The sequence below is a fragment of the Artibeus jamaicensis genome, unplaced genomic scaffold (genome assembly GCF_021234435.1).
Source record: "Artibeus jamaicensis isolate MK-2021 breed Jamaican fruit bat unplaced genomic scaffold, CSHL_Jam_final contig_240, whole genome shotgun sequence".
In the NCBI taxonomy this organism is placed as follows: Eukaryota; Metazoa; Chordata; class Mammalia; order Chiroptera; family Phyllostomidae; genus Artibeus; species Artibeus jamaicensis.
In genome coordinates this window covers 362,768-506,946 of record NW_026521506.1, presented here as the reverse complement: position 1 = coordinate 506,946, position 144,179 = coordinate 362,768, and the positions used below count along the sequence as shown (strand labels likewise).

At 39.4% G+C, this 144,179-nt stretch overlaps 2 protein-coding genes, 1 long non-coding RNA gene, 1 other non-coding gene and 1 pseudogene across 6 annotated transcripts; 2 read left to right on the top strand and 3 right to left on the bottom strand.

The window, feature by feature from the left end:
* Positions 1–67,223: 67,223 nt before the first annotated feature.
* On the bottom strand, positions 67,224–103,192 carry LOC119054249 (uncharacterized). The gene is made up of 4 exons (XR_005083481.2): positions 102,945–103,192; positions 99,916–100,024; positions 73,120–73,310; positions 67,224–71,383 (listed from the first exon to the last, which is right to left on the bottom strand). It is a non-coding gene; the product is annotated as an uncharacterized LOC119054249 (long non-coding RNA).
* Positions 103,193–103,392: 200 nt separating this feature from the next.
* C1GALT1C1 (C1GALT1 specific chaperone 1) lies at positions 103,393–107,024 on the top strand. Its single transcript, XM_037152099.2, has 2 exons — positions 103,393–103,583; positions 105,645–107,024. Exon 2 carries the CDS (start codon positions 105,651–105,653, stop codon positions 106,605–106,607), a length of 957 nt encoding a protein of 318 aa, XP_037007994.2. The 5' UTR covers positions 103,393–103,583; positions 105,645–105,650; the 3' UTR covers positions 106,608–107,024.
* Positions 107,025–107,432: 408 nt separating this feature from the next.
* LOC119054255 (U2 spliceosomal RNA) lies at positions 107,433–107,623 on the top strand. The gene has a single exon (XR_005083482.2). It is a non-coding gene; the product is annotated as a U2 spliceosomal RNA (small nuclear RNA).
* A 2,926-nt stretch (positions 107,624–110,549) lies between these two features.
* Positions 110,550–111,581, bottom strand: LOC119054245 (GPN-loop GTPase 1-like; annotated as a pseudogene).
* Positions 111,582–118,989: 7,408 nt separating this feature from the next.
* MCTS1 (MCTS1 re-initiation and release factor) lies at positions 118,990–129,840 on the bottom strand. 3 transcript variants are annotated; one of them, XM_037152105.2, is made up of 6 exons: positions 129,636–129,840; positions 128,307–128,459; positions 127,453–127,550; positions 124,010–124,143; positions 122,251–122,318; positions 118,990–121,134 (listed from the first exon to the last, which is right to left on the bottom strand). In XM_037152105.2, the coding sequence occupies exons 1-6, from the start codon at positions 129,644–129,646 to the stop codon at positions 121,053–121,055; spliced, it is 546 nt and encodes a 181-aa protein (XP_037008000.1). In that variant the 5' UTR covers positions 129,647–129,840; the 3' UTR covers positions 118,990–121,052. The 3 variants fall into 3 exon arrangements, with proteins under 3 accessions (XP_037008000.1, XP_037007999.1, XP_053518350.1); XM_037152104.2 differs by lacking the exon at positions 129,636–129,840 and adding an exon at positions 129,010–129,563; XM_053662375.1 differs by lacking the exons at positions 118,990–121,134; positions 129,636–129,840 and adding exons at positions 121,173–121,902; positions 129,010–129,570.
* Positions 129,841–144,179: the final 14,339 nt, after the last annotated feature.

The window sequence follows — 144,179 nt, the reverse complement described above, 5'->3', positions numbered from 1 at the left end:
TTTCTGATTGTGCACTGAAAATATTTGTTTAGTCACCACAAATATCACAAAAGTATCATGTGCCTAAGACAATCTGCAGCAAATCTGGACAAGGGAGTGAGACCACTAGAAAGGGGAGGAGCCCAAAACATGCTGCATATTAAAAAGCAGAGCTTCCCAAAGCCACCTCCTGGTACAAAATGTCCTCCTTGACTTAATGACTCCTAACTGCTCTGGTATGCCTCCTGAGAAATTCACAACTGTTAGGTAGAATGAGCAGCTAACATTGATTGAGCTATGTGACAGGGAATGTTTTGGGCCATTTACATGGGTTATTTCATTTAACCCTCTATTTGTCATCTCCATTTTACAAAAAAAAGGAGACTTCAGTTGAAAGACATTAAGTCATTTTACCTAAGGTCACGGAGCCTGTGAAAGGACAGCCAAACTTTGATCCTTGGTTTGTATGATTCCAATAATACTGCTTTTAACTACTATATGGTTTTCACCTCTTTCTTTTCTTCTCATATTCCTCCCTCACCACAAATTCCAGGCCTTACACTAGCTCCTGGATACCCAGGACCTCTAGTTATAGTAGCCATCTGGCCTGCCCTAAGGAATAATGCCCCATGTATGAAATTTACCATTTTATCCAAATATATCTAACCCCATGGAACTCTGAGTTCCCCATCGAAATTTTTAGAACTATCATGGCACTTTTTTTACTCTCTTTTTTGTTATCATATACTTTTAATTACATTTACTGGGGCGATAGTGGTTAAGAAGATCATATAGGTTTTGAGTGTATATTTCTGATAAATGGTCTGTATATTGCATTGTATACCCACCACTCAAAATCAAATGTACTCTCTTTAAACTTTTTCTTGTGCATACACATATACATATACATCCTGTTATTCTACTAGTTCACATATATTCAGCACTTACTATGTGCTAGACATCATGTTAATTACTTTACATGCATTTTCTTATTTGACTCTCCACAATAACCTTATGAAGTAGCTACTATTATTACTTCTGATTCCCATATCAGAAAACTGACACTTAGAATTCTAAGTTCCATCATTCATTCAAGCAATTGGAAGAGCCTGGGTTTGAATTCAGATGTGTTTGACTTGAAAGTCTCAATCCTTAAACCACTATACTCTGTTTCCACTCTTTGTACCAGATATGTTTGACTTGAAAGTCTCAGTCAAACCACTATACTCTGTTTCCACTCTTTATGCCATGTTGATAGCATATACCTGTGATATAATGTGACGAGAATGGCACTGCACTTCTGTGGTGTTCCTCCAAAATTGTATAACCCTAGTATAATCATGAAGAAAAATATCACACAAATATCAATGATGGGGCAATCTAAAAAAATTCCCAATCTGTCAAGCCATCAGAAACAAGGAAAGAATCCAAGTGACATCTGCAAAAATGGTGAAGTAGGGAACTCCTGAAGTCCATCGTTCCACAAGAGCAATGAATAAACTGACAAAGCACATCAGAATAACTTTTTCACAAGTCTGGATAGTCATCAAAAGCTTGCAGAAACAGGAGCATATTTAATCAAGAAGAAGCAGCTGTGTCTTAATAAGAGAGCTTTGTGGCATTTTAACTTTTCCTGGACCCACTCCCTACTACCCAGCTCAGCAGAAGCCTCAAAAGACAATAGCCCACATTCCTGGTACAAGCACCCAGTACCCAGTACCAGAGAAAGAACAGACCATATTCTCAAAGAACTGTGTCTGTTTTGATTTGCTTGCTGACTCCCTGAAAGACGAACTCAAAGGGCTTGCCTTTGTTGAGCCTATCTCCAAACTCTCCCAGGGCTGGAGGCAACTATTGACGGGGTGATTGTCAAAAACATTTGAAGGCAAACATATTAGTCACTGCAACCTGGAGCAAGGGGTTACAGTTGAAACAAACAATAGACTAACCAAAAATCCTGGTAGGAAAGGCTGGGCAATGAGATGCTTGGGGAATGAGGGCTTTGAAAGCTTCCACATATTCCTGAGAATGTAGAAGGCCACACACATGCCTGAGACTGGACAGATGCTCAGAAGAGAATTGCAAACACCCTAAGCACTATGGCAGCCAACAATTTACACTTTTTCTTACATAATGTTAAAAAAATTAAACAACATGGATTGTTTTATAATATGAGAAAATGTAGAAATGTATTTTCATATAGTATTCAGTACACATTTTGGCTACTTACATCTCCTATTTTCAGGCTCACAACTACACTCTTACCTTCCACCACATGGTGTGTACCACTGGCAGACAAAAACTAAAGCTGTGTCCTAGAATGAGTGCCAAAGTCACTTGTTCTCTGTTCCTTTTATATAGCATCCTATTCTAGTTGAGTAAATTTAATATTTTACCACCGTAAGAATGTTGCATTCTCTTTGAAGTTTTTAGTTTTTGAACTATCTCTTGTTCTTTTGATTTGCTTCCCTTCTACTCATTTTGTCCGTCTTGCATTTTGTATGCCCTTTTCAAATAACTACTGATCATTGGTTGATAATTTAATTTAAAATGGAACTTGTAAATGCTGAATGGGATCCAGGTGTGGGAGCAGGTTTTGTCAAGTGCTGAGCTGAATATTAGAACAAACATATAGCCTTTTGGCATTTTTTCTAGGTTTCCCTAAATGTTAGTATCACTGGGATGTTCAATTTCTCCAGAGAATGTTTCGTCTGCTTCTGGGGGTACTGAGTAAGACTTACTGCTTGCATTCTGATGTTGGGCAGGAGAGGTGGGCTGGGAGTATATCGATCCAGAAGCAGATCTTCAATTATTTAACCTTTTGGGGGGCAGGGAGTCATGGGTCACTGCTGTATTCTAGGCCTAGTATGCCAGAGCTCAGAGCTTCTCTGATCCAATTTGCTAAAGATTATTCTTGTCATCTCCTGTTTGGTTTGGCATCTTACCTGAACTGAGTGGGGGTAAGAATTTAGAGGCCTAACTGTTCCATAAATAGACTTTTAAGTGATCCTTCCTTATTAAACACCAGAAACAAAATGCAGAAATTAAAAGAAAAAAATCAGTTGGAATTTTAAAGAAAATGTATTAAAATAAATTTTAGAATATAATTGAAAAAATTGTTATATTGAACACATTACTAGAGCCACTCACTGTACTTACTGACAAAGTTACATGGTTCCTCCAATTCCTGAGACTATCAGGAATTCTGAAGGGAGAATTAGCTTACTTTTCATCGGCATCTCCTTTTGTGAGCACATGGAATGAGACCCCTTTCTCCATTCTGTTACCAGTTACCACTCTTACATCTGCTTTTTCTCCCCTTATACTCACATTAGAAGTTACTGATGTAGCCTGACTGCATCGAATATGGAGAAGAGAAAAATAAAATAAAATCAATATACCAGTCTAGGGTTTGCAATATCTAATAGATGTACTTAGACCGAAATAACAGAAAAAGAAGAAAAGGAAAATATTGAAGAAGCAAGGCAAGATTATTCCCCAGAACTGAAGGACATATGAGCCTCCAGATAGAAGGGCCCCTGAGTGCCCAGTACAATGACTGAGAAAATATCCCCATAGGGTTTATTATCATTAAATGTTGTAAAAATCAGAGATAAAGATAAATTATAATAAGCTTCTAGAGGAGGAAATCATAACAGGACACATACACATACACATACTCATTGGGAATCAGAATCACATCGATTCCTCAATAACAACACCAGAAGTTTTTTTTTCCCAACCCAGAAATAGATACCTAGCCAAACAACAAGTTCTAGAAAAGAATAAAGACATTTTCAGATATTCAAATTCTCAAACAATTTACTTCCGATGCATCTTTTCTTAGGAAATTTCTTGAGAGGAACATGTGAAGTGCAGGAAACAGGCAATAGAAGAGATGTAAAGAGAAGTCCCCAAATAACAACTGTGTATGAGGCCACAGCAGAGCTACATAAAATGAGGAAATACAGGCAACATAGCATTTGCAGAAAATTATTACACATACCTGACAGAAAGGTCCTTTCTTATTTCTTCATTTTCATTTTTATTTTTGACACTATTACAGATGTCTCCATTTGCCCCGCTTTGCCCACCTCCATCTAGCCCCCAACCCCCTTCTCTCAGGTTATCACTACATTGTGTCTGTGTTTATTGGTTATACATAGGTGTTCTTTGGATAATCCCTTCCTCTTCTTTTATCCAGTCCTTCCACCCACTCTCCTCTGACAGCTGTCAATCTGTTTGTTCCGTGTGTCCATGCCTCTGTTTCTATTTTGTTTATCAGTTTATTTTGATCATTAGATTCCACATAAGTGAGATCACATGGTATTTGTCTTTCTATGACTGGCTTATTTCACTTAGCATAAAAATCACCAGGTCCATCCATGCAGTTGTAAAAGTTAAAAGTTCCGTCTTTTTATGGCTGTGTAGTACTTCATTGTGTAAATGTAGTACAGCATTTTACTTCACTCATCTATTGATGGGCACTTGGGCTGTTTCCAGACCTTGGCTATTGTAAACAATGCTGCTATGAACATAAGGGTACATATATTCTTTCTGATTAGTGTTTCAGAACACCAGAAATAAAATGCAGAAATTTATAAAAAACCATCCACTGACTGTTTTAAGGGAATTTTAAAGCAATTGTATTAAAGTAAATTTTAGAATACAGCTGAAAAACATGGTTATATGAACACATTCCTAGAGCTACTCCCAGAGTTTTGGGTGGGGCAGGTACAAATACAGGACTCTAAAGTTCAAGCTTTATTAGTGTCAAGGTAAATCTTTGGCACAAGCACTGGCAGATTACTAAAGGCACCATCAAAGAAGCTCCCTTGAGCAGCTTCTGTGACAGTTCTATCTCATTGCTTTTATAGTCATAGCAAGCATGCCTTAAAATGAGGAATATGTCCACTGCACACATGATTTTATTGAACATTTAATCTTTGCCAGGTACTGTTGTAGGCATTTTACAAACATTACCATAAACATTAATTAATTCTCACAATAAGTCTGGAGGTAGGTACTATTATTACCTCTGTTTTATAGATATTGGAAGCGATGTTCAGAAGATAAAGCCAAGGCCATGCTGATAAGTTGTAGAACCAAGAGTTAACGTTAGGTCTCCATGATTCCAGAACTTTGCTGTACCTCAAACCCCCAAAATTATTTCTATTTACCCGATTTTTCCATTCTCCTCATCTGTCATGAAGTTTTTGCAGAAGCTCTGGCAATGGCATTCATCATTTGGACCCTTGGTTATCTCTGACAGGAGCTATGGCTGCCATTAGTACAAACAATTCTTCCATGGCAATCACTGCTGTTATCCCAGCAAGGTGGGAAGTAAATTCCCATCTCCTGTAGTATTTATAAGATTTTTTTATGTTTCCCAACTCTTTCACATTCCTGGATCTGTGTATTCTAACTATAAGTGATGCAGTACTGTATACCAATCACTGGATCAAGGCATATACCACAGCCTAGCATATATAATATATAGCACCCAACCCTACGAAGTTTAATCCTCCTTCTGGAACCTTAGCTGAGCCTTCAACAGCCTGTTCTATTGTTCTATCAGACATTCTGTAAGCCCTCAGACAGTGGTGCCAGTAAGAGAGAAAGCAAATCCATATCTAGAGTAGATAACCATTCTACTGAGGAAGAATTACTGCTTCCTTTAAGAAAAAAGGGATCTAAGTAATTGACCTGATACCTGGTAACTGGCAGGTCTCTCTGAAGAACAGTGCTATATAAAGGGCTTCTGGCAGGTTGGACACTTACCTGTGGCAGATGCTACATCAGCTTTAGTGAAGGGAAGCCTACCAGCTGGGAGTACTTCCTTCCCCACTGTCCTTCAGAGCCATTGATGAGTGGGGCTATAATGGGAGAGCAATCTATTTCCACATAAGACCAACATATTTCACTGACCCCTCTGTGAATCAGGCCAGAATCCTTTCTGCCTGTCAATTGATAGCAGCACCCCATTCCCCCACATAAAGTAACATAGGTATGGATTGAAACAGGGGCAGTGGTGTGGCAGAAACGGGTGACACCAGTAAGTTACCATCTACTCCTACACTTTGTTCATGCCTACTGGACCTGTTTGAGCCTAATACTAAGTATACCATTTCCATCATACAACAGATTCTTGATGCTCATGCCCAACCTTACAACTTGGCATGTTAGATAACACCCAGCTTACCATAAGGAGTTCATATTCATAGATGCCTGGTGCTTATAATTAGAAACATCCTAAGGTGAATTCCCTCCCTTGAGTGTAAATGGAAGCCGTGACTTGCTTCTAGCCAGTAGAATATGGCAAACAGTGACAGGATAATCATGACAGTGATTATATTACATTATCTAAGACTCCATCTTGGCAGACAGGAGTGAGAGCATCTCCTGCTGGCCTTTAAGAACTAAATTGTGTAGTGATCATAGTTAATAATATAGTATTATGTACTTGAAAGTTGCTAGAGTAGATCTTAGTGTTCACACACACATAAACACTTACACACACATGAGCTGACTATATTAAGTATGTGAGATGATTGATGTATTATCTTGATCTCAGTAATTATTCTACATTATATATGTATATATAAAAAAAAAACATAATCCCTGGCTGGTGTGGTTCAGTGGACTCACTGCCAGCCTGCAAACCAAAGGGTCGCCAGTTCAATTTCCAGTCAGGGCACATGCCTGGGTTGAGGGCCACGTCCCCAGTAGGACATGCACGAGAGGCAACCACACATTGATGTTTCTCTTCCTCTCTTTCTCCCTACTTTCCCCTCTCTAGAAATAAATAAATTAAATATTTTTAAAAATTAAAATAAAAATAAAAGAACTAAACTGCAACATTGTAAGAGGACCACATGGCAAGAAACTACAGGCAATTTCTGGGACTAACAAAGGACCCTGGTCAACAAACAGCAAGAAAACAGGGACCTCAGTCCTACAACAGAAATGAACTGAATTCTGCCAACAATCATGTGATCATGAGAGGACCCCAAGCTCCAGAAAAGAAGGTAATGTGAATACTTTGACTGCATCCTTGTGAGACCCTAAGTAGAGGACTTAGCTAAGACAAGATCAGACTCCAGACCCATGGAAACTGTCAGATAATAAATTGTGGTGTTTTAAGCGGCTAAGTTTATGATGATACTGTAATTCAGCCATAGATAACTCAGCCATAGATACAGTGTACCATGATTAGGCACTCAGTCTCTACTAGAACACCAGATGACGTTTTTAAAAGAAAAGTTTTCTGACTTCAGCCAAGATGGAGGCATAGGTGGAAACACTGTGCCTCCTCGCACAACCAAGTTTAAAGACAACAAAGTTTTAGTAACAAAAATGCAACCAAAACACAGAAAATTGAACTGGACGGAAGTCCAACACCAACGAACCATTCAGCCAGACCAGTAAGAGGGGCGGGGTCAGTGGCTTGCAATGCAGGTCACGCAGGAAAAGGTGGCCAGACCAACTCAGGCGCACAGGCAGGGTTGGCAGATCCCAAGTGTGGGGTGGCAACAGACAGACCTAGTGGGGGTGCAGGGTGGCTGGCTGACCACAGTCACACATTCACACTCAGATAAACCAGGCAAAGGAGTGAGCAGTGAGACAGACCGCACAAACTAGGGCCCCAGTGACAGGAGTTAAACCCTAAAAGCACCAATTGGAAAAATTTGGGGGGTTGAGGTGCCAGAAGAGGCTCCCAGGCTCACAGACAGTTTGTTGGAGAGACCCACAGGGTCCTAGAAAGTACTCAAGCCCATACACCCGGGAACCAGCACCAGAAGGGCCCAGTTTGCTTGTGGGAAGCAGCAGAGGGGACTGAAATCCGAGAGAGAGCAGAACAAACACCACTGCTCCCTCTCTGACCCCGCCCCAACATACAGTGTCACAGCCCAGCCACTGCGTTGCCCCACCCTGGTGAACACCTAAGGTTCCACCCCTCACATGTAATAGGCACAAAGAGACCAAAACATTATGGCTCAAGACGAACAGCTTAAAGCCCCAGAGCCAATACTTCTAAGCAACCAAGAGATAGCCAACTTATCAGATGCACAGTTCAAACCACTGGTCATCAGGATGCTCACAGAACTGGTTGATTTTAGTCACAAATTAGAGCAACATATGAAGGCTAAACTAAGTAAAATGAAGGGAAATGCACAGGAAACCAATAGTGATGAAAAGGAAACTGGGATTCAAATCAAGGGAGTGAACCAGAAGGAAGGGAAAAATGACTGAACAGGAAAATATGAAGAAACAAAAATTCAAAAAAATAAGGAGAGACTAAGGAACCTCCAGGACATCATTAAACGCTCCAACATCCGAATTATAGGGGTACCAGAAGTGGAAGAGGAACAGCCACCAGTAGAAAACTTATTTGAACAAATAATAAAGGAAAATTTCCCCATACTGGCAAAGGAAATAGACTTCCAGGAAATCCAGGAAGCTCAGAGAGTCCCAAAGAAGTTAGACCCAAGGAGGAACACACCAAGGCACATCATCATTACATTACCCAAGATTAGAATGAAGGAGAGAATCCTAGAAGCAGCAAGAGCTAAGGGGACAGTCACCTACAAAGGAGTTCCCATCAGACTGTCAGTGGATTTCTCAAAAGAGACCTTACAGGCAAGAAGGGGCTGGAAAGAGGTATTCCAAGTCATGAAATCCAAAGACCTACAACCAAGATTACTCTATCCAGCAAAACTTTCATTTAGAATGGAAGGGCAGATAAAGTGCTTCTCAGATAAGATCAAATTCAAGGAGTTCATCCTCACCAAGCCCTTATTATATGAAATGTTAAAGGGACCTATCTAAGAAAAAGGAGTTAAAAAACATGAACAGTGAAAGGACAACAAACTCACAGTTATTAACAACCACACCTAAAACAAAAGTAAACTAAGAGGACAGCTAGATCAGGAGGGGAACCATAGAAATGGAGATCACATGGAGGGTTAGCAACAGGGGAGTGGGAGGAGGAGAAGGGGGGAGAAGGCACAGAGAATAAGCAGCATAGATGGTAGATAGAAAATAGATGGGAGGGCAAAAATAGCATGGGAAATATAGAATCTAAAGAACTTGTGACACATGGACATAAACTAAAGGGGGGTAATGATGGGGGAGGGGTGTGCAAGGTGGAGGGGAATGAAGGGGGGGAAATGGGACAACTGTAATGGCATAATCAATAAAATATATTTTTAGAAAGTTTTCTGCCACCAAGGGCATGGGCTTGCTTCAGAACCTGAGATATCTATCCTCACTATAACTTTCCTAGGGGTTTGCCAGAGACTTAATGTAGCACCACTGGATCTGATATACCATCACATGGCCCAGGAGGCAGACCAGCTTGTGGTCTAGCCCTGCTGCCCTCTCTTGCCCTGCACCTCACTTGAAACTGATCAGAGCAGTGTTCCCATGTGTTGTGTCCCAAATCTCAAAAGATCTAAGAATGCTGGGCCACTTTCTCAGTGGTAGGAAATACAAACTACAGTATTTTGTCTTTTACCTTAGAGAGGATGTTCTGCCCCAGACCCCCAAGCTGTAGAAATTCACAATGCGTGTGTGCGTGTGCGTATTCATCAATAAAGTGGGACAGTGTGATATTCTGTGGGGTGTGAAGATGTTTAAGCTCCCCATGTTCAATATTATAATAGAAAGCATGTGAGTTAAAATACCTGAGTAAGACAATGAGCATGTCGTTGCCAAATAAAGGTGAATATCTTGTTAAGTTTTTATTGACATAACTTATGTACAAAATATAGACACCTTAGTTATATATATATACATGTAACCACCACTCAAAACAACATGTGCAACATTTTCACCATCCCAGAAATTCCCCTCCTGCCCTGTCCAGTTAATCCCCTGATATCCACCCAGAGGCAACCACTTTCTGATTTCTTTCCCCATAGATTTATATTGTCTATTCCTAGAAGTCATTTAAATGGAATCATGAATTATACATTTTTGTGTGTATCTTACTTTTTGCACACAAATAATGTTTTTGAGATTGGGAATTTCTTTCAATTCTCCCTGTTAATGAGCATAAGAAACGTTTGAAGCAGGGTGTGTACTTCTCTATCCAAGCTGTGCTGAGATGTGATTCTGTGTATTGAACTGGAGATAATGAAAATGGTGCAGTGCATCTTGGAAAAAAGTCATTTTGCAAGGCAGCTACTTCAGGTGAAATTGTGATATGGTCTCCATGAAAAGAGAAGTTATTCTCTTCTGGCAAGAGAAAGGTGGCAGCTTGGGCCAGCAAGCAACATTCAAGGAAATTGGAGGATAAACAATACTTAGATTTACCCACCCAAATAAGCATTCCCGATCTCCATATTCCACTCTTTCCCTATCTGATGTCTTAAAATGGGCCTCACAAGGTGATACATGTAGTCTTTTTGCCACCTCTGTTATCAGATCCTGAGCCTGATTTTTAGCACACTCTGTCTTGCAGCTACAGAAGATAAGGAACTCCTTTAAATCTTCCATAGAGGCAGAGTTTCCACTACAGTCAAAAGTAACCATTCTATTTCAATATTTGTATAATAACATTGTGTACTTATTAAGTGCCACAGCCATATGACCTCTCCATATATTGCCCTGCAGCTCTATATCATACCAATAAAATATCACATATCATAGATGAAAGCTCAAGTAACTTCATATCAAGGGTTATTTCCACGCGCTTAGCACCACAGATAGGGTCCTGAGACAAGTGAACAATCCAAGTCCAGAACCCCATCATGACAGTGCATTTTCTAGAACCACTTCTAATATCAAATGTCTTAGCCAGGGACTCTTTTTTAAGATTTTATTTATTTATTTTTAGAAAGAAGGGAAGGGGGGGGGAAGGGAGGGAGAGAAACATCAATGTGTGAAAAAATATCAATCGGTTACCTTTTTGTCTGCACCTCAACTGAGGACCAAACTTGGGAATCCAAGTGGCAACTTTTAGCAGAAGGACACCTAACCAACTGAGCCACACCCATCAGGGCTTAGCCAGGGTCTTCTGAAACAGAGTCTGAGTTTGTAATTCACATATTAACCATTTGGGAGTTGTGAAAGCCTAAGGCAACAAGGATGAGGAAAAAGGTAAGTGGGGCAAGGAAAGATATAAAGCAATGTAATGCAATGCATTACCTCACTGGCCTTTGAATGAATTAAACTGAAGGTCATTTGCCAAGTTTCCTCAGAATGGTTGAAAGGAAAACACATTTCAGGATTGTAAATGAAGGAAAATAGTAGGAGAAATGTATCTGCCTGGCTCCCTTAAGCCTTCTCATCTGCACTAGTCAAATTTTATACCCCCAGACTACCTTTTGCCTCCAGCTTGCATCATTTGGTCCTTTGACAGCTCCTCACAAAGCCAGATCCCATGCCCATGGTACAGCATTTTATCCAAGTGTGGAAGAGGAGCAACAGACAACATGGCTCAGTTTACAGAACATGAAGGCTGTGCAGGTTCAGGGCTGCAACTTAGACTACCTCCTAGTTCTGAAAGTTTGCGAAGGATGTCAAAAATGGAATGGCAGCAGCACCATATGGAAATGTGAAACATCTTGGAAAAGAATTTGCGAAGGCACACAAGTTTGTGCCTTCTGCAGGTTAGTCCAAATAAGACAAAAGGATGGTTTGGACTAGAGGAGTAACAGTGGGGATGGAAAAAGAACACATTTACGATATATTTTTCTTTTTTAAAAAAATTTTATTGATTATGCCATTACAGTTGTTCTATTCCCCCCTTCATTCCCCTTCACCCTGCACCTCCCCGCCCCCATGATTCCCCCCCTTTAGTTTATGACCACGTGTCTCAAGTTCTTTAGATTCTACATTTCCCCATACTATTCTTGCCCTCCCCCTATCTATTTTCTACCTGCCATCTATGCTACTTATTTTCTGTACCTTCTCCCCCCTTCTCCTCCTCCCACTCCCCTATTGCTAACCCTTCATGAGATCTTCATTTCTATGTTTCTTCTCCTGATCTAGCTGTCCTTTTAGTTTGCTTTTGTTTTAGGTGTGGTTGTTAGTAACTGTGAGTTTGCTGTCCTTTCACTGTTCATGGGCTCAAGAAGATCTCAAAGCCCCAGAGCCAACAAATCTAAGCGACGAAGAAATAGCCAAACTTTCAGATGCACAGTTCAAAACACAGGTTATCAGGATGCTCACAGAACTGGTTGATTTTAGTCACAAATTAGAGGAACATATGAAGGCTAAACTAATTGAAATGAGGGAATTGCACAGGAAACCAATAGTGATGAAGAAGAAACTGGGACTCATATCAAGGGAATGAACCAGAAGGAAGAAAATAATGGCCAGACAGGAAAATATGAAGAAACAAGAATTCAAAAAAATGAGGAGAGACTTAGGAACCTCCAGGACATCTTTAAATTCTCCAACATCCAAATTATAGGGGTACCAGAAGGGGGAAAGGAACAGCCACCAGTGGAAAACTTATTTGAACAAATAATAAAGGAGAATTTCCCCAATCTGGCAAAGGCAATAGACTTCCAGGAAATCCTAGAAGCTCAGAGAGTCCCAAAGAAGTTGGACCCAAGAAGAAACACATTTAGGATATTTTGAGGACAGACCTAACAGAACTTTCTAATGATCTAGATGTGAGGAGTCAGGGACAGTTGTGGATTCATGGATGACCCCCAACATGTTTTACTTAAGTAACTGGATGAAACATGATATCACTTCTGAGATATGGGATATGTTTGGCAGGGAGGGAATCAATATTTAGTGTAATACTGTTCAATTTTGGTCAAAAATATTTTGTTTTCACGGTTTATTTTTAAAGAATAAAGCATTAGACTTAGATTTAATAGCTGTATGTCATGGTAAGTTCATTCCATAATTCAGCCTAAGGCCAGCCCTACATGTGGATAGGACCAGTTACTACTTGCATAATGTACTTGTCAATACATGGAACAGCCTGCCCCAAAACATCTTCTCCACCTATTGACCAGATGCCCATAATCTATGTTTTGATAATCTATTGCTATGTAACAAACTACCCCAAACAGTGGCTTAAAACAACATTTATCCTGGTCACAACAATGGGCAAGGTTTGGCAAAGTGGTATGATCTTTGCTTCATGTGGTATCAGCTGGGGTGGCTAAATCAGAAGCTAGGAAATCTACATCTAAGATGGCTCACTCACATTGACTTGCAAGGTTGGTGCTGGCTGTCAACTGAGAGCTCAGCCAGGAATGACAACCAGGAACCTCATTTCCTCTCCATAGGGGGACTCTTTGTGGGCTAATTGGCCTTCCTCACGCATTTGTCTAGGTTCTAAGAGTAAACACTCACCCTGGCTGGCATAGCTCAGTGGACTGAGTGCAGGCTGAGAACCAAACAGTCGCAAATTTGATTCCCAGTCAGGGCACATGCCTAGGTTGTGGGCTGGTTCCCCTGTATGGGGTGCACAAGAGGCAACCACACACTGATGTTTCTATCCCTCTGTTCTTCCCCTCTCTCTAAAAAATAAATAAATAAAAACCTTCTAAAAAAAGAGTAACCACCCCTAGAGACAGAAAACAGAAGCTGCCAGTTTCTTGAGGCATAGTACCAGAAACTGGCACAGTGTCACTTCTTTCATATCCTATTTATTGGTCAAGCATTCACAGAACCCAGATTCAAAGGGAGGGGACTAGACATCACCTCTTGAGTATCAAAAATTTGCGGGGGGGCATGTTTAAAATGTCACAACTTAGAAACCATAACCTGTCATTAGTTAGTGGTGCCTTTGGTTTCATGGTAGTAGAGGAGGAGACCCTTAAACCTTTGAATGCCCACTTACATGATTCTGTCAACTGAACTCTTTTTTTAATCCTAGCTCAAGGACTTTACATTGCTTTTTAGAGAGAAAGGGAGACAGGGAAAGAGAGAAACATCAATGGGAGAGGGATACATTGATTGGCTACCTCCTCTACCCAACCAGACCAGGGATTGAACCTGCAACCTAGGCATGTGGGAATCAAACCCCCAACCTTTCAGTTATGGTCAACACTCCAACCAACTGAGCCATACTGACCAGAGCTATCAGATGAACCCTTGACATTCCTCAGGTACCTGAGAGAAAGGGAGCCAGGATCAAGATAATAATTTAGATAATAGTATAGCTACCACTTTTTAAGCCCTTACCATGTGCCAGACATTGTTCTATGTGCTTTATATGCATGAGCTCATTGAATCCTCCCAATAATCCCATGAGGTAACTTCATATTATTATTGCTATTTTACAGATGAGGAAAGTGAGGTATAAAACTGTTAATGATTTGTCCAAAGTTATACAGCCAGGAAGTAGTTGATCTTGCATTCCATCCCAGACCTATATCTAACTCCAGAACCCACACTTAAAACCATTACACCACACTGGAAAGAATAGAGATGGGTTTATCAAAGACAGAGAATTCAAAGGACAAAACCCCAGTTTTATCTAAGCAGGGCTTGAGGATTAATCAAGCCTTCACTGGTAGCAGCCTAATGGAAGAAAGAATGTGTAGTTGGGATTTTTCCACCACGAAAGTTTCCTGGTATGGAAAAGTACAAAAGGAAACAAATATTCATTGACAAGCACTTTTTCATTTGTCAGGCATTATATGAAGGACTTTATTGCAATAATTTCAAATAACTTTCTAAACAATCATGTGTTAAGTATTATTATTACTGTCATTTTGCAACTGAGGAAACAAAGATTAAGTAACTTATTCAAGGTCACACAAGGGGTTAGTGGCCATGCTGGGATTCTAGGTCAGATCTGACTCCAAATCCATATTCTTAATCATTACATATGAAATCTTCTGTCTACAGATGAGTAGTACCAGGATTGGGACTGCTGTGTAGAGCCATGGGGAAAAAATTGCTGAAAAGCTAGGAGAAGATGCAGGATACTTTGAGCCTATCTAACCCGTCATATCTCTCTTCGCCAGGTATCACCTCTAGCTGGTTGCCTCCTTTTGTACCAACTTCCTTTTATCTAAGATCTCATTAAATAGCCAAGAATATTTGCTCCACAAGGCACAAGATAGTCTGAACAAATCCATCTTCAATTATTCTCTTTATTCCCAGTTAATTAATAGCTACCTATTGAAGAGAGATTAAAATAATTAACTTCCTGATGACACTGAACAATTAAGTTCTTCGCTCTCTTCACAAGCCTAATCACTACGTAACTGGAGATTAATAGAGATAGATCCCCTATCTATCTAATTCCCATTTTGCAACCAACTACCCAGTGCAAGCTTCTGACCCAAGATACTTTCCCAGGAGCAAATTTAAATCTTAGCTCAGTCAAGTAAACACTTCCAAGCAGTTAATCCATTGTTAACCGCAAATAACTAGTCCAGAAAAAAAATGAAGGGGTTGTGATGGAAGGGTGCCTAGATTTCAAAATGCCAGTTGGGCCATTAAAATGCTTCTTGGAAGAATGCCTAAACAGATGAGGTTCAAGCCTACTTAGCTTCCTCCCCTGAAGATTTCTAAATCCTGGTAGCATGTTTCCTGGCCTTCAGTCCTAAGCACTCTCTAGTTTGGAGCCTTAATTCGTTAACAAAAACATCTAATTACTATGGAGTGCTTTCTGTGTGTAAGGCATTGTTATATGTATTACCTCATTCAGGATTCACAGCTATCCTAGAGATAAGTACTAGAAATGCATTGTCTAAGAGCTGGGTGGGGGGAGGATCCAAGAGTAGGAGGATAGGAGAGAATTCTGAGGCTAGAAAAGGGCTAGATCCTTTGAGCCTGGGTACATAAAGGTACAGGATGCGTGTTTCTAAGACTGTCTAGGATCTGCACCCCAAGCAAAACCTGGAGGTGGTAGTAGAAATTCAGCTTAGGACCATTTTTCCCTCCAGGCTTACTTTACCTATGTAAATTTTTGTAAACATTCTTGGTGTTTTTGGATTCTTCTATCCATCAGAGGCTAATCTGTTCTAGATTCCATTTAGTCCTGTCCCTATAGGGACTTGGGCCTTTCATTTATCACCTCTGGATATTATTTCACCCTCACTTTTAGTCTTTTAGCAACTGCCTCCATCTGATGGAACTTTTAAAACATATTTATGGACAAATTATGGAAGCAGTGAAAATATCAGTGCTTGCCAGTTAAAGGTTGGAGAAAAGGGATGAAAATGTGGAGCACAGGGCATTTCTAGGGCAGTGAAAATATTCTGAATAATACTATAATGGAGGACACAGGAAATAATGCATTTGTCCAAATACATAAAACTACACAACATGAAAAGTAACTCCTAATGTAAATGATGGACTTTAGTTAATAATATATAGCAATATTTTCTCATCAAGTATAATAAGTGTATCAGATGTTAATAATAGGAGAAACTGAAAGAGGGAACAAGGGGATATATAGGAACTTTCTGTACTTTCAGCTGAAATTTCCTATAAGCTCCAAACTGCTCTAAAAATGGAGACAACTGTAATAGTGTTAACAATAAAAAACAGCAAGTAAAGTCTATTTTTAAAATAAAAATAAAATTACTTATGTCCACTGAAGTTCCCATTAAAAGAATTTATGGATCCCTGGAGAAATGGCTGATTCTAGGTCTGGGGTAGAAAATGTTCAGGATAAGCCTGAGGAATCATCATACCAGAAAGCAAGGACACTATCAAAGACTACTAAGGATATATCAAAAGGACTCACGTGCCAACTTGAAGGTGTTTCTACTGACCAACATTGTTAAATTGAGCATTTTAAAAAATGACTGTGAGACACAATCATTTTCAATGAGACACATTGAATATATTAAATTCTTTTCTTTAATTTTTATTTTATTGATTATGCCATTACGGTTGTTCTATTCCCCCCTTCATTCCTCTCCACCCTGCACCCCCCCACCCCCACCATTCCCTCCTTTAGTTCATGTCCATGTATCTCAAGTTCTTTAGATGCTATATTTCCCATACTATTCTTGCCCTCCCCCTATCTATTTTCTACCTACTGTCTATGCTACTTATTTTCTGTACCTTCTCCCCCCTTCTCCTCCCACACCCCTGTTGCTAACACTCCATGAGATCTTCATTTCTATGTTTCCACTCCTGATCTAGCTTTCCTTTTTGTTTGCTTTTGTTTTAGGTGTGGTTGTTAATAACTGTGAGTTTGCTGTCCTTTCACTGTTCATATTTTTTATCTTCTTTTTCTTAGATAAGTCCCTTTAACATTTCATATAATAAGGGCTTGGTGAGGATGAACTCCTTGAATTTGATCTTATCTGAGAAGCACTTTATCTGCCCTTCCATTCTAAATGAAAGTTTTGCTGGATAGAGTAATCTTGGTTGTAGGTCTTTGGCTTTCATGAGTTGGAATACCTCTTTCCAGCCCCTTCTTGCCTGTAAGGTCTCTTTTGAGAAATCCACTGACAGTCTGATGGGAACTCCTTTGTAGGTGACTGTCCCCTTAGCTCTTGCTGCTTCTAGGATTCTGTCCTTCATTTTAATCTTGGGTAATGTAATGATGATGTGCCTTGGTGTGTTCCTTCTTGGGTCCAGCTTCTTTGGGATTCTCTGAGCTTCCTGGATTTCCTGGAAGTCTATTTCCTTTACCAGATGGGGGAAGTTCTCCTTTATTATTTGTTCCAATAAGTTTTCTACTCGTGGCTGTTCTCTTCCCCTTCTGGTACCCCTATAATTCGGATGTTGGAGCATTTAAAGATGTCCTGAAGGTTCCTAAGCCTCTCCTCATTTTTTTTGAATTCTTGTTTCTTCATTCTGTTCTGGTTCAATGTTTCTTTCTTCCTTCTGGTCCACTCCCTTAATTTGAGACCCAGTTTCCTTTTCATCGTTATTGGTTTCCTGTGCAATGACATTCATTTCAATTAGTTTAGCCTTCATATGTTGCTCTAATTTGTGACTTAAATCAGCCAGTTCTGTGAGCATCTTGATGACCTGTGTTTTGAACTGTGCATCTGAAAGTTTTGCTATTTCTTCGTTGCTTAGAGTTATGGGCTCTGGGGCTTTGAGATCTTCTTGAGCCATTTTTGGTCTGTTAGAGCTCACTAAGTATGAGTCGTAGAGCCTTAGGGGTGGGGCGGGGCCACCAGGGCGAGGTCCCTGGGTTGTGATGCTCTATGTGGGGGCGGGGGTCAGAGCCGGGCAATGGCAGCCCTCTCTGCTGCCACCTGCCGCTGGGGCCCACTGGGGCCCACTTGGTCCCGTCTCACTGCCCACTCCCTCACCCGTCTATCTGCACAGGAATGTGGCACCACAGTCAACACAACGCCCAGTGCCCTCGCCGGATCCACGGGTTGCTCACTGGGTCACTCACTGGGTCCACCCTTTGCAACCCACACCGGGGATCCACGCGCCTGAGTCCGTCTGACCGAGTTTTCTTGTGTGACCCCGCTCCGCCAGCTGCTGGTTTCGCCCCTCTTACTGGTCAGGCTGAAGCATTCATTGTTATCAGACTTCCAAAAAGTTCAATTTTCTTTGTTCTGGCTGTGTTTTCTGTTGCTAATATTTTGTTGTCTCTAAACTTGGTTGTGTGAGAAAGCACAGCATCTCCACCTATGCCTCCATCTTGGCGGAAGTTGAATATATTAAATTCTACAAGTTCATTATGATACTCAAGTAAGGAACTCATTGATCATTACTGGAAGTTTCTAGAGCAACAACTCATTACACTAAAAATTAATAAAGGTAAAGAATTAAGCACTGGGTCTGCATTTCCTGATCAAACAGTATTTCAGAGTCACTAAATACTTGATAATGGAAGTTCTTCATTATGGAGAATTCCACTAACCATTGCAAAAGTAAGGATAGGATTTTAAAATCACCATTTTGCAACTCCTAATGAACTATGGGATTTAGGCAAAAATCATCAATGAATGCTAAAGGTAGTAGGTCAAAGTTTAACAAGGAACAGGTTATCACACCTCATCAAAAAAATCAATCTCATTATTAAAAATGAGACAACCAGATACAATGTGCCTTCTGACTGATACAATAGAATGTACATAGCACCACCTACAAAGTATTTTTGCCAAAAGCAATGAACCAGAAACAAATCAATCCTCTAGTCTAGATCTAAGTACCAGTATATAGGAAATAAAAGACAAAGAAGAAAAAGTTAAATGGTATCAGGAGGAGGTCATCAATCAAATGTAGAAAGTGGCACATTTTAAGAAACAAATGGGTGGCTTATAAACAACAAAAATGCATTTCTCACAGTTCAGGAGGACCAAAGTCCAAGATCATAGTGCTGGTATAGTGGGGTTCTTGGTGAGGTCCTGCTGTCTGTCTGGTTGCAGAGAGCTGTTTTCTTGCTGTGTCCACACACAGTAAAAGGGGCAAGAGTGCTCTTTGGGGTCTCTTCTGTAAGGGCACTATTTCCATTCACGAGGGCACCATTGACCCTCATGACCTAATCTCCTCATGAAAGGCCTTACCTCTTCCTACCATTACACTGGGAGTAGGATTACAACATAGGAATTTTGCAAGGGGACAGGATCATTCAAAGTCAGCCCATAACACCTGAGAAGAAAAATAGGGGGAATTATTATAGAATAAAAAAGATTTAAGAAACACAGCCACAAAACAAAATGTGTGGACCTTTTTGGATCTTGATTCAAACTAACCACTGTTGTTTTTAGAAGAACAGGGAAATTTGGATAGGGCTGGGCAGTAGACCATATTAATGAATTACTGTTAATTCTGTTAGAAGTGATAATGTCATTGTGATTATATGAAAGCCCTTACTAGTTTAAAAAATAAAGTTACATATGTATCTGTGTCTATACACACATACACATATGCTATATATGTATGTGTGTACACATATGTACATATATAAAAAACTCTTTAAAAACATCAATTCTGCTCTGGCTGGTATGGTTCAGTGGACTGAGCACTGAACTGTGAACCAAAGGGTCACTGGTTCAATTCCCAGTCAGGATGCCTGGGTTGTGGGCCAGGTCCCCAGTAGGGGGTGCACAAGAGGCAACCACATACTGATGTTTCTCTCCCTCTCTTTCTCCCTCCCTTTCCCTCTCTCTAAAAATAAATCAATAAAATCTTTACAAAAAATATCGATTCTAAGAGTGAAAAGTTTAGGTATTGTTGAAAGAGCAGCTCTTTTAGCTTGGTTACTGGAGCACATTAATGGTATAGCAGCAGACACAAATGCAAAGCAACTTACAATTTTGATATTATATTAAAGGAAATGTTGGCACAAAGCACTCTGCTTGTAAATCCACTGATTGGAAAGCCCCCCAAAAATATCTGGCCAATAAGTCTTCCAGTGGCTTAAGAAGTCGTATTTTACAGGCTAAAAATCAACAGACCTTCTGACCGAAAGCTTTCTTCCAGAAGTTGATAAGGGAAATTATCCAGGACTTCAAGATAGGTTTGGGGTTCCACAGTGCAGCCACAGTGTACTTCAGCAAGCTAGTGATGATTGTTTCATTTGAAGGTTTTAACTGCTGAGTCATCTGTGACAAGAGGATCTCTTTTATTCTCTAAGATACCCTCTTAGCCTGCTCAATATGTGCGGTGATAAAGAACTTAAATTAAGGCAGTTTTATGGTGTTTAGTAGTAAATTAAGCAAAATATTTAACTCATGACTTTTATTTGTAAGAAAATGTTTATATGTTGCATTGGAGCTGAAGTCATCCCATCATTTACTCAAGATGAGTGAGAAAAATAACTACCCACATTCAGTGAAGTGAACAGTTAGTCAAGATTAGCAAATGCTAATCTACAGAATGGATGGGTGATAGTGCTTGCTCCCCATGATACATGTTTGTGTATATCACTGAGTTGTTGCGTAGAGATTACAATACTAGAATTGATTAAATATGTTGACAGCCCTTTGCAATAATATTATTTATGACTTGATCCAAAGATGTAACAATTGAGGCTGTTAAAAAAGAATCTCAACTGCCCTGGCCAGGTGGTTCAGTTGGTTGGAGTGTCATCCCATACACCAAAAGGTTGTGGGTTCCATCCATGGTTGGAGCACATACAGGAGGCAAACAATTGATGTTTCTCTCTCACATCGATGTTTCTCTCTTTCTCTCTCTCTACCCCTCCCTCTCTCAAATCGATAAAAACATATCCTCAGGTAAGGATTTATAAAAACCTGAGTCTGAGTAAGTATCTACATCCAACTACCAATTTATAGGAAGTACAGAGGAAAGAGGAACAGGTTAAACTGCACTATAGAAAAGCTTTCAGCAAAATTCAGGCTGTAGAAACTACCGAACCACCTGATTTCTTCAACAAACAAAACTGCAAAGAATTTAAAAAATAGAAGAATAACCTATAAATTAAAATAAATGTAAGAAGCATATCCACTAATTATAGTGTATGGACTTTATTTGCATTCAAACAAATAAAAATGACATTTGTAAGACAACTGTATATTAACATGTGAATGAATATTCGATTATATTAAAGGCATTAATTCAAATGTAATACAAATGTTTTCAAACCATTTTTCTTTTAGAGATATACATAGAGAGTCATAGTTACAAATGAAACATACAATATCTTCTGTTTGACTCAAAACAATATGGGGATGTATCTGCTCTCACCACTCCTATTCAACATTGTGTTGGTAGTGCAAAATTAAAGAGAAACTAAATAAATGAAGATATATACCATGTTATTGTGTTGAAAACTCTATTTGTTAACATGTACATTCTCTCTAAATTGAGAGCTAAACTCTCAACATATATCCAATAAAAAATCCCAGCAGGATATTTTGTAGAGCCCAAGAGGCTAATTCAAAAATTTATATGAAAAAGCACAAAAATAGAAAACCAAAACAATTTTGAAAAAGAACAAAGTTGGCCCTGACTGGAGTGGCTCAGCTGGTTGGGCATCATCCCACAGACTGAAAGGTCACCAGTTCAATTCCCAGTTGGGGCACATGACTGGGTTGCAGGTTTGGTCCCCAGTCACGGTGTGAGAGGCAACCAATAGATGTTTCTCTCCCTTCCTTTCCCTCTCTCTAAAAATGAATAAATAAAATCTTAAAAAAATAAAGATAAAGAAAATGAACAAAGTTACAGGACTCATGCTACATGCTCTCAAGATTTTCTATAAAGCAACAGTAATCAAGAAGTGTCAGGATAGATACACAGATTAATGGGGCAGATAGAGTCCAGTCACTGATTCACACATATATGCTCAATTGATTTTTCAAACTCAGTGGGAAAATTATAATCTTTGCAACAAATGATGTTGGATCAATTACACATGAAATGCAAAAAAATCAAGTCGCAGAAAACATAAGAGAAAATTTTCTTGATCTGAGGTTCAGTAAAGAGTTCTCAGACATGACATCAAAAGCATAATTCATAGAAGAAAAAATGATTTATTAGAACATCAAAGCTTTAAAATTCTCCTTCTGGAAAGACATAGTTAAGAAAATAAAAACACAATCCATAGATTAGGAAAAAATAATTGCAAACCACATAGCAGATAAAAGATTTGTTTTATATATATATTATACTATACGTTATATATATATATGAGATGTCTGGAAAAAGTGCAGCCATTGTTAATATAGCAAGAAGAGTTGCTACAATATCAATATGACCTGGCAGCCAGGCACAGTGGACTGGAATGCACATGCATGACCAGTGACAACTTCAACTTCAATGTCCTGGTGAGTGGGGGTGGTAGATGCTGTTGAGTGAGCATGTGTACTGTGTGGCCATCTCATTCAAAATGACTGAGTGAGCAAAGCAATGAATCTGCATCAAATTTTACATTAAGCTTCAATATTCCTCCATGGAAACTTTTTGGATGATTTGGAAGGCTGCAGCTATGGACAACTGGTGATTGGCAGCTTCATTACCACAATGTGCCCACTCTTGCATCACATCTCAGGCAGTTTTTTGGTGAGACATCAAATCACCCAGGTGACTCAGCCCCACTCCAGCCCAGATTTGGTGCCCTGTGACTTCTGGTTTTTTCCAAACCTAAAATCACCTTTGAAAGAGATTTCAGACTGGCAATGAGATTCAGGAAAATATGACAGGGAAGCTGATGGCAATTGGAAGAACTGTGTGAGGTCCCAAGGTGCCCTACTTGGAAGGGGACTGAGGTGCCATTGTCCTATGTACAATGTTTCTTGTATCTTATATCTTATGCCATAAATGTCTCTATTTTTCATATTACATGGCTGGATATCTTCTGGAATATCTTGTATAGATACACATATATATAAATCTCGAAACTCAACAGTAAGAAAACAAACAATCCAATTAAAAAATAGACAAAAGTAAAGAAAAGACGTTTCACCAAAGAGGATCTATAATAGATGCTATATTCTCTTTCCAGAGTTGCTATAACAAAGTACCACAAACTTGGTGGCTTAAGTAACAGAAATTTATTCTCTTAGTTTTTGAGTTCAGGAATTTGAAATCAGGTGTCTGCAGGTCTATGCTCTCTCTGAATGCTGTTGAAGAGGGTATTTCTTTGCCTCATCCCAGCTTCTGGTGTTTGCCAGCAATCCATGGTATACTTTGGCTTATGGCAGCTTAAATCCAATTTCTTCCTTGATCTTTACATGGTTGTCTTCCCTCTGTGTATATATGTGTCTGAGTTTCACTCTTCTTATAAAAATAGCAGTCATTATATTAGGGCCCATCCTAATTCAGTATGACCTCATCTTAACTTGATTAGATCTGTAAGGACCCTATTTCCAAGTAAGGTCATATTCATAGGTTATGGCTGGACATGAATTTAGAAGGGGACACTATTCAACACAGTACAGGTGACAAATAAGCACATGCAAAGATGCTCAACATAATTAGCTATTAAAGAAATACAAATCAAAGCCACATGGTGAATGGCTAAGATAAAAATAATGAATCCTGACAATATCAAGTGCTTGTAAAGACAATAATTTCTTATAAAGTTAAACACCTTCCATATGATCCAGAAATCCCATTCCTAGATATTTATGCAAATAGATAAATTAAAAGTTAGGGTGATGCAGATATTCTATATCTGCATTTCTGTAAAATGCAAAAGAAATTAAAAATTATGCTTCCACAAAAACCTGTATGCAAATGTTCATAATGGCTTTAACATGACAGTCAAATTTGTTAACCCCAAAATCTTTCAATGGGTGAACAGACAAAGTATGGTACATTCATACCATGCAATACTACTTACTACAATACATAAGGGAATATGTTAGGGTGATGCAGATATTCTATATCTTGATCATAATGATATGTATGAGTTTTTCAAAGCTCATAGACATGTACACTAAAAGAAGGTACATTATACCTCAATAAACCTGTTAAAAAGAACAGAACTGTTGGAAAAAATATATATATATACTATTTATTTATTTATAAGTATGTGTGTGTATAATCTCCAAGTTGCTATAGATGAAATGTTTCCCCCCATAATTCATAATTCGTATGTTGTAACCTAATCCCTGATGTGATGGTATGTAGGTGTGTGGAGGTGGGGTCTTTGGGATGTAATTAGGTCATGAAGGTAGAGGCTCCATAAATGCAATTAGTGCCCTTGTAAGAAAGACCCAAGAGGATTCCTGGCCCCTTCTGCCACACGAGGCCACAGTGAGACAACAGCCATCTATAAACCAGGAAGCAGGCTCTGACCAGGCATGAAATAAATCAATACTTTTATTTTGGACTTCATAGCCTCCAGAATTGTGAGGAATAAGTTTGTTGTTTAAGTCACCATGGTCTATGGTATTTTTGTTGTAGCAGCCCAAATGGACTAAGACACAAGTACAGGGAGAGTAATGGGGATATAAATGTAACAAGATTGTCCATGAGGTAATAATTATTTAAGGTGAGTGATGGGAACTTGGGGGTTCTTTATACTGTTCTGTCTACATTTGTATCATAATAAAAAATCTAAAATATACCAACCAAAAAAATGGGGGTCTGAGGAATCTGGCCATACACACTAGTGACAGAATAGAGGCTTTTCCATAGGTGAAACAGTTTTGATAGACAGACAGATAGATGATAGATAAAATATATTCAAGCAAAGGAAATCTGGTAACTAGAAAATAATTCTATGTATTTATAAGAGCTATTTTTAATATAGAGTAGCATTTCTAAATTAAATGGTTTTCATTTTGTGTAGGCAGTTAGACAGACATGAGCAAAGGAAGGATGATGAGCCAGATACAGAAGGTCACCAAGGCGGAAAGCCCCAGTGTTTAGCAATGGGCAAAACTGGGAGAACAAGGGCCTCACCCCCACAGTAACTTTTCCTCCCTGAGTGTTATCTCTGGTCATGGTTTAGACACCCTGATTTTTCTTCCCTAAAGATAACATCTAAGACTCAGCTGAATTTCAGCTTCAGGCCCAGAAAAGCAGCAAGACCAGGTAGGCAATGTCAGAACCAGCTACACTAACTAATGACCCCATGCCCTGGCACCAACCAATCAGTGGAGACAACAATTGAAAGGGCACACCTGGAAAATTGATAACTAATTTGATGAAACTCCCCAGAAACCTCCCCTAATATTCTGCCTGCAAGAGAGAGATAAAAGCCTCCAAAGGATCCAGTGCTCTCCCTCCCAAGAGCACACCAGTGCCTTCGCCCACTCTCTCTCCTTCCCATACAGGCACACATCTCCTAAACTCTAAGAGATTCCAGGAGACGCGCAACCAGGGGGACAGTGGGAAGTGGCAGCTAGTCCCAGGCTAATCCCCTGAGCCTGTCTTCAATACCCCTTTTCTCTTACTTCCCCGTGAGCTAAAGCAGCCCCACTTGGGCTCTCCTATGGCTTTTCCACTAGGCCCTTCCTTGTTTCACTGTCCTTAGTATACTTTTGCTGCAGTCAATAAATTCCTGCTTGTTTTACTGTGCTTTGTCTCTTGACTGAAATCTTTCCTTCAAAAAGACAAGAACCAAGATCTAATCATCATCTGGTCAGTAACACTTTCATAAAATGTAATGATGCTCTATCCACACCTCAGAACAATTCAATAAAAAACCCTAGCATTTGGGGACTGGGTACAGGCATATATTTCAACTGATTTCTTTTCAACTGATTCCAATATATAGCCAGGGTTCACAACCACTGCTTTGGGAGAATAGTGGTTGCAACCTAATCAACAAAAGAAACAATCAAGCAAAACAGAGAAATAAAGAACAAACTGACAGTGATCAGAGGGAAGGGGTATAACAGGGAAAGAAGGGGAAGGGGAAAGTCAAGGAACGTGAATAGAGGACCCACAGGCATGGATAATGGGGTGGGGATTGACTGTAGGGAAGGTGGGGGTGGGGCAGGGGAGAGCAACAAAGGAAAAGGTGGAACAACTGTAACTCAACAATTAAAAATAAAATGAAAACTATTTTTGTATATTAAAAATAAAAATCATAAATCTCTAGAATGTCCTGTGAAATGGGAAAATGCTCACAATCTAATGTTAAAAAATATAGTAGGATATAACTTTGCATGAACTAAACTGTACTAATTTAAAATGAAAAACAAATATTCAAGGCTCCTACTTTAGTGTGAGCCCCACAACAAGCACAGTTGTTCCTTGAAGCATTATCACCCCAATTACTAATGCAACACAGCAGCTTCATCCAGACCCTGCCCAGTTCTTACACACTCAGAAAACTCTCTCCCCTGAAAGCCCTCTGGGGATCCTAACTTACACATGCTCTTGTCTTCTTTCATGCTGTGGATGGATTTGCAGGACTGGCCTCGATTCAAGGTGTGCAAATCACCTGTCTGTTGGCTTATACTTCTGCCTACTCTCCTAAACAACCACCACCATGCCTATGTGCTTGGCAGAAGTACTGCCATAACAGAGCTGAGATCCCAGGTTTTAAGAGTGCTTAGGCCACTACATGCTGAAAATAGTACAAAAATGGTGTAGGAGGGACTTCCTTGAGATTCTCAGGAGGGCCTCTGAGCACATGAATCTGTTCTTTGGCTTAGAATTGAAAGAAGTCAAGCCCAAAGGTAACTCCGACATCCTTGTCAACAATCAAGATGACATCAGCGAGGGGAATATGAGCAATGGCTGTATATTTCCTTTTAAAAGAAAGTTTTCTGATGCCTCTCCTGATTGTGATCTTCTTGAATGGCAATCATACCTCTGAGGAGGAGATCTGGGAATTCCTGACTATGATGGGCACCTATGCTAGAGAAAGTCACTTTCTTTTGGGACAGCCCAGGAAGCTTATCACTCAAGACTTGGTACAGGAGAAATAACTGGTGTACCAGTGGGTCCCCAACAGTGATCCTCCACACTATATGTTCTTTTGGGGCCCAGGAGCCCAAGCTAAGACCAGATTGGGGTTTTTTTGTATCTTCAGTTTCTTTCTTCAATGTCTTACAATTTTCAGAGTACAGGTCTTTAAGCTACTTGGCCTAATTTATTCCTAGATGCCTTTTTTTTTTTATGCAATGGTAAATAGGATTGTTTTCTTATTTTCTCTGACAGTTCATTATTGGTGTATAAAAAGGCCACCAATTTCTGAATATTAATTGTGTATCCTGCTACTTTACCAAACATATTTATTAGTTCTAGTGGGGTTTTTTGGTGGGGTCTTTAGGTTTTTTTCTATGTACAGTATCACATCATCTGCAAATGACAGTTTTACCTCCTCTGTTTGTGTGGCTAGTTGGGTGTAGCTGTGGTATGGTTTGAGCCAACCATGAGCTGTGTTGGTTCTGGGCCCCCTTGGCTGGGGTTCCAGTGCAGGTCAATCTCAGACATTGTGTGTAACTGGCCTTGGGCTAACAGACTGGACTACCGTGCTATTCACTGTTTATGGCTGCATGCACTGGGTCTGGATGTATGTGAGAAGAGCCAGGCTGTATATCAGGATTGGTTTCCTGCAGCTCTGAGCAGATGACAGATCAACAGAAGTCCAAGGCTCCCTGAGGTCGGCATCCACCTGTCTGCTACTCCAAACCACATCCCACCCCAGGTTGCCTGGATGTCCTCCAGAGTCTTATGAAGAAAGGCTGCAGAGTAGAATCAAGTTGGCTGTGCCCCACTGACCCTTCCATACAGCTCAAGGTCTGTAAGATGGGGCAAGTGGATCCCCAACTTGGGGGCAGCATGGTCAGTCATTCAATGGGGGAGAATGTGGCCCCTACTCCAGAGCCATACCACTCGGCCTCTGCGAGGAGTCTCTAACTCTAGCTACCCTGGGAGGAACATACCACAGGTTCTAGTTGGGTGCAGCAGCTGTTCAGATTGCGGAAGCAAACTCAAGTAGGGCTGAATCACGGGACTTAGAAAAACAGATCAAGAAAGCCTTCTCTTGGGGGTGACACAGGCTGAGCCTCTGGAGAAGGGGCAAGCTGCACTTCTCTCCTAAACTCTATAGCTATACCTGCTCAAGCCCCAGACTGGAGCCTCTGAGGGAGACATACTCCACATGTCCCAGCTCTGAGCAGAGCTGCCTTTCCCCAACACCATGGAGCCAGCTGGACTCGGAAAAACAAATCAAAACAGTCTTCCGTTAGCTGTGGCACTGGCCAGACAGAGGAGAGGGGAACAAGCTGCTTGCCTCCCCCCTAGCTGCACAGACAGCTTTCAGAGACCCCAAAGGGGCCCCAATCAGGAGGTCCCAGCTCCAGGCTGTGCTCCGCCCCTGTGGAAATGAGCTCAGCAGGATGGGGCCAGCAGGACTGAGAAAACAGAGCAAGGCAGCCCTCTGTTGGGAGTGGCACAGATCCATGGGAAGGGAGGGGAGCAAGCTGCATGCCTCCCCTTAGCTCCATAGTTGTGCAGCCAGAGACCCTGACAACGGGGTCTTTAGTTGTGGGTGACATCTGTGTAACCTGTGGGAGGGAGGGAAGATTGGCCCCCATTCCAAAGCCACACAGTTCAATGACTATCTAAGTGCCTGCCTAAAGTTTCTCCACAAAAACAGAGCACTACAGGACCCTGTTGTGTGCATCCAACATTCCTTTCTGCCCTACTGGAGATTGGCAGGGTGGTGTGACCAGTATTTGGAGGACCAGGTCAGTGCACTCCCCCAGCTGGTGCTGTAAGATCAGAGTGGCCAACCCTAGGATATGGCACCAGAGGGCAGTGTGGGGTGTTGCTCAGAACGGGTACCATAGTTATCTGGCCCTCCATATCGCTCCTCAGAGCCACACCACCCAGGTCTTCCCTTTATGGCAGAGGTGTCAAACTCATTTTCACTGGGAACCACATCAGCCTTGCAGTTGCCTTCAAAGGGCCGAATATAATTTGAAGATTGTATAAATGTAACTACTCCTTAACAGTTAAGTGAGATCTCAGCACTGCTGCCAGGGAGAAATAAGGTGCCAGGCAAGATAAAACAAGGTGGAGGGCTAGATTCAGCCCATGGGCCATGTGTTTGCTACTTGTGCTTTATGGCTTCCATATGCCCAGTCACCTTCCCTCTACCAGAGCCCTGGGTGAGTGCCCCAGAACAGGAAGCTCCTGTGTGATGGCCCTTTAGGAGAGAACCTGGGTTTCTAGAAGACTCCCTCCAGCACATGGAGTCCCTGCTGATTTTTGCTGCCAGATGCTATGAAGGCTCCACTCCCTGGCCTTAGTGCTCTGGTCTGGGGGTCCTGGCATAGAGTTGAGACCCCACGCTTCTTAGGGAAGACTTACACAGCTGAGATATCCCTCCGGCTTCTCAGCCACCACACTTGGGTGCAGGGGCCAGCCCTCTCCATGTCTCTGCCCTTCTACCAGTCTCTATGAAGCTTCTTCTGTAATCCCTTGGATATAACACTCCTGTTCAGCTGTCCTTCAGTTGGTCATTCAGGTTGATTGCTCTATCATTTAGCTGTAAATCTACTTTGGCACCGGGAAGAGGTGTGTATAACTTCTACCTACTCTGCAGGTATCTTGGATCTGCCCTCACCAAAATGTTTCTAAGGCTTTTCATGGCCCCTTTTAGCAGAGGCAGTGCCTGGTAAAGGCAGAAGAGGCATAGTTTCCTAAGAGGGTTCAAACGCCTTCAGTACATCGTCCATGCCAACAGGATCAACATGGTAACCAGAGATTCTTAGGCTATAAATGCAGTCCCAATTCAGGCAGAGCTTGACTGGACTGGCACCCCCTTGAAAACATACATCTATCCCTAGGGGTGCTGTTTCATTTATGTCAACCTATAGGCAGAAAAAACAGCTTACCCATCTATGTGCTTCTGCTTCCTCATCTATAAAATGGAGATGACAACAGCACCCACTTCATATGATTGAGCCAAATATATAATGAATTCATACATGTAAAATGCTTAGTGCAGTGCCTAACAACAGTGAGTGCTCACTAAGTATTAACTATTTTTATTATTATTATTATTAACAACACCCCAACAATCTAACAAGATACACCTTACAGGGGTTGACAAAGGGAAGATTTTCTTGTAGAACCATGCCCTATTTCCCTCGTTCAAATCTATACCATTCTCACTAGCATCCTGAAAGCCCTTTTCCTCTATTTAAACATCAGCATATAACCCTGTTTCCTTGACACAAAGGCCCCTTCAAATGTCCCCAGTATAGACTAAAGGACTCAAGTTCCCATAAAGTAATAAAGCAGGGCAGCAATGAAACAACACTGTGATGACAATGCTCCCAAGAATAAGAACCAAGTGTTTTGTTTTGTTTTGTTTTTCACTTTTAAATCCCCAGTCTAGTGGAAGGCCTGGCTCAGAGTACATGCTCAGTGAAATTTCACTGAATTGCCCAAGTAGAGAAGGAAGAAGCAATTCTCAGCCTTCCTTAGCAGATGCCACAGCATTAGGCAGCAGAGAAACTAAGAGAGAGATGCTGTCATCTACAGCATGAGTAGGGACATAGCAAGGCTTTCATTCCAGAGTCACTTTCTCTCACATCAGATACAAATTCATTACTCCTTCCAGATGGTCTCGGCTTTCTGCTTTGTCACAGTCAACCAGGAGCAGCATGGTGTGCACACCTAGCAGCACTAAAAGTGTTTCCTGCCCAAAGTGATCCCCCACAGTGGCTTTATCCTCTGAGTATAGTCTTCACTCTCAATGATTCAGATACATACTTTTTACTGTCAAGTCTTAACATGTAGCAGAGATTGGGTCATCTCACTAATGTGGAGAGAACCAGATCTCAGTTCTTACAGCTCTATGTGGGCAACCTATGATTCTTCATCTTCCTGAATTCTGATCACAGTATCTTTTTATACTTTTTATATAGTATATTATTATATAATTATATATACTACTTTTTATACTCTTTTCCTTTTATATCCAATTAGGAATGTGATAAGCACATGGTTCGCCTATTATAAGAAAAACATCCTGCTTTTAGACTTGGTGACCAATCATCTGGTACTGTGTTTATGTCTGTTATCATACTCTGACGCACTGGCTGAGAGCACATAGATTAAGTGGCTCTTAAGTCTCATGGTTTCAGAGACTTGACAGGGCCCACATTCTAGCTGCATAACCAATTCAAAGGTACAGATTTTTTTAAGGTAGGAACAATGGTGTGAAGTCAAATTTAGATGAAAAGCCAAGAGAACTTATGAATCAACACTGTCAAACACAGTAGATCTAAACTTATACCATATATGAAAATTAACTCAAAATGAATAACAAACCTAAATTTATATAAGAAGTCATAGGGGCAAATCTATATTACCTTGGACTTGGGCATAGTTTCTTAATTATGACACCAAAAGCACAGGCAACAAAAAAAACTATTTAATTGCATTTCATTGAAATGTAAAACTTTTGTACACCAGGCACATTTTATAAAACAGTGAAGACAACCCACAGAATAAGAGAAAATACTTATAAATCACATATCTGATAAGGGTTTAACATCCAAAATATATAAAGAACTCCTACAACTCAACAACAATAAGACAATCCAATTTTTATGTAGGCAAAACACTTGAATAGATATTTCACCAAAGAAGACAAGCAAATGGCCAAAAGCACATGAAAAGGTGTCCAACATCATTAGTCATTAGGGAAAAATAAAGCAAAATCATAAAGAAATACCACTCCACTCTTACTACAATGGCTATATAATTTTTAAAATAAAAAAATAACAAGTTAGTGAGAATGTAGAGAAATTGGAACCCCCACACATTATTGATGGGGATGTAAATGTTGTCATTACTGTGGAAAACAGTTCGGCAGTTCCTCAAAAAGTTTAACACAGAACAACTATATGATCCATCAACTCCACTCCTGGGTATATAACCCCTCCCAAAAAAGCCCTGAAAGTAGGGACTCAAACAAATATTTGTATACCAGTATGGAGGAGGAAGAAACTTCCCTCTACCCTCCTAGGTTCCTTCAGTTGGTCTAATAATCAAATAGACATAAGACAAATTAGCAAGAGAAAAATGACCAAATTTAATTACATATATATGTATGAGAACTTCACATACATGAGAGACGGAGGGACCCCCCACTCATGAGAGGGTCAGAGACAGAAAGGGAAAATGAGGTGTATATGACATTCTGAGCTCAGGATGAGGTAAGGCTCCTTGGGGTTTCAGAGGGGAGGAAGGTCATTCCCAGGACACTAAGAAGAGCAGGTATTCAGTGATTAGAGGTTTGCCCTGCTGTATAGATATGTCAAAAAGTTCATTTCTGATTAACTCAGCATAGACAAGGGTCCTAATTTAAATTCTTTAAGGGAAAGGTAAAACTTTCTCTTGTGTCTGCAGTGTCTCAATTACCTTTGGCTCAAAGTGACCCTCATGCCAATGTGGTACATCTTAGGGAAGCCTATTCCGAACCCCTTCATGAGTGTTTTATCAACATTATTCACAATAGGTGGAAACAACCACCCAAGTGTCCATCAACAGATGAATGGATATACACAATGTATATCCACGCAATGGAATATTATTCCTTTTAAGCCATAAAAAGGATTAAATACTGACATATGATGCAACATAAACCAAGCTTAAAAATATGCTGAGTGAAATAAGCCAGGCACAAAGAGCAAATGATTTATGATTCCATTTATATGAAATATCTTCAACGGATAAATTCATAGAGACAAAAAAATAGATTAAAGGTTACCATGGTCCAGGGATGGAAGGGAGGGAAAAATGGGGAGTTACTGCTTAATGAGTACAGAGTTTCTGTTTGGGGTGATAAAAACATTTTAGAAATAGATGGAGGTGATGGCTACGCAACATTATTAATGTAATTCATGCCACTGAACTGTACACTTAAAATGTTTACAATGGCAAGCTTAATATCATATATATTTTATCACAAGAGAAAGAGAATAAATTGTTTTTTCTGTGTTAATGCCTATATTTGAAGTGAGAAGCCATAACAGAAGCAAAAGCAGTTCAAGGTCATCTTGACAGGGAGCCTGAGAACAGGGCAGCAACCTCAATCTTGATTTTGCACATGGATAGTGGTAATTTGGTGTGCTGAGTCAACTTTTGTCCTATTCTCATCAGATATTGCTTTGCTAAGCTACAGGGTAGATGCATAATCCACAACACCAAATGCCTGCAAAGTTAATAATCTCAGCATTTGTATTAGGCAGGGGTAGAAGATGAAGCTGTTCCAAGGACTGTTGGTGAAACCAAAGTGTTTTCTGCCCCAGGTCATAATGCATGGAGTAAAGGAGCAGATTCCAAATGTAGAGTCCTGAGGAAGCCAAGATACAAGTTGGTATAGAGCCCAAAACATAGATCACCAAGTCTGAAGCCTTAACGGAAATGTAGAACCAAGATATAAAAGGAAAAATTGGAGAGATGCACAAGCTAACACAATGTGATTTGGGGAAGGCCTAAGTTAATCCTGAGCTGTCTGCCTCAGATTTTTATAGATTCTCATGCCTGATTTCGCATTTAAAGGCCTGAAAAGAACCGAAAGTTTTAAGTTATTTTGACATTATAAACCACAGTTATTAGATTCTTTTAAGCACATTGCCTTTTAAGGAGAGAAGTTACCTAGGAAACTGGCAGGAGCTGTTAGCTAGAGAAGGGAAGAATCAGAGCATGTCAATCATTTCTCCTCTGCAAATTATCTATAAAAATAGCAGCATCCCTCAGCCGTAATAAAAGAACTTAAAGGGCACTTCATTGTAGTCACAGTGACTTTAGAAATGGAAGACAGAGCCACTGCCTGTTCCCTGATAATTGGATATTGGATATTGGAAACTGCACATTACATATAACATCCTGGGGTATTGGTACCTACTATAGAAGCACACCTCCACAGCAACAAAGAGCATGTGTTAGGGGTCCAGGTCAAGTCAGTGTCCTAAAGGATAAGAATGGTAACAAAAAAATGGGGACAGCTACGTAGAGCTGAGGCAAAGAGTGAGACAAAACCTCTGGCATAAGGGACTTATTACACAACTCCTTCAACCTGAGCAATGCTCCTACAGCTCATGCTTGTAAAGTCAGCACAGAGGCCATCAGATTCTGTTGTGACCCAGCAGACACCTGGGCCCAGACAGAATTAACCTGTCTTTGAGTGTGAAGGGGAAGGAGGCAGAGAATGTATAGAAAACTTGGGGTGAAGGAAACATTGATAAAAGAAAGTGTGGAGGGGTGCAGAACATCTGCTTCTTCTTTTACAATTTTAAGGGCTGGGATATTTGCCCAAACCCCAGAACACTCAGGGATTAAATATTTACTCAACAGTCAGGGACTCAAGTAGACTATAAAATGAAGCCAGCTGAATTGTAAGAATTACTTGAGCAGTAGAAAACTAAGAAATATTAAGGTCATCGATCAGGCCCAACTATTCCCAGTAAATGGTAACTGGATGAATCCACTTTCTGGGGTTGCCAGCAAAGGTTGCTCAGGCAGGGAGTAAAGAAGGAGGCCCTGGACATTTAGCCCTATAGGCACAATTTGGAAGACAGGTGCTTCCTTGCTGTGTATTAGCCAGAAAACAAGCAACAGCATGGTGATGAGGGGAGAGAGAATGGTGGCAGGGAGGAAGACAGCAAGTCAAATTTTGAATAAGGAGTTCAAATATGTTATTAACAAAAGTTTCCAGACCTGGGTTTCTTAATCATTTCTGAGTCATGGATCATTTTGGCAGTTTGGTAAAATATGGATTTCATTTCATAACAATATTTTTAAATACACAAAGTAAAACATAAATGATTACAAAGGAAAGCTATGATTTAGTAATATGTGTCTCCTTATTAACACATTAAAGAACAAGATCTAGTTGTGCGTACAATAACTACCATAATTTCAAAGCAATGATGAGCATAAGAGATATTTTGAAATCTCTACAACTTCTGTTATTTGCTATAAAAGAATTTCTACTGGTTTCAGTGTTGCAGGTACTGTGGAAACTACTGTGGTTTGGTGTTTACATTCATGATAGAAATGTTCAACTTCAGTTAGAAACTAGTGAAAACAAAGCAGTATTTTTCCCAGACAAATGTATTGACCCTTTATTTTCTTTACTTGAAACATAATTGACATATTTTTCCATGGACACCTTGGGAACTTGTACCCATATTAAGAACCCCTGGTAGAAGTGAAAAACAGGAGCCAAAGAAGAAACCAGGAAACTTAACAGCAAAAAGCAACAGAGAGGGTGAGCAGGAGTTCTAAATGAATTCAGATGATGAAGAACAGATACCTATAGTGGATCTTTACTTAAGAGTTCCCATCATGCACTTGCTTGTCTGAACTACATTCAGTTAAAGGGCCTGACAAAAGGTAGAGGGGCTAAAAATGAAAGAAAAGTGGCTATATGTTGATAACTATTGAAGTTGGGTGATGGCTACATCAGGTTCTTTATACTATACCCTCTACTTTTCTGTATATTTGAAATTCTTCATACTAAATTATTTAGATTTAATAAAATAAAGGATCTGACAGGTTTATCAGAATTACTTAAATTCATTCATTTACATCTTAATTGATTCAACAAATATTTATTGTTGTCTCTGGCACAATGTAGGGCATAGCAAGGCTGAAACCAAAGTATACGAGGGTCAGACCAGGAGAAATAGTAAGGATGAAAGAAAACAAGAATGCTAGGACAAAGCCAGGAAACTGAGAGGAAAGCCCTGAAGGAGGACATTTTGATGGAGGTAAACTTCTTGAAAGAGAGAGGGAGAAGAGTGGTGGGCACACTACAATGGAAGAGCAGAGTGATCAGTGCAAGCTGGCTGGAGGCAGTAATGAGAAAATGGGAGAAAAATGGTTAAATAAGTATGGATCCACCAGTGGAAGCTTTTGCATCCTCCTTGATAGCTATTTGGTGGCTATTTGCTGCCCAAAAAAGACATATTCAAGAATATACCATTTGGACAAACCAAAAAAGGCTGGACACATCAAAGCTCTCTCCTAGAAACATGGGTTTTAAAGTTCATTGTCAATCTCAAAAGAAAATGTGTATGTGTGTTAGCTTTTTAAAACAGAGCTTTAAAAGGTACACAGTATACTTGGTAACTTGTCCTTAAAGCAAATCAAAAGTCAGAGAAAAGAAATTAATCTTTGTTTATATTTCATTTCTGCTAACATTTGCCTAACTGCGAAAACAGCAACTGGGTTTCAATAACATTCAAGGAATAAAAATTCCCAGTATATAACCCTTTAAACAAGTTTTCTTCCAAAGCCCATTTCAATAACAGCTTGGTAATTATTGAAGTCACAGGAGAGTTCTGGCTGACACCTTTCCCTGGGAGCTGCAGGGACCTCCTGGCAATCAGATGCCTGAATTCTAAACTCCTGACTCATTCAAGGAAAGAAATGAAGTTCAGATGAGTTTCATTGGGAAAACCCTTTGGTAAGAAGGTTGACAAATGAGAGGAATTCTGCTTCAATTTGTGTTTCTCCTCCATTAGCTACAGGTTGTAATCCCTTCCTTCAGCACTTTATATGACTGCTGAGCAAGACAAAGTGACTTGAACTTGTCCAATTGGCAATTAATTTGATTCCCTTATTTGATTCCCTTCAAATGTTCTACTTATGTCTGCCACATCTGAACAGTAGGTGGTCCAATCGCTCACAATTAAAAAAAAACAATAATACCCCTTAAAACGTTAATATCTTTAAAACCTTATAGCTACAATCAGTAGTGAAAGTCACATTTGCCAGTACAAGCATTCAAATAGTTTACTAATTTGCAATCAAATCAGCCTAACCTATCCTGATTAAGAACACAGGTTTGGGAGACAAACACAGATTTTAATTTGATATCCCTTCCCACTTACTAGCTGTATAACCCTGGACGAGTTACTTAACTCCTCTGAGACTCAGTTTCATGATCCTTAAACAAGACATAACAATAGTTATCCCACAGAGTTGTTAAAAGAATTAAATGAGAGATTCTGGTGCAGCTTGTCCCCTAACACTCTACTTCTCAGGAATCAGTCCTGCTACTCCACCAGCACCATATTTCCTCCAGTGGCATGGGTCTGAGGAGGCTCTGCACAACCCCTGTCAGACTCCCACAAATATCCAGAGATCTTAGGCTCCCTAGGGGAATGTATACGTTTACTCTGCCCTACTACCACTTATACTTCACTCCACCATCAAGGCCAAAGGACAGGAAAATGGCCACTTGAAAAACAGTAAATATTTCAAGAACTGACACCTCTCCTCAAACTATTCCAAAAAATACAAAAGGAGGGAAGACTCTCAAGTTCATTTTATGAGGCCATCATTATCCTAATTCTAAAACCAGGTAAAGATATGACAAAGAAAGAAAATTACAGGCCCATACCCCTGATGAAGACAGATGCAAAAATCCTTCAACAAGGACTTCCGGCCAAGATGGAGGCATAGATAGACACACTGAGCTTCCTCGCACAACCGAAAGGAGGACAACAATAATTTTAAAACAAAAAACAAACAGAACTGTATGGAAATCTGACAACCAAGGAGTTAAAGAAGAAACATACATTCAGACCAGTAAGAGGGATGGAGATGGGCAGCCAGGCAGAGAGGACTCATGGCAATGCAGAAGTGGAGGACCAGGGTGGGCAAGGCGGCAGGTGGTGCACCCAGTGAGGCTGCAAATTGCAGACTGGGCAGTCCCACATTCACATGCAGATAAACTGGGAGAAACAACTGGGGAGCTGGATGGACTGCTCACAACCCAGGGCCCCAGCATGGGGAAATAAAGGCTCAAACCACTGATTAAAAACACCTCTGGGGTTGGGGCAGTGGGAGAAACTCCAACCCTCACAGGAGAACTTGTTGAAGAGACCCACAGGGTCCTAGAACATACACAAAGCCAGCCACATGGGAATCAGCACCAGAAGGGCCCAATTTGCTTGTGGGAACTGGCATAAGTGACTGAAATCTGGCAGGGAACAGAGCAAGTGCCATTGTTCCTTCTCAGACCCCTTCCCCACATAAAGCATCACAGTATACTGACTTGGGTTACCCGACCCTGAAGACCTAAGGCTCTGACCCTCACTACATAACAGGTGCATCAAGACAAAAAAATGGCCCAAATGAAAGAACAGATCAAAGCTTCAGAGAAAATACAACTAAGCAATGAAGAGATAGCCAGCCTATCAGATACACAGTTCAAAACACTGGTAATCAGGATACTCACAGAACCGGTTGAATTGTCACAAATTACATGAAAAAAATGAAGGCTATGCTAAATGAAATAAAGGAAAATGTACAGAAAACCCATACTGATGGGAGGGAAACTGGAACACAAATCAATGGTGTGGACCAGAAGGAAAAAAGAAACATCCAACCAGAAAAGAATGAGGAAACAAGAATACAAAAAAATGAGAAGCTTAGGAAGCTCCAGGACATCTTTAAATGTTCCAACATCTGAATTATTGGGGTACCAGAAGGAGAAGAAGAAGATAAAACAGAAAAATCATTTGAACAGATAATAAAGAAGAAGTTCCCCAAACTGGCAAAGGAAATAGACTTCCAGGAAATCCAGGAAGCTCAGAGAGACCGAAACAAGTTTGACCCAAGAAGGAGCACACCAAGGCATATCATAATTACATTACCCAAGATTAAAACGAAGGAGAGAATCCTAGAAGAAGCAAGAGATAAGGGGAAGGTCACCTACAAAGGAGTTCCCATCAAACTGTCGGCTGATTTCTCAAAAGAGACCTTACAGGCAAGAAGGGGCTGGAAAGAAGTATTCCAAGTCATGAAAGGCAAGGACCTACGTCCAAGATTGCTCTATCCAGCAAAGTTTTCATTTAGAATGGAAGGGCAGATAAAGAGCTTCTCAGATAAGGTCAAGTTCAAGGAATTCATTATCACCAAGCCCTTACTATATGAAATGTTAAAGGGGCTTATCTAAGAAAAAGAAGATAAAAAATATGAACAGTGAAAGGACAGCAAACTCACACTTATTAATAACCATACCTAAAACAAAAGCAAACAACTAGAAGAGAAACAGAAACACAGAAATAGAGATCACATGGAGGGTTAGCAACAGGGGAGTGGGATGAGGAGAGAGAAGGGAAAGGTACAGAAAATTAAGTAGCATAGATGGTAGGCAGAAAATAGACAGGGGGAGGACAAGAATAATATGTAAAATGTAGAAGCTAAAGAACTTATGACACATGGACATGAACTAAAGGGGAGAATGTGGGTGGGAAGGGGTGTGCAGGGTAGAGGGGAATGAAGGGGGAAAATGGGACGACTGTAATAGCATAATCAATAAAATATATTTAAGAAAAAAACTTCAGCCCTGGCTGGTGTAGCTCAGTGGATTGAGCACGGGCCTGCAAACCAAACAATCGCGGTTCGATTCCCAGTCAGGGCACATGCCTGGGTTGCAGACCAGTTCCTTGCAGACCAATTCCCAGCAGGGGACGCATGAAAGGCAACCATACATTGATGTTTCTCTCCCTCTCTCCTTCCCTTCCCCTCTAAAGATAAATAAATAAAATCTTTAAAAGAAAAAAATTTCAGGCCAATATTGCTGATGAACATATATGCTAAAATTCTCAACAAAATATTGGCAAACTGCATCCAGCAATACATTAAAAAGATCATACACCATGATCAAGTAGGATTCATCCCAGGGATACAAGGATAGTACAATACTCACATATCAATAAACATAATATATCACATAAACCAAAGCAAAGATAAAAATCACATGATCATATCAATAGATGCAGAAAAAGCACCACTTAGCAAAGGAGGAATAGAGGAAGCGTTCCTCAACATAATATAGGCCATATATAAGAGACCTACATCCATACTGAAATATCCAACCTATACTGAAACCTATACTGAACAGGCAAAAACTAAAAGGTTTCCCACTAAGATCAGGAACAAGACAAGGTTGTCCACTTTAACCAATTCTATTCAACACAGTATTGGAAGTCCTAGCCCTGACAATTATACCAAAAAAAAAAAAAGACATCCAAATCAGAAAGGAGAAAACAAAACTGTCATTACTTGCAGATGACATGATAGTGTACATAGAAAATCCACCATTAAACTATGCAACCTAAAAAGTGAATTTGGGGAGATTTCCGCCAAGATGGAGGTATAGGTGGAGACGCCGTGCTTCCTCACACAACCAAGTTTAGAGACAACTAAATAATAGCAATAGAAAACACAGCCAGAACACAGAAAATTGAACTTTTCGGAAATCTGATAACAACATATTCTTCAGCCTGACCGGTAAGAGGGGTGAAACCAGCAGCTGGCACAGCGGGGTAGCACAGGAAAACTCCATCAGACGGACTCAGGCGCACGGAATCCAGGCACAGGGTTGGACCTGGTGGGCAATTCGGCAAGCAATCGCAGGGAAACAGCGAGGGAGCAGGGCTGCGGGTTGACTGTTGTCTCGCATCCATGCATGGATAGACAAGCGAGGGAGTGGGAGATTGGACGGTACCCAGCAGCCCCAATGGCGAGTGGCGGCAGAGGGCACCACCATTTCCCCGCTCTGACCACGCCCCCACATACAGCATCACAACCCAGCGACCTGGGAGTCCAAGGCTCCGCTCCCTGTACTTAATGGGTGTGAACAGACCAAAAATGGCTCAGGAAGATCTCAAAGCCCCAGAGCCTATAAATCTAAGCGATGAAGAAATAGAAAAACTCTCAGACGCACAGTTTAAAACACTGGTGATCAGGATCCTCACAGAACTGGTTGATTATAGCCACAAATTAGACAAACATATGAAGGTGAAACTAATTGAAATGAATGGAATTGCACAGGACACCAATAGCAATGAAAAGGAAACTGGGACTCAAATCAATGGAGTGGACCAGAAGAAAACAAATAATGGCCAAACAGAAAAGAATCAAGAAGCAAGAATTCATAAAAATGAGGAGAGTCTTAGGAACCTCCAGGACATCTTTAACCATTCCAACATCCGAATTATAGGGGTACCAGAAGGGGGAAAGGAACAGCCACCAGTGGAAAACTTATTTGAACAAATAATAAAAGAGAATTTCCCCAATCTGGCAAAGAAAATAGACTTCCAGGAAATCCAGGAAGCTCAGAGAGTCCCAAAGAAGTTGGACCCAAGAAGAAACACACCAAGGCACATCATCATTACATTACCCAAGATTCAAATGAAGGAGAGAATCCTAGAAGCAGCAAGAGCTAAGGGGACAGTCACCTACAAAGGAGTCCCCATCAGATTTTCAGCGGATTTCTCAAAAGAGACCTTACAGGCAAGAAGGGGCTGGAAAGAGGTATTCCAACTCATGAAAGCCAAAGACCTACAACCAAGATTGCTCTATCCAGCAAAGCTTTCATTTAGCATGGAAGGACAGATAAAGTGCTTCTCAGATAAGATCAAATTCAAGGAGTTCATCATCACCAAGCCCTTATTATAGGAAATGTTAAAGGGACTTATCTAAGAAAAAGAAGTTAAAAAAACATGAACAGTGAAAGGACAGCAAACTCACAGTTATTAACAACCACACCTAAAACGAAAGCAAACTAAAAGGACAGCTAGATCAGGAGTGGAAACATAGAAATGAAGATCTCAAGAAGGGTTAGCAACAGGGGAGTGGGAGGAGGAGAAGGGGGGAGAAGGTACAGAAAATAAGTAGCATAGACAGTAGATAGAAAATAGATGGGGGGCAAGAATAGTATGGGAAATATAGAATCTAAAGAACTTGAGACACATGGTCATAAACTAAAGGGGGGTAATGGTGGGGATGGGGGGTAGGGTGGAGGGGAATGAAGGGGGAATAGAACAACTGTAATGGCATAATCAATAAAAATAAATAAATAATTTTAAAAAGAAGTGAATTTGGCAAAACAGCGGAATACAAAGTCAATATTTAGAAATCAAAGCCATTTTTGTACACCAAAAATAAAATACAAGTAACAGAAATCACAAAAAAATCCCATTTCATGTAGCAACAAGAAAAATAAAGTATCTAAGAATAAACCTAAACAAAGATGTAAAAAACCTGTATGCAGTAAACTACACAACACTGAAGAAAGAAACCAAGGAAGACACAAACAGATGGAAGCAGATACCATGTTCATGTATTGGAATAATTAACATCATCAAAATGTCCATACTACCCAAAGGAATTTATATATTCAACACAATCCATATTAAAGTACTAGTGGTATATTATACAGATATAGAACAAACATTTCATAAATTCATATGGAACCATAAACAACCCCAAATAGCAGCGGCACTTCTGAGAAAGAAGAACAAAGTAGAAGGGATCACAATAACTGATACCAAACTGTATTACAAGGCCACTGTAATCAAAACAACCTGTTACTGGCACAAGAACAGACAAACCAATGGAACAGAACAGAGAGCCCAGAAATCAACCCAACTCTCTACAGTCAATTAATATTCGACAAAGGGGGCAGTAACATAAAATGGAGTAAAAATAGCCTCTTCAACAAATGGTGTTGGGAGAACTGGAGAGCTACATGCAAAAAAATGAAACTTGAGCACACACAGACTTACACCATACACCAAAATAAATTTAAGGTGGATAAAAGACTTAAATATAAGCCGTGAAACCATTAAAGTCCTAGAGGAGAACATTGGCAGGAAAATCTCAGATATTTCACGCAGCAACTTTTTTACTGATACGTCCTGTACAGGAAGGGACATAAACAACTGGGATCTCATCAAAATTAAAAGCTTTTGCACAGCTAAAGAAAACAGTAATAAAATAAAAAGAGAACCAATTATATGCGAAAACACCATATTTGCCAATGATACCTCAGACAAGGGTTTAATCTCCAATATATATAAAGAACTTACATGACTCCATTCTAAGAAGACAAGCAACCCAATTAAAAAGTGGGAATGGACTTGAACAGACATTTCTCCAAGGAGGACATACAGAAGATCCAGAAACACATGAAAAGATGCTCAATATCACTAGCTATCAGAGAGATGAAAATTAAAACCACAATGAGATACCACTTTACACCAGTCAGGATGGCCATCATAAACAAGGCAACAAACAACACGTGTTGGAGAAGTTGTGGAGTAAAGGGGACCCTAATCCATTGGTGGTGGGATTGCAGACTGGTACAACCACTGTGGAAAACAGTATGGAATTTTCTCAGAAAAATAAAAATGGACCTGCATTTTGACCCAGCAATTCCACTGCCAGGATTATATCCTAAGAACCCTGAAACATCAATATCAAAGAACCTATGCACCACAATGTTCATAGCAGCACAAATTACAATAGCCAAGAGTTGGAAGCAACCTAGGTGCCCATCAGTAAATGAATGGATCCAAAAGCTATGGTACATTTACACAATGGAATTCTATGCAGCAGAAAGAAAGAAGGAGCTCCTACCGTTTGCAACAGCTTAGATGGAACTGGAAAGCATTATGCTGAGTGAAATAGGCCAGGTTTTGAAAGACAAATACCATATGATCTCACCTTTAACAGGAAGCTAAACAACAACAAGCAAGCAAAATATAACCAAAGACACTGAAATAGAGAACAGGCTGACAGGGACCAGAGGGGAGAAGGGAGGGAATTTCAGGGGAAGAGGGGAAGGATTTACAGGAACTAATATAAAGGACACATGGACAAAAATTAAGGATGGTAGAAATGGGAGGGAGGTGGGGAGCACTGGGGTGCTCGGATGAGAGTAAAAGATAGAAAACTGTACTTGAACAACAATTAAATAAATTATTTTAAAAAATAATAAAGCCAGACTGAGCCATCATCCCTGGCAGAACCTCAGGAACAGGAAGGTTGCACCCAGTCTCCACCTCCTGCAGGAGTCGGGAAGATCCACAAAACAGGCTGGGCAGGCTCAAGAACACTGCGGGGTGCATTTCCACAAGAGAAAGACAGCAAAAGGAATGCCAAAAAGGCCCATTTTGAACTTCTCTCAGGGAGACAAAATACCCTGGTTCCTAGGGTCCTATTTCACTGAGGCCAACAAAGCAGGGAGATCGGAAAGCACTGCAGCAAGGGGGACTCAGGGTCCTGCCCAACCTCAGCTGGCATATACAGCTGCCATCAACACCAAGCAGGAGAGAGCTAACACTCTTACACTAATCACTGTGAAACAGACAGCTATTTAGTCAGAAATTATACGTTATTGGAAATAAGCTGGGAGAGGCCAAGATGGGTGCAGGGGCAGGGGGAACACACCCATGATTTTCCAAGAAGACTGAACAGTGCCTGCCAGGGAAGACCCAGGGATCCCACCCTCCCGAATGCAACAGAAGCGCCCTCCAGAGGCGGGTGAAGGATATACAGGCGGTCATGCCAGACATTGGACAATCCAGAGGTAAATCCAGAAAGAAAAGACAGAAGGCAAACACCAAATGCTGCTGAGACGAATTTCACCTCATTCTTCAGAATTAGCAGGTTTTCTTTTTTTTTTTCCTTCTTTTCCTTTAACATAGCCCTTTAATATTTCTTCTTTTGCTTCAACTGTATTCCAACTCATGATTTTTGGCCTTTCATTTTTTATTTTTATTCAGACTATTCTTCATTATTCATTCAAATCTCACATTGCACCCTTCCATTGTCTTACTCCATTTTGCCTTCTTCCTGACCTTTCTCATTAACTTGGAAAACTTTATTTTCCCCCACACTATACCTTGTTCCTATTCCTTACTGTTACTATTTCTCCTCTCTCTATCCTCTCAAAAGCATTCTTCTTTCCTTTAGTGAACTCACATTCTTATCCCTCTCTTATAATATTCTTATTTCCTTTACACCTTTGTAAACTGTGGCTTGTTGGGTGTGGATATTGTGGTTATTGCTGTTCTTATTTGGTATTCCTATTTATTCACTTTTTCTTGTACTTCAAATTGCATAGGTTACTCTCCCCATGTCTTACACCATCTTGCCTTCCCCCTACCCTTGCTCATTTCAGTTAGGAAGTTTATTTTAACTTTTTCCCTTTCTTAGCCTGAATTCTATACCTTACTCTTATAGTTTTCCTCCCCCATCCTCTCAAAATCATTTTTCTTTATAGTAGATATCTCATATTCTCTTCTATATAACATCTTATTCCCTTCAGACCTCTATTAATCTTTGTTTAGCTGTCATTGTTATTGACCCTGTTCTGGTTTTCTGTAATTATGGTCTCTTTGGTCAATATCTTCTTAATTTTATTTGAAACCTCATAGTATACTCTACCCTTTTCTTACTCCATTTTGCCATCACCCTTCCCTGTTTTACTTATGTTTTAAATTTTATTTTCTCCCATTCTTTGCCTTGTTTCTATTCCTTACTCTTATTATTTCTCCTCCCTCTTCCCACTCAAAATCATTTTTCCTCCCTTTAGTCATCTCATATTACCTTTTTCCTGACTTATAATATTCTTAATCTCTCTCCACCTTTATTAATCTTTGTTCAATTTCTGTTGATATTGTTGATGAGTTAGAGGCATTTTTGTCGGTGTGGGCTTGGTTTATGGTAATATTGCTTTATTAACCAACATCTTTACAACAGCAAAGAAGACATGGCAGGAGTTGTGACTCCCAGTCATCACTGGAATGACAACCCACCAACGAATGAGCCACCAATAAGCAAAGCCCAAGTACACCAAGAGAACCCACACAAACTGAATAAAGGGCAACCCCAGAACATTCAGATCAGGAGATTAAACAGACTACATCACTGAGTCCCACAGAACTCCTACCAGCCCACAAAGACAGGCAGGCAAAGCAGAGCAACACGAAATGCAGAAACAACCAAAAAGAGTCACGTAAAATGAGGAGACAAAGAAAGAACACTCAATCAAAGGACTGGAAGAATCCCCCCAAAAAGAGCTAAATGAAATTGAGGCAAGCAATCTATCCGACATAGAATTCAAAATAATAGTTATAAGGATGCTTAAGGAACTAAAAGGAACTTAGTGGGAACTACAGCAGTGTGAAAAAGGACAAAGAAACTATGAATAAGAATCATGAAGAAATGAAGAATACAATATCAGAAATAAAACATTTACTAGGAGGAATTAAAATCAGGCTAGATGAAGCAAAGGACCAAATCAGGAAACTGGAAGAGAAACTAGAAAAAAAATGCCCAGAGCAACAAAATGAAAAAAAGATTGAAAAAGAATGAGGATACTTTAAGGGAACTTCAGGACAACATGAAACAGAACAATCACATCACAGGAATATGAGAAGGAGAAGAAAAGGAGAAGGGGGTAGAAAACTTGTTTGAAAAAATAATGACAGAAAATTTCCCTAACTTCATGAGGAAAAATGCCACACAAGCTCAGGAAGAACAGAGGGCCTGAATCAAGATGAACCCAAATGGACCTACTCCAAGACATATCATGATGTAATACCAAATGTTAAAGACAAGGAGGGTTTCTTATAGGCAGCAAGGGAGAAATAGCAAGTAACATAAAAGAGAGCTCCAGTCAACAGCCATACCACACTCAAAGCACCTGATCTCCTGTGATCTCAGAGGCTAAGCAGGGTCATTGAGGCCTGGTTAGCACTTGGATAGGAGAGAGCTCCAATAAGGCTATCAGCTGACTTCTCAACAGAAATATTACAAGCCAGAAGGGACTGACATGAAATATTTCAGGTAATGAAAAGGAAGGACTACAACCAAGACTAGCCAGGAAGGCTCTCATTTAAAATGGAAGGTGAAATAAAGAGTTTCCCAGACAAAAAGAGGCTAAAGAGTATGTCTCCACCAAGCCCATACTACAAGAGATGCTAAAGGGACTCCTATAAAATGAAGAAGAGAGACGGAGAGGGAGGAAGAGAGAGAGAGAGAGAGAAACACAGGTATGGATACAATGGTACCTATCAATAATAGCTTTAAACATATATGGATTAAATGCTTCAATCAAAAGACATAGGGTAGCTGTATGGATAAGAAAACACAACCCACATACATGCTGTCTACAAGAGACTCACCTAAGAACAAAAGCTTTACACAGGTTCAAAGTGAAAGGATGGAAAAAAATATTCTAAGCAAATGGACACAAAAGGAAAGCTGGGGTAGCAATACTTGTATCAGACAAAATAGACTTCCAAACAAAAGCCATAACAAGGGACAAAGCAGGTCACTACATAATACTTAAAGGAACAATGCAACAACAGGATATTATTACCCTTGTAAACATATATGCATGCAACATAGGAGGATCTAAAAGTATGAGGAAAAGCTTAAAGGACTTCAAGAAAGATATTGACAACAACAAAGTCATTGTAGGGGACTTTAACACCCCACTGACAACAATGGATAGATCTTCCATAAATATGTTGTTTCTAGTTTCTGAAATAACAAACCCCTGGATGCAAAAGGCAGTATTTTTTTTGCACCCTATGTAGGCAATATACTTCCCTTGCTGTAGGTGCCAGCAATGAAAATAAATATATCCTACTGTAACTGAGCTTGTTCAACATCCTGTCCTTTGGATGGGACCTCCAGGATACCTGAGGCCTGGTGCTACCCGGGCCTCCTGTGCTGCTCCACCCCTCAGAACCCCTTGTCTTGCCCTGAGGAAGCCCCTGTACCCCTGCCTCCCTTCCCAGGGCCCTTGCCCTTCTGGCCCTGAGTACACCTCACACACACTCAGTGTAAGTCTGCAGCACAGGCACACAGACCCTTTTCTCCCATTTCCTCACTAGTTGTTGGTGGCCAAAATCCAACCGCCTAGACTTCAAAGGAAGATACATTGTCTGGAAATAATGAAAAGTGATATCTTTGCATATGAGAGGAAAGAAGTTGAGGTATATAACTTTTAACAGTATTAGGGATGTATGAACTAGTCTCAGAACAAGGTTTTTATTTACTCTAGGTCAGAGGTGGCAAACTCATTTTCACCAGGGGCCACATCAGCCTCCCAGTTGCCTTCAAAGGGCCAAATGTAACTTTAGGACTGTATAAATGTAACTACTCCTTAACTGGGGCAAGGAGCTCACTGCTGCCAGGTAGGAACAAGGTGCCAGGCTGGATAAAACAAGGTGGAGGGCCGGATTTGGCCCATGGGCCTTGTGTTTGCCACCTGTGGGCTAGGTGAATACATATCAGAATCAATCATCCCAATATCACTTCATACCAAGTGTGGTCTGCTTAGTTAAAACCAGTCTGTGCATCCCTTAATTTTTTATGATGATTGCTATTATTTTTCTTGTTATTATTATTTTCGGTTTCTGGTGGTTTTTTTCTTTGCAACTCTCCACACTAAAACTTGCAACATTGTACAGAGAAGCAGTAACTTAACTCTATGCTACAGTGAGATGTAGCAGAAACTGCCCCAGCAGCGTAGCCAGGGCTGATGCTCACAATAATCATTATTGATTTAAAGCTTTATTTAGCCTTCATCTGTACCGTTTTAGTCAATAAGGTCTTGCCCCTTTTTTAGTGAGGTTGAGACATGTATTATTTGTTGTTCTGCCTCTCCCCCTATATTAAACTGTGAAATTTGTGATTTGTTTAAATTCTGGGTGAATCATAGCTTAGTTGCATGTCCAGCTAATTTTTTTCTATACATTTTGTTTGATTCTCTTCCTCCTCTCAGGGCTTCTACAAAAAAAAATATACACACACACACCTTCTCAAATTTTTTTTGAGGTGCAAGTTTCTCTTTTGCTTCTCTCTTTGATTTGTGAACACAATGCTGAGATTTAATCACTACATGAAACTCCTGGCTGTGAAACTAGAACAAAAAACTGAAAGGCCTGTTTTTGCAAGCAGCCCCAGGGAACCTATGTAATAGTCAGATGCAAGTTTCACAAAGATTCATCATACCCTCAACCCTCTGTTCACCTTTCCTCTCCTTTCTTTTGTTCACGAGGAAGTTGATCCTAGTGATTTCAGCCCATGCATTAAATAGGAAACAGGGCTTCCGGCCAAGATGGAAGCACAGGTAGATACACTGTGCCTCCTCACACAACCAAAAGACTAACAACAAATTTAAAAACAAACAACAACTAGAATTGACAGAAAAGTGAAATGTATGGAAAACTGACAACAACCAAGGAGTTGAAGAAGAAACATTCAACCAAACTGGTAGGACGAGCAGAGACTGGCAGCCAAGCAGAGAGGACTCACAGCAAAGTGGTGGCTGGAAGACCAGGGCAGGCAAAGCAGTGGCTGCTGGACCAAGTGAGGGAATGGCTTGTGGAACGGGTGGCCCCATACTTGCATGCAGATAAACCAGGAGGAACAACTGGGGAGTGAGACAGACCACACAACCCAGGCTTCCAGTGCAGGGAAATAAAGCCTCAAAACCTATGACTGAAAAATTCTGTGGAGGTTGTGGTGACAGGAGAAACTCCCAGCCTCATAAGAGAGTTCATTGGAGAGACCCACAGGATCCTGGTATAGACACAAACCTATCCACATGAGAATCAGCACCAGAAAGGCCCAATTTGCTTATGGGTAGAGGCAGAAGTGACTGAAAGCCAGTAGAGAGCTGAGCAAGCAGCACTGTTCACTCTCGGACCCCTCTCCCACAGACGGCACCACAACACGGCTATGTGGGTTGCCCTATCCTGGTAAATGCTTGAGACTCCACCTCTTACCATATAAGAGGCGCACTGAGACCAAAAAAAAAAAAATGGCCCAAATGAAAAAACAGAGCAAAGCTCCAGAAAAAACTACAACTAACTGATGAAGAGATAGCCAACCTATCAGATGCACAGTTCAAAACAGTGGTAATTAGGATGCTCACAGAATTGGTTGAATTTGGTCACAAAATAGAGGAAAAAGTGAAGACTATGAAAAGTGAAATAAAGGAAAATGTACAGGGAACCAACAGTGAGGGTAAGGAAACTGGGACTCAAATCAACAGTTTGGACCAGAAGGAAGAAATAAACATTCAACCAGAATAGAATGAAGAAACAAGAATTCAAAAAAATGAGATGCTTAGGAACTTCTGGGATAACTTTAAACATTCCAATATCCAAATCACAGGGGTGCCAGAAGAAGAGGAAGACCAAGAAATTGAAAACTTCACTGAAAACATAATGAAGGAGAACGTCCCTGATCTGGCAAAGGAAATAAATGTCTAAGAGAGCCCCCAAAAAGTTGGACCTAAGGAGGAACACACCAAAGCACATAATTACATTACCCAAAATGAAAGATAAGAAGAGAATCTTGAAAAGCAGCAGGATAAAAGAAGATAGTTACCTATAAAGGAGTTCCCATAAGACTATCAGCTGATTTCTGAAAAGAAACCTTACAGGCAAGAAGGTGCTGGAAAGAAGTATTCCAAGTCATGAAAGGCAAGGACCTACATTCAAGATTGATCTATCCAGCAAAGCTTTCATTTAGAATGGAAGGGCATACAAAAAGCTTCTCAGATAAGGCCAAGTTCAAAGAGTTCACCATCACCAAGCCCTTATTATATGAAATGTTAATGGGACTTATCTAAGAAAAAGAAGATGATCAAAACTATGAACATTAAAATGACAACAAACTCACAACTATCAACAACTAAATCTAAAACAAAAACAAACTAAGCAAACAACTAGAACAGGAACAGAATCAGAGAAATGGAGATCACATGGACGGTTAGCAGCAGGGGAGGGGAGAATGGGGGAAAAGGTACAGAAATAAGTAGCATAAATAGTAGGTAGAAAATAGACAGGGGGAGGTTAAGAATAGTATAAGAAATGGAGAAGCAAAAAAACTTATATGTATGACCCATGGACATGAACTAAGAGGGGGACAAATGCATGTGGAAGGGTGAGTGCAGGATGGAGAATAAAGGGGTAAAATGAGACAACTGTAACAGCATAACCAATAAAATATATTTTAAAAAAGAAAAGAAACACACCAAGCAAGCAAAATATAACCAGAGACATTGAAATATTCCTCTAAATTTTAAAAGTAATCATTATGGTTGAAAAATACACTTCTTATCACTCTGAGTAGTTTCAATACAATGAATTGGTTTCAATTCCAGTGAGCTAGGAAAGAACTGAGGAGGTTTTTCCCTAGACTTATTTATCTCTTCTAAAAGGCACTGTCCACAGAGGTCAGAGATTTCTGCTGCAATTACTATTTCTAAGTGAAAAAACTTTTTTCACAATCCTCCATAGGAAAAACTTTTAGCAGCTTTATAATCATAGAAAATAATTAGAATAATAGGCCTTCTATGGAGAAGAACTCACTACTGGGTAACTGAAACAAAATTATAATTAAGAGTACATTTTGCTTAGAACATGTTGGTGACTACTGCTGCTCTGAAGATGAGATCCAGACTCCTTTCCAAAGCCTTGTCAGCCCTTTGATCCTCATTCCCAGCCACTCACCTCCCTGCTAACAACAGCCACTTGGCCTTCTGTGTGGTCTTCAGTGGTGCCAAACTGCTGCCTGGCATTGGCACATGCTGTTCCCTCTGTCTGCAAGGCTCTATCTTGTTCTATTTGCCTGGCTTTACTTGTCAAGCCCCAATTTAAGTGTTACTTCCACAGGAAAGCTTTCTCTGATTCTCTAGGTTAGAAAATGTTTCCTTTCTTTAATTGAAATATAATGACACATAACATTGTGTAAATTTAAGGTGTACAGCATGTTAATTTGATACATTTATATATTGGAATATGATTGCCACTGTAGTGATAATTAGCACCTCTATCACATTACATAATTATCATTTGTTTTTAGTGGTTGAAATATTTAAGGTCCATACTCTTAGCAAGTTTGATTATAATGCAATATTGTTGTATGTATTCACTGTACTGTGCATTAGATCTCTAGGGCTTATTTACTACTTATTGCACATTTGTATCCTTAAACAATATTGGTGCTAACCCCACACCCACCCCACATTCCTTGGTAGCTATCATTTTACTCTTTTTTTACGAGTTTGCTTTTAAGATTCCACATATGAGTAACATCATACAGTATTTGTCTTTTTCTGTCTGACTTACTTTACTTAGCATAATGTGCTCATGGATAAAGAAGATGTGAGATGTGTATATAATGGAATATTATTCAGCCATGAGAAAAAAGGACATTCTGCCATTTGCAACAACATGGATTGACCTTGAGAAAAAATATTTCTTGAGTGTTTGTGTTCTTAGCACCCTCTTACTTTCCTTTACAGTATTTATTCTCTGACCACCACTCAAACTGTGACCTCTAGGAGGAAAGGGGCTGTCTCCTTTTTTCACCACCATACCCCTAGTGTAGCATACGTACTCAATGAAAAATTCAGTTGAAGGCAGAAACACTGTACAACATGCCCTGGAAGTGATTTCCTGTTGTGGACGCTCTGCCTGGTTTTAGGAATTGTGTCTCTACCCCTTGTGGCTAAGGGCAAGGGATGACCTTTGGAATGCCAGCTGCAGGAGACAAAGCTTGTCTCTGGTAGCAAACTCTGCCTTAGTTTCCTCTCCCTGCCCCCAAAGCTTGGTCGGAAGTCAATGACAGGTAAGACCCCCCACACCGGGGGGGCAACCTAAGCCAGACTCAATCACGTGGGAGGCCTTCATGGAAGGACTGGGGGGGGGGCTGCAACAAAGAGCAATGGACTCTCACCCCCCAGCTCTGACAAAGCCCGAGTCCCCGTTTTCTCTGGGAGAAGCGCTTCCTGGCTCTAATTCCCTTAAGCCTGAATACCTGATGGGGAGGGGTGCAGCTCCTTGCCTTGCTAGAGCGTGTCCTGGGGAAAATCTGGCATCGCAAAGACTTGCTGATAAACCTGTGAAATCTGCTCTGCTAGGAGTGCTTTCATTCATATGTTAAGGGTTTGAGCAGGAAACCCTAACACTCTGTTCCTGACAGACTCTGACACAGACTAAACCCTCAGATTTCTTTGAAGTGTTATCTACTGTTCAATCCTTGCCGCCCTGTATTCCTGTGTATTACAACCCAATAAAAGACCCTGGAGGAGGGGGCTCGGGGCCTTTTTCCCCTGAGAAACTGGCCACTGCTCACTTCTCCTCTCTAAGCAGATCACATCACGTCTCAGTCATATTTTCGCACTCTCATCCGTGGCACTCAGGGGGACTTGCAAGGGAAGTCACCCCTACAATTTCCCCCATGAGAGGGTTGATAAGAGAAGTGACTCAACAGTCTCCTCTGTTTTCTCCCTCTGCCATCTCAGTGGTTTTGTCCAACCTCTCCATTCCTAATCTTACCCATTTTTTCAACCCACCCTCTATCCTTTAATACTTGGTCTTCTCCCCTCTCAATCTAGCTTTTGTTTTCCCAATTTTTTTAATAGAAGTTGGATATAGAAAAATATTTCAAGTCTTCTTAATGCCACTGTAAAAATAACAATAATGGAGTTCAATGGAAAATGGTAATCAACTTTCAGATTCAATGTCAATTTAACAAGGGCAGCCACTGTTCAGTTCCAGTGAGTTGTTATGAGGAAATGGGGGCCCTATGTGCCAAACTGTATGTTTTCAGAAGTCAGGAATCCATCTTTTTATATAAAACCTCCTATATTTGAAATATTGGCAACTATTTTTTACTGTGAACATGTGTTATCTTAATGAAGCATAAGCATAAGCCAGAAGTGTCCCAGAAGCTACTACTTTGTGACCACAAAATAGTAAATAATTTAACCTCAATGCAAGTCAGAATGGAAACAGTGGTATAATGGAAGTAAAAGCAACATGCCATAGGAACATACATGGTGCAACAATCACAAAATGCACATTTGTCATATTAATGGATACATTTTTTAAAACAACTAGGCCAGGCCATGGCCAGTGTGGCTCAGTGTGTTAGAGCATCATCCTGTAAACCAGAGGTTGTCAATTTGATTCCCAGTCAGGACATATGCTTAGGTTGAGAGATCAGTCCCCAGTTGGGGCACATACAAGAGACAAGCAATCGATGTTTCTCTCTTACACTGATGTTTCTCTCTCCTTCTCTCTCCCTCCCTTCCTCCCTCTCTGAAATCAATAAGCATGTCCTGGGTGAAGATTAAAACAATAAAATTTATTTTAAAAATAGGTCAGGTGACCGCTTTGTGTGAGAGCATAGACAAAGTAGGATTGCAGTGCCCCAACCTTTGTTTGACTACCAGAGTCATACAGGTGATCCAGTTATGGTCCATGACATGCTCTCTTGCCTATATTTGCCTCCTGGATCTTGGCAATGAAGACAGAGAGTAAGGGAGGAATGATGATTAAAACAAAGAAAATAAGCTTAGAAAGGAGCACAGTGTTCTTTCAGGAAAGCACTACAGGAAATAAATTCAAGAAAAATGATTCACAGACCTGTGTATTCATTAACAGTTCATTCCTAAGTGCACTTTTGAGTCCTTTGCCTCATCTTTTCAGAATCCTAGGTAAAAAACATTCTAAGCTCTTTTTGCCATTTAATCCTAACCTAACTTCGACATTCTAATTTTCCCCTAGTAAAAATAATCCGAAAGGCTACTTAAATCTAACCACCTTCTCAAAGCTTATCTTGACTATTCTTACTAACTCATTTCCCTAACCATTCTTTATCCTTTCCATTTCCCTAACCTATGACCCTTTGTGAATATCTCTGTGTAACTTCATAATTAATGAAATATTTTATGATTAACCTTAGTAATTAATTTCCTCAGTTTCCCCATCATCTCCATTGCTAGTTATGAGCCCATTCTGTTACTGCCTCTCCTACTGTCCACTCTGGCCTGCATGTGGCCTGCACATGAACTTCTTCATGATTCTGGTGCCTTATCATCAGCACACTTCTCATGGTCTTGGTGAACAGTGTGTTCTCTGAGCTGTCTTGTACAACATATTCCTCCAGGACTTCTGCCAAGATGGAGGCATAGGTGGAAGCACTTCACCTTCTCACACAACCAAGTTTAAAAACAACAAAGTTTTAGCAACAAAAATGCAGCCAAACCACAGAAAATTGAACTACATGGAAGTCTGATAACAACGAACCCTTCAGCCAAACTGGTAAGAGGGGCAGAGCCAGCAGCAGAGTGGGGTCGGGCAGGAAAGATCCACCAGACTGACCTGGGTACCCAACCCAGGTGCGCCAGCAGCCATGGGCGGATCCCAGGTGTGGAGTAGCTGGCGGAGCCACTGAGGGCACAAGGCGTTGGACCCACTGAGGGCTGATAGCGGTCACACATTCTCACACAGATAAACCAGTGAAGGAGCGAGCAGTGACATGGACCACGCAGGCTCCAGTGGCAGGAAGTGGCAGAGGGAACCACCATTGTCCCTCTCTGACCCCACCCCCACATACAGCATCACAAACTAGTGACCTGGGTGGCCCCACCCTGGTGAACAACTAAGGCTCTGCTCCTCATACATAACGGGCACGAACAGATCAAAACATGGCTCAAGAACAACTCAGAGACCCAGAGCCGGTAAATCTAAGCAACCAAGAAATAGCCAAACTTTCAGATGCACAGTTCAAAACACTGGTGATCAGGATGCTCACAGAACTGGTTGATTTTAGTCACAAATAAGAGCAACATATGAAGGCTAAACTAATTGAAATGAAGGGAAATGCACAGGAAACCAATAGTAATGAAAAGGAACTGGGACTCAAATCAAAGGAGTGGACCAGAAGGAGGAAAAAAATGACCAAACAGAAAAGGATGAAGAAACAAGAATCCCAAAAAATGAGGAGAGGCTTAGGAACCTCCAGGACATCTTTAAACATTACAACATCCAAATTATAGGGGTACCAGAAGGGGAAGAGGAACAGTCACGAGTGGAAAACTTATTTGAACAAATAATAAAAGAGAACTTTCCCAATCTGGCAAAGGCAATAGACTTTCAGGAAATCCAGGAAGCTCAGAGTCCCAAAGAAGTTGGATGCAAGAAGGAACACACCAAGGCACATCATAATTAGATTAGCCAAGATTAAAATGAAGGAGAGAATCCTAGAAGCAGCAAGGGATAAGGGGACAGTCACCTACAAAGGAGTCCCCATCAGACTGTCAGCTGATTTCTCAAAAGAGACCTTACAGGCAAGAAGGGGCTGGAAAGAAGTATTCCAACTCATGAAAACCAAAGACCCACAACCAAGATTGCTCTATCCAGCAAAGCTTTCATTTAGAATGGAAGGACAGATAAAGTGCTTCTCAGATAAAACCAAATTCAAGGAGTTCATCATCACCAAGCCCTTATTATATGAAATGTTAAAGGGACTTACCTAATAAAAAGAAGATAAAAAATATGAACAGTGAAGGACAGCAAACTCACAGTTATCAACAACCACACCTAAAACAAAAGCAAACTAAGAGGACAGCTAGATCAGGAGTGAACCATAGAAATGAAGATCACGTGGAGGATTAGCAACAGGGGAGTGGGAGGAGAAGGGGGGAGAAGGTACAGAAAATAAGTAGCATAGACAGTAGATAGAAAATAGATGGGGGGGCAAGAATAGCATGGGAAATATAGAACCTAAAGGACTTGAGACACATGTTCATGAACTAAAGGGGGGGAATGGTGGGACAGGGGTGTCCAGAGTGGAGGGGAACGGAGGGGGGAAATAGAACAAATGTAATGGCATAATCAATAAAAAAAAATGTTAAAAAAGAACAGCCTGGTACTGGCATAAGAACAAACACACAGACCAATGGAAAAGAATAGAAAGCCCATAAATAAACCCAAGTCTCTATGGTCAATTAATATTCGACAAAGGGGGCGGAAGCATAAAATGGAGCAAAGATATCCTCTTCAACAAATGGTGTTGGGCGAGCTGGACAGCTACATGCAAAAAAATGAAACTGGATCACCAACTCATACCATACACAGAAATAAACTCGAGATGGATAAAACACTTAAGTACAAGTTGTGACACAATAAAAGTCCTAGAGGAAAACATACGCAGGAAAATCTCAGATATTCCATGTGCAATATTTTCACTGATATGTCCCCTAGAGCAAGAGACAAAATAAAAATCTTCTGTGGGGCTAAAGAAAAGAGCATTAAAATGAAAAGAGAACCAACCATATGGGAAAACATATTTTCCAGTGATACCTCAGACAAGTATTTGATCTGCAAAATACATAAAGAACTCACATGACTCTACTCCTGTTCACAATTAAAAACTGGGCAAAAGACTTGAACAGACACTTCTACGAGGACATGGACAAAGGACCCAGAGACATGAAAAGATGCTCAGCATCACTAGCCATCAGAGAGATGTAAATTAAAACTTCCATGAGATACCACTTCACTCTGTTGAGAATGGCCATCCCAAACAAATCAACAAATAAGTGTTGGAGAGGATGTGGAGAAAAGGGAACCCTGGTACACTGTTGGTGGGAATACGGACTGGTGCAGCCACTGTGGGAAGCAGTGTGGCATTTCCTCAGAAAACTAAAAATGGAACTACCTTTTGACCCAACAATTCCACTGCTGGGATTGTACCCTAAGAATCCTGAGGCACCAATTTGAAAGAACCTATGCACCCCAATGTTCACAGCAGCACAATTTACAATAGCCAAGTGCTGGGAGCAACCTAAGTGCCCATCAGTAAATGAGTAGTTCAAAAAACTGTGGTACATTTAGCCAATTGAATACTATGAGGCAGAAAGAAAGAAGCAGCTCACATCCTTTCCAACAGCATGGATGGAACCAGAGGGCATTATGCTGAAATAAGCCAAGAAGTGAGGGACAAATACCATATGATCTCACCTTTAAGTGGCACCTAATCAACAAAACAAAGCAGCTTGGAAAATATAACCAGAGACATTGAAATTAAGAAGAAACTGACAGTAACTAGAGGGGAGGTGGGAGGGGATAAAGTGGGGGGAAAGGAGAGGGTTTCTAGCAACATGTATAAAGGACACATGGACAACACCAATAGTGGGTAGGATAGAAGGTGGGAAGTGGGAATGGGTGGGGTGGGGAGAATGTGGTGGGTAAATGGAAATAACTGTACTTGAACAACAATAAAAATAAATAAATAAATAAAATTATTTAGGAAGAAAAATACAGGTATCTGATGGGCACTTGCACTGAGTAAGTCTTTGATGGCTGAACTTAGCCAAAAGGCCAAGAAGCAATGTATAAGTGTTGAAGAGTACTTAATTCTGCAATTTTTCTAGAAAGAAATACGGTTTTCAAATTTTATTTACTTACTATCTTGGTAGGTGGGTATGAGAAGTTTCTGAAGTTTGCACTTGGGCTTTCCTACTACAATAGCTCTTATTCTACTATTTGTCAAGGAACCTACAAGATGCGGACCTCCCAAAATGGAATTTATAAAAAATTGTTTACTTATTCTTTCATGTTTAAACTTCAGTCACCTTTCAAGTACTCTCCATCTGATGCAATACACCCATCAAGATGCTTTTTTTCCACTGCTCAAAACAATTTTTGAACTCATCGATTCCGATGTCTTTTAGTGCCTCTACCGTTTTTTGTTTCACCTCTTCCACATCAGCAAAACGTTTCCCTTTTTTCATCCGGGGAAACAAAAAAAAACATTGCTCATGATGAGATCAGGTGAATAGGGAGGGTGGGCATGGGGGGTCGTGCCATTTTTAGTCAAAAACTGGTAAACACCCAGTGCAGTGTGGCAGGGGCAGGTGAGCTCCTAAATTCCCCATTATGAAATGGGTGAACACGTCGAGTCTTCAAGAAAACTTCACTGAAGCTGAACACAGCCTCATGCAACACTGCCAGCTAGTACACTGATACAGATGGGTTCCTGGAACACTCACTTAGCAGGGGAAGACTACTACTAGGTGCCTGCCCTCCAAAAGATAATTCCAGTTTTTTTGCGGTCCCTCCTCATATGTGAGGGTTCTGCCAACTGCTACATTTTTCTAATCCAATTATACACCTGCAACTAGGAACATGACCATCAGCTAAGTGTATAGACTCAGAAGACCCACCTAGGCCAGGATTCCTTTCATTACCCAACCTCCATTTATTGCCTCTCGAACAGAGGGCACTGGGTTTTCCACTGTAAAGTTCCTATTTTTCCCTTGTAATTAATAAATATCTTGGAGGGGATTCTTTGAGACTACACAAATACCCCATTTGCTCTAAAACTTTCACCCACTGATTTTAGCATCTACTTTGTCCACAGCAATTATTATTGTGGTATTTGTCTAATGATCATATTGCATTTTTCTCGGTTTTCTACATTTCTTAATTGAAATTCATCTATATGTAAGGCCTTTCCCTACTCCCCAAAGTTCAGGATATTTATAAGCTCACGTACAGCTAACATTTTAGGATTCACTGTATTTATCAAAATTTGTAATAATTTTGGTTTTCTGTCAAATTGGTATGGGTCTATCTCTACTATCAAGCAGTCAAACAGCCCCTAAGCAGTAGTGCATTGGCAGCTGCTAGGTTGGTTTACTACACCTCCACAGAGTTGGTTAAGAAATGCACAAGCTCAAATGAATACAGTTTATTACTTACATGGGCAGCAAAAGCAAAATGCTCATGGTATCAGCATCCCATGTCTCTAGTCCCACAGGATGACACTGAATTGCAAGGGCCAGATGACAGATGACATGAGCAATGGGTTGCTCTGTTGTGGAGGAGCCAAATCTAAATTACAGCCAAGCCATTTGTACTGCAGCTATACTGAGGGGGGAAGAGAATGCACAATGGTGGAAAGCATTATACCTCACCAGAACCAGGAAGGTACATGAAAAATTACCTCATGGCCCTGGCTGGGGTTGCTCAGTGGATTGAGCACCAGCCTATGAACCAAAAATACTGCCTCATGGCAGCCTCCCACAAGACAGGGAGGCAGATGAGAAATGGTTTTGGTATAGCTCCTCACCATATTGTTCCATGTTCTAGAGAAGATTACAGGGCATTCCTCCAAGGCTTGAGTCAGACTGTGGGTAAGCCTTGGTAATATGGCCTTTTGGGAAACATTCAAGGTCCTCAGGACACTGGCAAAATTATGTCCGTACACCCACAACTTGAATGAAATTTCCATGACTCTAAAGTCTTTCACTGCTATATTCCCAGTACCTAGAGTAGTGCCTGACTCATAGTAGATGCTTAGTAAATACTTGATTTATGGACAGATGGATGGGTGGACGGATGGATAGGTATATAAGGACTTATAATGTCTGTTCTTATGGATTTTTACCTCAAAGTGAGATCTGTGTTCTCCTCTTCCCTGTTACTTCTTTAGCTCTAATAATTTACTTCTGTCACTGCTGCTCATTTGCATGCACTGATAAAATCAGATTGAACAAATGACATTTCTATGGTGTTTCTTAACTCCTGTTCCCTCTTCTTCATTGAACACTCTTGATGTCTGCCAGGACCAGTCTCTGAGAAAGCTGGATTGACTGTTACAATGTTGGGTCACTGACCCTTCTGAGCGGTGTGGTTCTCAACTGTAGCTGCACCTTATAACTAATTTTTTTAAAGCCGAGAAATCCCCTCACTTTGCAGCTTTCTGATCAATCTGCCCAGCTACACAGAGTGGGAGCAAACTGCACCCTCAGTCCTTTCTCCTTGCTGACAGGGCAGCTCTGTGCAGCGTCCCTGTGGAGAACTCATCAGCTCCCCTTTTAAAGTGTCTCTGGGCACTTCCACTGCAGCACTGAGTCACTGTCCAGATTTCTGTACACACCACCTCTCTAAAAAGCTGATACTCACTCACAAGCATGGCTAGATGTGGACAGCGTCCTCCACCTGACTCAGGTGCAGATAGAAACCATCTCACTCTCTGGCACCCTCCCAGTTGGTGTTTGCTGCTGTAGCTACAGGTGTGTTTCGTGTGTGTGTGTGTGTGTGTGTGTGTGTGTGTGTGTGTAGCCTGAGTCCCTGACTTTGTATATCTAAGTCACTCCCAGCCTAGGTCTGGGGTTCCCTGCCCTGGGAGGGGAGGAAGCCACAAAGCTGCCACCTCTGACCAGGCTTTCCACGGCTGCAGGCACCACGCACAGGATACTTCCCCTTCCATGTATAAAATCTCCTTACCACACATCATGAAGAGGCTTCTGTACTCCTTGGCTTCCAAACTTCATATCAGCTAAGATTCCATTCAATGTTCAGTTTATTTTCCAGAAGATCAGCCAGGTGTCTGAGTTGGTACAAGAGCAAGTGGACTCAGCTTCCACCTACTTGGCCACCATCTTCATTCTCCCTTATATCCTTTTTTAATACTTTCTAAGAATCTTCATCCTGTGGTCTCACGGAGTCTGACAACAGCACTGGAATTAACTGGGTAGCAAATTAACTGATAAGAAAAATGAGGCCCTGGCTGGTGTGGCTCAGTGGATTGAGTGCCAGCCTGCAAACCAAAAGGTTGCCATTCTATTCCCAGTCAGGGCACATGCCTGGGATGCAGGCTAGATTCCCCAGGAGGGGGCACTGGAGAAGGAACCACACATTAATATTCTACTCCCCCTCTTTCTCCCTCCCTTTCCTGCAGTCTATAAATACATACATACATACATACATACATACATACATACATACATACAGATGGAGGTGTAGGTAGATACACTTTGCCTCCTCGCACAACCAAAAGAAGGACAACAAATTTAAAAACAAAAAATAACCAGAACTGACAGAAAGTTGAACTGTATAGAAGTCCAACAACCAAGGAATTAAAAAAGAAACATTCATCCAGACCAGTAGGAGGGGCAGAGACAGGCAGCCAGGGTGGAGAGGACTCTTGGCAAGGCTGCAGCTGGAGGACTGTGGCAGGCAAGGCAGCAGCTGGTGGAACAGGCAGTCCCACATTTGCCTGCAGATAAACCAGGAGGAACAACAATAGAGCGAGACAGACAATGCAACCCAGGATTCCAGTGTAGTGAAATAAAGCCTCAAAACCTCTGACTCAGGGTATCAAACTCATTTGCACAGGGGGCCACAGTAGAATCGCAGTTGCCTTCAAAGGGTCGAATGTAATTTTAGGGCTGTATAAATGTAACTACTCCTTAACTAGGGGCAAGGAACTCAGCACTGCCGCTGGGTAGAAACAAGGTGCTGGGCCAGATAAAACAAGGTGGAGGGCCGGATTCAGCCCACAGGCCTTGTGTTTGCCACCTCTGCTCTGACTGAATAAAACTGTGGGGGTTGAGGAGTCAGGAGGAACTGCCAGCCTCACAGGAAAGTTTGTTGAAGAGAATGTACACAAACCAACCCACCCAAGAATCAGCACCAGAAGGACCAACTTGATTGTGGGTAGCGAAGGAAGTGACTGAAAACTGGCAGAGAGCAGATCAAGTGCCACTGTTCCCTCTTGGACCCTCCCCCACATACAGTGTCACAACAAATTGACGTGTGTTGCCCTGCCCTGGTGAACACCTAAGGCTCCACCCCTTAAAACGTAACAGGTGCACTGAAACAAAAAAAATTCCCAAATGAAAGAACAGATCAAAGCTCCAGAAAAAAATATAACTAAGCGATGAAGAGCTAGCCAAACTATCAGATGCACAGTTCAAAACACTGATTATCAAGATGCTCCAGGAACTCACTGGGAACTTCAACAGCATAAAAAAGACCCAGGCAGCAATGAAGGTTGCATTATGTGAAATAAAGAAAAATCTACAGGGAACCAACAGTGAAGGGAAGGAAACTGGGACTCAAATCAATGATTTGGAACAGAAGGAAGAAAGAAACATTCAATCAGAACAGAATGAAGAAACAAAAATTCAAAACAATGAGGAGAGGCTTAGGAACCTCCAGGACATCTTTAAATATTCTAACATCCAAATCATAGGGGCGCCAGAAGGAGAAGAGGAAGAGCATGAAATTGAAAACTTCTTTGAAAAAATAATGAAGGCAAACTTCCCCAATCTGGCAAAGGAAATACATGTTCAGGAAGTCCAGGAACACACCAAGGAACATCATAACTACATTACCCAAAATGAAAGATAAGGGGAGAATCTTAAAAGCAGCAAGAAAAAAGGAGACAGTCACCTACAAAGGAGTTAACATCAGATTGTCAGCTGATTTCTCAAAACAGACCTTGCAGGCAAGAAGGGGCTGGAAAGAGGTATTCCAAGTCATGAAATGCAAGGACCTACATCCAAGATTACTCTATCCAGCAAAGTTTTCATTTAGAATGGAAGGGCAGATAAAGTGCTTCTCAGCTAAGGTCAAGTTCAAGAAGTTCATCATCGCCAAACCCTTATTATATGAAATGTTAAAGGGACTTATCTAAAAAAAATAAGATAAAAAATATGAACAGTAAAGTGACAACAAACTCACAACTATCAACAACTGAACCTAAAAAAAACAAAACAAAACAAAACGCACCACAAAAATGAACAAAGCAAGCAACTAGAACAGGAACAGAATCACAGAAATGGAGATCACATGGAGGGTTATCAGCAAGGAGGGGTCAGGGGAGAGTGGGGGAAAAGGTACAGGGAATAAGAAGCATAAATGGTAGGTACAAAATAGACAGGGGGAGGTCAAGAATAGTATGGGAAATGGAGACACCAAAGAACTTATATGTATGACCCATGAATATGAACTGAGGAGAAATGATGGTGGGAGTTAGGTACAGGGTGGAGGGGAATAAAGAGGAGGAAAAATGGGACAACTATAATAACATAATTAATAAAATATATTTTTGAAAAAATAATACTATGTTGCCATTAAAACTCATATTTTAGAGCAAAAAAATAAAAATCTTAAAAAAAAAGAAAAATGACACAGGACAGGTTATGGGCTTCACACAGGTTGCTCAGCAAAACTAAGACTGGATTCCACAAATGTTAACTCAAAGGCAGAAATTCTCTTCACCAGATAACTTTTATAAAAGGTCTCTTAATAGACACCCCCTCCAAATAAGAAAGGTGGTTATGCGATCAGAGTTCTGAACTGCTAAACATGTGAAACAGTTTCTTTTACTTGGCACTTTTAAACCAGGGATTGTATCTGAGAAAATTCAATAAATATTTCCTAGGTCTATATTCAGTTCTAAGGCACATGCTTAGTTTGGTTTTTGATTTCCTTCAATCTCTGTTTTCTCTTATGAAATACTTCATTAATAATTCCATTGGTATATTGTGCAAAAGAAAATGAAACTTTCCAAAATTTACCATCATGAGCTTTGTTTCTTATCATGTGCCACTTTTCTAATTTCAACACTAAAAAAAAAAAGTAGAAATTGCAACACTTAAGACCAATAGCCACTAGATGGCAGAGTTTACCATTTCATTTTTCCTTGTTTACATCATTCATTCATTCATTCATTCATTCAAGAATTATTCTTTGAGTTATCTACTATGTGTCCAGTGCTTTTCTAGGAATCAACAAATTACAAAAGAGTCACATGTTATGGGTCCTGCCCTTAACAAGCTTAGGGAAAGGACACTCTGTTGCTAAGAAAAACACACCTGAAAACCTTTAAATGAAAGTACCCATGATTATGTCCCAAATGACTGATACAGACTGCTGTATGAATTCAAGAGCCAGAACAGGGGGGAAGTCTGCATGGAGAAGGAAAGAGCTGAGCTGGGGCTTGAAGGATGAATTAAAATAGACCAGAAAGAAAGAATAAATCCCAGGCAAAGGGACCAGTGTGAATCATGTTATTGAGATAGAAATGAACAAAACATGTGCTCAGGTCAGTGATGACACTAACGTGGTTACAACAAACATACTGGGTAAACAAGATTGAAATAAATTAGATCTCCATTGATTTTCCTAAAATTTTGCCCACCATAAAAGGTAAAGTTATCTATTACGTCTGGCAATAACTATAGCCTTTAGGCTGGTAATTTGGTCTAGCTTCAGTTTCATCATCTGTAAAATGCGCAGGTTGGACAAGATGACCTCTAATAGCCCTCACAAATCTTATAAAAGAGAGAAAGATGGGGAGGTGGACAGGCAGGGAAATATTAACGGAGGAAGAAAAGAGGGAAGAGGAAGGAAGTGGAAGGTAAGGGTGGGGAGGGGAGGAAAGGGGAAAAAACTGATTCTAAGTTCCCCAGCAATTGCTATATAGCCATTGTCATGTGTCCACTGCAAACATAGTGACAATCTAGGGCAGTGATTAGAGCTTGGGCTGTTCTGTTAGCTAGACAATTGAAGTCTTGCATCAGTTACTATCTGTTCAATAGGAGGCAGGTTAACTTAGCCTCTATAAACCTCACTCGTTCATTCAACAAATATGTATGGTAATATGTTCATTGAATGGTCTAATCCTTACTATATGCTGAGACCTATGCTAGTCAGTGGGAATAGACAGATGAATAAGACAGACAAGATCCCTTCTTTGGAGCTTATGGTTTTGTAGGTGAAACAGTCCAAAAATAATCACACAAAAAACTCGTTAACATTGTAATAAGTGCAAAAGTACATAGTGCTATGAGAGAGGCCTTTAGGTAAAGGCCTAACCCAGTTTGGTAGGTCAAGGGTTCCTCCAAGGAGGGATAAGCCAGGCAAAGCTGAGTTCATTTCAGGTCAAGCGAACAGCATGTACAAGGGCTGTAAAACTAGAAGGAGCTTGGCACAAGAGACTAAATGGCCACGGTAGATGGAGCACAGAAAACTACTGAGCTAAGGGCAGAGGGGAGATGGGGATATGTAAGTCAACAGAGCCTAGGTTATACATTGCCTTGAGGGCCCTATAAAGTCTGTAGACTATGTTCAAGCAATGAGCTGTCTCACTTTCTGAATTTGTAAAAGAGAGAGAATAGTTATACCTCCCTGAATAAGGTAGCTGTAAAGATTAAAAGTCACCACTGCCCTCTCCCATCTGCACCTTCTTATTGAATCTGTCAGCAAGTTCCATCAGCACTGTCTTCAATAAATCCATCACCTCCAAAATTCATTTGCATCTCCAATGCCACCACCCCAGTCTGAGTCATTGTCTGAAGCCCGGGCTATTGCTAACTGGTCCCCGTGACCTCCACTTTTGCTCCCCTCCAATCCATTATCCCTGCATCAACTCAAATGGTCTTACTAAAATGTAAATCTGATCTTGGCACACCTTTACTTAAACCTTTCAGTGAGTGCTCACTGCTTTTAGGATACAGACCAGATCCTTAGGACATACTAATGCTGCTCTCTTCCCTGAGATGTACATTTCAGCTCCACACTCCCACCCCCTACTCACCTAGTTCATTCCAATACATCTTTATTTCTCTCCTTCAGGAAAGCCTTCCCTGATCCCAGCCCATCATCTATTTCCAGTTCTTTTGCAATTTACTCAGAGAACCATGTTCTTTCTCTTCTAATCACTTATCTCTGTAATTACAGTCACCAGTGTGATTTTTTAATGCCTATTTCTGTCACTAAAATATAAGCACAAAGAAAGCAAGGAACACATATTGTTTGCTCACTTTTGTACCTGCAGAATGTTGCCCAATGCTTGACATGTAGGAAGCACTCAGTGAATTATCTGTTTATTGAATTATCAAGATGTTGGCTACTGCGACAAATAAAATTAAGTGTAAAGGTAATAATTATCATTATTATTTTTACTTAATTATATTAAATATTATAATTATAAATATGCCATTTTATTGATAATTATTGATAATTAACCAGGAACATATAAGCAAAATGATGGCACAGACCATGTGGCTGGTCAATAAATACTCTAGCACCTTTATTCAAAGCCCCAATGTCTATATTTAGATCAATTATTATTATTATATAACTATAGCTACCACCAGGCATGGTTATGAGACCCGGAAGTCAGACTAGACCTAAATCCTTGTTCCACTACTATCTTTGTGATTACAAACAAGTTAGTCTTTCTGGGACAGTGTTTGTTCTCAGATTCAGGAAATTTTAATGAGACCATGCAGGGAAAGTGCTTGGCACAGTATCTTCAATGTAATATGCACTCAAAACTATTATTGTTACATCTTACAGATTCTTGATAGTTTGAACAAATACCTGTTAAAATGTACAGTGAAACCAAAACATCAAAGGGTTTGTGAGAACATAATGTCCCAGCCTGCTGCTGAAAACAAGGAAAAACAAACTCCATCATGATATATTACAATCTACCTGCAATCAGGAAAACTAAAGGGAACTTTCAAGGAGACAAGGAAGGCTACAGAACATTGAGTCAGAGGCCTCTGAGAATGAAAATGCATTGTTTATTGTATGTAACATCATCTGGAATGCAAACATAGTGGAGAACGCCCCAGAAGGCTGGCTATCTTAATGGTAGCAAACCACTGAGGGCACCAACATCAAATTCATACTTGACCTAATCTATCCTATCCCTCTGATTCTCCAAAACTTATTACCTTGAGGAAACTAAATTAATTGCCCATGTCCTTTGTTTGGAGGAATTAGCTAACAGTCCATTTTGCTCCACCCAAACATTATCTGCTGTGCTTAAGCCAGTGCTGCTCCTTTGGATAGACACCTTTAAAAAGGAATCTCTGGGTAGGAAAAACCTTCACAATCCAAGGGATTAAATCTCAAATGGTAGAATCTAAGAAAATAAGACATGCAATGCATAAAATAGATTCAAGAACAGCACATTGCCCTGTGTGCTCCAGATCAGGCAGTGATTAGCAGCAGGTGTTTGGGATAAGATAGAGGGGATTTCAAATCCAATTTCAAACCCTAGATCTGCAACATACTAACTGGGGAATCCAGGTAAGTTAATTAAATCCATTTTCTCAACTGTAAAATGGGGATAATAAGGATCTATCCTACCAGGTTTGTAGAAAAATGAAATGAAATGAAGTCATCCAAGAAGAGCCTGGAATAATTTTTCAAGAGCTCATGTATTTTTATTATTTAATCAAATCTGGTGATTAAACAGAGCTGGCTGTGGCCCGCTCTTTTCTGAAACCATGGCAGGCTCCTCTCAGAGAGCAGTGGGGCATGTGTGGTCAGCCGCCCTGTTTGTATTTCAGGCAGAGAGTGGAAAGAGCAGCAATGATGGGAAGCCCAGACCTCTGGCCACTGGTCCCAACTGACTAGTAATAGCCACATGCAGGACATGAAAGGGAAAACTTACAAAGGCAGATGAAAAGCGACCCTCCCAAATAAAAACATAAAAGCACAATTCAGTATAATTATGCCCAGACTTCCGCTGGGAGAAGTTGGCACACTAATTTTTACATAAAAGCTACCAGGCTGATTAACATCCTGCGTCCTTGAGGGGGGGCAGAGTAGGTGTGAAGCCAGTATTAAGCAAAAGGGTTCCTCTCTCCCATCTTCCCAACAATAACCCTAATGCCCCAGACACCTTCCTTGTGTAAACCTCAGTTTTTCAGGCCCCTTCCGTCTGTTCCCAGAAACCACAGATGGATTTGGCTTCCCACTTTTAGAAGCCTCCAGAGGTTTCCCAAGTCCTTCCTCTCTATTAAAACACACCTGTCCATTCCCCAAGTCCTTACTATTTACTAGATGTCAGTGATATAATTTGGGGTGAAAGCACACTAATATTTTGATGATTTTGTTTCCCACCAACCCCAGAGTTTCAAAGAATACATTCTGAAAGATATTAAATCAGCAAATATTTCTGAGGGCCTAGTGTGTACCCAGTATTGTGCTAGGTCCTATAAACCGTACCAAGGAACAGAGTTGCCACAGTGGTTCTATCCAACCTACTACCAGGGTGCTAACATCGGCAGCAAAGAATGTGCTGTGGAAAAAAACAGGGGTGGGACATTCATGCCATCTTCCTGGCAGGTAATTTAGCCAAACGTAACAAAAGCTTTAAATTCTTATATAATCTTTGACCCCAAAATGATCCTCCTAAGAATTTAGAATAAGGAAGTAATCAGAGATACATAAATTATGCAAGTACAATAATGTGTATTGCAGCATTATTTATAGTACCCAAAACTTGAAAATAATCTAAATATCCAAAATAAAGGATTGGGTAAATAATTGATTCTGCATCTCTATGACAGAATACTGTATATACATTAAAATCATATTAATACAAGTCTCTTTAAAGACAGAAAAAAATCTTTTTCTTGCTGAATGTGAAATTTTTGTTTTAATTTTATGCATACAGAAAAGATTAAAAAGATGTATCCCCAGGGGAGTGGGAGGAAGAGAGAAGGAGAAAAGGTACAGAGAACAAGTAGCATAGATGGTAGGTAGAAGAATAGACAGGGGAGGTTAAGAATAGTATAGGAAATGTAGAAGCCAAAGAACTTATATTTATGACCCATGGACATGAACTAAAGGGGAGAAAGGTGGGTAGGAGGGGGCGTGCAGTGTGGAGGGGAGTGAAGGGGGGGGGAAATGGGACAACTGCAATAGCATAATCAATAAAATATATTTTTAAAAAGATGTATCCTAAATGTTGAAAAAATGGTTATCTCAAAATGATAGGATTACTAGTGACCTTTCCTGAGTTATCTATTCTAACTATCCAAAAGAAACATTCTTTTCTTAATTGGAAGAAACAATGAAACATCTACTTTTTAAATGTAATATTCCCTGAGAAGACTGTCTTTCTTATAACATCCAAGAGGAATGATACTGCCATCTTCTCCCCATGTATCCATTTGTGGTTTTGCATTTATAAATGTGTTTAACACTTATAATCATTTTTACTTCTGATTAGTAACTTCTTATGCTATTATGTTTTTAAATAATTGTACATTCAAAGGAAGCTGCAAGAAATGTATAGGGAAGCCCCATGCATCCTTTCCTCAGTATTCCCCGACCTTTGCATCTTATACTGCTATAATGTAATACCAAAACTAAGAAATTGACATTGGTATAATCCACAGTGCTTACTCAGATTTCAACAGTTATACATGCACACATTTGTGTCTGGGTGTGTGGGGGTGGGTGTTTAGCTCTATATAATTTTATCGCATGTGTAGCCTTGCATAAGCACCACCACAATCAAGATGTAGAACATTTTCATCACCACCAGGATCCCTCTCCAATTCCCTAACCCCTAGTAACCACTAAACATTCTTCTACCTCTGTAATTTTGTCATTTCAAGAATAGTATACAAATAGAAACACACAATACGTAACCTTTCAGGATTAGCCTTTTTCACTCAGCACAAACTGTCTAGAGATTCATCCAGTTTGCCACATGTATCAATAGTTCATTCCTTTTTTTTTTCTTACTAAGTACTATTCTAAGGTATGGATGCACCACTTCATTGAACCGTTCATCCACTGAAGAGCATCTGGATGTTTCCAGTTTTTGTCTATTACAAATAAAATTTCTATGTATATTCATGAACAGTTTACATATTTTTTAAATCTCAATTTATGGCACCCAAGAACCTGAGAAAGCCTCTTCATCCTCTGCACTAGGACTTGTTGTACAAATCCATGTTTACCTCACCCACACATGTACAGTTTTATGAGAAACAAGCTAGATTAAGAAAAGAACTGGAGTTATGCTGTATTTTCTCACTGAATAGTACTTTTTAAATTTTCTGCCTCTGCCCCGGACTGTGAGCTTACATGGAAACAAAGACCATAACTCAATCACCTCTACTCCTAGGGCAGGTGTAGGGCCTCCCATAAAATAGGTGTTTAGAAAATGTCAGGATCTCTAGGGGTAAATGGGGCCCAGGGGTAGATGTTTGAGAACAAACTCCATAGATTACAATAGGCTGTCAGGGTTAAGAACTACCATTGAGCTGAACATACAAATATGCAAAAAGGAAGAAGGAAAATTCATGGTAAGGGCAGACTCAGAACAGGGGGGGAATCAATGTTCTGTTATCTTTCTGTGCCTTAGAGAGAGTTCTGTGTCCACATTAGCCTCTAGACTACACAGTAGGGAATCCATAATTTCCACTACTGTGTTTGAAAAGTGCTGTTGATGAATCTCTATGGCTGACTGGGGCTTTACCTATTTCAAAGGCCGGCCCACACATCTTTGGATCCCCAGACACCTTCAGGAGTCTGAGGGAAAAAGCAACTGGCAATATGAATTACCTTGAAGGTGCTTATTTGTTTAGATGAGATCATTACGTTTGGCAATGCTTTGGAGGAGAGGAATGATGACTTCTTATATTACTGGATCACGTGGGAAACCCAGCCTAAATTGTCCCTTGACAAATGCCAGTTCTTCCAGACCTCAAAATATGTTGGACAGCCCTGACTGGTGTGGCTCAGTGGGCTGGGCATTGTTCCACTAACTGGAAGGTTACGGGTTTGATTCCCGGTCAGGGCACATGCCTGGGTTTCGGGCCAGGTCCCCCGTTGGAGGCATGCGAGAGGCTACTGATTGATGTTCCTCTTGCACATCGATGTTTCTCTCCCGATCTCACTCCCTTCGCCTCTTTCTAAAAATAAAAATAAATAGATTCTTCACAAAATATATTGGACATATAATCACAAAGGGGCTGGGCACAGACTCTGGAAAGATCACTGAATGGCCAGGGCCCAAACTGTTTAAATATTTGGGGGATTCAGCAGACACTACCACAGTTGGTTGAAGGACTAATTCAAAAATTGTAAAACACTTCACTGAGTTGGGTTAGGGCACAGGTGGCAAACACAAGGCCCATGGGCCAAATCTGGCCCTACACCCTGTTTTATCTGGCCTGTCACTGTGTTTCTACCCAGTAGCAGCACTGAGTTCCTTGCCCCTAGTTAAGGAGTAGTTACATTTATACAGTCCTAAAATTACATTTGGCCCTTTGAAAGCAACCTTGAGGCTACTGTGGCCCCCAGTGGAAATGATTTTGACACCCCTGCCTTATGGTAATCAGATCATAATTGTAGCACACATGAGTTGAAGAGGGAGGGGAAGGCAGGGACAAAATACCAGGGACTGTGGAGGTCAGAAGAACTCGTGTTGGGGGCACAACTATGTTACATACGAAAATAAAGCTGCTCTGGGATTGGGGGGAGGGGCAAAAACAATCACACAAAGGAGTTTTCACGTGGTCAAACTTCTCTCATTTGCTCTACCTCTAACTTCAACTTTTTTCAGATTGGCAGGCTGCCTGGCTCATGGTTCTGTTTTAGCATATGCTGTCTACCACTACCAATGCCTTTAATAAATTGATGCCCGTTTTGAACTGGGAACTTGGGATCTGTGCTATGTCATAAAAAGACAAAAGCAAAGATAACCTCTGCTTTTTGCCAAGTGGAGTCTAACAGCTTATGAGACCTAGAATCCAATTCAAAAATTCAAATTTTTAGTAGAAAGTAGACATTTCTAGACAATATCCTCAGGTACTTGGTGCCCTGGAAGGCAGGGACCACAGGCCTTGACTGACTTTCTGAGGAAAGGGCATCTCCTTTACGGTGGAGGGATGAACTATTGGCTGGGTAGGGAGAATGGAAGGCAAGGAGTAACGGAAGTGCAGACTCAGTCTCTGGGATTGAGAATACAGCTGCAAAATGCCTTCCCTGAGCTTGTTTGGAGTCGAGTAAACTAATTCAAGAAAGCAAGCCCTGCCTCTTTTTCACAGTTCCCCAAAATGCTTGTTTCAGCCTCCTCCTGCCCTATGGACAGAGGCAGGCTAAAATCTCATACTGGAATATGGAAAGGCTGTGACCCAAAAGTCCCTGTGCTCCTCCAAGCTGAGAAGTGAGGTGAGAGCTGCATTATCCAGATGTGTGCCTTGGATTCTACCTTTCTCAAAGAAAAAGGGGTCATGGTAGCCCAGGTGCAGACAATCATATTTGACATCAGCTAAATAGTTGAGAAAGGTAGTAGTGCTGCCAAAAGCAGGACTGGTGACAGCGAGGGGAGGAAGGAAGGGCAGGGTTGCTTTAAAGCATGTTAACGCCTTGGGTCCTCAGGGGCAACTGTGATCATGGCCCTGAAGAAGAGGACAGAAAGCTCCTTGACTGGTCACATTCAGGCCTCCCCTCTATCAGGAACACCACAGTCGAGTAGTCATGATCAAAAAAGGAGAGGAGTGGGCAAAGGCACAGACAGAACACTGTGTGGGATTTGTAAAAGGAGGTATCTGGGGCATTTTGCTGTTATGCCAAAATTTGTGGTGGGAGGACTTGACCCTCTGCTCATATCCGCATTAAGTCATTGCCTATCTTCTATACTCACCTGGAGGTTGCTGGAAGGAACAGGTGAGTGGGTCTTCCTTTGTAATGACTCCAGAGTTTTCTCCCCAGGTAGTATACAACAGTTGAGGCTTTAGACTTGTTTAAACAAGGGTTCAAATCTTGGCTTTACCACTTATTTGCTGTGTGAGCCTGGGCAATTTAATTCACCTCTCTGAATCTCAGTACTCCTACCTGTAAAATGAGAATAATACTCATACAATAATACTTAAACAACTGTACAGTTCAAATGAAATAATATATATCAATGTCCTGATACCTAAAACAATTTTACATGGTGAAAAAAACATAAGCATGGAGACAAGTCAGACTCAGGTTTGGGCAAGCCAGGGTCATCTGAAACACGAAACACTCCAAATGACCATCAATACTTACCCCACAAGCACTGGCAGATCCGGGTATTGTGGGGCCTGAAGCTTATACCATTTGGGTTACATACATTTTTAAAAGTGAAAAATTAGGAACAGCCCTGGCAGGTATAGCTTAGTGGATTGAGCACGAACTGTGAACCAAAGGGTCAAAGTTTGATTCCCAATCAGGGCATATGCCTGGGTTGTGGGCCAGGTCCCCAGTGGGGGCCATGTGAGAGGCAACCACACATTGATGTTTCTCTCTCTCTCTTTCTCCTTACCTTCCCCCCCCTCTAAAAACAAAAAAAAAGGAAGAAAATATTTTTAAAAATCAGGAGCAATTCCAAATATTTATTTATAATGAAACAATAAATCACAAGAAATTACATGTTTTAAAAACTCACATATACCATGTGCATCACAAAATTGAAAAAAAAAATGTTTTTCATTAAATTAACACACCTCTATGCTACCCTTTTTTGATCTGGGGACTGCATATCTTTTGATCACCTCTTCAATTGAAACCATTTTTTGTAGTATAATTTCTTTTTTTTTACTTTTTAAATTTTTATTTTATTGTTGTTCAAGTACAGTTGTCTACATTTTCCCCCCACCATTCCCCCCACCCCAGCCATCCCCACCTCCCAACCTCGATTCTATCCCCTTTGGTTTTGTCCAAGTGTCCTTTATACATGTTCCTGAAAATCCTTCCCCTTTCCCCCCCTCCATTATCCCCTTCCACCTCCCCTCTGGTTACTGTCAATTTGTTCTTAAATTCACTGTCTCTGTTTATATTTTGCTTCCTTGTTTGTTTTGTTGACAAACAACCCAATTAAAAAATGGGCAAAGGACCTGAACAGACATTTCTCCAAGGAGGACATACAGAGGGCCCATAGACATGAAAAAATGCTCAGTATCACTAGCCATCAGAGAGATACAAACTAAAACCACAATGAGATTCCACTAATTTTTAAAAGATTTTATTTATTTCTTTTCAGAGAGGGGGGAAGGAAGGGAAAAAGAGAGGGAGAGAAACATCTATGCGCGAGAGACACATCAACTAGTTGCCTCTTGCATGCCCCCTACTGGGGACCTGGCCTAGCAGCCCAGGCATGTGTCCTGACGGGGAATAGAACCAGTGAGCTTTTGGTGTGCAGGGCAGCACTCAATGCACTGAGCCACACAAGCCAGGGTTGTACTGTAATTTCTACAACGAGAATAGAAAAACAATTTAGCCTTTTCTGAGTTTAGAAAAGTATTTTTCAGCTTCACCACCATTCATCACTGGTTAATGTCATATAAATTTTCTGGATTGTCAAATTTGGAAAACCCTCTATTAAACCTCTATCATTTCTTTTATATATTAGCTGCAATATTTTAGGACATGTCATGTTTTTTATATAATGACTAATCTTAAATAAACTTTGGATTTACTGCTTTAGAAATGTTCCCACAAGTCATTTCTATACTGGTATAGCCAGCAGTAATTTAACTATATGCAAAAGTGATAGCAAACCACATCACTATAGCCACTAACCCCAACCTAATTTCTTTTTGGTTGGATCACCCAAAAGAATGGCTCTGGTAAAGACAGAATTCTTCCTACAAAGCAAAGAAATGCAGAAAATATGGAAAGAGCAGAATCATTTCCTGGATTAGGAAAAGATAGACAACATAGTTTTAATATATCTTGTGTCTTCACATATAGATTCAAGGTTTATATATGTATTTCTTTGCCATATACATGCAGAGGTGTCCAACAAAGGAAGAAATACAAAAGAAAAAACTGAAAGAATTGGCAAGGATTTAGGATAATTAAGCCCTGTTGAAAATGTAAATCAATTCACCTTCACATGAGGCAACTGGACAATATAAAAGTAACACTAACATTATAATGAGCTTGCTATTTGCTAAGCATTCTGAGAAGTGTTTTATACTGATTGACTTATTCCATCCTCATTTAACTTTATTGATATTCAATATGCACCATTTGTAATCATGAAAGACTCAAGACTCCTCAGCCCTGGCTGGTGTAGTTCAGTGGATTGAGCACAGGCCTGCGAACCAAAGGATCAAGGTTCAATTCCCAGTGAGGGCACATGCCTGGGTTGCAGGCCAGTTCCCAGTGGGACACATGAGAGATAATCATACATTGATATTTCTCTCCCTCTCTCCTTCCCTTCACCTCTAAAGATAAATAAATAAAATCTTTTTAAAATACCTTTAAAAAAAGTCTCAGATACCTAACAACAGGGTTTGGTTAGATGGAACACAGAACCTCCATACAATAGTGAGGGAGAACAGATTTTGCCACCTCAAAATGTGCTTCTTTTGGATATTTATTATTTTAAGCTGGTTATTTTTAAGAAATGAAAGGCTCAGGGAGAAACTCAAAACCTCCCCCTTTTCATACCAATAGAAAAACCTGCTTAAAGGAAGGGAGCTGTTACCTTAGCATCATAAAATGATCTAAGCGTGGCAGACAGGGAGAAGCCAAGCAAAATCTATGTTAGTTTCCCTTTTGTGTTCCATTGTTTCTGGGAGGCCTAGCAAGAATTTATCCAATGTTTGCTCTTTCTGGCCTATCTGTGAATTGCCTACTTTTCCTTTGAAGTGCCAGACCCACATCTCTCCTTAGTCCAGAATGGCATGTAAGTCTCAACTGCCCAGTATGTCTTCTGGTCTAATATGCTTACAAAACCCCTATACATATATCCATAATAAATTTGGTCATGTTAATCTGGCTCATGTTATCCTGGTTATCCGACCAGCCAGAATAACTTAGAAAGTGATTTAGATCCCTTACTAAGTGATCTAAAAATCATTAGAAAATGCTTTTTCCTCCTCCCACAATAAGACTGAAATGATTTATATCTCCTAACATGGAAAACTGCCCAAGATATAATGTTTTTTTAAGGGTCAAAATGATAACAATGGTTGTTTCTAAGTGGTGAAATTTTTCTATGAGCTTGGTTTTCTGCATTATACCTATTATGCCTTACAAATTTTTGCTATTGCTAGCCCTGCTACCCAGGAGTAAGTGATAGGCATACAACCTATGCTGTCACACAGAGGCCCAAGCTTAGAAGAGCCCAGGTTTGGTTTAATATTTTGCTGTCACTGTGTTGAAATTCTGAGTAATTCATGAGCAAGGGGCCTCACATTTTCCTTCTAAACTGGGTCCTGCGAATTACGTAGCCAGTCCTGTCAGCCGTACAGCTTGCCTGAAGCATGTTGATCTATAATCATTACCGCTGTGAGAACTTGATACTCTCATCTTCCTTCCTTCAAGTGGAAGGGGAAAACCTCCCAACAAGGTGGCTTTTGACTCATTTTTTCCAATGTCAAAAGGCCTATCAACTCTCTCTCTCTGGAGAAGAAGGGGAAACCCCTAGGCCAGACTATTTTTCTTCCCTAGTAGGTTTTCGTTTTACACTCTTTCGTGGCACTTGACAGCATGGGTTGTGGATGTCCATATCAGGTGTCTGTCTGTCTGCCAATACCTTCCAAAAAGCCAATCTCAGCAGGAGAAAAATCTGTTCTGAGTTCTACAATCAATCCCAGCCACCTGCCTTAGCATCAAATGCACATGTGTACATTTACATATGTAAATTATCCTTAGGCCTTTCAATGATGAGCCCATACCCATACCCCGGAGATTTCCTTATACGTCATTCCCATCGACTAAACTTTTTATTGTCAGGAAGCGTTTCATGTAATTGTCCTCTTGGAGATTTCACTGCAATTCCTTCAGATCTCTTGTAAAGATTTATTTTTTAAAAACTAACCCCTGTCCTCCTATCCCTAAAAAATCATGCTTTTGAAATGTCAGAATAATGTCCTTAACCTCCTTTATCTCTACCCTTGCTACCCATTTCTAAGGCAATATCTACTGAAAGGAAAGAGAGTCACAGTCCTATGGTGACTTAATTCCCTTAAATATAGTGGCTGTAACATCTTGTCAAAAGCTTTTTGGGGTCAATTTATATTACATCCACCAAATGTTTTATCTACATGCACCTTAATCCTTCAAATTCAATTAGCAAGGTAAGACTTATAGAAATCATCACATTTCCTCTAAGGAATTATCTTCTACTAGTTTTACTGACATGATGGTCAAACTTCCCAGGTCTTGAGTGACCTCCATGGTCCCATAATTGTCATATAAAAAAGTCTACTTATGGATATGTTCAAACACACACAAAAGTATAGTGAATAGTGCAATGAAGTTCCAAGTATCCATTACTCAGCTTCACCTATTACATTCCGCCTATCTCAATCATCACTTTTAAATTTTATTTCTTGAATTAGAGAAAATTTTGAGCATTAGATTCTAACTTTCTACAGCCAAATTCATATTATCACTTGAAATAAAGTTGTGACCTAAGTAGCAGTTTTCTAGTTAAAATCTAAAAGCAAACCCCGGCTGGTGTAGCTCAGTGGATTGAGCGCGGGTCTGCGAACCAGACAATCGCGGTTCAACTCCCAGTCAGGGCACATGCCTGGGTTGCAGACCAGTTCCCTGCAGGCCAGTTCCCAGCAGGGGACACACAAAAGGCAACCATACATTGATGTTTCTCTCCCTCTCTCCTTCCCTTCCCCTCTAAAGATAAATAAATAAAATCTTTAAAAAAAAAAGAAATAAAATTAAAAAAAAATCTAAAAGCAACCTCATTGCCCTGGGCTGGTGTAGCTCAGTGGATTGAGCACAGGCTGTGAAGCACAGGGTCTCCAGTTTGATTCCCAGTCAGGGCACATGCCTGGGTTGCAGGCCAGGTCCCCAGTAGGGGGTACATGAGAGGCAACCACACACTGTCTTTGTCCCTCTCTTTCTCCTTCCCTTCCCCTTTCTCCAAAACTAACTAAATAAAATCTTTTAAAAAATAAAACATACAGATGCTTCTCAATTATAATACAGCAGTTTGGTTTTAATTCCAAGTGTTATGCTTAAAATGAAGAATGTGAGTGACTTATAGGGGGTTCTTTGTGTTTGGTCAGCCTAGTCCCTGAATACTTAGCTGCTCTCCAAAACGGAACTATACCCAGACAGACCATCAAAAGCAAGTGTTCTACAGCTACTTCTCTGGGACAGCCCTGGGGTACAGGATCTTTGCCCAATCCATACTGCTGATATTATCCCTGAGATCCACCGGAGGCAGTTCTTGCTCTTCCTCCTTAGCCAGACTAGGCAAGCTGGATTTCCTCAAGAAGCCCTCAGCTTGCAAGAATAATATCCATCAAGCTCCTTCTTTGCCATCAGCATTTACCCTACCCTGCCTGGATCTAGAAGCTGATCCCTCTAGAGTAAAGATCCTCCCTTTTCTTCCTCACTGAGTTGGGCAGACAAGATGCAGCTTTAAAGTTTGTTCCTAGTGCCTTTGCCTGTGGCGTAGCCTACTTTTTGTCTTACTGCTTCACTGATAAATGTTTACACTCTAAAAAAAAAAATCTTTCTTCTCTTTTACTAACATTTAGTATGCCTGTTTTATCTGTAAGTATAGGCTCCCCTCATCTTATATCTAACTTTGGAACTGGGAAATCAGTTTTTATTTAGTCACATTTGCTTCCTCCACAAAGCACAGAAGTTAGGGTGCAGTGGCGGCAGTAGTGGGGTTACAGGATCCAGAAGGGAATGGTAGGAAAGCATTCTGAAAGGGAGTCAGGAGCAATCTCTCTCAGGGAAGGGGGATAATACATCCTCTGAGGATTAAGTAGGCAGCAGTAAGGAAGATAAATTCAGATGTCAGGAGAAAGGGAGAAGGGACTAAGTACCAAGCACTATGTTAGATGCTTTACATTCCCCAAGGGGAGACTGTAAGGGGGGGATTTATGAATGTCATTACACTAGTCCAGCCAGGAACTAATGACAGACTTAATAGAAGGGCGCCAGTTTTTTAATCCTCATACATAACCTGAAGATATATTTATTGATGAGAGAGAGAGAGACACACACACACACACAGACATAAATCAGTTGCCTCCCGTATGCACCCCGACTAGGGATCAAACCTGCAACCTAGGTAGGTATGTGCTATGATCAGGAACCAAACTTGCAAACTTTAGTGTATGGTACAATGCTGCAACTGTAGTGGCCTGCTCAGGAGGGGAGCTAGCTGCTGAATCAATAGGATGAATGTAATAACTAATAGCCTGCCCAAGAGGGGGCTTGCAGATGAGTCAACAGGATCAGGGAGAGCAAATAACTAAGTAACTGAGGAGTAAGAACAAAGAAATTCGTATTAACTCTTATCAGCAGTTCTGCTTTCTTGCTTTCAAGCCAGAGGCAACGGTCCAAGTGGCAGACCGCCCCTCACCCTATATAGACAATTGTTCCCCACTGATGGGGGCCCAGAATTTGGAGACTGACTCCTCTGGGTCCGCACATAAAATAAAGTTTCACTCCATACACCCAAATGCGGCTGACTTGTTTTCTGTAACACAACCAACTGAACCACCCTGCCAGGGCAGAAAAGTGGCAGTTTGTATGGAAAAGACAGGATAAAATCAGGAGTCACTGTGAAGGGAATCTCAGACTGACTTAGCAACTGATGGGCTGTAGAGGTCAGGGAGAAAAAGCAAATCAAGAGCTTTGGGTTTCCATAAGTGACTGGGTAGATAAAGGGACATTAATAGAAAAATGACTGTCAGGAGAGGAATGTAAGCAAGATTAATCAATTTAGTTTTGGACCTATTTAAGTTTTTAAGATTTTATTATGCAAATTTGCAAACACAAACAAAAGTAGGCAGAATAGGAGATTGAATCCCCACATGCACATTACCTAGCTCAACAATTTTCAACTCACTGATAATCGAATTATTGCAAGTTTTATTTCAGTGCCTTTACCCATTCTCCTTTTCCCAAATGGATTATTTTGACATAAATCCCAGACGTCATATGATACTGTCCATAAACACTTCAGTATGTATTTCTGAGAGATAGCATTAACATACCACATATCATTCTCACCTAAAAAAATTAACATTAAGCCTTTAATGTCATCAAATACTAAATGTCATTAATAAGTAGGTAAAATCTTCTCAATCTGATCCTTGTTTGTTTGTTTATAGTTGATTGGTTAACATCTGGATGCAGATAAGCTGACCTACTGAATGTTAACATTCTCTCTGAAACAGCCATATGGAGATATCAAACAGGTTACTGAAATTTAGGTCCAAAACTCAAGGAAGAGGTAGCAGCCAGAAATATCTTCATGGAAGGAATGGCTGAAGCTATTTGAACAGATAAAGTTACTAAGTAGATATCAAAGTTGAGAACATATCAATAAAAATGACCCAAGGACAGAACATTGGGGCAAAAGAACATTCAGAAGAGGAGAAAGAGACACCAAGAATGGGGGCCGGGAGGGAGTAGTTTGAAGGGGGGGAAAGAAGTTGAAAAGGAAAACAAGATAGAGGTGTCACTGGAACCAAGAAATGAAAGCATTGCACAGAGGGAGGAACACACAAATTTGCTCACTTTATATTTTCCATCAAAAGAGCCATAGGATAGGACTCAGTCTCTGAGTAATTGTGTGACTTTCTAGCCGTGTTATACACAGCAAGAACAAGCCACCTTGTAACAGGATGCAGCCAGGGGGACCCCAAATAGGGATTTGTAATGGGGTCCAGAACTCAGGGTATACAGGAAATATTTTAAAAATATGGGATGTCCTCACTCCTGCAGCTCTGAACTGGGAGATGGGACACAAAGAGCAGGGTCATTGAGAGCTGTTTTGCATAGCAACAGTTTTGCAACTAACCTCAGGCAAGGTCATTTAACATATCTATAAGTTTTAACTGGTTTTATAGATAGGTTAAATATCTGTGGCCAAGCTTTGAGCCAGGGGATGGTAGTGACTTCTACCCAGGATATAACTGGGAGGCAACTCCTCCTGGTTACAGCACCTGTGTGAGAGCTTGGAGATGATTGGCACCATGCCATGGGGCCACGCCTGTCTGGACTGCCTGTCTGGACTTACTATGGCAGCCAAGAAAGGCCGGAAAAATAGGGAATACTGGCAGGTGTGACTGATTGTGGGAGGAGTTGGAAATGGGGCTGCAGAGGAAGACTGGCACTGGGATTTAAAACCTAGGCACGTGGCAGCCATGCTGGATGGTTGGGAACACATGGCTTTGGGGCTCCCTTTGCCATGCAGCTTAGGAAGTTGGGAAGAGGGATGTAGCAGTGATGCAGAGCTCTCTCTTAGCAGTTGGGAAGAATGCAGGAGAGACACTGCAGAAAGGAAAGCAATGAAAGGTTTTGCTGGTGGACCAGGAGAAGGTGCCACCACAGGTTTGGGTTAAGAACTTGAGATCATGGTGGCAACACAGCTGATGGTTCCAGGAACTGCAGGCCTACCTGAGCCATGGACTTCTACTTCTTTTCCTGAGATACGGTACCCCAGACCAGGCAGAGGGAGAAGGAAGGACTGTGTGCATTTATGGGTATTCTAAAGAACTTTAGTATTTTAATGACGACATTAAGTCATCACTCTAAGTCTGTATAACTCTGAATAAATAATTCCTTTTTTTCCCCACTAATCTCTGGCACTGAAAGACATCTTTCCCTGGTGGTGGGCAAGGTGAACCTAGTATGGGGGGGGGACCCCCAGAACACAAGGGGGTGTCCATTCAGTAATAGTATATTGTTCACCCCCCACTGCGTCTGTTCTGTAACAACCTCCCTAAGATAAAGATTCTCTAGATGTAAAGAATGAGTGAGATCACTCCTTCCAGTGAAAAGGCTGCTGCTATGAGGATCAAATGAGAATGGATTCACATGAGGAAGGCCTCTGTCAACTGCAAACACTGGACAATTACGAGATGCTGCTCATTAGATAAATATTTATTGCTTTTTATTAATAATATGAAACTATAAGTTAACTGTTGAATGTAGGATTTAAAGTTTTTAATACTGGAAAACCATGAATTTGAAAGGCCATAATTCAAGAGTCTCATTAGATCTAATAGCTAACTCTTATCAGCATCTGCTTTGTGCTGTGTGCACTGTTGTAAATCTTCCACATAGTCATTTGATCCTCAAAACCCTTATTAACCTTGTTTTACAGACCAGGAAGCTACGGCTGTGAGAAGGAAACTAACTTGCCCCTGGTCACATGGCTAGTAAGCCACTGAGCCAAAGCTCAAATGAAGTCTGTCCTATTCCAGGGCCTGACCTCCTAACCTCTTCATCACTACAACAAATTTCCTCTTAAAATATGCCTTAGGAGAGCCAAGATGGTGGAAAAGTAAGTAGAAGCCACATTAACCTATCAGGACCAATCTGGAATTATGACTAAATTGTAGAGAAAGCATCCAAAATAACTACCTGAACACTAAGTGGAGAGAAGCCTTACAATCAAGGATGAAAGACGGAAACACTTCACCACAATGAAACTGGTAGGGAGTGTGGAGGAGGTGCAAGAGGGCTGGCTTGGCTCCCACAGGCAGCAGCTGAAGCACTAGAGGGATATTTCAGTGGCTAGGGGGTCCCCCTGACATGTGTGGGGTCTAAATCCCAAGATGGGCTCCCCAGCCTACTGCAACAGAGCCAGAAAAGGAACCTAGATAACATCCAGCTGTGAAAAGCAGCAGGGTCTCTGTCTGCCAGGGAGAGAGGGCTGGAAACACCAAGAGCCTCTTAAAGGACCAACACACAAAGTTTCATTTGCAGCCACTTAACCTGGGTTCTGGTAGAAGGAGGGCAGAGGGGACCAGAAACACTAGTCTGGGATTGGTGGCTCTGGGAAGAAGACTGAAGGGTCAGTCTCCAGGAGCCCTGTACTGAGTCATTTCCCATTATGCAGAAGCCATCATTCTCAGGCAAAGCAATCCCCTGTCAGTGGCATCAACCTGAGGGGAAGCAAAAGCCCCACCCTGTGGAGCTTAAGCCAGGCTGTTGATTACACCTTGAGGCCATATCACTGATTGTTTAATACCTAACACAGAAAATACAAAGAAGAAGCCAAAATGGGATGACAAAGGAACAGACCCCAAATGAAAGAATGAGAATTCTCCAGAAAAAGAAATAGATGAAATGGCGGCAAGCAATTTATCAGATAGAGAGTTTAGAGTAATGATTATAAGGATAATCAACAGCATTAAAAAAGACATAGAAACCATAGAAAAGGGTCAGAAATAAAGAATACAATATCTGCTATAAATAATACATTGAAAGCAACAAACAGTAGGTTAGATGAACCAGAGTGTCAAATAAGCAGTTTGGAAGACAAGGTAGGAAAAAACACCCAAGCAGAGCAGCAAAATCAAAAAACAATTTTAAAAAATGAGGAGACCTTAAGAAACATTTTAGACAGCATGAAGCATAACAACCTCCACATCAAGAGAAGACCAGAAGGAAAAGAGAGTGAGCAAGGGATGGAGAACCTAGCTGAAAAATTAATGACTGAAAACTTCCCTAATCTGGTGAAGGACAAAGACACATAAGTCGAGGAAACTCAAAGAGTCCCAGAAATTTGGACCCTAAGAGGCCTACACTGAGACATATCATAAATAAAATGGCAAGGCTTAAAGACAAGGAGAGAATCCTAAAAGCCGTAAGAGAAAAGCGGTATTTTTACTACAAGGGAGCTCCAATTAGACTGGCATCTGATTTCTCAACAGAAACATTTCAGGCCAGAAGGAAGCAGCATGAAATATTCAAGGTGATGAAAAGCAAGGCCCTACAACCAACACTACTTTACCCAGCAAGGCTAACATTTAAAACTAAAGGAAAAATAAGGACCTTGCCAGACAAGAAAAAACTAAAGCAGTTAGTTAACACCAAACCAAAACTGCAACAAATATTAAAGGGCTTGCTTTAAGAAAAAAAAGAACAAGGTGAGAAAGAAAAAGACAACAGAGGATAATAACTAACAATAAAATGGCACTAAATACTTATCTATCAATAATCACCTTAAATGTAAATAGCTTAAATGCTCCAACCAAAAGAGGTAGGGTTAGCTAAATGGATTAAGAAAACAAGACCCATATACATTCTGCCTCCAAGTGACACATTTCAGATTGAAATATACAGACTAAAAGTAAAGGAATGGAAATAGATATTTCATGCAAATAAAAAAAAAGCTGAGTAATCAGTACATATACCTGATAAAACAGACTGTAAGAGCCAAAGAAGGACACTACATAATGAAAAGGGGAACAATCCAACAAAAGAATATAACACTAGTAAACATTTACACACCCAACACAGGAGCACCTACATATGTAAAGCAAATCGTGAAGGACATATAGGGAGAGATAAACAGAAATATAGTCATATTTTGAGATTTTAACAACTCTATGACTTCAATGGATAGATCTTCCAGACAGAAAATCAACAAGAAGACAGCAAACCTAAAGGATGCACTAGATCAAATGGATTTAATTGATTTCTTCAGAGCATTTCATCCCAAAGCAGCAGAATATACACACTTTTCAAGTGCACATGGAAAATGTTATAGGATAGGCCACATGTTAGGATACAAACAAGTCTCAATAAATGTAAGAAGATTGAAACCATATCAAGCATCCTCTCTGATCACAATGCTATGAAACTAAAAATCAATCACAAGAAGAAAACTTAAAAATACACAAAGATGCAGAAGCTAAATAACATGTTATTAAATAATGAATGGGTCAACAATGAGAGCAAGGAAGAAATAAAAAAATAACTTGAAACAAATCAAAATGAAAACACAACAACCCGAAATCTGTGGGACACAGAGAAAGCAATCATAAGAGGGAAATTCATAGCATTACAAGCCTACCTAAAAAAAAAAAAAAAAGAAAGAAAGAAAGAAAGAAAGAAAGAAAGAGCTCAAAAAAACTAACTTCACACTTAAAGGAAATCGAGAAAGAAAAACAAAGTCCAAAGTGAGTACAAGGAAGGAAATGATAATGATCAGAGCAGAAATATACAAAATAGAATTAAAAATTATACAAAAGACAAATGAATCCAAGACCTAATTCTTTGAAAAGATAAACAAGATTAACAAACCTTTGATCAGACTCATTAAGGAAAAAGGGAAAGTACCCAAATAAATAAAATCAGAAATGAAAGAGGAGAAATAACAACGGACACCAAAGATACAAAAGACTGTAAGAAAATGTTAAGAACTATATGCCAACAAACTGGACAATCTGGATGAAATGGGTAAATTCCTAGAAACATATTCTCCTCCAAAACTAAATCAGAAAGATTAGAGACTCTGAATACACAGATTACATCTAATGAAATTGAAGCAGTAATCCAAAACTCTCAACAAACAAAAGCCCTGGACCAGATGGCTTCACAAGTGAATTTTACCAAACACTGTAAGGAGAACTAATGCCTCTCATTGTCAAACTATTTCATAAAATTCAAGAGGAGGGAAGGCTCCCAAACTCATTTTATGTGGCCAGCATGTTCCTAACTCCAAAATCAGATAAAGCCACAACGAAGAAGAAAAATCATAGGCCAATATCTCTGATGAACACACATGCTAAATCTTCCACAAAATATTAGCAAACTAAATATAGCAATGCATCAAAAGGATCATACACAATGACCAAGTGGGATTTATCCCAGGACTGCAATGTTGGTACAACATGCACAAATCAATAAATGTGATTCACCACATAAACAAAATGAAGAAAAAAAGCCACATGATCATATCAATAGATACAGAAAAGCATTTGACAAATCCCAGACCCGACTTCCAGCCAAGATGGAGGTGTAGGTGGAAACACTGTGCCTCCTCACACAACCAAGTTTAAAGACAACAAAGTTTTAGTAACAAAAATGCAACTAAAACGCAGAAAATTGAACTGTACAGAAGTCTGACAACAACGAACCATTCAGCCAGATGGGTAAGAGGGGCAGGGTCAGCAGCTGACAGAGTGGGGTCGGGCAGGAAAAACTGGCCGGCTGGACCCAGGGGCGCAGGCGGCGGTTGGCAGATCCCAGGAGTGGGGTGGCAATGGGCGGACCCAGTAAGGGCGAAAGGTGGCTGGCTGACCACGGTCACACATTCTCACACAGATAAACCAGGCAAAGGAGTAAGCAGTGACACAGACCAGGCAGGCTAGGGCCCCAGCAATGGGAATCAGAGCCTGAAAACACCAATTGGAAAGACTTTCGGGTTCAAGGTGCTGGGAGAAGCTCCCAGGCTCACAGACAGTTTGTTGGAGAGACCCACAGGGTCCTGGAGGGTGCACAGGCCCAAATACCTGGGAGCCAGCACCAGAGAGACCTGGTTTGCTTGCGGGAAGCAGCAGAGGGGACCGAAAACCTAGAGAGAGTGTGGAAAAACCGCCATTGACCCTCTCTGACCCCGCCCCCAAATACAGCATCACAACCCAGCAACTGGGTAGGCCTCACCCTCGTGAACACCTAGGGCTCTGCACCTCATATGCAACAGGCGCAAACAGATAAAAACATTATGGCTCAAGAAGAACAGCTCAAAGCCCCAGAACCAATACTTCTAAGCAACCAAGAGATAGCCAACCTATCAGATGCACAATTCAAAACACTGGTGATCAGGATGCTCACGGAACTGGTTGATTTTAGTCACAAATTAGAGCAACATATAAAGGCTAAACTAAGTGAAATGAAAGGAAATGCACAGGAAACTAATAGTGATGGGAAGAAAACTGAAACACAAATCAATGGGGTGAACCAGAAGGAAGAAAGAAACATCCAATCAGAAAAGAATGAAGAAACAAGAATTCAAAAAAATGAGGGGAGGCTTAGGAACCTCCAGGACATCTTTAAATGCTCCAACATCCGAATTATTGGGATACCAGAAGGGGAAGAGGAACAGCCACGAGTGGAAAACTTATTTGAATAAATAATAAAGGAGAACTTCCCCAATCTGGCAAAGGAAATAGACTTCCAGGAAATCCAGGAAGCTCAGAGAGTCCCAAAGAAGTTGGACCCAAGAAGAAACACACCAAGGCACATCATCATTACATTAGCCAAGATTAAAATGAAGGACAGAATCCTAGAAGCAGCAAGAGATAAGGGGACAGTCACCTACAAAGGAGTCCCCATCAGACTGTCAGCTGATTTCTCAAAAGAGACCTTACAGGCAAGAAGGGGCTGGAAAGAGGTATTCCAAGTCATGAAATCCAAAGACATACATCCAAGATTGCTCTATCCAGAAAAGCTTTCATTTAGAATGGAAGGACAGATAAAGTGCTTCTCAGATAAGGTCAAATTCAAGGAGTTCATCATCACCAAGCCCTTATTCTATGAAATGTTAAAGGGACTTATCTAAGATAAAAAAGATGAACAGTGAAACGACAGCAAACTCACAGTTATTAACAACCACACCTAAAACAAAAGCAAACTAAGAGGACAGCTAGATCAGGAGTGAACCATAGAAATCTCACATAGAGGGTTAGCAACAGGGGAGTGGGAGGAGGAGAAGGGGGGAGAAGGTACAGAGAATAAGTAGCATAGACGGTAGGTAGAAAATAGACTGAGGGCAGGGCAAGAATAGTATGTGAAATATAGATCTAAGGAACTTGTGACACATGGACATAAACTAAAGGGGGGGAATGGTGGGGGAGGGGGTGTTCAGGGTGGAGGGGAATGAAGAGGGGAAATGGGACAACTATAATGGCATAATCAATAAAATATATTTTTTTAAAAACCCAGACCCATTTATTATAAAAACTCTCAGCAAAGTGGGATTAGAGGGAACATATCTAAATATACTAACAGCCATATGTGACAAACCCACTGCCAGCACCATAGTCATTGGGCAAAAGCTATGAGCATTACCCTTAAGATCTCAAGTAAGACAGGGATGCCCATTCTCACCTCTCTTAGTCAACACAGTACTAAAAGTCTTAGCTACAGAAATCAGACAAGAAGAAGAAATAAAAGGCATCCACATTAGAAAGGAAAAAGTAAAATGGTCATTATTTGCATAGGACATGATACTGTACATAGAGAATCACAAAGATTCCACCAAGAAACTACCAGAATGGCTTGTTGTGTTTTCATTTTTATTTGTTTCAAGGTACCTTTTAATTTCTTCCTTGATCTCATTGTTGACCCATTCATTGATACTCTGCTGATAAACAAATTCAGCAAAGTATCAGGATACAAAATTAATACCCAGAAATCAGTTGCATTTTATATGCCAAAAATGAACTAACACAAAGGGAAATTAAGGAAATCCCATTCACAATTGCTAAAAAAGAATAAAATACCTAGGAATAAATCTAACCAAGGATGTAAAAGATCTCTACTGAGAAAATTATACCACATTAAAGGATGAAATTTAAAAGAATGCAAATAAGTGGAAGAACATGCCATGTTCATGGGTGGGAAAAATTAGCATCATTAAAATGTCCATCCTACCCAAAGCAGTCTACAGATTCAAGGCAACTCCTATCAAGATTACAATGACATATTTCTAGGAACTAAAACAAATACTTCAAAAATTTATATGGAACTACAGAGGCCACACAAAGCAACAGTGATCCTGAATAAGAAGAACAAAGTTGGAGGAGTCACACCACCTAATATCAAACTTTACTATAAGTAATCAAAACAGCCTGGTACCGGCATAAAAATAGACACAAATATCAATGGAACAGAACAGAGAGTCCAGAAATAAAAACACACCTTTACAGTCAATTAATATTTGACAGAAGAAGCGAGCACATACAATGGACTAAAGACAGTTTATTTAATAAATGGTGTTGGGAAAATTAGACAGATGTGTACAGAAAAATGAAACTAGACAACCTCCTTACACTGCACACAAGAGTAAGTTCAAAATGGATCAAACACTTAAATGTTAGACCGCAAACCATAAAATTCATAGAACAAAACAGAGGCAGCAAAATCTCAGACACTGCTCATATATCTCCTTAGGCAAGGGAAACAAAAGAAAAAATAATAAATGAATGGGACTACATCAAACTTTGCACAGCAAAGGTAATCAACAAAATAAAAACACAACCCACAGAATGGGAGACTATATTTGCTGATACATCTGATAAGAGGTTAATATTCAAAATTTATAAAGAACTCACAAGACTCAACACCAAAAGAAAGAACAACCCAATTTTAAAGATGTGCAAATGACCTCAATAGAGACTTCTCCAAAGAGGAAATACAGATGGCTAGTAGACAGACATATGAAAAGATGCTCAATGTCAGTAATCAGCAGAGAGATGCAAATTAAAACCACAATGATATACCATCTCATACCTCTCAGAATGGCCATCATCAATAAATCAACAACCAACAAGTGCCAGCAAGGATGTGGAGAAAAGGGAAACCATTGCACTGTAGGTGGGAATGCAGATTGGTGCAGCCACTGTGGAAAGCAGTACAGAGAGATCTGCCTTTTGACTCAGCAATCCCACTTCTGGGAATATATCCAAAGAAACCCAAAACACTAATTCGAAAGAACATAAGCACCCCTATGTTCATTGCAGTGTTATTTATAATCACCAAGATACTGAACCAGCCCAAGTGTCCTTCAGTAGATGAGTGGATAAAACAACTACAGGACATTTACCCATGGAATACTACACCAGCCATAAAAAAAGAAGAAAATTTTACCCTTTTCGAGAGTATTTGTGGACCTGGAGAACATTATGCTAAGTGAAATAAGCCAATCAGAGAAAGAAAGATACCATGATGTCGTTCATATGTGGAGTCTAATGAAGAAACTAAACTTACAAGGAAAATGGGGACAGACTCATAGATGGAGAGCAGGAGGACAGTGTGGAGGGTGAGGGTATGGATGGATGAGCAAAAAGGAAAAAGGACTCATGGACAATGGTGTGATAATTCCTGGGGGATGGGAATATAAAAGGATTAAATGGTAATGGAAAAATACAAAAAGATTAAATCGAAATATAAAAAATAAAGATACCTGCATCCTGAAAAATATTTTTAATAAAATTAAATATGCCTTGGAAAATTATATCGCCATAATGCAACCCTAATGAATTATGGATCTAGGCATTAAGCATCAATGGCAGCTGACATCACAAGAGTGATAACTAGAAATAAAGCTCCTGAATGAACCACCATGTGCCAACATCTTTGAAGTAATATTGCCCCTGTTCCCGACCAAAAAATAAATGGAAACTGAATTAAGCAAAATGTTTCAATTCTGATTACAGTTGCCAGATAAAAATTCACACTGCCCAGTTAAAACTGAATTCCAGATAAACAACAAATAGTTTTTTTTCATTTAAACATGTCCCATGACATATTTAGTATATATTATATTTGGGACATACTTATACTAAAAGAGTATTCACTATTTACCTGAAATTCAATTTTAACTGAGCACTCTGTATTTTTATTTGCTAAATCTGCCAACCCAGCTTTTGATCTAACTACTTGTGTATAAGGATCACAAAGGACAGAGGAATGTGTTAAAGGAAACAGGATGAGGCTACCTGCATCAGACTGTGGTTAAATGTACAGGACAAAAAAAAAAAGATTTCTTCAACAAAAACTTATCAAAGCAGATTCAGAAGATGGCAGCCTAGCAACTGGGAGCTGAGCCCAGTTGCTTGTGCACCCACCTGGGACATTTAGCAAATCTTCCAAAAAACAAAGTGAGTAGTCAACAGAATCTTAACTGATAAGAAGTCTGGAAGCCAAAGACTACAGAAGACACTTCAAAACAGGTGGTAAGGAGGTTTTATAGACGGATGGGAAAAGTCCCCATGCGTGGTACCAGCAACAGTAGTTGCCTCAGGGCCAGTGTTGGTGGAGAGACCAGTCAGAGATAGCAGCCTAGTGGCTCCCTCCCCTCCCAGGGCAGGGAATCCCCCAACCTAGGCAGAAGTGGCTTGGATATACAAAGTTCTTAGGAGAACCAAACTGCATACATACACTGCTAGCAGCACACACTAGGTGCAGTGGTGGACACTGACCAGGATAGTGCCAAAGAGTGAAAGGGATACTGTCTACACCTGGATCTGGGGGGAAAAGAGGGCCACCACTGGCCATGACTGAGATAGACTCTTGACTTATTGGAGAGGTATAATGTGTGGAAAGCCAGTGGGTGGCTTGGTGCTGCAGTGGGAGCACCCAGGGAGACATCTTTTAAAAGGGAAGCTGAGACTTGTTGGGCAGGGACCCCACAAATACAGCTGTCCTGCCAAAAAGGAGGGGGGATTGTGGGTGCAATTTGCTCCCATTCAGTACAGCTGGGTGGACTGATCAGCAGGGTAGAAAGCAAGGGGGTTTCTCTGCCCCAGCCCAGAGAAGAGGCAAAGAGTAGAGAGTGCAGGCTGCAGTATGCTTAACTAACATTGAATGTAAATGGATTAAATACGCCACTAAAAAGACATAAGGTAACTGAATGGATAAGAAAACATGACACACATATATACTGTGTACAAGAGACCCACCTTAGAAAAAAACATATACACAGACTGAAAGTGAAGGGTTGAAAGACAATATTCCAAGTAAATGGACAGGGAAAAAAACCTGGGGTAGCAATATTTATATCAGACAAAACAGATTTCAAAACAAAGGCCATAATAAGAGGCAGAGAAAGACACTTCATAATACTTAATGGTAGAACCCACCAAGAAGACATGAACAGTATAAACATATATAAACCCAACATAGGAGCATCCAAATATATAAGGAAAATCTTGGAGGACTTCAAGAAAGATATAAACAGCAACACACTTATTCTAGGGGATTTTAATGCCCCACTGTAAACAATGGACAGATCCTCCAAACAAAATATCAACAAGGATATTATAGCATTAAACAACACTCTAAAGCAAATGGACTTAACTGATATGTACAGAAACTTTCACCACAAGAAGCAAAATATACATTCTTTTCAAATGCACATGGAACATTTTCAAAGATAGAACACATGATAGGAGAAAAAGCAAGCCTCAACAAATTCAAGAAAATTGAAATCATATCAAGCATTTTCTCTGACCACAAAGGACTGAAACTAGAAACCAAGGTCAAAGAAAAAACTCCAAAACACTCAAACTCCAGACGTCTGACCAAGATGAAGGCATAGTTAGACACACTGTGCCTCCTTGAACAACCAAAAGAAGGACAACAACAATTTAAAAGCAAAAAAAACAACAACCAGAACTGACAGAAAATTGAACTGCATGGAAGTCCAACAACCAAGGAGTTAAAGAAGAAACATTCATCCAGACAGGTAGGAGGGGCAGAGTTGGGCAGCTGGGCAGAGAGAACTCGCAGCAAGGTGGTGGCTGGTGGACTAGAGGGGCAGCAGATTGCGGACTGGGTGGTTCCATCTTGCAGCGCAGATAAACTGGGAGAAAAACCGGGAGAAGAAACGGGAGCAAGACGGATTGCACAACCCAGAGTCCCAGCTCAGGGAAATAAAGCTTCAAACCTCTGATTGCAAACACGTGTGGGAACTGAGGTGGCAGGCTCACAGGAGAGTTCACTGGGGAGACCCACAGGGTCCTAGAACCTACACAAACCCACCCAACTGGGAATCAGCACCAGAAAGTCCCAATTTGCTTGTGGGAAGTGGGGGAAGTTACTGAAATCGGGCAGAGAGCAGAACAATCACCATTGTTCCCTCTCGGACCCCTGCACCACATACAGCATCACAACAAAGTGACATGGGTTACCCCACTCTGGTGAACACCTAAGGCTCCGCCTCTCATATGTAACAGGTGTGTCAAGATAAAAAAAAAATGGCCCAAAGGAAAGAACAGATCAAAGCTCCAGAAAAAATACAACTAAATAATGAAGAGATAGCCAACCTATCACATGCACAGTTCAAAACACTGGTAATCTGGATGCTCACACAATTGGTTGAATTTGGCTGCCAATTAGAGGGAAAAAATGAAGACTATGATAAGTGAAATAAAGGAAAATGTACAAGGAACCAATAGTGATGGGAAAGAAACTGGGACTCAAATCAATGATGTGGACCAGAAGGAAGAAACATCCAATCAGAAAAGAATGAAGAAACAAGAATTCAAAAAAATAAGTAGAGTTGTAGGAACCTCCGGGACACCTCTAAACGTTCCAACATCTGAATTATAGGGGTACTGGAAGGAGAAGAGGAAGAGCAACAAGTAGAAAAGTTATTTGATCAAATAATAAAGGAGAACTTCCCCAATCTGGCAAAGGCAATAGACTTCCAGGAAATCCAGGAAGCTCAGAGTCCCAAAGAAGTTGGACCCAAGAAGGAACACACCGAGGCACATCATCATTACATTACCCAAGATTAAAATGAAGGAGACAATCCTAGAAGCAGCAAGAGATAAGGGGACAGTCACCTACAAAGGAGTCCCCATCAGATTGTCAGCAGATTTCTCAAAAGAGACCTTACAGGCAAGAAGGGGCTGGAAAGAAGTTTTCCAAGTCGTGAAATCCAAAGACCTACAACCAAGATTGCTCTATCCAGCAAAGCTTTCATTTAGAATGGAAGGACAGATAAAGTGCTTCTCAGATAAGGTCAAGTTAAATGAGTTCATCATCACCAAGCCCTTAATATATGAAATGTTAAAGATATTTATCTATGAAAAAGATCAAAAATATGAACAGTAAAATGACAGCAAACTCACAATCATTAACAACCAAACCTAAAACAAAAACAAAAGCAAAGAAGTAGAACAGGAACAGAAAGAAACACAGAAATGGAAAACACATGGAGGGTTAGCAACATGGGAGTGGGAAGGGGAGAGAGTGGGGAAAGGTACAGAGAATAAGTAGCATAGATGGTAGGTAGAAAATAGGCAGGGGGAGGTTAAGAATAGTATAGGAAATGTAGAAGCCAAGAACTTATAGGTACAATCCATGGACATGAACTAAAGGGAGGGAATGTGGGTCAGAGGGTGTGTGCAGGGTGGAGGGGAGTGAAGGGAAAACAGGACAAGTATAACAACATAATAAATAAAATATACTTAAAAAAACAAACTCATGGAGATTGAATAACATGTTATTAAGCATTGAATGGGTAAAGAACAAGATCAAGGAAGAAATCAAAAACTTCCTGGAAACAAATGAAAATGAACATACAACAGCCCAGAACCTAGAGGACACAGTGAAGGCAGTCCTGAGAGGGAAGTTCATAGCAAAACAGGCCCATCTCAAAAAGACAGAAACATTTCAAACAAACAACCTAACTCTACATCTATAAGAACTAGAGGAAGAACAACAAACCCCAGAGTGAATAAAAGAAAAGACATAATATCAGAGCAGAATTAAATGACCAAAAGAACAATAGAGACTAAAAGAACAATTTAAAACATCAATAAATCCAGGAGCTGATTCTTTGAAATAACCAAAATTGACAAGGCTTTAACCAAGAAAAAAGGAGAGAGGACCCAAATAAAATCAGAAACAAAAGAGGAGAAATTACCACCAATATTACAGAAATACAAAAGATTGTAAGAAATTACTATGAACAACTATATGCCAAGATATTGGAAAACTTGGGTGAAATGAACAAATTTCTAGAAAAATATAATCTTCCAAAGCTGAGTCAGCAAGAAGCAGAAAGCGTGAATAACCGATAACAGCTAGTGAAATTGAAGCAGGAATCAAAAAGCTCCCAGCCCACAAAAGCCCTAGACCAGATGGCTTCATAAGAGAATTTTACAAAATATTTAGGGAGCGCTAACCCCGATTCTTCTGTAACTACTCTAAAAAATTCAAGAAGAAGGAAGACTCTCAAACTCTTTTTATGAAACTAGCCCAAAACTAGATAAAGACACAACAAAAAAAAAAAAAAAAAGAAAACTTCAGGCCAATATCACTAATGAACACAGACGCTAAAATCCTCAACAAAATATTGGCAAACTACATCCAGCAACACTAATAAAGGTCATACACCATGATCAAGTGGGATTCATCCCAGGGATGCAAGGATGGTACAATATTCGCAAATCAATAAATGTAATACATTACATAAACAAAAGACAAAAATCACATGATCATATCAATAGCTGCAGAAAAAGCATTTGATAAGTTACAGCACCTGCTTATGATAAAAACACTCAGCAAAGTGGGGATAGAGGGACCCTAACTCAACATAATAAAGGCCATATACAAGAAACCTACAGCCAACATCATACTCAACAGGCACAAACTAAAAGCTTTCCCCCTAAGATCAGGAACAAGACAAAGGTGTCTGCTCTCACCACTTCTATTTAACACAGTACTGTAAGTTCTAGCCACAGGGATCAGACAAGAAAAAGAAGTAAAAGGCATTCATGCTGCAAAACAGGAAATAAAACTGCCACTGTTTGCTGATGACATGATAGTGTGCACAGAAAACCCTATCGACTCCACCAAAATGTACTCAATTAATTAGTGTATTGGCGAAACAGTAGGATACAAAGTCAATACTCAGAAATTGAAGGTATTTTCATATATATACTAACAATAAAATATCAAAAACAAATTAGGAAAAAAAATCCCATTTGCTGTGGCAATAAGAAAAATAAAGTACCTAGGAATAAACCTAACCAAAGAGGTAAAAGACCTGTACTCAGAAAACTACAGAACTCTGAAGAAAGAAGTTAAGAAAGATACAAATAAATGGAAGCATATGTCATGTACAACTGGAATAATTAACATCATTAAAATGTCCATACTACCCAAAGCAATCTATAGATTCAATCCCTATCAAAATAACAATGACATATTTTACAGATATATAGAATAAGTATTTCAAAAATTTATATGGAACCATAAACAACCCTGAATAGCCTCAGCAATTTCGAGAAAGAAGAACAAAGTAGGAGGGATCATAATACCTGATATGGAACTGTATTACAAGGCCACTACAATCAAAATAGCCTGGTTACTGGCATAAGAACAGACACATAGACCAATGGAACAGAATAGAGACCCCAGAAATAGGAGTTGGGGGTGTAGCTCAGTGGTAGAGCACGTGCTTCCCATGTACGAGACCCCAGAAATAAACCCATTATCTCTATGGTCAATTAATATTTCACAAAGGGGGCAGGAATGTAAAATGGAGTAAAAACAACCTCTTCAATAAATGGTGTTGGGAGATCTGGACAAGTACATGCAAAAAATAAAGAAAGAAAGAAACTAGACCACCAACTTAAACCATATACAGAAATAAAATCAAGATGGATAAAAGGCTTAAATATAAGTCGTGACACCAGAAAAGTACCAGAGGAGAACACAGGTAGGAAAATTTCAGATATTCCATGAGGCAATGCTTTTACTGATACGTCCCCTAGAACAAGGGATATAAAGGAAGAATAAACAAATGGGACGACATCAAAATAAAAAACTTCTGCACAGTTAAAAATATATCAACAAAAAGAAAAGGGAACCAACCATATGGGAAAACATATCTGCCAATGATACCTTGGACAAGGAATTGAACTCCATATATATAAACAACTCATACAGCTCAACACCAGAAAGACAAACAATCCAATTAAAAAATGGGCAAAGTATCTGAACACACACTTCTCCAAGGAGGACATACAGAGGGACCATAAACACATAAAAGAATGCTCAACATCACCAGCCATCAGAGAGATGCAAATTAAAACCACAATGAGATACCACTTCACACTGGTCAGAATGGCCATCATTAACAAATCAACAAACAAGTGCTGGTGAAGTTATGGAGAAAAGGGAACCCTAGTTCCTGTCAGTAGGAATGCAGACTGGTGCAGCCACTGTGGAAAACAGTATGGAATTTCAAAAAAAGTAAAAATGGAATTGCCTACTGACTAAGCAATTCCACTGCTGGAAATATACCCTAAGAATCCTAAAACACTAATTCAAAAGAACCTATGCACCCCAATGTTCATAGCAGCATTATTTACAATAGCCAAGTTCCCATGTACGAGACCCCAGAAATAAACCCATTATCTCTATGGTCAATTAATATTTGACCTTAGGCTGCTGGACAGCCTAAGTGACCATCAGTAAATGAGTGGAGCAAAAATCCGTGGTACATTGTACACAACAGAATACCATGAAGCAGAAAGAAAGAACACCTATCCTTCATGCACAGCATAGGTGGAATTGGAGAGCATTATGCTAAGTGAAATAAGCCAGGAAGTGAAAGACAAATAGCATATGATCTCACCTGTAAGTGGAACCTAAAGACCAAAACATAACAAAAATGAACCAAGGGCAGAGAATTAAGGAACAAACTGACAGTGACCGAGGGGAGAGGGGGATAGTCGGGGAAAGAAGGGGAAGGGTCAAGACAAGGAACATGTATCAAGGACATGTTGGCACAGAGAATGGGATAGGGACTGACTGAGGCGAGCAGAGAAGTGGTGAGCAATGGGGGAAAATGTGAGACAAATGTAACTGAATAACAATAAAAAATCATGGCAGATTGGGATGAGTGGGGAGGGAGAGAAAGAGAGAAGGGGCCTATAGACTAAAAAGAGACTCAACAAACACAAAAACCAACACAATGTTTAGACGATTTGGATTTTGATTCAGATTATTTAAAAATCATGATATTTGTGATAATGGTAACTTGAACACTGACTGGCTATTTGATTATATTAAGGAACTATTCATTTTTAGTTGTCTAGTGGTATTGTGGGGAAGTTTTAAGAAGTTCTCATCTCTTATAGAGATCTTTGAAATGTTTGTGGATGAAATGACATGATGTCATTAAGATGCTTCACAGTAATCTGAAGGGGAGGGAAGTGGACGGGGTAGAGATATAACAAGATTGGCTTTGAAGTGATGTTAAAGGTTCCTAAAAATTACATGTGGTTTCACTACACTTTTCTCTCTATTTCTATACATGTTTGAAAATCCCCATAAAGTTTTTTTAAAAGTAATACCTAGTACAGTGCCTGATCTACTGTAAACACTTAATACATATTCACTGGCAGGTAAGCAGGTTTGTTAAGGGGGAATAGAACAACTGTAATGGCATAATCAATAAAAACAAATAAATAATTTTAAAAAATAAAATAAAAAAAGAAAGCTCTCAGACGACCATCAAATGGGAAACCATTTTTAAAACGAGACTGTAAACATAAATGTGTCTGAACACACAAATGAGATTCATTTAGGGACCAAACTATACTCCAATGGAAACAATAGTGAATGTGCTCAGACAAGGGAATATGTTCACTAAAGATGAACAGTTGTGAAACTCTGCGCAGGACTGGTACATATACTACAGGTACTTAATGTTGGTAAACACTGAAGGCATTTTTTAAAAATTTTACTTATTCATCTTTAGAGGGGAAGGGAAGGAGGGAGAGAAACATCAATGTATAGTTGCCTCCTGCGCATCCCCTGCTGGGACCTGACCTGCAACCCAGGCATGTGCCCTGACTGGGAATCAAACCGCGATCCTTTGATTCACAGGCCCACGCCCAATCCACTGAGCTACACCAGCCAGGGCTGAAGGCATTTTTAACCCTCCAAAAAAAATGTTATGCAGAAAACAACCCACCTTAGATTTTCCTCAACATTTATTATTCCAGTGCTGTCATAGAAAGCTATATTCATTTCTGAAAGGCCTGTGTGGGGATTTCGAAAATTTTAGTGCTCATGTGCAAGTGAATCACCATTTAGTAGAAATAAATGACTTCTCATGGTGAATAATGCATGTACTTGGCAGAAGGGCATTACTGAAAATGCAGTGTTGTCAGTTGTGAATCCTTTATCTACTGCATACATGACGGCAAACAAACTCAAAGCAACCCTACCCAAGAAGGTGCAGGTTAGTGTGTTTAGTGATGTGTTTAGTGAAGGTTACTGAAATGAGATGCTTATTTTATACTTAATAGTCCAGTATGTGGATGTACCATAATTAATTCAACCATCCTTTATATATAGCAAAAATTCAACCATTTTTGCTATATATAAACAAGAATGCATTTGCCCTTACACATTTAGCCTTACATTCTGGTGCTTTAATTTCTGAGAGAGCTATCACAATAAGTGGGTTTACTGGGCCAAAGAGTATAAATATTCTTAATTTTAACAGATATTAATTGCATGTAATTTTAAATTAGAGCTACAATGTGGAATTGTTTTAAAAATGCAATCACCTAACTACAAGTCAATTACCTCCACTTCAAATACTAAGTATATTTACGCTCTGCTTTAAGTTAAAAAGAAACTAAGTTTTTAGACAATCTCTCATTAACAGTGCCTTTGGTGTTGAAAATCCTGTGGTGTATTTTTGTTTCAGAGCATCTTGTAGCAATACTTCCAGCAGTATGGTATACCCTTATACTAGATGAATGATGCATTTTAAATTACCTCCTTGTTAAGGGTAAAAAAGGGGAGGGAATTAGAGGAACAAGTATGAAGGACACAAGGACAAGAACTAAGGGGGGTGGAAATGGGAGGGAGGTGGGGAGCACAGGGCAGGTTGGGCTGGGATGGGAGAAATAGACAGAAAACTGTACTTGAAAAATAAGTAAATAAAATTTTAAAAAATTAAAAAATAAATTACCTCCTTGTCACTGTCTGTGAATTCTGAGTACCATTTCTATCTGTCCTTCCTTGGTCTCTTTTTGCAAGGAGATACTAGTTCTCTGCACTCTTCAAAAGGTTCTTCATGGCTAAAGAAAACAGTATTAAATTAAAAAGACAACCAACTGTATGGGAAAATATATTTGCCAATGATACCTCAGACAAAGGTTTAATCTCCAAAGCATACAAAGAACTTACATGACTCCACTCTAGGAAGACATCGAACCCAATTAAAAAATGGGAAAAGGACTTGAACAGACACTTCTCTAAAGAGGACAGACAGAATATCCAGAGACACATGAAGAGATGCTCAATATCGTTAGCTATCAGAGAGATGCAAATTAAAACCACAATGAGATACCACTTTACACCAGTCAGGATGGCTATAATAGACAAAGCAACAAACAACAAATGTTGGAGAGGGTGTGGGGAAAAGGGGACCTTAGTTCACTGTTGGTGGGATTGCAGACTGGTACAATCATTATGGAAAACAGTATGGAATTTTCTCAGAAAAATAAAAATTGACCTGCCTTTTGACCCAGCAATTCCACTGCTAGGATTATACCCCAAGAATCCTAAAACATCAATTTCAAAGAACCTATGCACCACAATGTTCATAGCAGCACAATTTACAATAGCCAAGAGTTGGAAGCAACCGAGGTGCCCATCAGTAAATGAATGGATCCAAAAATTGTGGTACATATACACAATGGAATTCTATGCAGCAGAGAGAAAGAAGGAGCTACTACCTTTTGCAACAACATGGATGGAACTGGAAAGCATTATGCTGAGTGAAACAGGCCAGGCATTGAAGGACAAATACCATATGATCTCACCTTTGACAGGAAGCTAAAGAATAAAACAAACAAGCAAACAGAATAAAAACAAAGACACTGAAATAGAGAACAAGTGGGCAGCGACCAGAGGGGAGAGGGAAGGGAACTTAAGGGGAAAAAGGGGGAGGGATTTTGAGGAACAAATATGAAAGACACAGAGATGAGGACTGGGGGGGAGGGAATGGGAGGGAGGGGGGAGACCGGGTGGGGGGGTGGGGTGGGATGGGAGAAATAGATAAAAAAAATGTACTTGAAAAGTAACTAAATAAAATTTAATATTAAAAAAAAGGTTCTTTTTTGGATCACATTTTTATTTATTTTCAATGTATTCTATTGCATTTGGCGAATTTTTCTGAAATTAGCTAAAATTTCCTTTGTAAAGTTGTATAACACATAAACTAATTATCAATGTACCATGTAAAAAGATGTACTATTTTTTCTGTCTTATATACATAGACTGTTAATAAGGTTATTCAATTTTATTTCTCCTGAATTACCTTTTTTCTACCTAACCTGTTGGTTTTTAATTGTTTAAATTTTTTCAATGACAATTTACACTCAATATTATTCTATATTAGTTTCAGATGTACACCAAAGTGGTTAAAAAATCATGTACTTTACAGAGTGGTCCCCACACTGCTTCAGATACCCTCCTGGCCCCACATGCAGTTATCACGATATTCTTGACTATGTTCCCTATGCCCTAACCCACATCTCTGTGACTTTTCTGTAACTACCAAATTGTATCATTTAATGCCTTCACCTTTTTCACCCAGCCCCAAATGCCCATATGACAACTGTCAGTGGGTTCTCTGTGTCTGTAAGTTTCTATTTTGTTTGTTTTGTTCACTAGATTCCATATATAAGTGAAATCATGTGATATTTGTATTTCTCTGTCTTGATTTATTCCCCTTAGCACAATACCCTCTAGTCCCATTCATGCTGTCACAAAAGGTTTCATTCTTTAAAAAGTATTTTTATTGATATCTCTTCCTCTTACCCATTTTGTCCAATTTTAAAGATCCCTTTAGCTACTGTTCTTAAAATTCAAAAGTAACAAATGCTTGTTATAACCAGTGAAACAATGCAACATGGGAATGTATGAAGACAAAATTAATCAACCACACCCCGACTTCCTGATGTAATCAATAGCACCAGCCTGCTGAGGAGCCTTCCCCAACTCTCCGTGCTCATACAAACAGATCAAAAAATGTGTACATATATAAAATTTTGTTTGTTTTCACCAAAGTATAATACTATATTATTCTGCAACATATTTCATTTTAACTGCCTATATACATACATACATATATTTGTGTGATGGGAAAATGGACTATATTATACTTAACAAAATATAGTGAAGATGCTCTGCAGATTTAAGTTTCTTTCCAGTACTCAACTTCCTTTTTGTATTCCTTTAAAGAACATAACACCATTATAATTATTTATAATGAACTGTTTTACGTCTTTCTTCCTTGCTACAATGAGAGCTCTAGGAAGGCAGGGGGTCTAATTTTGCTCACCACTAACTCCAGAATTAGGGGTAATGCTGCCAAGATAGTAAATGCCTAAAATTTGTTGTTTCAGTGCTTCTTGAAAAGTTCCATCTAAACTGGGTCATTGCCCATTATCAAATATATGTGTAAATATACGTGTCTGTAGGAACTCAGGCCTGAGTAAGTCACCACTCAATTTTTTTTGATAGAATGTAGTGACAGTACGTTTTAAATGTAAGAATTTGTGTTTTAGCAAAACACCCAGCCTGCCACAAAAATGAATTTTAAAATGCAGATAACGTGTTTAGTGGAGAGTTCTGCACGTGTAATTAGGAGACCTGGGTTCTAATCTTACCACTGCCATTAATTTAGCTGTGGCCTTTACAGAAATCACCTTATCCTGATGCTGGCTCCTTATCTGTAGCTCTAGCACTCATTAATTCCACAAATATGTACTGCCTACTATGTGCTAGCCCTAGGCTAAGTGCTAGTGAATACAGGGATGAAAATAACCAACATTTAATGAATGCTTCCTTTATGCTTGGTCTTTTGCTGATGGAATCATATGCACTCTCATTTAATCTCCTATGAGATAGCACTACCGTGATATTTTCTGTACGTTACAAAGAAGGGGACTGAGGCATAGCGAGCGAGGTGAAGTAACTTTTCTAGCATACCAAAGGACGTAGTGAAGACAAGACTGGATTGCAGACACTCGGGCTTCAGACGCCATTCCACGAACCGCAAAGAATCCTTGCCCTCATAATTTGATAACTATATCTGCGGCTTACATTTTGGTCGCAGTCTACGGGTACTGGGTTGAGCAACCTCTTGTTAATTGGAGGGTGCAGTGACGACAGAATACGTTGTCTGCAACGAGATACGCTCTTACTGGTTACCGCAGCTTCGACGCGGGGACCGCAAAGTGGTAGGAGGTGTCAGCAGGTCACGCGCACCGGCTTCTCTGAGCGTCTCATTGGGTAGAGAGGAGCGTGTGGGTCACGCCAGCAGGACGCGCGTCTCTGACCTCGGCAGTGGGCGGGGAGAGGGGCGGGGAGAGGGGCGTGGTTCTTGCTCCCGGCTCCTCCGAAGTCTCCGCAGACCAGCGGCTTGGCCTGGCTTAGGGCTCGTTTGCCCCGCCCCGCTGCCCGCGCCGGCGTCCACTTCCTGGCCCTCCCCACTTTTAGCGAAACCAACGAGAGGACACCGCCCACATCTAGAGCAGCTCGACCGGGAGCGTAACTGAGGGGCGCGCGAACGTGAGAGAAAGCCGTGCGCAGTTGCGCTTTCCCACCCCTGAGTCGTTCTAGACGCGGGTGAGTGCCGGGGCAACGGTCTGCATCTGGAGCGGCCCCGGCAGGGCCCGACCCCGCCCGTGTTTGAGGGATGGCCTAGGCCTTGGCCCACTCCCAGCATGCTCTACACGGGGTACCCGGGCAGGTGCATCGGGAGGAGTAGTGGGGGGAGGGGGTGGATGGAGAAACTGAGAGCCGCCTTCCTGGAGGCCCTCCTTGGCCCTTCAGTGGGGTCTCGTAGTGTCCGTGACCAACCTGTCACTTATGCTGTCCATTTCGTCTTCCTTCCTGTTCCATACTCCACCCCAACTATCTTCACCTAAAACACATCTCAAAAACCACTTGAATAGTTTTTGTTTCATTTGTGCCCATATGCAGTTTTAAGTTTCCCTTTCTTCTGCACCAAATATCTTATCATGTGCATCTCCAGTGTTACTTTTTTTTTACCTCCCCTAGTGGAAAAAAGATCTATTCCCTAGAAAAATTGGTACAAGTAATACATGAGTAGTATCCCAATCAGAAAGGTTCTTTCATATGCCCTTATCAAGTTAGGAGACATGTGTGAATTATATATTGGCCAGAAATAATGAAGATTGCATAATATGAAATGTCAAAATCCTATCAGGTAATTTTAGATTGCATCTGACAATTTTGATATTAAGCGGAACTTGTTTCCTGTCAATTCTCTGCCTTCGTAGACCCGTGTTTATTGACCAAGTTCTGTTAGTGACACAAGAAAACCATCCTGCCTCTTTCCTCACCCTTCCCACACCCACTGAGGAATTACATTTGCCAAGCTATTCCACATCTGTCCTAGCAGAAGTCAAAGTCCATTTCCTCTACAAGAAAATCAAGGGGTGGTTTCCTTGTAACAGTATGGTGATGTGTGCAAAATGTCAGTTGTGGTTAACAAGTCCCACATTTTTTTTTCATTTATAGGAAAATAGGGTTATTCTGTAACTTGTTTAAGTTCTTGATAATATGGATAGAAGTACTGTTGAGATCATTATTCTGTAATAGAAAAAGCATTAAATCCATGTCACGAGATCTAATTTCTAGTTCAGTTCTAACACTTGTGTGACTCTGGGTCAGTTACTTGAACTCTCTGGACCCTCTGTTTCCCTATCTGTAAAATGAGAGAAATGGCATTGGGTAGCTTCTAAGACCCTTTTCAACTTTACAAGTCAAAGAGAAAATCTCAGTAGCTAAGTAGACCTTTTCCTGTAGAGATAGAGGGAAGACTGGGAAAATCTCAACAGTTGTATTTAATGTTGGCTTTTCTTTTAGTTTTTTAATTGAAATACAAGTGTAGACTTTCCCCCTTTTATTTCCCCAAAGAATAAGAAAATACCTTGAAATAAAAATGTTCATTAATGGTCCCTAGATACGCCTATATTGACTCAGTTCTTATGCAAATAATTTAACTTTTCATTATGGACTTTTATTACATCCATTAGTTGGAATATTTATTGGAAACCATTTAGTCTTAGGAACAAAAGGGTAAATATTAGTGTATATGGTGTCAATCTCAAGAAACTTGCTTTGGATGTACTCAAAACACCTAAGGACAGCAGCCATCATTTAAATAAGGCACTGGGTTGACAAAAATGTCAGCACAGATGCCATTGATGATTTGCCAGTTTTATCTGTTCAATTTAAGGTTTTGATATGAAAGTCTATTTCTAGCTGGGTGGTATATAAATAGTATAACACAAGCTTGTAAAACAATTCATTTAAAGGGAATTATGGACAGATAACCTATGTAATATCAGTTTCTCAGGCTAATGCTTTGATGTAGTACTCACTTAGTTAAATCCCTATAGATAAAGTACAAAAATCGCCTCCCAGAAAAAATTCTGCATACAGGTGTTGCTACAAAGTTCCAGTTTATACTGAACAGTATAAATTGGAAGCTAATGAGTCTTCGAATTCTTGGTACTATATGCAAGTAACTTGATTTCAAACTTGGGAACCTTTTTTAATGTTAACAGCAAAATGTAACTGTATAAGGAATACCAAATCAAATCACTACCCTAGTATTATTTCTAATAAGTATCCTAAGGATTTCTTTCTTCTTTATAGGAAAAAATGCTTTCTGAAAGCAGTTCATTTTTGAAAGGTGTGTTGCTGGGAAGCATTTTCTGTGCCTTGATCACTATGCTAGGGCACGTTAGGATTGGTTATGGAAATAGAATGTACCACCATGAGCATCATCACCTACAAGCTCCTAACAAAGAAGATATCTTGAAAATTTCAGAGAATGAACGCATGGAGCTCAGTAAGAGCTTTCAGGTATACTGTATCATCCTTGTAAAACCCAAAGATGTGAGTCTTTGGGCTGCAGTGAAGGAGACTTGGACCAAACATTGTGACAAAGCGGAGTTCTTCAGTTCTGAAAATGTTAAAGTGTTTGAGTCAGTTAACATGGAAACAAATGACATGTGGTTAATGATGAGAAAAGCTTACAAATACGCCTTTGACAAATACAGAGACCAGTACAACTGGTTCTTCCTTGCACGCCCCTCAACGTTTGCTATTATTGAAAACTTAAAGTATTTTTTGTTAAAAAAGGATCCATCACAACCTTTCTATCTAGGCCACGCTGTAAAATCTGGAGACCTTGAATATGTGAATATGGAAGGAGGAATTGTCTTAAGTATAGAATCAATGAAAAGACTTAACAGCCTTCTCAGTGTCCCTGAAAAGTGTCCTGAACAGGGAGGGATGATTTGGAAGATATCTGAAGATAAGCAGCTAGCAGTCTGCCTGAAATATGCTGGAGTGTTTGCAGAAAATGCAGAAGATTCTGAAGGAAAAGATGTATTTAATACCAAATCTGTTGGGCTTTTTATTAAAGAGGCAATGACTAATCAACCCAATTTGGTAGTACAAGGATGTTGCTCAGATATGGCTGTTACTTTTAATGGACTGACTCCTAATCAAATGCATGTGATGATGTATGGGGTATACCGTCTTAGGGCATTTGGACACATTTTCAATGATGCATTGGTTTTCTTACCTCCAAATGGTTCTGACAATGACTGAGAAGTGAAACAAGAGCATGTATGTGATCACCTTATAGGACATGCGTTGTCATTATTTGTAGTAACAACTACATATCTAACACAGCAGTTTGTTTCTCCTTTTCCATTTGGTGACACTGGTTTAATCACACACTAAAATTTAGTAGTAAACTTTTAAATATGGTGGGTTTTTTCCTTAAAACATAAGTGAAAATTTCAAACATGCTGGAAGAAATGTTTTAAGAATAATACTTTTGCAAATAAAGCATATATTTACAAATATATTTATGTGATAAATTCTAAATTATGAACATTAAAATCTGTGGCACATATTTTTGCTGATTGGTTAAAAAAGTTAACATTTTTTTTGGCTAAGATAGGCAAACAAATCTGTAGTCGTGAACTTTTAATTAAAGTAAAACTTTCAGCTGTGTTTCCATTACTTCTAATGTTGGTTTATTTTCTAAGCTTCTGCAAGTGCCAGTGAATTTGCTTTCTCAAACTACACAAGCAAGCAACAAAGGAAATTATCTCAACCAATGTAAAAATGGAAGGTGAAATCTATCTTTGAGAGAAAAAATCACAATTACATATAGAGTTTAATAATTTTCCTGGGAGCTAATAATAGTGGCATTTCTCAGCATACACAATTTCAGTGTAACTCCTGTACTTCTCTAGGTAGATATTGAAATTGAAGTGAATGACTGAAGAATGTAATGTCATTTAACTGTGTGGTTTCCCAGTTCCTCAAGCTCTCAGCTGTGGCTCAGATAAAACTGTATCAGTTGATAATTATATATTCCTGCTTGGCAAACGAGTTCTATGGAACTCTCCTTTAAAAAACTTGATCATGTCTCAGCCTTTTGGCTAAGATTGAGTGTAGGTATCTGTTCTTACCAGTTTAACATCTGATATGTCCTCTCTCTGAGAATGATTTATTACATGGATTTTTGGAGCAGGGACATAGAACAGGAACTTGCCCCATCCATGCCTTCATTGACCTGGTATAGTGGTATCTCTGGGAATGGTGCACCACCTCAAGGACAACAACAAAAAAATAGCTTTTGGCCATTAGGCAGTTGCATTTATCTGAGTTAGTTGAGTCCTTCCTGTTTTTGTTTACCTGTTAAAATTTTGAAATTTTACCCATGTTTGTGGTTGCACCATATCCAACTGTTTTTGATGTGGAAAGCATAACCTCACTATTCACCTTGGATTACCATATCATTTGCCTAATTTCAGTGGCTAATGAGAAGCTTTATCCGGTGGTGAATACAATAGCTCCTGTGCTTGTAAATGTGTGAAATACTTGGAGCTGACTTGTTCTATAACTGGGCCTTTACCTGCTGTATTAAGTTAGGTCCATAAGCACCTACAGGGTGTGAGACCATGACATTTTAGAGCACAGCATTTCCTGTAACTGGGCTCATGATAGTGGTCTCCCACAGCTTTTGCAAACCAGAAAGAGAATTTCCTCAAGAGGACCTTAGATGTCAAATTGTTGATCAGAATAGCATGTAAAAAACATGTGTTTTCATTTATCTAATTTTTCTTATTGGGGCTCTTGGGTTAAAATGAAGCATATTAATTTTGAAAAACAATAAAACCTCTGTCAGGCACCCTAATATGTGGTCTCAGATGCATATTATCACAGATCAAATCATGTTCAGTGTGAGTCCAATGATAAATAGTATATCATTGACTGTAACACCCAGTCAGTGCTCCCAACACCACTATATTACATTTCTACTATATATATCACCTTCAGTTATATAAGTGTATCAAGGTATAGCTGTAACAAATATATCAGTGAATGCATTCCATTGTTTGATTTCCTAATGGGTGCTAAGGTAACAATTGCTTTTTAAACCAAATTGATGTTTTTGATTATATTTTTATACATAAGTATTTCTTTATAAAATGTTAGTTGTCTTAAATAACATGCTGTCTCTTTGAATTTATTTATACCCAGTCTTGTAGATAAAATATGATTCTGTAACATAGAAAATAGCATTACTGAAGGTATCATTACAGATTTGCTCACCATGCATCCAACAGCCAAAAACTGTAAATCTAACACCACTCTGTTACTTGTGGGGAGAATCAGAAGAATGAAGGTCTGATGGAAATTGATCATGATAGTGAATGTAATTTACATACATCTAGGGGCTACCATGCTAGACAGCACAGCTGTAACACATTACAGAAGTGTGAGACCCACTGGCTGAAATATGAATGATAATAATCTTGAAGTTTCTTCTAAAAATTGTATTTGTCTTTTCAGTTGTCTTGAGCACAGTGGAAACTGCAACCTGACTTTTAGCAGGCCCCAGGCCATCTCCTTACACAAGTTCAATAACTAAATCTTCCTTCTCAAAAATAAAACATTGGATTTGGAGCAGTGTGCACATTAGACCCCTTGACTTTTTTCATGTAGCTAAAAGAATGCTTATGTGTCAAATCTGACTTATACTGCCCAGATTTTTCTGTAGTGCATTTATTTTTTTAGTAAAATAAAATATTCAATATATTTTTTAATTTTATTTATTTTTGGAGATGAGGGAGAAAGACAGGGAGAGAAACATCTACATGTGGGAGACACATTGATTGGTTGCTTCTCACACGCCCCCAACTGGGGACCAACCCACGCATGTGCCCATACCAAGAACTGAACCTGCAACCTTTATGGCTCACAGGCTGGCACTCAATCCCCAGAGCCACACTGGCTAGGGCTCATTACTTCTATTTTTAGAGTGTTTAAATTGGAGAATAGGCACCAGATGGTCAAAGTTAAGGTACTCTGACAGGTCATTTGAGAATGTGAGAGTCACCTGGCCTGGAATTGTCACAGGCTGTTTGAGTTAGAGCAGTAGTTCAAACAGATTTCTGTGCCCCACCCCCAGTTTCTGATTGAGGTCTTCAGTGTCCCATTTCTAACAATTTCACGGGTGATGCTTATGCTTCTGGTCCAGAGACCACACTTCCAGAACTACTGGAGTGCAGATTAGGCAGGGATAAAATTCCTTAAGAGAAATGTACTACATTTTAAGAGATTGTGAAGAATGGAAGCAAGGTAAACCCTTACCATGACTGTTGTGTATGGAATGTACAGCTGACGCAAATCCATGGCTTTTGTGTAAATCACCAAGGATACTTTGCGTTAAGTTCAAAGTACAATACAAACAGGGACTGCTGGGTATGTGTACAGGGGAAGCTTTAGTGAATATCACCTATTTACTGAGGCACGTTTGGACATGTGGCTTTAAACCTCTGATGAACAGAAGTGAATCTATTTATGATTATATAATTTTCTTTGAAATTTATGACAGGCAGGCTTACAACAAAGTTAAAAATTCTTAATCCAAGTCATCATCAAAAGCAAGATTCATATTCACTAATTACATTTTTCTCACTTTCTTCAACAAACCTGGTGTCCTATAATGAGCTACTAAGCTGAGACACATTTCATCCCAACATTGATTGGTTGCCAAGGAGACTCCACTGCTACCCTGCACAAGCTCATGTTTCCCCTCCTCCTTTGTGCTAAAAGAAGGGGAAATTGTGGGTCAAGGGCAAGATGCTAGGGAAATAGAGCCTATAGATCCAGCCTAATAATAGAGATGTGAAACGAACAATATGTTCTCTCTCTATTCCAGCCATCAGCAGCAAAAGTACTTGAGTTCAAATGATAAAATGTGGTTTTACACTTGTTTTTGGATGCTGGAAGGAATACCAGCATCCAAAAAACAGTCAGAATATCCCTCCTTGCAAAAATCCAAGGGAAAAAGACTGAGGGAAATTGGCATCTACCTGACAGGTCCAAATTTCTATCCCTGGCATCATTGGAGTCAGATTTCCCTAAAAAGAGAAATGGCTATTCTGAACAGAATTGTTCCTTATAGTGACCCAATCAGCGATAAGGGTAGTTCCTTCACAGAGTTACAAACTTTTGGACTCCTAGAAACTATTTGTTATTTCTCTTCCAGTACTGTGCCATTGAATCTTGCATAAAATCCTGGAACTCTGGTTCTTGGTGGCTTTCTGCTCTGCAGTCAGTATCATCAGTGTCACTGTCTGCTTCCCCATCCTCTTCATCCAATGTTCTCTGAGTCAGGTTCTGAGTCTGTGAAAGGAAGGATCCTGCACAGCAGATAAGCTGTCTGTAGCAGTTCCTATGTCCAAGGCTACAGAGCCCCTATCTTCCCAAAGGTGTTCCAGTTTTTCTTTCTGCTGCTGGCTCAGTGCAGTAGCCAGTGATTTCTTCAGATGTTCATATTCAGGATGATACTCCCTTTCATATTCTTCTGCAGCACTGGTGACTTGCACAGAGTCCATCTAAGCCTGTACTCAGAACAGCAGACACACCTACCAATGTGAGTGAGCTGTGAAATTCATATAACACCAAGCTCATTGAACAAGTCAGGTCACTGACATATTTAGTCTCCTGATTCAAGGCATTTTGGAAAGACTCAAAATCTTGCATCCATTCCATTACAAAGCTGTAGTCAACAATGTCAGTTTTATTCATGATCACAGTGGAAAGAAGCTTGGTTTTCATACAAGATGGTGCAGGCATAGAGCATACTGGACACGAGAGTCACTGAGTTGGTACTTCTTTGTGTGTCCTTTACATATATGACAGTTGTTGGAATTGAGGATGCTAGGGCTTTGGTGATGATTCCCCCAGAAGCTGACCAGGCGAATACTTCAATCTGCCTAGGTGTGTCAATCAAAACATATTTAGACATGTTCTGGGCCTTCTCAATAAATGTCATCACCTGATCAAATCTGGTAGCAAAGAGATTGAGTGAGGTCACTATGCCACTGCTGGGCCCAAGTCCATATTGTTTCATGAGTTCTTTACTCTGTGCAACGTCACCCATATCAGTACTGGCAGGGAAGGGAACCTCTTGCACAGCTGTGTCCAGATTGGCCACATTTGGCGCAGAGCCTTGGCTATGCAGATGTCGTATGAACCTCTCCAATAAAACTGTGTTCCGTGAAAGCAGGAACCTTGACAGCCTCGTTTTTCATCCCCAGTGCCTGTGTTTGAGTCAAAATGATGACAACTACCAAGCAGCAAGATTTCAAGTGCTCCTGTAATGCATTTAAACAAACCCATCTATTGGACTTTTTCTTAAAACGGGGCACACCTGTATTCGAAACATTCCTGAAAGCAGTCTGGTGATGATGTACCACTAATTTGCCCTTCATTTGTTAAGAATATGGTATTCCTTTTAGGGCCAGCTAGATTGGATTAATGATTCACTGTTTTAGTGGTTACATGAAGAGCACGTTTGTAAAAGTTTAGCTTTCTTTTGGCATACAAAGGAATTCAGAAATGTTTGCCAACCTCCCTGCAAAGGAGTCCTGCAAATCTAATTTAAAAGAATCACCAATTCCCATATCATCAAATATAAAGACATCAAATACTGTAATGTCTTTAAAGGGTAATGGGAACAATGACTCATTGGGAAAGTATGAAATGAAATGATGATGCACATGTGGGGTCTCTATCATAATGAGAGAAATCCACCCTTATTAGTATGGAGTCTATACCTTATAATATAACCCCATATATACTGAGTATGAACTCGACACCAGACCTGGTATTTTGTGTAAAGCAAAAAGAGCCTAAACTCATGATTCATAGAGAGTCAGATATTATCACTTTGTGTGAGCTTTGCTTGAGCAGTAAAACAAGCCATGGTTTATTAGAATGTGGTGGTCCTTTTGCCTTAAAAATCCTATATTTGATAAATACGATGTATTTCTTTTATCCCACATAATTTCCATTTCTTTGGTAGTTTTCATTAATACCACACTGGTTATATCACTGCTGGCAGGAGGAACAGGGACTAAAAATAAGACTGATTTTTGATGGATGGATGGGAGAAAAGGAGGAAGGATGCCCTTAATATATGACAAGCTTGCGTTAAAAAAAATTAAATACTTTTTGATCTAGTGATGCAACATCCACATGGGTACTCAACATATCGAATGGGGACATTCCAATTTTCAAAACCCCAACCCCATACCATCGGAGGGAAAAAAGGAAAAACTGCTCCCAGCTTGACATTACAGAATACTGGTACTGAGAATGTTTTCCATATTTACCGCTCTAAAGCACTTGCCTCTAAAAAAAGGCTTCAGCCTGGTTGGTGTGGCTCAGTGGATTGAGCACTGGCCTATGAATCAAAGGGTCAAGGATTCAATTCCCAGTCAGGGTGCATACTTGGGTTGCCAGCAGGTTAGATCACTGGTGAGGGGGCACATGAGAGGCAACCACACACTGATGTTTGTCTCCCTCTCTTCCCCTATGTCTAAAAATAAATAAGATCTTTAATAAAAATATTTTTAAAGGAAGAATACTGCCCATTTTCCATTCCAGTGAAATCCAATAGAAGTACAGGGTCTGGCACAAATAAGCCCCCCTTTTATAACAAAATCTTCTATTACAAAATCATAAGCACATAATTCTGTAACAGCAATATCACACTCAAGCACACCACATGACATTTTAGGTGAAATGTTCAAATTAAAACTATAAATCGTTACACCCATATTAACCTACCAACCACACCCAAACAGGTGTCACTTCTGCCAAACACTGTATAATGTGATCCCTGTGCAGTTTTAAAGCCGCATTAGTAACCACATTAACAAAGTAAAAAGACAGAGGTGAAATTACTTATAGCATTATCTTTTATTTAACACAGCATATCCAAATTGTTTCAACATGTAATCAACAGAATATAGTTTATTCTTTTTTAATTAAGTCTTTGAAATCCAGTATGTATTTTACAGTTACAGCAAAAGGTCTAAACAATTCCATGTGAGGACCCTACCCCATCCTCGGAAGATATATGAATGGGAGAAAATTTGGTTTCTTCCAGAAGTCCCATTTATTTTTCTGGTTGTCTTGAACGCTATTGAAATTGCAACCTGACTTGTAATAGGTCACAGGCCATCTCCTTGCATGAGTTCAATCACTGGATCTTCCTTATCAAAATTAAATCACTGGGCCCTGGCTAGTGTGGCTGTGGACTGAGCACTGGCCTGCAAACCAAAGAGTCGCTGGTTGGATTCCTAGTGTAGGGCACATGCCTGGGCTGTGAGCCAGGTCTCCCAGTAGGGGGAGCTCAAGAGGCAATCACAAGACGGTTCTTTCTCCCCCCCATCCCCTCTCTAAAAGTAAAGTTAAATAATTGGATCTGGAGCAAATTACACATTAGACCCCTTAGGTTTTTTTCTTAGATTATAACTGAACCAAACTGCTCCTGTCATTAATTGTAATACTCACTAATCCTTCTCTCCATCTGTCTTTTGGATATATTTGTAGTCACAAAGCAGCTGCTAGTCCTGCCTTTGCACTTTACATTCAACACTGTCATCTCTCCAGTTCTTAACTAACCCTTCCCCTCTATCCTTTTCTAAAATGATCCAGCCATGGCTTCTGAATGCATAACTTCTAAAAAGTCAAAAATCACCTGGCTTCAAGGTGACTAATAACAGAAAAGGTTCAGACCTCAAGACTGAGTCCAGTTTCAAAACTTATACCCTGCTGAAGAGGGAAACAAAAACAATCTCTCGGAATGACAGACACTGTCCAAGCAACAACCCATTCTTACACAATCACATTCCACTTATTTCCCACCATGGAGCAGAGGCTTCGTAACTTTGTCTCGCTCCACTAACCCATAAACAAACATAGTGATGCTACTGTAGGCCGAGGTTAACGTTTTATGAAAAATGAGGGGAGGCTGTCTGCAAAACAGGCCTTGCAGTCAGGCAGAACTAAATTCAAATCCCAATTCTGCTACTTATTAATGGGCATCTTCAGAAAAGTTGTATAACCTTCCTGGTGCCTTAGTTTCTTCATCTGTAAAATGAGAATTAAATTCTACCTCATGGACTCATCATAAAAATTAAGCAAGATATGGAAGTAGAACTTCTGCATATTGTAGGTTCCCTGCATATAACTCAGGGAATGTTATTTCTCTTTCCTTCTTACAAGTTTAATGTTATTTCTCTTTCCCTCTTACTACTTTAAACAGTTAAATATGTACCAATCCTTTTCATTAAATATCTTGATGGTAAAATATTAAAATATTGATGTGAATAACAGCTGGTATTGAATATTCAAATTCACGAGGGAATGCCTTAATTAATAGTTTCAAATAACATCTGAACATTTAATCTGTGTCGTGTAATAAAATAGCTCTTCCTCAAACATCTTTTTTAATAAAGTAAATCTTTTTAAGGAAAAGTTCAGAAGTTGCTTTTAAGAACATTAACTTAGAACATGTTCCCCTTTCACAATAAATTAGACATCACGGGAGCAAAAATTGCCCAGATCGGTATGGTTTCTGTCCCCTCACACTTTAATCAAGATGTTTCTCTTTATGTTGGCAAAAAAACACTGGTTGAGTGAGACTCCTGCATCCCAAGTGAATGTACCTGGGCATTTAGTTCCTGAGAAAGCATTGGGATTGACAACACCCAGAAGCTAATGAGGCCAAGTGCCTTCTCTCAGACCTCTGCAGTTGGAAGAAGTGAAGTTACTTTGTGGACTCCTTTTAAAACATTTTACAAAACAAACATTTTAGCTTGTAAAACAGCATAAGTACAGGATAAGTGTCCAAGTTTTTACTACATTTTAGCCCCTGCTATTTTTATTATTATATGTGCTGCTGAAGCAAGCACAAACCCCTATTATTTTTAAAACAGAACAAAGCACTGCAGTAAAAAATGTTTTCTGGTCATCTGCTTTTTCAAAGCTATTGAAAAGATAGATATTAATTTGATGGGTTATAGATTGCTGTAATCCCACTAAATGAAGCTTTCTGCCTCTATATTCAAATACTTTTCAGGTTGAACTTTCTTAAATATAAAATGCTTAACCCAAGCAAAGTTTAGAATAATCTTAGTCATCCAAAAGCATACTTTTTCCTAATCTTGGATAAGTCAACTCTAAAAAAATCTGTCCAGAGCATACATGATAAAAAGGACTTCCCCCATCCTTCTTACCTTGCCCAATCTAGTCCAGATGTGTCAGTGAACAGTGGACTTTGTCTTTAAAACTGAATTTTCAGTGTGGCAGCATTAGAACTGGTGAAAACAGTATCCATGGTAACAAGCATATATGAAATCTTTCGGTAAATTTGGTTAAAATGTCAATAAGCAGAAATAAAAATTTCAAGCCCCACTGACAGGGAAGCAAAACTAAAAGAAAGTGTATGCACTTTTAAAGGTTTTCTTAAATTTAAGCTCATTCAAGGACTATTAATAGACAGTATTACTCTAACATGCAGTTTCATCACAAAGTCATCTTACTGGTGTTCAAGTCTCCAAGACTCAGGGCTTCATCGTGCATCATTGGCTTGGAAGGACAACCCCAGGATTTAGGGACAAAGACAGAAAGTATCCCATTTTGAAACAGAAGTTGGTAAGAATTTAAATAAATTGCCTGACCTCAAAAGTCTCCCCAATAGCTTTCCCAAGGATATTTGATTTGTTTTTCAGGCATATGCTTGGAGAAGTGGCACTTTTTCCAAGCAAATGCTTAGTTAAAACAAATGATTTACTGTTTAAAATCCAGTCTTTTCCAGTTATGCTTGTGAAAATCAGATTATATCAACATAGAAAAAAGTTAATAGCTATCATTGGATATCAAGTCTTATGATAAAATAAAATTAGAAGGAATGAAAAGTAAATCTTTGTATGTTTTAAATTTATGAGTATGGTAGAGTTATGAGAATACTTACAATGAGCTTGAAAGGAGTGCATTAAATGAATATGCCTTAGAAGTCTACTACGAGTATATTCACATATGTGCTGAAATTAAAGTATTTTAAAATTGGAACAAGAAAAGGAATAAAATTATGATGTGGAAATCATGATTTGTTTGACTTTTAAAATGCGATTTTTTAAGTGTATAAGTACTTAGTTAACATTGCACAATAGTGAGAGGCATGTCATTCTCTGTAACAATTAGTTTTCAGTAGAAACTATTTCACTAATTGATGTTTTATTTCTCAAAGTGTTTAAGAATAAAATGTGATGTTCTTTAATTTTTCACTAATTTAATAGTACTAATTAGTTTATATGTTTTTATCAATTTTTCTTCCCCATAACCTGTTCTAATGAATGTGATATTAGGAGAAAATTCCAGTAAGTCATTTCCCATATCTCTTTCCATACATAAATTATATTCTCCAAGAGGGCCAGCCTCTTCAACCAAGCAACCAGCCTGCCTTGTAGTCTCAACACACTTAAAAACTGGTTTTCAATCTTGTTCATTCACTCCTGTTCTGATGGCATTAGAGTCCTTTACAAGTACTCAATTAGTTTAAATACAATAGCAAACAAATCAGTATTATAGTTCATTATAGCTACTCTTTCACCTGCTATGAAAAGTATGATAAAGTATACAAAGTATAAAAACATTTAAGACAAAGAATACATTTACATGTGTCAGTCTCCATGTTGACAGGCATGATTTCATTAGGAAATATTGCTGACTCGGATATTGAGAATACAATTATATTTAGTTTTTACTGCCTTAATATAGTTAATAACACACTAAACATAAGTGTTCTGAAAGACTTTAAAATATATATTGCAGTGGCCCAATTCTTACAAGTTATTGAATAACCTGAATAAGTTTTTGATTGCTTGAAACTTCAGAAGTGATGGTTATACTGACATAGCATGCATATATTTTCATTTTTTGCCTTTCATTATAAGTCAGTTTTACTGGATATTCCCTTAGAAATTGGAACATTTTGAGTTTCCTGAAGTCTTGAGAGATATAGTCCCAACATTAAGGAACTTAGATAAACAAAGTTAACACAGTTACCCTTTGTTTGGGTACACATTCATTTATAGTCCTATTAACATTCTCAAAATGAAAAAGTAAAATATTATAATTAAATACCTCTGCAAATTTAGTTATTTGGCATTATTTTATATAGTTTTCTGAAGTACTATGTTTAGAAATAATGTATCCTCAGTAGCTAATGTGTACATAGAGAAGGAGCTTGGGTGGATATTATTATCTGACAAATGCTATGCTCTTGTATTTGGGGGTCTAGCAGATACCTCAAACTGAAATGTTTGTGACTACTTCTGGGATAAATCCAGCTGCCTGTTTTGGGTCCAGAATATTAAAAAAAAGGAAAAATGCAGCAGCCAACACAATACCACCAAACCACTATAATAGATAGTCTGATTAGAAAACCGTTCATCAGTCCTTTATATTAATGCACAATGGGACAACTATCTGAGTTGGAATTGTGAACTGTTGAAACTCCAAGGCATCTGGATTTGTTTTAACCTTCTCACATTGAATACAACTGAAGGAACACTTTTATATTTGGTTCATGTGTAACTTACAGATTCTGATGTCTAAAATTAGAAAACTATTAGTAACTTCCTACTGACTTTATAAATTGGTATTGGTATTGGGCTACCACCACTACCCAGATTTATTTTTTAACATGTAAATTTACTCAGTAGACTTGGAAACTCCTTAAGGGAAAAGGCCGCTTGTGTACTATTCAACTTTGTGCCACATCACCCAGAACCTAGGACATATTCAATAAATGTCCATTGAGTTGAACTGACCTAGCCTAAGTAAAAGTGTGTCAGATATAAAGAAATGGCTAGACTGTAGGTTGACTTGACGTAAAATTAATTTTAAGACTAAAAATGAACTGAAGACACATCGCCTGAATGAAAACAGGGTCTCCCTATATTCCTATTCTCAGGAATGTGGATAAACTAGATTTCCTTTAAGAAGAGTGCCTCAAGAGGCTTACATATCTGTTAGTTTAACCTATTTGAATTGGATTCCCTGCATGACCTAATGTTTAGAAACTGATAAGGCTCCCTAGTTTAACCTGATTAACACCCATGACCTGAGGCCTCAGGCCCTGGGGAAGCAGGAAACAATACACATTTAGTCCATATCACCAAGGCAACGCAATGCCCCTCAGCACAACAGAAAAACAAGCACAGATGCTGATGTTGAATATGTAAAAAGTATTCCCTACACCCACCATAACAGTGGTTAGAAATAAGGATAAATTATTTCAGAAACCAAAGCAATAAAATATTTTAATTTCTCTAATATTATGTGTATGCTTTGTTTTTCATTACTAACACTCCATAGGCAATCTTGGTCAATTAAAATTATCTTAGCACCAAAAATAAAGTTTCAAAGTTTAGTTTTGACACTAATGACTCACATCTTCTCTTTCTAAGAATACAATGAGCTATAGGCCCCAAATACAGTCCCTCCTCCCCCAAATGGGGAGATCTCTGAATTTCACACTGGTAAATCAGCATAAAATGAGATTTATCTGTTGAAGAAACCTATTCTGAGAGATAGTTTATAAATGTATTACTAATAACATTATTTATACTTGTATCCAACAGGCATAATAAAATATAACAATATGGAAGACTATAAAATGTAACTTTCATAACAAAGGAACATATTCAACAGAGAACTTAAAAAGTAGAGGAAATAAAATATTAGGGTGCCTCTCTAGGCCGGGAAACAAAGAGTATGGCAGACAAGAATTCTAATTGATGACGAAACAGGAAAACCTCTCCAAACATTGCGCCAGCTCAGATGAAATATTTCCCCAGATTATCAACCTTCCTTTGCTTTTTGTTCACCCATGTTCACCAAGAAATTTCTAGTATACTAATTGTTTCCCCTTAGCAGACTTATCACTATAAATTAATACATCTACATTCTAACATGAAACTCTTACAAATTTCATTAGTGGGAAATTGTTTCTCACTCTGAGAGTCAGACCCTGGTGTTACACTTTGGGCGGCCCAGCTACAACAGCCAGCTAAATGCTCTCTCTCTTTTTACTGTCCCTCACCTTTCTCACCAACTTCTAACTGTAACACAGGTCACCACAATATTGTAAATGTCTTTATCCATCTGAAAAATAAAACCACATGTCACATATTCATAAACAACCAAGTAAAGATGTCTGAGACACTAGAATGACAGCAAGATTATCAGGGAAAAAAAAAGTCCATTATCACTGTATAGGTTCATAACTGCTCATATAACTCCCAAAACTGCTTACTGATTTTACTGAGGTAGGTCTATGGTCCTTCTATGCCACTTATGACAGGAGATACACATTCTTTGAAGAATACAGTGGGGACCCAAATCTGGAAGTTCAGGGCATCTATATACTTTCAAGAGAGAGCACTAAGTGGATGGAACCTGAATCTGATTAAGCTTATCTGTTTATAGACTAGACAAGGGGCAAAAACAATAAGTTAAATTACTTTACAGTGATATAATTGACAAAATCCGGAACGTCAGACGAAATTGTGTAAGAGAAAACAACTCAATATCTTAAAGAGGAAGAGAAGGAGGGAGAACTTACTAATTAAAAGAGATTTAGCCCTGGCTGGTGTGGCTCAGTGGGATTGAGCACTGGACTATGAACCAAAGGGTCAAAGGTTCAATTCCCAGCCAGGGCATATGCCTAGGTTGCAAGCCAAGTCCCCAGGATGGGGTGTGCAAGAGGCAACCACACACTGATATTTCTCTCCCTCTCTTTCTCCTTCCCTTCCCCTCTCACTATAAATAAATAAATATTTTTTTAAAAAGGAGATTTAAATAAATAACAATCAAATACAATAAATGGACTTTGGTACCTATTTCAAGCAAACCAAGTTAAGAAAGAGACGATCAAGTACACCTGTCACATATTTGGACATAGTCCAGATATTTGCTCATATTAAAAAATTAATTTTTTAGATGTGATAATATTGGGGTTATGTTTTTTATAAAAATAAAACCACTTATCTTTTGAAGATACATATTAAAGTAATTATGGATAAAATTATATATCTGAGATTTTATTCAAAATAATTAAGGAGCAGAGTAGGAAGGAATAAGTGAGATATAGATGAAATAAGACTGGCCATAAACTGAAGCTAGGTGATGGATACAGAAAAGGCACATTATACTATTCTTCCCATACTTTTGTATATGTTTGGAATTTTCCATAATGAAAAATTGAAAAACAACAACAAACAAACAACACACACAAAAGAGAAGGGGCACTTCTAGGTGCCCTGGGGTAATGGGATAAAAATTCCCCCAAACTTGTCAGAATCTCTGGGGGGCGGGGGGGGGGTCAGCCACATACTGGCAAGTTCCTTTATCATTAGCCTAAAAAAGGACATGAAGCCGTCTTGAGTTTGGTTACTTACCAGATACCTTTTAATGTCCAAGTTTGTTACCCAACTTGAACTCCAGTTTAAGAAAAACTAAAATGATTTTTTAAGCTAACAGAATTTTAGCATCTGTTGAATTTATTCAGCATAATCAAAGAAGCACTGTCTTCATGATGTCATATACAGACACAAACACAGATACAGCACAATATCCATATTAGTCAAAGTGCATTCTTTCTGATGCTCATTTATATGTCTTCATATGCCACAGCCCATCATTTAAATAATGGATATTTTCAATGCCAATTCCTTTGTTGACTTTCTCACTAGAGAAGGAAAAAAACACATAAATATATTGTTTTGCATTTTTATAGGCTTAGTCATGGTACATGGTACATATAATTCAACGTGCATAGCTGTTTTGTAGTTAATGAGCTACATGTAGGGAATTTGTTTATATTATACTCACATTACTGTCTACATTAAACTACATTACTCTGGGGCAGTTCATATCTTAAAGTGACTCTAGTGATCTAACTAGTGAATCTATAGAAACAAAGTAATAATGTGTCACCATATCAGAACATCAAAGCGTTATAAGTAAGCCTCAAACAAAATTAATAGGAATAATGTTGTCTTCAAATGAGTTTCAAAAATTTTAAATATATTTACTACATTTTGATAATGTATCTTTAATAGTCCCTTAATATTTTATATCACCAGGTCAAAATATAAAAAAAATGTTTTGTAGTGCCAAACTATGTCACCGTTTTAAAAATTAGTGGGTGGAAATGGAAGGGAGGTGGGGAGGGTTGGTGGGGTGGGCTGGGATGGGAGTAAAAAGCAGAAAACGGTACTTGAACAACAATTTAAATAAATAAATAAATAAATAAATAAGAATTAGTAGCAAATGCCCTGGCTGTTGTGGCTTGGAGGACTGAGTGCTGGCCTGCAAAAAGAAAGGTTTCCAGTTCCATTTCTGGCCAGGTCACATGCCTGGGTTGAAGGTCAGGTCCCCAGTTGGCAACCAATCAATGTTCCTCTTAGACATCGATCACAGATTGATGTTTCTTTCTCTTTCTCCCTCCATTTCCCTTTTTAAAAATAAATAAAATCTTTTAAAAATAACAAATAAAAATTAGTAGCAAAACATCTTTCCCTCCACTCAATTTAAATCATACTAAATTAAAAATTCCTAAAATGCCCCATACATATAAAACAGCTATATTGGCACACGGGTTCTTTTCAGAGTGTTTAAGAAAGAATGCAAGTAATATGTTTCACTGGCTCCCTAAGTGCTAGGAAAAATCAGAAATGAGGCTTCTGGGCATACATATTTGTAAGGTGTGGTTTGAATGTGAGCAAATTTCACCTGTAATTCTGATGCTTCCTGCGTAGGTTACTCATATCTCAAAAGCTAAGGGGGCTAACATGAGACTTACATATCTTCTGCAGACATCTTCATGACTCCAACACACAGAGCATGCTGTTTTCCTTCTGCCATGATGGCCTTAAAACACACAGTTAAGAACTGTTTATCAAAATGCCTTGGAGAGGGGGTGTCAAATAATTACCAGTTAAGCCACTTTGAACCCATCTTATATCCCTGCCTACACCATCAACTCCTTGAGGGCAGGGACTTAGCAAAAATATATGGGCGTACTGTGAATACTCAATAAATGCTAACTGAGTGAATCTAATAATCATTCTTGGTTTTTAAGTCAAATGTTAATTCTATAACCGAACGCCAAGAAAACCAGATTAAGTCATACAAAAAGGAAATAAAATTTCTTTCACATATTAAAAACTGTGAAATAAATATCCATTTTTCTAGTATTTTAATAACTGAATGGTGGTCTGATCTAAAAGATTCAGTAAAACAATGATTATATTTCTAATCTCTTTAAGAGCCCAATGTTAATGTCAACCTGTCTAGAACATTCAGAACATTCTTGGTTATCATTTGACCCATCTAGAATGTTACAAAGTGCAGTACATATTTTTAAAAGTAAAGGTTCAAGGATACAGAGTAACTCTTTGTACTAGCTTTGCAACTTTAACAAGTCTATAATGATTTTAAAATAAAGGCCTATAATGATTTTAAAATAAAAATTGTTTTAAAAGTAAAGGCTAGGTACTAGGGAAAATTTCCATTTAAAGGAACTTCAGAACTAAAAACTTACAACACTAAGAAAATTCATAAACCTTAAAAGGTAACCTATTTTTACAGAATACTTTTCTCTGCTGATTTTCAATTCATTCATTCAATATTTCCACAAATGAATTTGAGTACTTCGTATGCAAGCAGTATCTATGTGAATACAAAATCTTCCTAAGATATAAACATACAGCTTATCCTAGCCCTCAGATATAACTGCCACAACAGAGGACAGCCTCCTTTTACGCACAGGACACATTCCTGAGCTCATTCCAATGGCCTTCCACTCCACAGTAATTTCCCCATTCCGACCAAGTATGTTTTTTTTTTTCTCACCTTTAGGGAAATGGGCACTTTATGACAAATAAGATGGTCTCCTGTCCAAACTGGTTGGCAAAAACCAACTTAATCTAGAATATAGCTGAAAGAGCCCCATAGAAATGGAAATAATGCATAATTGTTCAGCTATATCACGAGTTGAATAGATCATTAAGGACTATGTGGGACTTTAACATTTCTCTTTGAGAAATCATGTTCTGAGGCCCAAACAACCAACTTAAAATTAACTTTATAATAAAAATGGAGAATTGCCAACATCTCCCACTACTCACTTCTAACTCTCTACCTGGTACCCAAGTTGTTTTCCCTTTTGAGTGCTTTTACTCCAGTGTATCTGGGTAAGTCACACGTAAATGTAGCAAGCTAATGTTCAAAGAAGTTATCCAATCGTATCAGATATATCCTCTCCATTAATAACCAAGAGTTTTACACTGTGTCCTGAATCTGATAACATTAGGTCCTCAGTGAGCTGAAATGCAGCTAGGACTCTTTGATTACTTGTTCTCATTAACTTCTAAGATAGGTCACAATTTAGCCTCAAGAAATGATGTTACTTCCCACATCTTCAAATATAACCAGAAAGGCATGATATAATAGTAACAGTAACCTCCCAAAAAGTACACCTAATGTTCCTTTGGATGATAGATCTTTCTACTAATAACATGAATACATTTTTTTCCAGTATTATAGCCTGAGAAGGATACAACAATCGTATCTGCTGCAGCAGGGTAAAGTTTAGCTCCAGGAGAAGTTAAGCCTGGACACATGATATTTGCTCCACTGAGTACAAATTTGATGGCTCCTTTATCAACCTGCTGGTGTGGCAGGATAAAGGGATCTAGAAGAAAAGGAATACATTACATAAATTAATAAGAGTAATGACTTACCAGAACAAAAGGCAAAGAACATGAACAAATATTTTCTAAAATTACAGTACTCTCACAGATGCAAAATAAAACTCAAATATAATCTTTTACTTATCAAATTAGTAAATATTTTAAAGAAAAGTTCTTTCCAGTGCTAGCAATAGTGCAGGAAAACTGCCATTCCCATATACTGCAAGAAGGCTTATAAGTGAATACAACCTTTCTGTAGGACAACTTGGCAACATGTATCAACAGCCTTGAAAAGTTTCAAACTCTCTGACTCAGTAATTCTACTTTTAAGACTTTATCCTAAGAAAAAAATGAAAGACATAATGATATATTTAGGTAGAGAGATATTCAATGCAGCACTAATATTTATAATAGAAAAAAGTGGAATCAACTTAAATGTCTAACACTAAAGTAAGAAGTAAATGACTTAAGGTGTATCAACAATATCTATATACTAGAGCCATGTTTTTGAAGAACACATAATTATCTTGGAGAATGTTCATTATCTAATGTTAAGAAAAAAACAATAGAAATTAACCGAAAATATCAGTGGTTTCTATGGGTCCATCAGGGAGAGAGAAATAAATAGGTGAAGCATAGAGGATGTTTAGTGAACTGAAACATCCTATTCTGTATGATAGTTTAACTATTCTGTATGATAGTACACTATTCTGTATGATAGTAAAGTGAATATTATGCATTTGACAAAACCCACAGAATGTACAACACAAAAAATGAACCCTAATGTAAACAATGGTCTTTGGTTATTAATAATGTATCAATATTGGTTCATCAATTGTAACAAATATATCACATCAATGCAAGATATTAGTAATAAGGGAATGGTGAGTATATGGGAACTCTTTACTTTTTGCTCATTTTTTTCTGTAAACCTAAAACTGCTCTAAAACATATGTAATAATTTAAAAAAAACTATAGAGAGCCCAATTGAAAGAGCAAAAATATATACATTTACACAGACATACACAGCACAGGAAAGAATTGGATGGAAGTACACTGATATATTAACAATGGTCAATAATAGGTCAAGGGAGTACAGGTGATTTTATTTCTATATTTTCCAAATCTCTAGAATCAACACATATTCCTTTTGTAATCTTAAAAATATTTTTGTGTGTATGTGTGTCTGCAAATAATTCATAACCTAACAATTAAAGGATCCCAGGAGGATTTAAAACAATGCCTGGGAGAAAAAAACTTCTTAGGCCTCTCCGGGTTCTTCAGGAATAATGCCAATAACAATTGGTAAAATTTATTCACTTTAATGTTTTACCATTAGCCCTCCAACTCATCAGATAACACATAAGTCTTTTTCCCTACCAAGACTCCAAATTAATTTAAACAACTTACTGTTGTTAAAGAGGAACCTGAATGAATACGCTTAATATTCATAAGCCACAATTTGTTTTCTAGATTTCCATCCTCATTAATAGCTGCCCCTTATTAATAATGATGATGACAACTGTGGTAATAGTGGGCATTGTTTAAACAGCTACTACATTATTATAATGGGTATCATCTAGTGAGCACTTACTGTGTTGCAGGCATTGTGTCAGGTACAGTACATGACTATCTCACTTAATCCTCACCACTCTGGGAGACTTAAAATGGACATACAACTATGTCCATTTTAAAAGATAAAGAAATAAGGTTTAAATTGATTGAATGATCTGACAAAAATGACATGCACTGGGAACTGAACCCAGGTCTGCCTAACTCCAAGTTTATGCTTTTAACCACCATATTATCCTGCTTCTTGTACAATAACTTTAAGATGTTCTAAAAGGTGGTTCCCAGAAAAATACTACTAAATTGGAACATCTCTTTCTTCCAACTTATTAAGATAATACTTAACATATGGAAAAACTGGGAAGAATAGTTCAATGAACACCTTGGACACTATGTACTTAGTTTCAACCATTGTTCATTAACAATTGGTTACATTTGCGTTATCTCTTTCTAGTTAAACACACATATTTTTCCTATACTATTTTAAATTTCAGACATAATGCTTCACCATAATGAGCACATACCACCTGAGAATAAAGTCATTCTCCTATATAACCACAACAGTATTATCATGTCCACAAACTTAATAACATTTCTACAATATCGTACTATAACCAAACCATATGCTAATTTCCCTCAATAGTTCCAAGAAAGTCTTTTATATCTTTTTCGGCAGGGAGGAGGAGGGCTTGAATTTTGTTTTTCAAACCAGGATCCAAAGTAGATTCATGCAATACAATTGATTATTTTGTCTCTGTTCTCTTAGTTGAGTCGAAATTAATGTCACTAAAATGTCTTAATGTCACCAAAATATTTTTATTTGCACTAGGACTCAGTTTCTGTCCATATCATAGTCTTCTAACTTCATGAAATCAATACTTAATCAAATAATTATAAATATTCCTTTAGAAATATTAAAGTGTTTCACATCTTTCAAGACTTGCCTAACAGCTGTAGTGCTCCAAATCTCTGCTTCAACAAGTAATTAAAAATGTATCTACTTTTACCAAAAATAAAACTCATTCAGTCACCAATACCACCTACAGAAGAACTCTCCAGTCACTCCCTGCCATTCTGACTCTTGGCTAGGCCAGGTAAACATACTGGTTTGAGAAGCAGTTCTACTTCACAGTTATACATTCTTTGGCACAGGGATTTTTATCGTCCTTTGGATTTCCTTTTGCAATGTACTCAGTCTAACAACATGCAAAAGTGGGTACATAATAAACATTATTTTGTTTCATAACACTTGATACTCAATGGACAATAACTGACTCCAACACCCTTACACAGAATTACCTCTGGGAGGCAAATCTAGATATAAATTTAAAAGAATTACTCACAACACTTGTCACAGTGTGTGAATATACACTTGTGCAATTAACTAATTGTCTACTCTTCCAACTAGACTCTTAGTTTCACAGGGACAGGGACCATGTCTGTCTTTGCTTTCCATCATATTCTGAGTACCTAGCTCAGTGCATAGCACATATTAAGTTCAGTATGTGTTGAATGAATGAATGAATGAATGAATGAATGAATGAATGAATGAATGTTGTTTCTTGGGCTTTCAGGAATGCATGAGAGAATCTGCATTTTTCAGATTTACCACAAAATGGGAATTCATTTTTTATATTCCATATTACCTACTACTAACAAATAAGTTAATGACGAGATATCATTTTCAGCTCCTTCTGGGTCTTTCCATATCCTCAAATACATTATTTTCTAACAAGACTTACATTTGTGAAGTAATCTTAGGGTTGGATAAAAAGGCCCTTCTCTTTGTCTAAAAAACAGTAACTCTCCATTTACTGTAAGGATCTCTATATGTTCATGGCTGTAAGACAAATGTCACAAAGTACCAAGTTAGATAGTTTCTTTCAAAAATGAACATGCCAAATAGTCTTTAAATAATGTAAAATATAAAACATGCATATACAGAGATTCAGTAAAGCCCTGGCCGATACGGCTCAGCGGATTGAGTGCTGGCCTGTGAACCAAAGGGTCCCCCCAGTTTGATTCCTAGTCAGGACACATGCCTGGGTTGCAGGCCAGGTCCCCAGTGGGGCCCATGTGAGAGGCAACCACACATTGATGTTTTTCTCCCTCTGTTTCTCCCTCCCTTCCCCTCTCTCAAAATAAATAAATAAGTAAATATTTTTGTAAAATAAAAAATTTCAACCAAGATCCAGGCCCATAAAAAAAACCCTGTTTAAACTGTTTTACATACCATACTAGTCCAGTAGAGAAAAGAAAAAAGAAAAAATCTGAGCTGCTACAATCAATTTTACTTCATGTTATTATTTTCATCATTGTTACATAATTCAATAGAAGAAATCTCTAAAGTACAATGGAAAGAAATTAATTCTAAATAAAAACATTTAAGTCTGATAAAGCAATCAGTATATAAAGCCATTTTTAAGAAACAGGAAAACATTTGAAAACAGAAATATTGCTTAGTTTTACTTACTCTATTTATCTACTTCCATAATCTATCAACAGTTAATGTGAAAATAATTCCATTTATTGTGAGTGCAGTCTAATTACTCAGCTACTTACTCTGAGCTTTACATAGAGAAAAGTAAAGACTTACCATCGCACTATTTTGACAGGATCTTTCTTAGGCATGATTTGATTAAGCCATGGTTCAATACCTGGAAATTGCTCTATCAGTTGGTTCTTAATACCCTTTATAACTGAGGTTTTCAACTGGATGCAGTTGGACACATTTTCTTTTTCATCAAATCTGCCAAATTATTTTTGGAAGAAAAAAAAGGCATTTTTAAGTAGACATATCAGAACAGCTAAAGGTAGTGTTTTCATTAGTCATCTATTCCCAAGCAAGAATTCAGATGCTTGAAATAATAATGAAATAGTTTCTAAAAATACCATTTACCTTTTATTCTTTCTGTCTTGCACAACCAATGTCTTACTACAATATTAAATAAAGTGTTATACATACACAATTAGCTGGGAGGGAGGATATGAGGCATATTTCACATTATAATCTGTAATCAGCTATACAAATGCCTTTTCTGGAAAATCTTATTCATCCCTACCCAGGAAGAACAGGAAGAAACAGAGATTTGTTCCTATAACAAAACCTGTGTGGAAAACAAAAGCAAGTCAAAACAAAAGAGTTCTCAAGCTGTGAGATACAGAAGACCAACCTAAATATAACACAGAAAATCGGTCCCTGCTAGGCTATAGAATGTACTGAGATGTTTTTCAATTGAGGATGATGATTTCTAAAGTCCCTACTCATTTTCGCTCAAAATGTCATGAACAAAACCCACCTTCCTTTGCCCATGTTTCCCCTTTGCTTTTTGCGTCTACCAAATCTGCAAGGAAAATCTACTAGGTAGGTTCCCAAGGAATTTTTGTCTTCTTTACACTGAATAGCCAGCCTGTGGGGCAATCACGCTGTTTTAATCTGGCAGCTAGGCAATAGGCATGACAGCCCGCTTGCTTCCTGTCACCCAGACTCCTTCACTCCCATGACCCAGGAAGTCAAGCCTTCCGTTATTCAGTTCATAACTAATAAACATATGGCAGCGAGTGCAGGGTTCTCCTCTTAGATAAAGAGGATATACGACTAAATTACAGTGCAAGGATGTGTTTGGTCGAACCCTAGAAATGGAGATAGGATTGCGGGATCGGAGGCGGGCAAAGGAGAAAGAGGGGTAAAGATACAGAAAATAAAGGTGGTAGAGCCAAAACCCGACCGAGGATTAGGGATGGAAAGCTGAGAGAGGTGCTGCAAGATGCAAGTGAGAGTATATAGTATACTACAGAAAACCTTGGGGATTAAGGATGGCAGGGGTGGGGGAGAGAGAAAGAGGATCTTTGCTCTCGCCCTCTTCCCCACCCCCACCCCCACCACCTTTGTGAGCAGCGGATGGAGGCCACAGCATGTCCTTACTTCTTGAACATGATCCAAGGTGAAGGGGGCGACGATAGGGAAGGGCCTGGAATGGGGAAAAAACTCGAATTATCAAGGGTCCAGCAGCTCCCCTTACAGGAGGAAGGCCAGCACCGACAAACGGAGCTGTAGTCCTCCGGAAAGAGAGACAGGCAGCCGCACTTTACGGTTCTCAGTGAAATTTGACTACTTCCGCTCCTCTGAACACGTCGGCGGTTTTGCTGGCCCTTTTTGGGCAACTGATTGCTCTCCGGAGCGGGTAGCTGAAAGGGCGGGACTTGAAAGGGAAGAAGAAATACCGCAATCATTCTAGTTGCAGGAACAGAAGAATGGAGAGGCGGAGGAATCAAAGTACTATTTATGGCATTGTCGTCATTACGGATTCCTCAAAAGATCAACATTCTTTCGTGTTTCCTTGAAACCTGCTATTCGCCTAAACAGTTTTTTTACTGCAAAAGGATATTTGTTCTCTGAGACCACGGAATAGATGCGTGCTTACGGACCTGCATGAACTCAGGCTAACCTTCTATTCTCATGTAAATGTACCCCTGGGCTTCCCAAGTGTAACAAATAAAAATACAGGACATCCAGTTAAATATGAATTTTACACGCACACGGCGGAAAATTTGTTATCTGAATTTAATTAGGATATCCTGTATTTCCAGCAACCATATTCACTGGCCATAATGAGTGCCCTCATAGAATTATTCTCCAGGTTGCCATCCCTTGCCTCACCCCAATACCTATTCAACAAGCTACAAATCAAGAGAGGCAATGTCCTTGACTGATAGAATGACCCATAGTCCAGCAAGGGAAGACTAATCTGATGCAAGAGATAACAGCTAAAGAAACAGATTTTACTCATGTGTTTTAGAAAAGAGAGTGAACCAAGGCTTTTCATCAGCAAACAATGCGGAAACAGGCAGTGCCCCCAGGCATTGGGGTAGATGTGCCCTGATCTCTGAAACGAACACAGCAGTCCCTCCAGGGAGCAAATACTCTAATCTCTATTGGAGGGATGGGCCTTGGAGCAATCACAACAAATGCCACTATGCGTTCGAATTGTACAACTAACTCCCCTTGCCTTGATTCCATTGGTATCAACAATCTTCTGATTGTAATTTAGCTTCCCAAGAAGATCTACTCACAAAGACTTTTCTATTTTTAAAATCAGATCCAGTGAACAATTGTTTGTAAATTTATAAATTGGCATTCTGGTTTACACATCGGGCTCCTCTGAACAACCTCATCATGACTATGCATTCCCATCATCAGTCACCTCCCAGATCTTCAGAATGTTGTTTATCAGCATGCAAACCTGAAGCCCAGCCCCCAAACTGTGGTTACTGCTACAGTGTCAACCTTGTTGTCAAAGAGCTTTCCTCCCCAGGCAACTCTCACATCACCCTGAGAGCCTGCCCTGTAACAATACATTATAACAGCAATGAACAGTTACTATTAAGCATTTTAAGATGAATGGAAATAGATCATTTGTATTAGAGCTATACATAACACAATGTAACAGCTACAAGCTCAGGCAGAACTAACGCCTGCTTAAGTGTGATTGGTAGGGGAATAATATGAGTGTAATAATTTACAGTTTTAATTTGAACATTTCACCTAAAATGTCACAGTGTGCTTGAGTGTGATGTTATGTTATGAAATTACATACTTAGGAATTTGTAATAAAAGATTTTATATTAACAAAGGGGCTTATTTGTGGCAGACCCTGTAAATATTCCACTAATAAAGAAAATTTTTCTTGGTGGACCCCAAAATTACTAACACCTACATGTACTTCCTAATCTCTTAAACTTTTGGTTTGAGAAACCCATTTATTTTAAACTTATTAAAAAGTTTTATGCTGAATATTTGCCATGTCAGAAATGACAACTACCTCTGAGCTACAACAGGTGTAGCTCCGAGGACTGGGCATCACCAGTTTGATTCCCATCAGGGCACGTGCCTGGGTTGCAGGCCAGGTCACCTGTTGAGGGTGTGTGAGATGCAACCCTTCAATGTTTCTCTCCCTCTTTCCTCCATTCCCCTCTCTCTAAAAATAAATAAGTAAAAACTTTTTTTAAAGAAACAACAGCTAACTTTTAATTCTATAAAAACTAAATGTTATCTGAACTATGACAAATTGCACATGCACAGGAACAGATATACAGTACATGTACATAAATGTTTCTTTTTTTAATTTTTTTAAAAGATTTTTATCTATTTATCTTTAGAGGGGAAGGGAAAGAGAGAGGGAGAGAAACATCAATGTATGGTTGCCTTTCATGCATCCCCTGCTGGGAGCTGGCCTGCAGGGAACCGGCCTGCAACCCAGGTATGTGCCCTGACTGGGAATCGAACCGCGATTGTCTGGTTCACAGGCCCGTGCTCAATCCACTGAGCTACACCAGCCAGGGCTTCTTTTTTTAATTTTTTAAAGATTTTATTTATTTATCTTTAGAGGGGAATGGAAGGAGGGAGGGAGAGAAACATCAATGTATGCTTGCCTCTCATGTGTCGCCTGCTGGGAACTGGCCTGCAACCCATGTGCCCTGACTGGGAATCCAGCCGCGATACTTAAATGTCTCTTAATTTATTCTTTTCTGATTACAGTTGACATTCAATAATATATTAATTTCAGGTTGTATACATACAAATTTTAATCAACTTTCTTTTTTTCCTTTTTTAAAAACATTTTACTTATTTATTTTTAGAGAGACAGGAAGGGAGGGAGAAAGGGATAGAGAAAGAGAAAGAGAGAAACATCAATGTGCGGTTACCTCTCACATGGCCCCCCCCTGGGGACCTGGCCCACAACACAGACATGTGCCCCAACTGGGAATAGAACCAGCGACCTTCGAGTTCACAACCGGTGCTCAATCCACTGAGCTACACCAGCCAGGGCTAATCCACTTTCATACACTCTGATAATCACATAAACTGAATCTGAGCTATAACAAATATCATTAGGTTATTAGTATTAATGAGGTATTGAACTCTATATGTGTTCATCATTACCTTCATTCATAACCTACCATCACAGACACATAATAAGCAGGGACCACTTGTCACTGCACTGTGTTTCTGATTTTGTGTTGTAAATGGTATCATCATAAAGTGGATTCTGGTTTTCTAAGGTTGTAATTGGGAGTTTGCTCCTGCCAAAGGACTCATCGAATAAATCACCACTACAATAAACAATATGTCACAAAAGAAGAAATACCCATATTTTGTCATGCATAATGCACACCTGCCACAGTCCAGCCACAGCAGGGTCCAGGGGTCCCAAAGGTGGGTAAGGCATCGGCAATGGGCAACAGACGACAACATGCCTCAAAGGACAGTGAAGCTCTGTTCCATTTATTGCAAGTACAAGCAGGTTTTTATATTTTCATTTTAGGCAGTGATTAACATTTGCAGTATAGCATGATCAGTTAAGCAGAAAAAAAAATCAATACGAAGGTAACCAGGAAAAATATGAAAGTTCCCATACATTCAATTATAATAAACAAAGATTATTTTGACCAGGAGAGCCATTAATCAGACAATTAGAAGTAGCTGTATGTACAGAATTTGAATGTCTTAACTGTATATTAAAGTTTCTCAGAATTTGTCATGGGGCAAAAGGATATGCTAGATTGAGTAGAGGTAATAGGAAATTTATTATAAGGCCTTTGTGATGTCTAACTTAGCTATCCTCTTCCGTCTAAAATGTTTCCCTGTGTACTATAAACTGACTCTCTAGTAACTGTTTCTACATGTTTAATTTGTAATAGTTAACCAGCCCTTTTTTAATTTCTTTGCCTGTCCAATTGATATATATTCTTATTTGAGGTAAAGGAGGGGCTGTTACTCCAACAACTTTTAAACATTCAGGGACTATTTCATTAGAGGGAACTTTGTTCTCTGGTCAAGGAATTAATTTGTACAGTTTCACTGGAATTGTGCGAATCAATGAACCTGAAATATAAGTGTCCAACAATCCCACCACCTTTTGATCACCCAAGCAAACATGTAACTTGTTTTTCTTATTTCTGGTACACTATGGCAATCCTGATTGCTTTAAGTTGCTCAAACCAGGGTAATTTATACAACTTGACATGTTTTCCCTTATGGTTAACAACTATATTACCCTGGCTGTTGTACTCCCCTGCATAAGGGAGAGGGGAATCTGTGGAGATTTTTCCATCCTTTCAGGCAGTTCCTTGGGGAATACTGATGTTTTCCCCTGAACTGTTCCCTCCTCTTGGGTGATTTTCACAGGAATAAGTAAGTACAGTTCAATGTCTATATTCAGTAGCAAGAATAAAATAATTAAAATAAAGCAGCCAATTGTTAACACATTTTGGATGCCACGTTCTCCTCCGGGGAGACGAATTCCTTGAATCCTCCATGCCCGGACCTTGTCAGACAACATGGTTTGAAGAGGACGTGGCACATACCCATGTTTTTGGCCCAAACTTTGAGAGAAAAAATATTTTGTTTTAATTTTTTAATTCAATTATTTATTTATTTATATTTAGAAACAAAGCTGATTATCATATTCCAGAGTATTATCTTGCATATGGATATCATTATCGCTTTCTAGAGTTACACTTTTAACACATAAGCATAAATAAAAGCATTACAAATGTTTATATAGATACAGAATTTGTACTACTCATGTATAATGTGCATCCTTATTTTTCCCTCAAAAATTTGGGCAAAAAGTGCACATTATATGGCAAAATGTAGTACCTGAAAATAAACTATTTACAAATTAAAATAATAAAGTTCATTTATCCATTCAATAAACAGTTGTAAGGGAACTTTATGTTTTAGACATACATGCTCTGTACCATAATTTGTTCATAAGTGTTCTGTGCAATTTATTTTATGAGGGTCCTCAATTCAGCACAGAACGCAGAAAACCCAAGTCTATCATTCATTTTATTAAAATAAGTAATGTAGCTAGAACAAGTAGTAAATATTTAATGACTGTATCTGCCTCCTTAGAATTTTGAAGTAATTTTCATAGGATGATCTTGACGTGAGGCTATAAAATGCTGCCCAAAGGGTTTGTAGTAAGGCATCTTCTTCATGGTATGTTTTCTTGAGCAATAAGCATGACAACAAAACCCTTCAGGGTGTCCAGTGAAGCAAAGTTTCTTTAAGAGCTAGACCACAGCTTTAAACTCTGCAAAAGCTGCTTTCACTGCAAGAAGGAATTGGGAATCCTCCAGACTCCTGCAGGGCCTCACATCTCTGAGAATCTACAGCCTGTGAAGTCTTCCATTAGGGTCACTTTTCCCACCAACTGTCAGCCTCACCCCTGCAGCTGGCTTCATATCCCCAAAAGGGCAAGACATAGCTAAGAATTACAGTGCTATCCACACCACCAATTACTCTGGGGAGCACAGGGGAGAAACTACATTGGCCCAGCCCCTGCCTGGATCCTTCCATACTGAGCAATATAGGGAACACCAATGCAACAGCAGCTCCCCACCCCTGGTCCCAAATACAGCTAAACTTGGAGAGTCCAGAGACCTCCCTCTCTCATTTATCAGAAGACTATCAGGACTAACCATCTTGTCAAACTTGTGATAAGCCAAAGCCACTGTGCCTCGCTCACATCCCCGTTTTCCTTTGTCATCACCCAAAATGTAAGTACCCAGTTCAACTAATTTGCTATGTGACCTTGGGCAAGTCACTTAATTCTGTGACTATCTTTAGGCCAATAAAATAAAGGCTCTACTTTATGCGGTTATGAAGATTAAATGAGATAATATATGCAAAGCATTGCTGAGGTATATTGTAACTATTAAATTACTATTATTGTTGTTGTTATTGCTGTCCTCCAACTTCATTCGCGTATTTCTCTGTGCTTTCACCCCATCTGACAGCTCATTTCCACCCACCTCAGCTTTCAGATGCTTCTGCTGTGCCCCCTGGACACCATGACTAACAAGCTCTCCTACCATCCTCTAATTCATCTCTGAATATGCACTGATATTCTGGCTTTCCCATAAGGATGGAACTTCTCTTACAACCCTTTCAAGTGAAAGCAATTTATACCTACACAATGCATGTACTGTAGAGTCAGTAGGCAAGGCAGGCATCTTCTTACATCCACGCTACAACTTCCAGACAATTCTTCTTCTGCCTTTGGGTAAAAACAATTAATTAATTTAAAATGGATTCTAGACACTTCTCCAAAGAGGACATACAGATGCTCAATAGGCATATGAAAATATGCTAAATGTCACTAACCATAGTGTATCACACCTGTCAAAATGGCAGTAAGCAATAAATCAAACAAATAATAAGTGCTGGTGAGGCTGTGGAGAAAAGGGACCTTAGTGCACTGTTGGTGGGAATGCAGACTGGTGCAGCCACTATGGAAAACAGTATGGAATCTCCTCAAAAATATAAAAATGAAACTGCCTTATGACCTGGAAATCCCACTGCTGGGTACATATTCAAATGAACACAAAACACTAATTTGAAATAATATGAGTTATATGCACCCCTATGTTCCTTGCAGCATTATTTTCAATCACCAAGATATGGAAACAACCCAAATGTCCATCAATAGATGAGTGGATTAAAAAAGTGATGGTACACATATACAATGTAATATCACTTAGCCATAAAAAAATGAAATCTTACTATTTGCAACAGTATAGATGGACCTAGAGGGTATTATGCGCACTGAAATAAGTCAGTCACAGAAAGACAAATAGCATATGATTTCACTTATATGTGGAATCTAAAGAACAATATAAATGAACACAATGGAAACAGACTCATGGACACAGAGAACAGAATGATAGTTGCCAAATTGGAGGGAGGTCCGGGCACTGGGTGAAAAGGGTGAAGGGATTAAGAATACCAATTGGAAATTATGGAAACATAAAGTGTAGCGTAAGGATTATACTCAATAATATTATATATATAATAATATATATATATATATATATATATATATATATATATATATATATATATATACTGGAAATATTGGTGGGAACACCTTGTAAAGTGTATGATTGTCAAACCACTATCCTGTGCACCTGAAACCAACACAAAATATTGAATGTCAACTGTAATTGAAAAATAAAAGAGCCCTGGCCTGGTGGCTAAAGTAATTGAAGTGTCATCTTGTGTACCAGAAGGTTGTGGATTCAATCCCCTGTTGTGGCATATACAAGAGGCAACTGATCAATGTTTCTGTCATGGTCCTCAGTTATTGATAACTCCATCCATTCATGTGCTCAGGTCCAAAATTGTAAGAATTTTCTTGACTCATCTCTTTCTTTCACACTCCACAAAAAATATATTGGCAAATCTTATTGACCCTTTAACATATATAAATAATTCAATCACTTCTAATGACCTCCACAGCTACCATCCTGGTTCAAGCCATCATCATCTCTTGCCTGGATTATTTCAATACCTCCAAGCAGGTCTTTTATTTCTTCCTCCCACCACAATCCATTCTCAACACATGCCAGATTTTCCTATTAAAAATGAAAGTCAAATTAAAGTCTTCTCTGCTCAAACCTTTCTGATGGCTCCTCATGTCAACCAGAGTAAAACCATTAACTGTACAATAGTTTATATGATCTTTGTCTAGATGGCTGTTACTCCTTGGACTTCACTTCCTACTCCCCCTTCTTGCCGTTTCTTACTCTTCTCCAGTCATACTGACCTCTTTGCTCTTTTCATAACACATCAGGCATGCACACACCTTAGGTTCTTTCCACTGGCTGTTCTACCTGGAAAGCTTTACCCCCCAAATCTCCACATGACTACTTTCCTCACCTCCTTCAGGCCTTTGCTCAAAGGTTACCTTCGTGATAAGATATTGCCCTACTCACCCTACTTAAAAATACCATCTCCCCCTATTGCTTTACTCAGTTCAATTTTTCCAGATCATACCATAAAAGTTATCTCTTAAAAGAGACAATAACAATATGTATTGGAGAGGATGTAGAGACACTGGAACCCTCATAAATTATTGCTGGTGGGAAAATAAAATGGCACAATCTCTTTGAAAAACAATTTGGTTATATTTTTCTTGCTTGTTTGTTTTGTTGATTAGGTTCCACTTATAGGTAAGATCATATGGTATTCATATTTCACTGTCTGGCTTATTTCACTTAGTATAATGATCTCCAGTTCCATCCATGATGTCACAAAGGGTAGGAGCTCCTTCTTTCTTTCTGCTGTGTAGTATTCCATTGTGTAAATGTATCACAGTTTTTTGATCCACTCATTTACTGGTAGGCATCTAGGCTGCTTCCAGCACTTGGCTACTGTAAATTGTGCTGCTATGAACATTGGGGTGCATAGGTTCTTTTGAATTGGTGTTTCAGGATTCTTAGCAAAATATAACCAGAGACATTGAAATAAAGAACAAACTGACAGTAACCAGAGGAGAGGGGGGAGGGGAGATAACGGGGGAAAGAGGGGGAAGGGTCATCAAGGAACATGTATAAAGGACCCATGGACAAACCAAAGTGGAGAAGGATGGAGGGTGGAGGGTGGGGGTGGGAAAATGGAGACAATTGTACTTGAACAACAATAAAAATTATTTAAAAAACAGTTTGGCAGTTTTATGCAGTGTTAAACATAAAATTATCATATGACTCAGCAATTCCACTCCTCAGTATATACCCAAGAGAAATAAAAATATATGCCCATGAATGTTTATAACAGCATTATTTATAGTAGCTAAAAAGTGTAAGCAATCAGCCCTTGCTGGTGTAACTTAGTGGACTGAGTGCGGGCCTGTGAACCAAAGGGTCACTAGTTCAGTTGCCAGTCAGTGTACATGCTTGGATTGCAGGCCAGGTCCCCAGTAGGGGCACACAAGAGATAACCACACATTGATGCTTCTCCCCCCTTTCTCCTTCCTTCCCCCCTCTCTATAAACAAACAAACAAACAAACAAACAAATAAATAAAATCTTTTTTAAAAAGTACAATCAGCCCTGGCCAGGTGGTTTAGTTGGCTTAGTTGGTTGGATCATTGTCATGACATACATCAATCAATGTTTCTCACTCTCTCTCTCCCTTTCTCTCTCTTTAAAATCAATAAATAAAAAACATTAAATAAGAACAACCCAAATGGCCTTCAACTGAAGGTGAATTGGTAAACAAATTGGCATATCAACACAATGAAATATTATTCAGCCATAAAAAAGGAATAAAGTACTACTCCACATTACAACATGGATGAGCCTTGAAGTGTCAGGTGAAATGAAAGGAGCCAGACATAAAAGACCTATATTGTATGAATACACTTTTATGGAATGTCCAGAATAAGCAAATACATAGAGACAGAAAGTAGATTAATGGTTGCCAGGGGATGTAACAGCTAAGGAATACAGAGTTTCTTTTGTAGGTGAAAAAATGTTCTAAAATTAGAATATGGCAATGGTTCCACAACTCTGTGAATGTGCTAAAACCATTCAATTGTATGCTTTCAAAGGGTGAAGTTCATAGTATGTACATTACTACCAAAAAGTAATTTATGTCAATTATATCTGAATAAATATGTTAGTAAGGGAATTTAACCAGAAAAAAATTTGCGTGTTGATATTTTTGGTTGATTTTCTGTTGTTAATTTTTTAATGTTATTCCCCTGTGATCAGAGAATGTTACTTGTCTGATTTCTGCGTTTGTGAAGAAAATATATTCTATGTTTGTACAGGGTAATTTCTTATACATAATCAACCTTATTAATTAGTGTTATGAACTTGTCTATATCCTTACTTATTCACTTAATCTGTTGATTTCTGAGAGAAATATTTCACCTCAAATATGCCCAAAAGTCTCCTAGCAATCCTAATACCTACCTCTTGCCAGTTCGTTCTGAACTCCTTTTCCACTTTTCCCAAACTTCCACAACTTTCCCCTGCTCCATCATATCCTACTTTATACATAGAAGAGAAGATGGGATTGGCCTCATCTGCCTGCTACCAAACATACAACTTAAAACTGTCTACCCCATCCCATTCAACTTTTCTTATTTGTATAGCTCTCCCTCTTTCTGAAACTGATCTCCCCACCTGACTTTTAAATTCCATAACTTTCACTTTCCTTTTTTTTATTTTGAGGACACATTTATCAAAGCTGGGGACAGTGAAACAAGGAAGGACTTAGAATACAAGAAGCAACAAGAGAGCCTAGGTGGGGTTGTTTTGGCTCACTGAGAGGCCAGAGAAAGGGGGGGCCTTGGAGACAAGTTCAGGGCATTAGTCTGGGACCAGCTGGCAGTGCCAATTGCTCTCCTGGTTGCAAGCCTAGTGGGATCCCTTAGAGTTTAGGAGATGCATGCCTGTGGAGGAGGAAGAGAGGAAGGGAAAGGAGAGTAAGTGCTCCAAGGAGGGAGAGCACACCCTTTTCCACTTTCTCAGAAACATGGCCTTATAAATTTCTCTCTCTCTCTCCGCCCCCCTCCCCGCTACCATCCCATTTTCCCTCCTGATCTCTATCTGTATCTCTCTCAAGAGGTGAACTTTAATTCCCTTCTCTTTGAAACTAGATTAGTTTTAATGCCTTGCAGCTTCCACCTGGGCCTCTTGGAGCACTCACTCTTGGACTTTTGAGGCACCATGTAAGTCTGCCTACTCTGAGTCTATCTTTCTGTGAGGAGACCTAAGCTAGCCATGTGGTGAGACTCTCTGGAGAGAAAGATGCCCAACCTGTTCCCAACTATTCTAGTTTCTAGTCATTCAGGTCATCCTAAGGACCCAGATGTCATGAAGGAGAAACAAGCTATCCTTGATGTTCCTTATCTGAGTTTCTGACCCAAATAATCATGAGACATGATGCTGATGATGATAATAAAAATAATAACAATAACAATAATAATATGCCTTGAAGTCATTCAATCTGGGGGATTGTGTGGTATACAGAAATAAATAGTTGGACATTAAAAAGAGCCTTCATTTCCCTGGCTGATGTAGCTCAGTGGATTGAGTGCGGGCCTGCGAACCAGAGTATCACGGTTCGATTACCAGTCAGGGCACATGCCTGGGTTGCAGGCCAGTTCCCAGCAGGGGACATGCAAGAGGCAACCATACACTGATATTTCTCTCCCTCTCTCCTTCTCTTCCCCTCTGAAGATAAATAAATAAAATCTTTTTTTAAAAAGAGCCTTCATGGTGCTAAATGTAATGAACATGTTTTCATCACTATTTAACCTGTCAGCTGCTCTTGTTACAAGTAAATATTCCCACTGTTGAAACATTATCTTTCCTTTGTTTATCTGACACATCACTCTCCTGGCTTTCCTCAGACCTCTCTGAATACTTCTTACCCTCCTTTAATTCAACCACTAAATGTTAACATTCAACTTAGTTATAGCCTCTTCTCTCACTTTCTAATCTCTCTTTAAGTGATTTCATCCGTATCTAGGGCTTCAATTACCACCTCTTGTTACAGCTCACAAATTTATATCTCCAGCTTTTCTCTGAGTTCCAAACATTTTTTCATCCAAATGTCAGCTATAATGTTTCCTCTTGGATGTCTCAAAAGCCCCTCAAATTTAACATATTCAAAACAAAGCTCTTCTTTTCCTCCCCCTCATAAAACCCGAAACAATAAATTGGTCCTCTTGCAACATTCTCTCTTTCAATGAATGGCACCATCACCCATCCACTTACAAAAGCCAGAGACCAGGTAGTCATTCTTGCTTATGTTCTCTCATCATCACGCACAAGCCATCCTGAAGCTGTATCAGTTTTGTCCAGTAGATCTCTGTTAAAGCTTTCCTCTATCTCTATGTCTACCACTCTCACCACCTCTACAATATCTTCTTTTCTTACCAGGCATGTAGTTACAGCCATATAATTGAACTCCCTGCTTTGATTTTTGCCCCTCATCCAATGTTTTTTTTTTAAGATTTTTATTTATTTATCTTTAGAGGGGAAGGGAAGGAGAGAGGGAGAGAAATATCAATGTATGGTTGCCTCTCATGTGTCCCCTGCTGGGAACTGGCCTGCAGCCCAGGGATGTGCCCTGACTGGGAATTGAAACACGATCCTTTGGTTCACAGGCCCGTGCTCAATCCACTGAGCTACACCAGCCAGGGCTCATCCAATATGTTTTACAGTCTTTTCACTTTTAATCTTTTCAATAACTCCTATTGTATTTAGGATAGGGACATGAATCATTAATATAGCTTTTGAGGCCCTGCATAACCTGGCCTGTATCTACATCAGCTTCATCTCAGAAAATTCTCCACTTGCTGACTGAGCTACAGCTGCACCAGCTCCCTTTCATCGCTCATGTGCAATGAGCTTCCTCCTGCCACAGGACCTTTGGACACGCTTTTCCCCTGCTTGGAATATCTTTTCTCCCTCTTCACCTAGTTAATCCAATGCATTCTTCAGATTTCTGAGGAGGTTTCACCTGCTCAGGGAACCTTCCTTAACCTCTCATACCTTTGTGTACCATTCTTACAGAGCACTCATTACAGTTGAAATTTTTCATGTATTAGAACAAATATTTGAATGTGTGTCACCCTGACTAGACTGTAAACTTTAGGATGCAGGCACCAGGGTTGTTTTGCTTGCTATTGTACTCACAGTACCTAACACAATGCTTAGCACATATTAGGTACTAAATATATGTTTTTGGAGCAAAGTAAGGGAGAAGGAAAGAACGGGAAAAGGAGAGAAGGGAGGAAGGAGAAAAAGAAGAGGAGAGGAGAATCTCCTTCCTCCATGATTAGTTATTTGTAAATTTTTATTTTGTTTGTATTCCTAACAGACTTTGCTTTATATATCTCTAATTCATGTTGTTATATGCATAAAGACCCATGATTATCACATGTTCTCAGTGGACTGCACCTTCTATCAGTATTAAATATCCCTTTGTCTCTTTTAATATTTTTAGCTCTGAATTCTGTCTTTGTCTGATTCAAATAGTGGGGGGTTTTTTGGGTAGCATTTGGACAACTCAAAGTTTTACTATTTCTTTGCTTACCAGTATTTCTTATATTCCACATGTTCCTTTTTTTAACTTTCGTGTTTTACTTTGCTATAATAACTACCTGAGTAATTCAAAGAGGTTCTGGATATGTTTGCAATGTGTTCTGAATGTGCAGGAAAGTTAGAATCTGAAAATCAGAGTTTTGTTCTGTGTATTATTTCACTCACCCCCTTCCCCACTCAGGGTCAATTGTTCTATTTGTTCTTTTTGGTTCTTCTCTTTTACGTTGTATATTTTCTCCAAATATTCCTGGTTATCATTTGTTGTCTATGCATATGAGTGAATAAGGGACAAGGTACATCAACAAAGATAGCTTGTGTGAGTTTATTCTGTAATTATGTGTCTCCGGATGGCCTGCCTCCTGAGCAGGAGAGCTTTGTGTAAGTGGGTTGCATGTGTTCACCTGTCAGGCTTCACTTTAAAGTGGGTGGGTGTGCAGGAGATGGAAAGGCCATTTCCTTCCACTCCCTGCAAATTGCCAAAACAATTTTACTGTGGCAGTGAAGGACTCCAGTGTATTTCTCTCCCGACCAAAGTTCCTTCTCTTCTCTTCTTTTTTCATATATCACGGGGAAGGCCAAATTACACCAAGGTCTGCTCTTTTGTTTTCTAGGATCCTACACTCAGACTAGGAAACATTTGGTAGCAATAGCTCACTTTCTTTTGATGAAGTTTTTGTCTTTAACCTTAGGGTGGGCTGGGGGAAGGATGAGAGGGCTAATCACAGTGGGGTCCAACTGGTTCTTTTCTGAATACGATTCTTCAATTGACCAGAGGGGGCCCCTTCCACCCCCACTCTTTGTATTTATTCATTCTGGGATTTGATTTTCTCTAGTACTTTTCTCTTGCAGGTTTTGGACTGGATGACTTCTCCTCTCTTATCAATATGATGGTATCTTATTTCTATACTCAAGGAATTAATTTTTAAAAAATATTTTTATTTATTTATTTTCAGAGAGAGGAGAAGGGAGGGAGAAAGAGGGAAGAGAATCACCAATGTGCAAGAGAAACGTCAGTTGGTTGCTTCTCACACACTCCCAACCAGGGACCTTGCCTGCAACCCAGGCATGTGCTGGGAATCAAACCGGCAACCTTTCAGTTCAGAGGCCAGTGCTCAATACACTGAGCCACACCAGCCAGGGCTCCTTAAGGAATTCATCTCAATTTCTGAACTACTGATAGTACATTTTTCTTTAATTAATTAATACTACTCTGGGTCCTTTTGCTATTCTGATTTTTTTCTTAATTTTTGTTTTTTTCTCCACATATTTTTTTATTGTTCAAGTATACTTGTCTCCATTTTCTCCCCACCACTTCCGTCCACCCTATTCTGATGTTTTAAGGAATTTGGGGAGGGGAGGATGGGAACAAAGTAACCAGCATTTATGCTGTCATCTTGATCTAATCTGACCAAAGTCATTTTCTTACGTCAATTTGCCAGAGGCAAGGAGAACAGCCAGAGCTTGCTCTGACAGGCCAAGCGGAAAGGGCCTCTTCCAGGGATGGCTTCTGATTACTCAGAACTTCCAAAGCAGGACCATTAGGATTCAGAAATCTAGTA

Coding starts and splice junctions, on each gene's coding strand:
- C1GALT1C1 (XM_037152099.2), top strand. CDS start 105,651: ATGCTTTCTGAAAGCAGTTCATTTTTGAAAGGTGTGTTGCTGGGAAGC.
- MCTS1 (XM_037152104.2), bottom strand. Junction 127,551..128,306: donor CCTGTCAAAATAGTGCGATG/GTAAGTCTTTAC, acceptor TTTGTCTTACAG/CCATGAACATATAGAGATCC. Junction 124,144..127,452: donor CCTAAGATTACTTCACAAAT/GTAAGTCTTGTT, acceptor CTTTTCTTCTAG/ATCCCTTTATCCTGCCACAC.